At 43.0% G+C, this 116519-nt stretch overlaps 2 protein-coding genes and 1 long non-coding RNA gene across 5 annotated transcripts; 2 read left to right on the top strand and 1 right to left on the bottom strand.

Moving 5' to 3' along the window:
• Nucleotides 1-2684: 2684 nt before the first annotated feature.
• Nucleotides 2685-34105, top strand: IL18RAP (interleukin 18 receptor accessory protein). Of its 2 annotated transcripts, XM_065580931.1 has the most exons (12): nt 2685-2850; nt 4775-4941; nt 9805-9987; nt 13746-14016; nt 14277-14451; nt 16116-16290; nt 17085-17153; nt 17438-17561; nt 21689-21843; nt 22263-22400; nt 27328-27498; nt 33081-34105. In XM_065580931.1, exons 3-12 carry the CDS (start codon nt 9906-9908, stop codon nt 33476-33478), a joined length of 1758 nt encoding a protein of 585 aa, XP_065437003.1. In that variant the 5' UTR covers nt 2685-2850; nt 4775-4941; nt 9805-9905; the 3' UTR covers nt 33479-34105. The 2 variants fall into 2 exon arrangements, with proteins under 2 accessions (XP_065437003.1, XP_065437004.1); XM_065580932.1 differs by lacking the exon at nt 2685-2850 and having other exon boundaries at nt 2939-4941.
• Nucleotides 34106-45421: 11316 nt separating this feature from the next.
• Nucleotides 45422-99835, top strand: SLC9A4 (solute carrier family 9 member A4). Of its 2 annotated transcripts, XM_008166997.4 has the most exons (13): nt 45422-46157; nt 51514-51977; nt 59245-59504; nt 63424-63641; nt 67336-67538; nt 68451-68537; nt 69107-69177; nt 71187-71348; nt 79760-79856; nt 82370-82501; nt 83381-83468; nt 86837-87165; nt 99529-99835. In XM_008166997.4, exons 1-13 carry the CDS (start codon nt 45899-45901, stop codon nt 99616-99618), a joined length of 2460 nt encoding a protein of 819 aa, XP_008165219.2. In that variant the 5' UTR covers nt 45422-45898; the 3' UTR covers nt 99619-99835. The 2 variants fall into 2 exon arrangements, with proteins under 2 accessions (XP_008165219.2, XP_065437005.1); XM_065580933.1 differs by lacking the exons at nt 86837-87165; nt 99529-99835 and adding an exon at nt 81422-81480 and having other exon boundaries at nt 45766-46157; nt 83381-83470.
• Nucleotides 99836-100321: 486 nt separating this feature from the next.
• Nucleotides 100322-115605, bottom strand: LOC135980783 (uncharacterized). The gene is made up of 4 exons (XR_010597682.1): nt 115336-115605; nt 105426-105546; nt 103885-103969; nt 100322-100783 (listed from the first exon to the last, which is right to left on the bottom strand). It is a non-coding gene; the product is annotated as an uncharacterized LOC135980783 (long non-coding RNA).
• Nucleotides 115606-116519: the final 914 nt, after the last annotated feature.

Genomic DNA, 116519 nt, shown 5'->3' on the forward strand with positions numbered 1-116519 from the left:
GGGGCAGCTATGTTTTTCTTGAATATAAAAAATAATAATCGGATCCTTTTGACATATTATGGCTGTCCTTATGTTGAAAGGACTAATTTTCACTTGTTGGGGTTTGAGCATCAGTAGTTTGCAGTGAACCATTTGTTGAGAGGTTCTAGACATATCACTTTTACAAGCTTTGAGAATCAGTACAGGTGAGGATCAGTAAGGATCCGTGTAACGTGCTGAAAGGGGATTGCTTTGAATAATTGGAAAGCTCTACTTTTAAAGGAGTAATTTTTTTAATTTAATAAAACTAAAGAGGCAGCAATCAACCTCCTCTTGCCTACAGCATAAACCTTTTCACAGATGCCAGGCATATTGTACATGAGAACTAAGAATAATAAAAAAAAAAAGTAAAATAACAAAACAAAATGGCCCCACCATCTTTGACTGTCTGAGGGCTCAGTTCCACAAGGTGCAGCAGACCTCCTGTGAAGTGCTGCGCACCCTCTAACCCTCATTGCCTGCAATGGATGCTGAGGACACCTTGCAGGATTGAGCCCTAATCTTGGCCATTGGCCATGGGAATGTGTGTGTGTAAATCTATGGCAATACTGGACTGACTTCTGTAACCCTCTTAGAGCAAAAAGTCCACATTTTACTCTCATGATGGCAAGATCCTGAGCAAAATGTGCATCCAACCGTCAGGGAAGCCATTGCGGCAGCAAGAAAGAGGTGCATATGTAAAGAGAAGGACCAAGCCCTAATGTTTTTGCTAGATGTGTTCACACAACTGGACCTCTGGACCCATATGGAGCCACACTGAAGCCAATGAGGTTGTATGAAGGGTGTTCAGGGTCAGGCCTATGTGCTATCACTATGCCTTACTGGGAGGGAGAGAACAGGCCAGAGCAGGATGTGGTAGCCCAGGATTTATGGCACAGAGAATATGACACAAGAAATATGGCATATATTGCTAAATTGAGGAGTGAGTGTCAGGCTGTCTGGAGTGGCTCGTGAAACGTGGGTGCCAACCTCAGGGCAGACTATGAAGAAGGCGGGCACAAACCCCAAACTGGCTGTGAGTTCTATACTTAGATTTCACCAACCAAGTATCAAATATGAATGCCTCAAGCACTACAACAGTCACAGACAGTCTATCTTGCCACCCAGGAAAGCCTGCCTTTGTGATTAGATGGTCCCTTAAATGCAAAATACAATATTCACATTACTCCCAGCACTGGCGCTGACTTTTATTTTTCCCCATGGGTGCTCCACCCCACTCTGCTCCGAGGTCCTTCTCCTCCCTGAGGCTCACCCTCGCTCCACCTCTTCCCGCCCCTACTCTGCTTCCTCCCCCGGAGGCCCTGCCCTCCCCTTGGCTCATCCCGCTCCCACTCCACCTCCTCCCCCGAGCGCCTCCCGCCAGCCGCCGAATAGCAGATCGGCAGCTGATTGGTGGCCCTGCCAAACAGCTGTGGCTGGTGGGTGCTGAGCACCTCCTATTTTTTTCCTGTTGGTGTTTGAACCCCGGAGCACCCACGGAGTTGGCGCCAAAGGACCAGTCATTTACCCCAGGTCAATTGTACTTTAGATCTCTCACCAAAGACAATGCTTGTAGCCCATCCTGTAATAAACTAACTAAAGATTTATTAACTAGGAAAGAATTATTTACAAGGCTAAAGCAGATAAACATGCACACACAAATGAGTTAGTCTTAGGTTTCAAAAGTAATAGAAGCTGCTGTGATATGCAAGCTCTATATGTTCTTTAGGACTAACCCAAGCTAAGCAGCTTGGGGACTCCTTGCTTAAGGTTAGAAATATTGCCCACTCCAAATTCCAAGCAGCACAGTGATACGGTTCCTTCTGGTCAGGGATTTTTATTCTCTTCCCCCAGAGTTCAAACGGTAACGGGACGAGTGTTTGTGCACTTCCCTTCTTCGTGGGTGTGGGGGGAGCAATCAACAAAGTGGCTTGACAAGTGATGTGCCAAATAGTTCAGCCCATGTCTATGGGCTTTTTTTGTTGGTCACGAAATGACACCTCTTGTGGTAAACTAGTATTTCACACTTGTTAATGCTTCTCGCCTGCCTGGGCGGGGTGTGTGTGTCCAGTTTAATAGCAAACACTTTTAAAAAGACAAAACAAACACTAAAATATTGGTTTAATATTCTGTATCACTTATAACATGGGATACAGATATTATAAATGAGATTAATGCATGTAGTAACTCACAAGCATTTCATAAAGTCCAAACACTAAATGCTTTCTCGTAAACTTGTCACCTATTTTAACACATAAGTGAGCCACGCTGGTTTCCAGTTATTCATTTGTCAATGTTCATTGAAGCATAGGGGCCTTGGCATGAGCTGGCGCTTGATCTGCCAGTGTCACAATGGAATCCAGCAGTTTGAAGAGAGCACTGGTTAAAAAAATGTACCTATTTTGCTGACGGCTATGCTTTATCATATGAGCCGGCTGATCTTCTATATATTTAAGAGATTTGGTACTTTATAAACAGATAATTTTATAAAGTAAATTTTATGAAACATTATCAGCATTTTGGCAAACCTCACCCCCCAAAAAACTTTGTTTGTTCTTCCTGCTGTGAAATGAAACAAAATAGCCCATAAGCTTTTTGTGTGGTTAACGATAGATTTTAAAGAAATGACAGGCTGTTGTCTTTCATCAAAAGGTTACACAATTTTTGTTCTGTTTTTACAAGAAAACTAGCCGGAAATTGAGTTTGAACATTTTACAACTAAGTTGAGAAAGGAAGGGATGATGACTTTGAGGTAAAGGAAATTCCTGTAAAGGAAACAAATTCACAGCTAGAACTAACCACAACTTTTATCATGTATGGCAGGATGTGCAGGTAAGATTTTTAGATATTACTTCTTTCAAGTAAGATTTAACTGCTATTTCCAAACACTGTCTTCCCTCCTGCTTCTGTCTATTTTATTGGCTGGTTGGTTTTATTTTAATTATATATATATTGTAATATTATCTTTCAGTGCTTATGCAACCAGGGCAGTATGTATATTTTAGTAAGTTGTTTTGCAAGATTGTCTAGTTTTTGCTTCTTTCACGGACATATCTGGCTTTTCTCTTCTCTATATTGCTACCGTCAATCACCTTCTTGCGCTTCACATCCGATTCTGCTCTCCTTTACATTGATGTGCATCAGGAGTGACTCTGTTGAAGTCAGTGGCACTGCACTGATGTGAAGCTGCTGTAAATGAGTGAGATCAGACAATAAACTCTCAGTTGTTAGCATGCTGTTCTGCACTAGATCTTCACAGGCTTTCCGGACACTGAATTTCTCATGAACTGGATGGTCATTTCTTTGGATCAAAGATGCTTTATAAATAAGCAATCTGTAGTGTATATAGGCTTGCTATTATTCTGCAAGAAACCTTGAGGATCTGAAATACTGGTAGGGTAATACTGTTCATTCACTTTTCACCTTCATTCCTTTACCACAGGAAATTAAGATAAGATTGCAATAATTATTTTGTATCTGAAAAGCTCTCCACAAATTGAATCGGTATCCTAGCTGGTAAGAAAGTTAGTTTTCTTCCCAGCGAACTGTAGGAGGAAATTTTCCCCCTTAAAGTGAATATTCACTACATATCCAGAGAACACTAGCTCTGCATAAAAAGGATGGATTGATAAAAAGAGGTTGCTTACTTTGTCCTCTGCACTCAGATCCCCACTATGAGACCGTGTGCACTGCCACGCAGGGACAGAACCCACTTCAAAATAGTTAGCCATTAGGGGAATGCATACAAGCCTTCTGCTCCCGTACCCTAGAACCTAGACTAGAAAAGCCCCACCTTCCTAATTGCCCCTCAGTTCCTCTCTATCTCTGGCATCTCCTTTAAACCACCCGAGTAGCTGGATCACAGAGGCAATGCATTCAGAGAACAAGGGTGACTTTGGTAAGTATGCTCTTTTTCTCCTCCATTGAGCTGAAGACTCTGGCTTTGAGAGACTAGGTAGCAATGATAATCCTCAGGAGTACTAATTGAGAAGTGATTTAAATACTGCCTAAATGGACTGTTCTTTCTGAGCTGTGCTCCAGTAGTAAAAATGTAATATTTTGTAAAGGTATGAATCAAAGTGCAAGTAAGAACCTCCACATGCCCCGTGAAAACCAAGAGTCAATCCCCTGTATTCCCTGGTTACTATTTTCAAACCATACTAACACAAATCCCCAGTATAGAGAGGACTGGATTCTGTTTTCACTCAGGCTGGTGGAAAAAGAGGAACCAGAGGCATAGTTTCGGGGAGGGGGGGGGGAGAAGGAAAGGACTTGTGTACTCTGGATTCTAGAATACTAAAACAGAGGGGAATGCAGCCCAATTTCTGACCGCTTTCAAATGCAATCCATCATTGTAAGGCAGGGCATGAAGTCTCTGAAGGGGGCTCTCCAGAGGCACTGTTATAAAGGAGATGAAATTAATACATTTAGAGCTGGTTGAAAAATGTAAGTATATTTCATGAAAATTTTCATCAGAAATGTCTTTTTTTTTTTGGCTGAAGAATTTAAAAATACACATTTTTTCAACCAACTGTAAGTACAGTCCACCAAGTTATCTCCATTAATGCCAAAAATTCAGCATTGCTTCATGCTTCTCTCCAAATTCTCATCCAAGTGATGGGATTATTCTTCCATAGGAGGTTTCACCTGCAAGCAATCTGTATTGCCAGGCAATAGACAAGATAATGTATTAAGTTGTTTTAATCATGAATGGTCTATGAGTTTCTTCATTAATTTAGATGCTTATGCTTCTCAGTCTAGTTATATACCCATTATCCTTGGAAAGCTGTATCTAGCCAGATGTGGCAAAAGCAGAATTAGCCTTTGGGCCTCACGAAGACTTTGGTGATGGGCTCCTGTGATCTGGGGGAGCTGGCCAAGTGAAGAAGAATCTCAGCTTTTATTTATTTATTTTTAATAAAGGTAAGTCTCTGGCTCTTTCCCTTGTGAAGATAGCCTCAAATTAGAAATCAATGCAAACCAATAGGTAGTGGTGAAAGGAACAAATGGCTGGGCTGTACTTCAGCAGCAGGAGACTTCACAGTCTCTTCCTGACACACATCCCAAAGTTAACTGATTAATATTGTGTATCTCAAAGAATCATCTTGCTTACCCTTCCCCACGCTCCTCAAACCAGCCTCCGGTCAAGTGGTGTGATTGTGGTGAAAATGCGTCTGTTTTCTTTGCAGTGTGGAGGCTTTGCTTAGCTGACTCCCAGGCCCACCCCAAAAATGCTAAATCTGGCTTTGGACAAAAGTGTTAGAGAGCGTATGATTTCTCCCTCGCGGCCTCCTCAGCAGGTCAGCGGGAGAGACTTTCCTCCCCGTAAGAAGGGGGCTGGATGTTGGCTGTCAGGAGGAGGAACCTGGTGGAAGGAATGAGTCTCATTTGGTTACTGGAAATTTGTTGTGGGTGCATGTGTGTGTGTGATGGTTAAGATATACATCAAAAGAGTGTCCTGGTTATGATTTTACCCAAAATACAGAAAAAGTACCATTGACTTAGAAATGACAAATACAGTATGGGATGTCGTCACATGACGCTTTGACCTAACCATTGTCCAAATGCTCTTCTGCTGCACTTTCCGCCACTGGGATGGCTGTCTTCAGCCCTGCCTCCTGATTCAGCCTATCCCAAGACCCCCGGAATGGCAGCTTCATGATTTTAAAATCCATGAGAAATGGACAGGATGATCAGGAGCCAATTTAGTAACAAAACAGAGGAGGGAAATGAGAACCATATTTGTCAGGAATAAAGACAAACAGAAGGCCTTGTTCAGTTTCTGGCATGTGACTGCAGTGCACCTCTCTGTGTAGAATAGTTTCAGAGTAGCAGCCGTGTTAGTCTGTATCCGCAAAAAGAAGAACAGGAGGACTTGTGGCACCTTAGAGACTAACAAATTTATTAGAGCATAAGCTTTCGTGGACTACAGCCCACTTCTTCGGATGCATATAGAATGGAACATATATTGAGGAGATATATATACACACACAGACAGAGAGCATAAACAGGTGGGAGTTGTCTTACCACCTCTGAGAGGCCAATTAATTAAGAGAAAACAAACTTTTGAAGTGATAATCAAGCTAGCTCAGTACAGACAGTTAGATAACAAGTGTGAGAATACTTACAAGGCGAGATAGATTCAATGTTTGTAATGGCTCAACCATTCCCAGTCTTTATTCAAACCGGAGTTGATTGTGTCTAGTTTGCATATCAATTCTAGCTCAGCAGTTTCTCGTTGGAGTCTGTTTTTGAAGTTTTTCTGTTGTAATATAGCCACCCGCAGGTCTGTCACTGAATGACCAGACAGGTTAAAGTGTTCTCCCACTGGTTTTTGAGTATTTTGATTCCTGATGTCAGATTTGTGTCCATTAATTCTTTTGCGTAGAGACTGTCCGGTTTGGCCAATGTACATGGCAGAGGGGCATTGCTGGCACATGATGGCATATATCACATTGGTAGATGTGCAGGTGAACGAGCCCCTGATGGTATGGCTGATGTGATTAGGTCCTATGATGATGTCACTGGAATAGATATGTGGACAGAGTTGGCATCGGGGTTTGTTACAAGGATAGGTTCCTGGGTTAGTGGTTTTGTTCAGTGATGTGTGGTTGCTGGTGAGTATTTGCTTTAGGTTCGGGGGTTGTCTGTAAGCGAGGACATATAATCTTATATTATTAGATTGTCCTCGCTTACAGACAACCCCCGAACCTAAAGCAAATACTCACCAGCAACCACACATCACTGAACAAAACCACTAACCCAGGAACCTATCCTTGTAACAAACCCCGATGCCAACTCTGTCCACATATCTATTCCAGTGACATCATCATAGGACCTAATCACATCAGCCATACCATCAGGGGCTCGTTCACCTGCACATCTACCAATGTGATATATGCCATCATGTGCCAGCAATGCCCCTCTGCCATGTACATTGGCCAAACCGGACAGTCTCTACGCAAAAGAATTAATGGACACAAATCTGACATCAGGAATCAAAATACTCAAAAACCAGTGGGAGAACACTTTAACCTGTCTGGTCATTCAGTGACAGACCTGCGGGTGGCTATATTACAACAGAAAAACTTCAAAAACAGACTCCAACGAGAAACTGCTGAGCTAGAATTGATATGCAAACTAGACACAATCAACTCCGGTTTGAATAAAGACTGGGAATGGTTGAGCCATTACAAACATTGAATCTATCTCGCCTTGTAAGTATTCTCACACTTGTTATCTAACTGTCTGTACTGAGCTAGCTTGATTATCACTTCAAAAGTTTGTTTTCTCTTAATTAATTGGCCTCTCAGAGGTGGTAAGACAACTCCCACCTGTTTATGCTCTCTGTCTGTGTGTGTATATATATCTCCTCAATATATGTTCCATTCTATATGCATCCGAAGAAGTGGGCTGTAGTCCACGAAAGCTTATGCTCTAATAAATTTGTTAGTCTCTAAGGTGCCACAAGTCCTCCTGTTCTTCTTTCTGTGTAGAATAGTTGCCCCAAAGGCTGCAAAATGGGAGTGTGTTCATTAATGCCTGTGATGTAAAATAAACTGGGTGAAGTACCTCTCTGCTTGTGTGAGTGGGACCTGATTTGCATAATGTGCCCACAGCTCAAAAAACTCACCCAGGGATTTTTCTTCAGTGTGAGTCAGAGCCTGATACACAGCTTTGCAAGTGCGGTGTCACTCAGTGGGCTGATGAAGGGGGTCAAAAACAGTTTATATAGCCAAAGTTCACCCAGTTCAAGAGTAGCTAATGCAGTGTTTGATCAGAAGCTGAATAGCTCAATTCAAGCCTTGTATGATGCCTAGATACTGCAGAAGTAGACACCGTATACATGCTAAAAATTTTATTAATTATTATGCTGAATGTCACACTGAAGAACTGGCTTGCCTGCTAGAATTATAGCCGCAACCATGGTGGGGTTATTGGGTATATTGCCAACTTGCTTTGAGAACATGTTTGGGTTTTTTTACATTATATCTGCAATGGCTATTGGAAACTCTGTTCCTGCTGCAAATCTGTGCTTCTTTGTTGGTGCAGATAACTCATACTGCTTGGAAGGCTGTGCTAGACCAGAGTTAGCCTAGAAAGGAGGCTACATTAATTTACAAACCAAAAGGTCATTTTATCAGTCATCTAAATCATTTGATTAGATGGAAGCAAAACAGTCACCTGGGACATATAAGTGAGATAGGAATTTAATTTGCACATTGGTGCAATTCTAGGAAAACTGTGATCTAAATCCTCTTAGGAGAGGCTGGGTAAGAGGTGGGACTGAATGAAAACAGAGTGTGGCTTATGCATATAGGGGAGCTGCTCTCATATAGCAGTGATGAAAGCAGTTGTAACACAAGGATCACAGCCTAGGTTGCTGTAAACTGACATAACTCAAATGACTTCAATGGAGCTACAATGATTTACACCCAGTTGAAGATCTGACCCACAAGTGTCTAATTAGTGCTTAATACACCCTTTTTTTCGGGGGGGGGGGGGAAGACTATCAGGCTAACTGCATGCACAAATGCTTTTGAAAATATGACTCTACATCTATCACTCCCTATACAACTTGTTTAATTAAAGTTTGCAGTATGTGTATATGGTCTACCATGGATCTGCACAAAATGCTCTGCATGACCAAAACGTGGCACATATCAATTTTCTAAAAGACACGATCACTTGGCGGGAAATGCTGTTTACCATTTTTATTAGGGCTTTCAAGCAATTAAAAAATTAATCACAATTAATCACACAATTAATTGTGCTATTAAACAGTATTAGAATACCATTTCTTTAAATATTTTGGATGTTTATTACATTTTCAAATATATTGACTTCAATTACAGCACTAGAATACAAAATGTACAGTGCTCACTTTATATTTATTTTTGATTACAAACATTTGCACTGTAAAAAACAAAACAAAAGAAATGGTATTTTTTCAATTCACCTCATACAAGTACTGTAGTGCAATCTCTTTATCATGAAAGTTGAACTTACAAATATAGAATTATGTACAAAAAAAAACTGCATTCAAAAATAAAAGAGTGTAAAACTTTAGAGCCTACAAATCCCTCAGTCCTACTTCTTGTTCAGCCAATCGCTCAGACAAACATGTTTGTTTACATTTGTGGGAGATAATGCTGCCCGCTTCTTGTTTATGTCACCTGAAAGTGAGAACAGGCATTGGCATGGCAATGTTGTAGCTGGCGTTGCAAGATATTTACGTGTCAGATGTGCTAAAGATTCATATGTCCCTTCATGCTTTTGACCATAATTCCAGAGGACATGCGTCCATGACTGCGTGCATCTGTAGATGCTAAAGTTTTACATTGTTTTGTTTTTGAGTGCAGTTATGTAACCCCCCCAAAAATCTACATTTGTAAGTTGCAGTTTCACGATAAAGAGATTGCACTACGTACTTGTATGAGGTGAATTGAAAAATACTATTTCTTTTATCATTTTTGCAGTGCAGATATTTGTAATAAAAATAATATTATAAAGTGAGCACTGTATGTTTTGTATTCTGTGTTGTAATTGAACTCAATATATTTGAAAATGTAGAAAAACATCCAAAGATATTTAATAAATTTCAATTGGTATTCTATTGTTTAACAGTGCGATTAAAACTGTGATTAATCACAATTAATTTTTTTAATTGTCAACCCTAATTTTTATGCTGCAGTTTTGTGCACCGGGTGAAATAGCTTAGCACTTCTCACTCCAGTGTAGTGTAGACTATCATTCAAAACAAATGGCTATTTTCCTCTTTTGCAGCAAAGAAGATGATGCTAACAGAGAACATCTCTGATCATCTATTTCATAGTACTTCACAGGCCAACTAAGAACACATTTTTCCAGAGTGAATCAAAGTTCGAATGGAAAAAATGTTTACTTTTTGCTGGATTTTACTACTACTGTTTATCAAAGGAGCAGAGGTTAGAGAGTTTAATCTGACAGGTAAGAGATTGTTTCATGTCTTACTGGAAATGTTTAAAAAATATTTGTATTGGCTGGTTAATATCAATATATATCCTATCATCATTTTATGAGTTTTCACTGATTCTGTGTAAGATTTTTTATGAATTATAATTTGTATGCATTTTTTTTGTTAAGCACCGATGATGTGCTTGGAACTGTATAAAATACAAAATCCGTAGTCCCAGAGTTAGCACTGAAAGGAGATGGACATTTTCAATATAATGGAAAAATAAAAACTGGAATTTTGAGAGCATAATGGAACAAATTCATTGCTGCTGTAACGCCACTGAATAATACATCAGGAATAGATGGCTTTCTCTCCATAGATTTTCCCTCTTTCTTAATCTCATCACCAAAACTCCTTTCATTACTTTGTTTTGCCCTGCCCTATATTTTATTGGTCCTCATGGTGCTATGTATTAGTGGAATTTCACAGAGCTCTAATTAATTTCAGTTGGGAAAGTTGCAAGGTGCTTGCTGTGAGTCCTTTGACATCTTCATCCAAGCTAAAACATTGCTTCATACAAAAATAGAGCACTACAATTGGAGCTTTTTGGGACTTTTCTGTCAGAAAATCATCCTGATGGAAAATGCCCTTTGCATAAAATCAAAAATTTCCATGGGAAAATGTCTGCTTGGAAGGCTCTTGTCAATTTCACTTTCTGCCAGCAGGGAGAAAATGAAATTGAGAAGAGCTTGGAATTTTTGTCCTGTGAAAAATTTCAAGGTTTTCACTTTTTGTCAGGAATCATGACTAATTTTTTCTGAAAACTTGAAAATTTCCCCTCTGGCTGGAAATTCTGTTCTCCAATCAGCTGTAACTGCAATAGCCCATTACCCAGAGTGATTCAATACCAGAATTAGCTGAAAAAGAATATAAAATAATCAATACATTGTGTGGAGATAATGTGTCCCTCTGATATGGTAGAACAAAGAGACAAAGGAAAATGTGTGGATGTGGATTGTTGAGAGCAGTTGGATATAGAAGGCTGCCATTGACACATGCAGTCTAAAGACAATGGCAAGGTATCAAATAAGTATACAGATAACATAATGATAATACTTTGCATGTATTCAGCACTTCTCACAATAGGATATGAAGATGTTTCAAAGCACTGTTTTATTAGCATTGCTGCGACATAGGTGAATATTATTATATCCATTTTGCAAATGAGAAAACTGAGATATAGAGAGACAAACAACTTGCCCAAGATCATATAGTTAACTCAGTAGTAGAGTTTGGATGAAACTCTTTTTCTTTAAGCTAACACTCCACCCACATCTCCTGGATGCCTCCTATGTGGAGTGAAATTTAGTTAATGTAAATTAACTCTTATATTAAACCCATAAAAATAAGGATGCTTGGAGATAAGTCTATAGTTTAATCATAGATTCATAGATTCTAGGACTGGAAGGGACCTCGAGAGGTCATCGAGTCCAGTCCCCTGCCCGCATGGCAGGACCAAATACTGTCTAGACCATCCCTGATAGACATTTATCTAACCTACTCTTAAATATCTCCAGAGATGGAGATTCCACAACCTCCCTAGGCAATTTATTCATGACAATCTGTCTACAGCAGAGGATAGCACCACCCCGTCGAAGACCTGGACTTTGGAATACTTTGTATTTATTACTGTACATAGGCAAAATCAAAACAGCTGCAACATATTAGTTTGTGTTTAAAGACATGTAGCCGGATCCTCAGCTAGTGTAATCAGCATTGTCATCAGTGGAGCTATGCCAATTTACACAAACTGAAAGTTTTTGGTCCTCAGAGCCCAGTCCAACTACTATTAAAATCAATGGAAAGTCTATTTGTATCAGTGGGAGCTGAATCAGACCTATAAATCCCAAACACTCGTTAATTTTATACTTAGTTATTACTGTTATTGGGCTAAATTTTCAAAAGTGACTAGTATAGTTGTAGCTGTGCTGGTCCCTGGATATTAGAGAGACAAGGCGGGTGAGGTAATATCTTTTATTGGACCAGCTTTTGTTGGCAGAAGATACAAGCTTTTGAGATACACAGAGCTCTTCTTTGTGTCTGGGTGGTTCTCAGAGCCCAGGTTCCTGCCTGATCAGGGACATCTACACTGATATTTTTAGCCATGTAGCAAACCCCATGAGCCCAAGTCAACAGACCAAGCTCGGAGACTCATTGCTATGGGTTGGGTTTTTTTTCAGTGTAGACATAAGCTAAGAGACAATGTCTGAACTATTAGCTGGGACGATGCTACTTCCAGGCTCCATCCAAAATTATAAGACTTGTTCTGCAAAGACTAGAAACCAAAAGATCTTAAGGACATTGAACAGTTAAAAAGTCACTCTCTAGAGAGGGGGAAGGCAGTTGCCAAGAGGAAGACACAGAGACCGATTCTGCTGGAGAAACTGAAGAAGCAAAATCTTCCTGCTCCACTCCCACATGGGACTTAAAGTAAGGTAGACATGTGTAACCTTGATATATTGGGTGCCCAGGAAGAGGATGAGGCAAAGGTAAGACAGGGTAAGGTAAGAAGTGGTGCAGGGAGACAGCAAGGGGTCTGTATAGTCAGGCCTTGACTGCTTGTTTAAGGGTCCCTGGAAAGGGAGAAGCTGGGTTCCCCTATCAGTCCACTGAGGAAGATGGAGCAGAAATGCCCCTGAGACGGGTAAGGTAAGGACTACTGAAACTCCCTGATACCAGGGGCAAGGACTGGTGGGTTCAGAGTTGGTCTGAGGATCCAACGTGAAACTGAAGGACTATCAGTTGTTGGACTACTGGTTTTACTCCAGAAGGGGTGGACCTATATGTGACCAGCCAGAATGCTGAGTTGCAAGAAAAAGCAAACCACTGCACGACTTGTTAGTCTATATCCGCAAAAAGAACAGGAGTACTTGTGGCACCTTAGAGACTAACAAATTTATTAGAGCATAAGCTTTCGTGGACTACAGCCCACTTCTTCGGATGCATATAGAGTGGAATAAATATTGAGGCGATATATATACACACATACAGAGAGCATGAACAGGTGGGCGTTGTCCTACCAACTCTGAGAGGCCAATTAAGTAAGAGAAAAAAAACTTTTGAAGTGATAATCAAAATAGCCCAGTACAGACAGTTTGACAAGAAGTGTGAGAATACTTACAAGGGGAGATAGATTCAATGTTTGTAATGGCTCAGCCATTCCCAGTCCTTATTCAATCCTGAGTTGATTGTATCTAGCTTGCATATCAATTCGAGCTCAGCAGTCTCTCATTGGAGTCTGTTTTTGAAGTTTTTCTGTACTGACCGCTACACTTACCTACATGCCTCCAGATTCCATCCAGGATACACCACACGATCCATTGTCTACAGCCAAGCTCTAAGATATCTCCTCAATATTTATTCCACTCTATATGCATCCGAAGAAGTGGGCTGTAGTCCACAAAAGCTTATGCTCTAATAAATTTGTTAGTCTCTAAGGTGCCACAAGTACTCCTGTTCTTCTCACTGCATGACTGGCATAGCTGTCACAGGAGGTGCTAAAGGAGGAGAGCCTGCTATACCACACTTAACCAGCGGAGTGGGGGGTGGGGGGAGGGGGTGCATCTGCCGGCGAGTCACATGCTTACAGGCCCTTTAAGGAACCTCCTAAAATATACCCCAAATCACCAATCATGTTAAAAATCTTGGCCATTCCCCCCCCCTAAATATAATGAAATCTCTGCTATATTCATGTCAGATTGCACTGATATGTTTGTTGCCTGTCTTTCAGAGTGTCTTTATAAAGGACCTGAAAGGATTTATCATGCAATTACTGATGAGGAGTTTATCTTGGAATGTGTTTTGCCATCCCAACACCATACCCACATGTACAACAACTCATTTCTCTATAAAAGTAAAGTGCTGTGGTTCTGGCAACAAAAAGATGGAGAACCAGTGAAGATTATCAGCAATGAAAGCACTAACCCCATTCAGGAAGGGAATGCACTTTGGTTTAGACCGATAGGGATTAATGCTTCTGGAGTATATATCTGTATGATAAGGTATGTCAGTGTGTCAAAAAGCCTTCCTTGATGTACACTTTCACTGATAGCTGAAATTCATAGAATCATGCAAATAAAGGGCTGGAAGGTCAAGAGATCATCTACACTCTGCACTAAGACATGATTAAGTATACCTAGACTATCCCTGATAGAAGTTTGTCTAACCTGCCTTAAAAACCTCCATGCCACTAAACTCTTCCTTTCGTCTGATATGTTTGATTGTTTTCACTTGACCTTGGTTTCTTTTCTTTGCTGTACAGGGAAGAAATCCCATGTCTCTCAAACATCATAAAGGTTCAAGCGAAGAACAATGCAAATTGTTCGGATAATGGCAGAAATGAGCTGTCTCTTCTCATTCAAACGGGACATTCAATTTCTTGTCCTGGGATACACTGTTACAATCATTTACGAAGGTCACCAGTGACATGGTACAAGGTAACAGTCACTCTGTTCCAATTCTGTGCGAAATAAAATCAATGCTGTTACAATTTTAGGCTAAATTCTGCACACTTACACATTTGCCCACAACTTTTACTGAAGCAAATGCAAATTGTGCACAACTCCCTGAGGGGGAATATTTTAGAGGTTTTTAATTAGAGCTGAGATGGAAATGGATTTTCTATTTTGTGGGAAACTTCATGATTTGGAGAAAAAAAATTGTTCCAAAATGGAACAAAACCAAAGAATTCTAAGCTTCCCATGAAACAAAATAAATTAAAACAAAAATTTCTGCTGGATCAAAACATTTTGTTTCAATAAAATTGAAGCATTCCATTCTGATTTTAACCCTTTAAAACTTTAAAAAAACCATTTTTATAAATTAAAATATGTAAAGATTTCATTTTCAAAAGTTATTTCAAAATGAAACATCAAAATGTTCCATTTTTAAAATGTAAAAATGCTTCGTTTATTTTCTAAATGAAATTTCATCAAAATTGGCGTTTTTCTAAAAGTTTCTTTAGAGATGAAAATGGCATTTTATTGAAAAATGATTTGGTGAAAAATTTCTGACAAGCTTTACTTATAATGGCCATAAAATTGGCTCCAAGCTAAAATTTGGCAGACAAGAAAGGGATGTTCTTTCTTTTTCACACAGTTTAAAAACATGGATCAGTTCTGTATAAGGTTAAAAAAGGTCAATAAATGGAAATTACTATTCTGAGATTTCTTGGCATTCAGATAATACCAAGTATGAAGTCTAGTCAATTTCCTAAATAGACTTACCTGCTATACAGGAATAACTCTTGATATATTGTACCTAACTATGCATTTATACCATCTAGTGTTACAGCACTAACTATATGTTCAACCAAGACTAGAACCATTTCTGTAGCCAAAGTGACTTTTGAATTTCCTGTAAAAGATGTACAACTTCTATGGCAAATTTTCTTTCCTGGTTTCTTTCTTTCTTTGAATTTCCTTACTCTGTTCATTTAAGACCTGATCCAAAACCCTTTGAAGTCAATGAGAGTCCTTCCATTTACTCTAATGGGCATTGGATTGGCATTTATTGAAAATCTTTAATCATTCTAGAGGATGTGTGTATATTTAAGACGTTAAGAATGTCTTGAATTTTCAAAAGCATTCAGTATTGCTCTGTGCTCATAGTGAAAGCAATAGCAGTACTGCCAACCTCAAGCATTCAAAATTCATAAGTCAGACCTCAAGAAATCATGAGATTTATTTAAAAATCATAATGTATGAAAAGAAAAAAACAATTTTCCTTTTATTTGGCTTCTGGTTTCTAAGTTTTCAGGTCCCACTTCATTCATATTTGCAGAATTTTCACCGCAGTCATGAGTGTTAGCAATTTGCTTTTTTTAAAAATATGAAAGCTAAGATTCTCATGTACTCAGCTGCCTTCAGAAGCTAGGGCTTGCAAAGCAAACAAACATACACAACCCTGCCATCCCCACCCCCAACTCCAAATCTTATGAGACTCATGGTATAACAGACACCGCTATTGACTTCAATGGGAACAGAGTTAGGTCTGCATTCAGCGCTCTTGACAATTCCACTCTAAGATTTTAAAAGAGAATTTAATTAGTAGCAAAGAAAACCCCCCATCTAACTGCTTCATTTTCCTTTCTTTTTGTTAGAATGGAATTCGAGTAATGTTTCAGGAGATTAGACAAAGTCTAAAACTTACTGATGATAAAATCGTCTTGCATCATATCTATAAGCAAGATGCTGGTATTTATGTATGTGATTACATTGTATGTGACAACAGCATCCAGTGGACAATGAGACGAGTAGTTAGAGTAAAAATCATTGGTAAGTAACATATGAACTCAGAATAATAAAATATCTGTAGTAACAACTTATTTTCGATAGTAAATTAGTGTCTCTTTCCTCCCCAGCACTGTTTTTCTTTGTGCTCACATTCTGAAAATCTTGTCCTCTCTCACGTTGACAATGCTGTCCTCTCCTGGTTCTATTCCCTCTTCTCCGGCTGTTTCTTCAGAAACCTTTAGTGGGTCTCCTTCTCCCTCCGCAATGCAGTGAACCCTTGGCCTGATAACCTGAGGCCTCACTTACAAAATGACTATATGTTAAGAATGTTCAGACAGGCCATCGGGCTAAACATCATTAAAGTCCTCATCCCAAGTCCATTAAAGTCAATAGAGAGATTGCCATTGACTTCAGTGGGCTTTGGGTGGAATGTTAAATGTTCAGTAATAACATATAATAGACTGTCTGTAACCTAGAATAATTAATAACCTTATCAGAGCTGATTCCATTTTGAGTTTACCATAGCCTAAGACACTATACAGGGCCGGCTCCAGGCACCAGCTTGTCAAGCAGGTGCTTGGGGCGGCTGCTCCGGAGAGGGGCGGCATGCCCAGGTATTCGGCGGCAATTCGGCGGACGGTACCTCACTCCGCCTGGGAGCGAAGGACCTCCCGCCGAATTGCCGCCACAGATCACGATCGCGGCTTTTTTTTGTTTGTTTGTTTTGGCTGCTTGGGGCTGCCAAAACCCTGGAGCCGGCCCTGACACTATAGCAACCTTTTCAATACACATAATATAGTCTTATCAGTTATTTTATTTTTTATTTTGTATTGCAGCACGAAACACTGCCCACACCCCAAACATCTTGTCTCCCAGTGGCGTGAAGACCCTTGAAGTAGAAGTTGGTAAGTGGGAATTTTTTGCGGTTCTTTTTCTGGCCTGGAAGGACATTACAATTTAATGGAGTATTGACATTTTACTGGATGAAAGAAACCAGTTTAAAGACATGTATGGATCTTAGGTCCAATGTTTTGTATGGATTAGGTCAAAAACTGAGACAGTGTATGCCTTTGTTGGCATCAAAGGGGAAAAAATGCATCTCAACCCAGCAACCACTTTCCCATATTAATTAGGAGAAAGATTTTCCAGTGACTTTTGTAAACAGTGTTTCTCTGTTTCCTTTTCACAGGAAAACCTCTTACAATTGAATGCAAAGTATTTTTTGGCTTTGAAAGGGATTTTTTGCCCATGATAACTTGGTACAGAGACAACAAAGAAAGTAAAAGTGAGCCACTTTTGCAGAAGCCAACACGGTAAGGGGAAAAACCAACCAAACAGAAAAACCCTGCTACAAATGTTGGTTACAAATGTCGAGTCTTCAATATCTACTTTAATGTACTATCTTCTTACCTGGAGTCACTGGAAGATCACTAACAGAGTATCAGATAATGTAAGAAAAGTCCACTGAGGATTTTTAGACAAACATATTACATACTAATGTGTGTGACACACACATGTTCTTTCTAATATATATAATACACGTTAACACACTACTATGTATGTGTGAATATATGTATGTGTATATATAATTACATACAAAAAAGTATGTTAAAAGAACATTATGGTTCTACAGTGAAGCACTGAAAATTTAGCAAGTACCAGGGGTTAGGTTGCTCATGCAATTCTAATTCCACCCCCTTTTGCATATGTATTAATATACAAAAATACAGTCTTTAATTAAATGCTCACATACTATTTCGTCCACAGAACTCTGCCTTGCTCAGTGCACAGAATAGATCAGGGGTAGACAACCTATGGCACGCGTGCCAAAGGCGGCATGCGAGCTGATTTTCAGTGACACTCACACTGCCCGGGTCCTGGCCAAAGGTCCGGGGGCCTCTGCATTTTAATTTAATTTTAAATGAAACTTCTTAAACATTTTAAAAACCTTATTTACTTTACATACAACAATAGTTTAGTTATATATTATAGACTTATAGAAAGAGCCCTTCTAAAAACGTTAAAAAGTATTACTGGCACACAAAACCTTAAATTAGAGTGAATAAATGAAGACTCGGCACACCACTTCTGAAAGGTTGCCGACCCCTGGAATAGATGATGCTCAATTAATGAGAAGCTGTTCAATAATTTGATTCTCTTCATACTGAGGTGGCCCTAGGCCTTGTTTACTGCACATTATGCAAATCCAAGGCCGGTGCAACCCATTAGGCGACCTAGGCAGTCGCCTAGGGCACTAGCATTTGGGGGGCGGCATTTTGGGTCCTTCGGCGGTGGCTGGATCTTTGGCCTCCCTGGTCGTCTTCGGCATTTAGGTAGAGGGAGCTGGGGCAGGGGGCACAAGGAGGGCCACCTGCAGCAAGTAAGGGGGGGGGCAGCACGCAGGGGAACCACAGCTCCCCGCCCCAGCTCTCCTCTGCTCCGCCTCCTCCCCTGAGCACGCCGCCCCGCTCTGCTTCTCTCCCTCCCAGGCTTGCGGCACCAAACAGCTGATTGGCGCCACAAGCCTGGGAGACGGGAGAAGTGGAGTGGTGACGGTATGCTCGGGGAGGAGGCGGAGCAGAGGTGAGCTGGGGCGGGGAGCTGCCGCATGGCTCCCGGGGCCAGGGGGAGCTGCTGCAGGGGTGGGTGCGCCTCAGGGCGGTGGGGGGGGAGCTGCTGCGGTGGGGCGCCTTAGGGCGGAGAGCTGCTACAGGGCTCGGGGGGGAGGGCTCAAGGTGGAAGTTTCGCCTAGGGCGCGAAACATCCTTGCACCCTCCCTGTGCAAACTCTGCTCTAAAGAAAAAATGATCAATCTCTTTCTGGGCTTTTCTATAGCTCCCATCTTTAGAGAGTCACAAGCAATGTATTTGTCTTCACAGCCCCTAGTATTATCCTCATTTTACAAATGGGAATTGAGGCACAGAGAAGTTAAGCTCAAAAGTGTCCACTAATTTTGGCTGCCCAATTTGAGACACTCACAACTTGATTTTTCAGATTACTTAGCATTATATAGCACTGTATATGTTCAAATAATATATAGCTTTACATAAAGCTTTATATGTAGGCACAGCTCCCATTGACTTCAGTTGCAGCTCCCAATGCAAATCCGGCACGCAGAAAATGAGAGAGACACAATTAGTGACCACCTGTGAAAAGTTTGGTTTGAGCGACTTGCCCTGCATCACACAGGAACTCTGTGACAGATGCAGGGACGAATCCAATTCCTCATGGCAGCATTCAACTATCTTGACCATCAGACCCTCCTTTCTCTTCTTGCAATCCCCTGCTTCAGTCACTACATACCTTTGAATTCTGCAACAAATGAAGCAGGGGTCCTACAGACACCGGTCTCCTTTACTACACAACCTTGGTTAATCCACAGAGCAAGTCCATCCTGAGCACTGAATGAGACAGGGGTCATGTGGAAAAAATAGTATGTGATCATGCCATTAAAGACTGTATCATAATCCATATTCACAGGGGGACTGAATTAAGATTGCGCGGGAGACCTTAATTTGGGTATTAACTTTTGAATGCTTGGCTTTTCAACCTTAATGTTCTTTTAACATTTGTGTGTGTGTCTGTGTGCATGTGGGTGCATGCATGTAAGCACCCTGGTGGGCCGGGCCAGTTTGTTTACCTGCCGCGTCGGCAGGTTCGGTCGATTGTGGCTCCCACTGGCCGCAGTTCACTGCTCCAGGCCAATGGGGGCTGCTGGAAGCTGCGGCCAGCACATCCCTTGGCCCGCGCTGCTTCCCACAGCCCCCATAGGTCTGGAGCAGCAAACCATGGCCAGTGGGAGCTGCGATTGGCTGAACCTGTGGATGTGGTAGGTAAACAAACCTACTTGTCTAAATTACCCGCTGGATCGACAGGCCGCAATTGATCCAGCAGGGGTCAATTTATCGTGTCCAGTCTAGACACGATAAATCGACCACCAAGCGCTCTCCCATCAACTCCGGTTCTCCATGAGGGCGAGTGGCGCAGGCGGAGTCGACAGGAGAGCGTCAGCCGTCGACATACTGCAGTGAAGACACCACGGTAAGTAGATCTAAGTACATCGACTTCAGCTACGTTATTCATGTAGCTGAAGTTGCATAACTTAGATCGATTTCCTTGCCGCCCCCTCCCCCCCCCCCCAGTGTAGACCAGGCCTTACTATGAGATCAGAACCAAATTGAACTTTCATACAAGGACATCATTTTTCTTTTGCGACATTGTCATGGATCCACAGGATTGGTGCTATGCCCCCAGCTTTGGAACAGTCTCTAGGAGAAACCCCTTCAGTATTCCAGACCCCCTATGGGTCCCACTCTGTCTCCTTGTTAGCCATGTGGCTTCACTGCTTCCTTAGACTGACTTATGGGCTTTCGGTGCTCCTGCTTCACACCATGAGCTCCATTCAGCAAGTCCAACTGAGACAGACTCCTGATGGAGAGTTGTACACTCTTCGGGGATTAATGCACCTCACCAAGCATTTGCAGTGATACCAAGAAGTGTTGTCAAAACAGTTGGGTTTATTAGTTAACTGGAATGCAGCATAGGAAGTCCTTAGGGTAGTATAGAGAACGGAAAATTAAAGCATAGTTCATTCTGGTTAGCCCAGAGCCCAGCCAAGCTGTAATGAACGTCTTGGTTTAAGCTCTGTCTGACCTCTTTCATCTCACTCCTGGGAAGAGCCCTGAATACTTCCAGCAGCCACTTCTAATTCCCCCACTTCACACTTCTCCTGTCCTTTGTTCTCTGCTGCGGAATGTTGCTCAAACTCCCTGCTGAGAGGTGGGGAAATCCAAATCTCTCTGGGTCGATGGTTGCTAGGTGTCTATGTCTGAGCAATTGGATTTGCCATTGTCTTTTCAAATGTTCCACTGCTATGGGGACCAAGCCTCAGGGCTGGTCTACATTATGGGGGGGGGAGAAAGGAGGGGGAATCGATCTAAGTTACGCAACTTCAGCTCTGTGAATAACGTAGCTGAAGTCGACATACTTAGATCTACTTACTGTGGTGCCTTCACTGCGGTGTGTCGTCGATTCCCCTTGCGCTTCTCGTTGAGGTGGAGTACCGGAGTTGACACTAGAGTGATTGGTGGTTGATTATCGCATCTATACTAGATACGAAAAATCAACCCCTGCTGGATCGATCGCTGCCTGTTGATCCGGCCGGTAGTGTAGACAAGCCTTCAGACTGCTAAGCCATACCCAGACCCACATCTCTTAGCCTGCCCTGAGAGCAAACAATCCTTTTCCACCCACTGGGTAACAATGGAGCATAGAGGGGAAAATAAGGCAAAAACAGGATGCCTAAAAATACTCCTACTTCTTCACAGACATCACAAGTGAATGACAAGAATGTTAATATCTCTTTATTTGTAAAATCATGGGCTTTTGTGACTTATGTGAATGAATAGTAGATGGATGATAGGCGTGTTTTTTTGTTTAGGATTCGTGTAAAAGAACTTGAAGGCAAATCATTTGTTCATGTGGCCACACTCAGGGAAGTTACTGAAAGGGACCTGAACAGCAACTTCATCTGCTTTGCTCAGAATTCTGTGGGGAACTCGACAGGAGTGCTCAAGCTAAAAAGGAAGGAAAGAGGTAAATCCAGAAGTTGTCTGGCTATTTCTCATAATGAGATATGTTTTGATCACTGTCACTAATATGCTTGTGGTCATCACTGCCCTCTACTTTTCAATAAGTTAGAGGGGTTCCTTGAAACTGAACGGAAAAGGTTTTGTTTGAAAACTGCTAGAATTGCTCTGTGTTCCAGAACAGATCTGCTTTTTACACTGTCAACAAGACACTATCTATTCTCTTGAATTCCCATGCTAGGCCTGAGTCACAATGTTCAGAATTGGACTTAGATCCAGTTCCAAACTTCCTTAAAGTTTGGGAGGCAGGCAGGAGTGAATCTTGTCCGTCAGTTTAGTCCCCATTCCTGGTATTAGCATTTCTTGTAAATGTCAGTATTATTATGGAAACACTGAATTTTAACAGCAATAATTTTGTTTTAACAGCACTTTTCAAATTCATATTATATGGTGCGATTGCAGTTCTAGTTGGACTCCTGGTGGGCAGTGCTTTTGTTTACCAGCATTGGATCGAAATAGTGCTGATGTATAGAAATTACTTGGCCAAGGACGAAACTATAGGGGGTAAGAAAAATAGAACCATGATAGACTGTTATTTTACTTTAAGTTTTCTATTGTCATTTGCAATATCTGTTAACCATTTACTTTAATGTCTTCAATCACATTAGGGCCTAATCCAAAGGCTTCTTAAGCCAATAGTTGACTTTTCACTGACTTCAGTGGTCTTTGATTCAGGATCTTAGAGAAGCCGGAACACATGGGGCAGTACATATTTACTGACTGAAGTCTTTTAATGAGCAATTTACAATAGCAGTAATTTAGCCAGGGAATAGCAGAGTAGGAGACAGAGGTTAGGAAAAACCACGTAGACCAGGGATCCAAGAAGTTCCCACAACAATTTCTCCCTTAATCTGTGGTAAAATCTGTAGACTAGAGGTGCATGTGCTTGCAGAGAGATGGGTGAGGAAATGGAGACATATAATCATTTATTTTCCTATTTAATCAACATGATTTCTCATAAACATAACCAAGGAGGGAGACAACGTCACTTGGCAAATCAACTTATAAGGGCACTTATTGGAAATATTTATATATTTTCTTCCTAAAAAAATACATGTTGATCATAGTGATCAACTTCTATTCATGAATAGTGCAATAACACCATAGCTCTCTACCAGGTTGGGGTTCCCAGGTGCTAAGCTCTGTAAAAATGTATAGGAAATGGCAGTTTCCCTACCCCAAAGTGCTTACAAATCTAATGTGAGGTGCAGCGGGTGGAGGAGTCTGGTGGTTTCTACCTGTAAGACTTTTCTGAAACACACCTGGCCCTTGATGCAAGCTGCTATATTTAAAAAGAAATTGCTCTTCAGAAAGTGTATTGGTGAGCCCAGAGATAAGTCACGTCTGGCCAGGGTGATTTGGGAAATCACCTAATCCCCCATTTAGTTTGGTGACAAAGTTTTCATGAGGGCTCTGGAAAGTCCCCTGGAGGTTTCTCTAGATGATCCCTGGGATAAAGAGGTGTTAAGCCAGATCATTCCTGGAGAGGTAAAGCAGCATCAACTCTTTGTCTTGTCCACTTAGACTGTAAGCTCTTTGGCCCAGAGACTGTTTGTAGCATGTAGCATGTTGTAGTACGTCTACACTTGCAGAGTTTTTGCACTGTAAGTTTTACCGGTGATAGGGAACCGGTGAAAGAAAAGCTCTGGCTTGTGTACCCACTTAATTCCTCAGGTGTCAGAGAGTGTTTACACTAGCAGCACTTCCATCACCGATGAGAGCAGCGCTATAGGGCAGTTATCCCACAGTGCAGCTCTCTCGATAGGTCTTGTGGGAAGGGGAGGTGAGGGGAAGGCATTCTGGGTCCCTGCTTACTGCCCTATGATGCACTGTTTCATGTCCCAGAAGCCCCATTACTTCCTTGTTTATTTTGTGGCATTTTTTTAAAAAAACCCTGATGTCATCTGGCTGCTTTCCCCGCCACATCTATAAGCAAAGGGAAAGGGAGTTTCAAACTTCCAGGGGCTTACAGGGGGAGGGATGGACGTCCCTTTACCTGGTGTCAGAGCAGCAGAGAGGCTGGCCAGAGTGGTCACTTTTGGAACTGTGGGATATCCTCCGGAGGCCAAAGGGTGTTTACATGGGTAGAATGTGTCTTCATTTTCACAACAGCACAAAAAAAAAAAAAAAAAAAAAAACCCAGCAGAAAGATCTGTATGCCTCTCGTGAAGGTGGTTTTCTTTCTGTGGTGAAACTTCTGAGTTTCATGCCAAAAAGTCATTAACTAATGTAGAGGCTCCCACGGTTTTAGCAGAAAAAAGGGACTTTTTGCGCTTTAAATGGCAAGTGTAGATAGGGTGACCAGACATCAAATGGATAGGGGGTGTGGGGTAATAGGAGCCTATATAATAAAAAGACCCAAAAATCAGGACTGTCCCTATAAAATTGGGACATCTGGTCACCCTAAGTGTAGACATAGCCTAACACAATGTGGCCCTGACCTCAATGGCTACCATAACAATACCACCACCACCACCACCAATAATTATGAGAAGCGGTGGTTTATACTATGGCGACAGTGACCTCCACTGGTGAAATGAGGAAATGCAAACTTCTAGTGCAAAGGATATTACTTGTTTTCTATTGCAAAGGGACCACAACTCAACCTCCAAATCTGCGAGTTGAAATTTGCATACCTACATTTTTTTTTTGATGCACACGTTCTGGGACCTAAGTATTTGAACATGCTAAACTTAGATGGGGACATACACAAGCATGCACATAGAGTTTTCTAGTGACGCTGACTGTGCCTCACGTAGGACAAATGACCTGTTCAAGATCACATAAGGAACTATCACCTAATTACAGATTAGTATTGATAATCGTTCTTATAGGGCTGGGTATTGCAAGATGCTAAGCACTCTTGCCTCAATTCAGTAAAGCAGGTAAGTGCATGTTTAATTTTAAGCATGTGAGTAGTTCCATAGACTTCAGTGAAGCCACCATCTTGCAGAAGTGAGCCCCTATCCAGTACTTTTGCTCTGAGTACTAGGCAAGACAGCCTGTTAACAGCTGTCCCCAGCTGTCCCCAGCATCCATTACATCCTTGTCTATATTTAGTCATTAACCTGTTCAACTGTTAACCCCCCGCAAAAGTTTGCTTTTAAAATGGAAATACGTGTTACATTTTTATTTAAGAAACAAAAATATATCGGGGTATGCATTGTGTAGCCAAAGATGGGTCCAAACTAGAACCCTGGACCCAAACTTTCTGCTCAAAGTCTGGGAAAATGTTAAAGAAGTATGGGCTGGATGAATGGACTGTAAGGTGGATAGAAAGCTGGCTAGATCGTCGGGCTCAACGGGTAGTGATCAATGGCTCCATGTCTAGTTGGCAGTCGGTTTCAAGCGGAGTGCCCCAAGGGTCGGTCCTGGGGCTGGTTTTGTTTAATATCTTTATTAATGATAGGTTTCAGAGTAGCAGCCGTGTTAGTCTGTATCCGCAAAAAGAAGAACAGGAGTACTTGTGGCACCTTAGAGACTAACAAATTTATTAGAGCATAAGCTTTCGTGGACTACAGCCCACTTCTTCGGATGCATCCGAAGAAGTGGGCTGTAGTCCACGAAAGCTTATGCTCTAATAAATTTGTTAGTCTCTAAGGTGCCACAAGTACTCCTGTTCTTCTTTTTATTAATGATCTGGAGGATGGTGTGGACTGCACTCTCAGCAAGTTTGCAGATGACACTAAACTAGGAGGCATGGTAGATACACTAGAGGGTAGGGATCGGATACAGAGGGACCTAGACAAATTAGAGGATTGGGCCAAAAAAACCTGATGAGGTTCAACAAGGACAAGTGCAGAGTCCTGCACTTAGGACGGAAGAATCCCATGCACTGCTACAGACTAGGGACCGAATGGCTAGGTAGCAGTTCTGCAGAAAAGGACCTAGGGGTCACAGTGGACGAGAAGCTGGATATGAGTCAACAGTGTGCTCTTGTTGCCAAGAAGGCTAACGGCATTTTGGGCTGTATAAGTAGGGGCATTGCCAGCAGATCGAGGAACGTGATCGTTCCCCTTTATTTGACATTGGTGAGGCCTCATCTGGAATACTGTGTCCAGTTTTGGGCCCCACACTACAAGAAGGATGTGGAAAAATTGGAAAGAGTCCAACGGAGGGCAACAAAAATGATTAGGGGTCTGGAGCACATGACTTATGAGGAGAGGCTGAGGGAACTGGGATTGTTTAGTCTCCAGAAGAGAAGAATGAGGCGGGATTTGATAGCAGCCTTCAACTACCTGAAGGGGGGTTCCAAAGAGGATGGAGCTCGGCTGTTCTCAGTGGTGGCAGATGACAGAACAAAGAGCAATGGTCTCAAGTTGCAGTGGGGGAGGTCCAGGTTGGATATTAGGAAAAACTATTTCACGAGGAGGGTGGTGAAACACTGGAATGCGTTACCTAGGGAGGTGGTGGAGTCTCCTTCCTTGGAGGTTTTTAAGGCCCGGCTTGACAAAGCCCTGGCTGGGATGATTTAGTTGGGAATTGGTCCTGCTTTGAGCAGGGGGTTGGACTAGATGACCTCTTGAGGTCCCTTCCAACCCTGATATTCTATGATTCTATGATTCTATGAAAATTTGGATCTGGATTTGAAATCCACAGCTCGGATCTATTTCGTTAATGGGACAGAACCAGAACTCAAGAAGTGGACGGCTCCAAAGTTTGAGGTGGTGTTTGGATCCTGACCTGAACTTTGCATCTTTCCCTCATGTCTATTTATAACAACATGTGGATTTTTCTAGGATTGTATTAAACAATGCATGTGTTTTTATGACAACAGGGTGTGTAAGAGGGATAGCTCAGTAGTTTGAGCATTGGCCTCCTAACCCCAGGGTTGTGAGTTCAATTGTTGTGGGGGCCATTTAGGGAACAGGGGTAAAAGTCTGTCTGGGGATGGGTCCTGCTTTGAGCAGTGCGTTGGACTAGATGACCTCCTGAGGTCCCTTCCAACCCTGATATTCTATGAAGAGAGATGGGTTTTTACTTGCAATAAAATGCACTGCATTTTAGAAGCAGCTTGTGCATTGGAAATACCATGTTTTTCTTGAGTAGCCGCACCCTTTGATCTGATATAAATGAGAGGGCCAGATCTTCAGCTGGTCATGCAGCAAAGGATATTACTTGTTTTCTGCATGCTTTCTGAAATGAAGCAAAGGGCCTGATTTTCCACTGCTTTTCATCTTGAGTACAAAATGAATGTCTACAAAAGTTGCAAGGTAATGGAGAAGCAGGCCTGATCTTGAATTACTGACTGACTCCACTACATGATTTGACAATTGTTTGCTATTAATCAAGTGTATTCAGGTAAATAAAATATTTATATACTGACTATAATGAGAATTTGCCATTACATTAAATTAAAGGCGATAGGTACTTCAGAAATACCTTAATTAGATTAGATGATCTGCACATTTTAAATTGTATTTTCTTTTAGATTCCAAAGAGTTTGATGCATTTGTGTCCTATTCAAAACAAGACTCCTTTGAAAGTGATTCCACTTTTCTTAATGAGGAACAGTTTGCCCTGGAGGTCCTTCCAGAGATGTTGGAAAACAAATATGGATACAAACTGTGCCTTCTTGAAAGGGACATTCTTCCAGGAGGAGGTAAGGTCCCACCTGATATGTGGAAAACATCAATAGACAACCCTTCGCTCCAATAGATTTTATTTTTCAAAAGCCTTATTCATCAAAAATGTCAACCATGTGATTTGGTCATGGAGCTTCTGCTCATCTCACTAAGTCACAACCCCTACAGTCTAAGGTTATGTCTACACTACTGCCTATGTTGGCAAGAATATTCCACCCCCCAAGTGACAAAAGTTACACTGACATAAGTGCTAGTGTGCACAGTGCTAAATCGGCAGGAGAGTTTCTCCCACTGTCATACAGTGGTGGATTAGTCACTGGGCCAATGGGGCCCATGCCCAGGGGTCCTGGCCAATTTGGGTGTCCCTGCCCGCCCAGAGCTCCTGCCGAGGAACAGGGGAAGCCCCCACGCCCCGACCTCGCTCCTGGTAAGAGTGCCGGGCAGGGAGGTGGGGGGGACTGCAGGCAGAAGGAGTGGAGAGGGGCCCCCATTTGCTCTGGCCCAGGGCCCCACAACCCCGAATCTCCCTCTGCCGTCATAGTTTATGCTGCTCACACTTTTGGGGGTGGGGGTTATGCTGATGGGAGATCTCTCTGTACATGTAGACATGGCCTAAGATATCCCATTCACACAGAACTTCAGTGTCATCACTGAGGACATATTAGGTTGGGGCAAAGTTCTTTTTCAGCATTCTTAAAGGACTAATACACTTTTTGTATAAGCATTTTTGTAGCTTGTCATAAATTTTCCAATGGAACAGTTTCCCGCTGGAAAATGCTGATTAGATTAAATCAAAACGTTTGATTGATTTTGTCAAAATTTTCAATGGGAAATTATTTCAATGTTTCATTTTAGTAAGGTTGAAACAGTGCATTTTGACTTTCTCTTTACCTTTTCTATTATATTATAATTTGTAAAAGTCAAAATGTGTAGACTTTTATTTTACATAATATAAAAATCACAATATAAAGACAAAATAAAATATTTTGGAATATTTGATTGCACAAAAAAATTCAAGATTTTGATATTTCATCCTCATTTGGGATTAAACGAAATTTTGAAATCTCGGAATTTGCTGTGGAACAGAAATTCTGTTTTTCAACCAGCTTTTATTAAAACCTCTATCTATTTCTATACCAGAATGTCAGAGGAATGCCCCCTCCACATTCATATTGCAATTTACTTATATTACTCATTTATCCACATTAAACATTTTCTTAGCATGTATTAAGTATGTTTTGCTATCTGTCGGATGCCCCTTTTTTCAATAAAAAATAAAATTAGTGCAGAAATACTGGGTCAAACTTATTGGCACCGACATTGGCAGGCACAACTCATTGATGAATTAGGCCCACTGTAAGTAGCTTTAAAAAAAATCCTACCTAAATTCTACTTATAGTTAAACTAAACGGGAAAAATCATTTGCCTAGACAGTGTTTCAAATCTTCAGATGACTTGTTCTGGCATTTTTCAAGGGTAGGTTTTCTTTATATAGAACCAATGCACAGTAATTCACAGGTCCCATTTTTCCGCTCCCAACAAATTCATAACTTCAAACCTCGGTGACGCATAGGGAGGGGATGTGGGATCAAGTGCCCTCCCAGATTTTGGCAAGTCCCAAGCTGCCCTTACAGGGCTTGCTCTGTTCAGCCTGATGCTCGGGGATGATGGCTCTGCCCTCCTCCTGCTGTGCCTCCCCGCCTGGCACTTCCAGCTCGCTTGGCTCCTCCCTCCCTGCAGCTGGGCCTTGGCGGGGAGCTGAGGACGGGGGACAGAGCCGCTTCTCATGCTGGCAAGTATCAGAGGAGTAGCCGTGTTAGTCTGTATCCTCAAAAACAACACGGAGTCCAGTGGCACCTTAAAGACTAACAGATTTATTTGGGCATAATAAGAAGTGGTAAGAACCCCACTTCTTCAGATGCATGGAGTGAAAATTACAGACATAGGCATAAATATATATTAGTACATGAAGGGCTGGCTGACTCCGCTCAGGGTCGATGTCTGCGAGAGAGCCTGGCTGCAGAGGTGACAGAGGCTGGCTCCCAGCCAGAGCCCAGCTGCCGGGGACAGGGGCGGAGCGAGCCGGATGAGTGGGGGGACTCCGGCTCACTTGGCCCCTGTCCCCGGCACCTGGGCCCGGATGGGGAGCGGAGGGGCCACCTCCTCAGCTAGGGTCTCTCGCAGATAAGCGCTGAGCTGCACAAAGGGAGTGACCCTGAGCAGAGTCAGCCAGCATGAGAAATGGCTCCACCCTGCTCAGGCAGGCCTGGCTGCCGGCAGGAGGGGCCGAGTGAGCTGGAAGTGCCAGATGGGAGGCGAAGCAGGAGAAGGATGGAGCTCGGGTGGGGCAGGGAGAGCGCGGTGGCCTCGGCTGGGCACAGAGCGGGGGGTTGCTGCGGAAGGCGCTGGGAGCAGGCTCCCACTGCCCAACCTGAGTTAGGGGTGTTGCCTGTGCCCCTCCCCTTGCTGAGGTGTCCACAAGGTCATGGGAGCTCTGGGGAGACACTGGTGCTGTGAGTCAGCCCGGGGCTGGTGGACCCGGTTCAGGGGCATATGCTCCCCACTCCTGTGGCCCCAGCCTCCCAGGACCAGGCAGGATTGGCTGCCCAGGCTCAGAGGGATGGGGCTGGAAGGTTCCTCCAGGGGCCACCCATGAGGTGGTCACGTGGCCCCCCCTTTAAACTGTGTCCCCCCCCAGTATCATCAGGCATAAGCCATCTATGCTTCAAGAGCTGGCTAGAAGTTTCTAGAACCTTCCAGAATCCCCCAAGTGAAGCAGGGGACTAAGGGTATGTCTACACTGCCCATGTTACAGCACGGCTGCAGCAGCACTGTGACGTGGACAGTGTAGACATGCTTTATCGCCAGGGGAGAGCTCTCTCAGTGATTAAAAAAAACCCACCCCAAATGAGCGGTGGTAGCTTTATCTCTGGGAGCATGCCTCCCGACGCTAAAGCGCTGTCTATACTGGCGCTTTTCAGCGCTAAAACTTTTGTCACTCAGGGGGGTGTTTTTTCACACCCCTGAACGGCTAAAGTTTTAGCACTGAAAGTAGCAGTGTAGACACAGCCTAAGACAACTTTACACATTCTGTCATGTTCTTTTAAACATCACCATAACTTTCTCTTATGTTAATTAAGATATCTCCCAATATCAAAGGGAAGTGGAGAAAATATTCATCTGCGGAGATCTCCCATGCAGTAGAATAAAATACCTCTAATAAGTAGAATAATAGAATCACATAATCCTAGACATAGGACATCAGGAAGTCATCTAGTTCATCCCCCTGTGCTGAGGTGGAATTAAGTATAAGTAGTAGAATGGGACCATTTATAGGATTAATTTGGATTAATAAATAACTAGGTTAACTGTAATGAAAACATACCCTTTTAAATCAACTTTTTGGGGAAAACAGCCATTCTAAGTATCTCCTAGATGTGTGCTACTACTTCACTTCTAATTGTGCACTCATTAGCTCTGACAAGTTAAACAGGCTTGTGTTTAGTCAGCACGTGAATGGGAGACCTCCCAGGGAAATCACCAAGGTGCTGAAGTAAGTGGTGTTGTTGAATCAGTAAATCAGTAAAAGAGTAAAACACTTCCTTTTGGGGCAGAACTGAACTAATGCCCCAGCATAGTGTTAGCGGATGCTGGTTGAAAACTGGGTTTTCTGTCGTGTGGGAAGCAGGATGAAATATCAATTTTTTTTGCAGAAGGGAAAATTCAGAAATTTTTATTTGGAAATTTCAAAACATTTTGGCATGTTAACATTTCTAAATCAAAATATTTTTCTTGGTTTGTTGAACTGAATTGAAACATTTCCTATTGGCTTGGTTAGACATTAGTAAGTGTCCCCCAGATCTCAGTGGAGTTCTAGTTCAAGTACCAAATGCATCTTTTCTCCTCTAAGGGCCAGACTCTTTGGATGGACTGGCATGATACACCATGGTCACATAATTCCCATGATACACCACATTGGTTCAACCAAATGGGAGACCATCTTTCATCATGGGAGATGTAGTCTGCCACAAAGCTGAGGCCAGGGGGAGAAGAGGAGCACGAGTCACCTGAACTTCACCTTCTATGAGTCACTGTGGCAGTTCAGGTGGACACAGTTTAATTTTGAACTGATCCAAAAGAAAACATTTTGATTTGGTTCAACAAACCAAAACTGTTTTAATTTGGTTTGACACAAAATATTTTGTTTCGATATTGCTGATGGAAAATTGAAACATTTCAGCAAAATTGAATTTTTCCCTGTATAAAACTACATTTTCTGTCAAAAAAAATTGCATCACTCCTTGTAGTCACTGAAGAGCCCATGGCACCTGTGGCAATTTGGGGAACCTGTCTATGTACAACTTATGAATTCTGTCTGGAGTCAGGAGCTCTTTTTGTGTATCTGTCAGACTGCAGATTTAATTTTGAATGAGGGGTTTCTTTGCCTTCTCGGTTGTTCTTTTACCTCCATGTTGGACCTCCAAGGTTTAGCAGCACAGGGCTAAGAACAAAGGGTCATTAACTTACGTGCTCTCTCATTGACATGGCACCACCTTAGACAATAGGCTGACTCCTGCCCAAGAGAACCAGTCTGTGCAGGTGGGTTGATAATGATGTAATAGGTCACCTGGTAGGGGAATTTGATCACCTGATGAGGCTGATCAAGAAATCACCTGATAAAGGCTGGAGATTATAAAAGAGAGGGTCTCCCAGCAGCTATTTTAGAGGGAGATGGGGAGAAGTGAGACTAGGCCTCCATGTTCTGGATGAGAAGCCATGTGAAGGAGGCTGGTTGGGGGGTGGGGGGAGAGGTGAAACATCCTGGACTCCTTAGAGGGCTCTGATGTATGCTCAAAGAACTCTCCAGAGTAGTGTAGAAACTGAGGCAGGAAAACTATGTTTACGTATGTTTATTATTTTGTGTAGATCCATTTATCTTTCATGCTACATAAGGAGAAAACTGTTTAGAATGCTGTGCTAAGACCGTGTTTGTGTGTGTGTGTGTGTGCGTGTCCATTGTCTTCCATGCGTACCCTTGAAGAGGAAAAGCGTAAACCAGAAGGCTCACACCTTCAGTGGGATCCTGGGGAAAGTTCAAGAACAGCTGGGGAGGCACTAGTTTCAGGGCCTAGGCCATTGGACTGTGAGGTCCCCACTGCCATGAGGGGGTGCGTTCCTTAGAGGCCCAAAGCCAGGGACAGTACCTACATTCTGTCCAGCCTTAGCAAGCTAAGAGTATGTGGGATTCAACATTGGGATCCTGGTACAGCAGTCTGGAGAGCATCCAGAAGGGGCATTCAGCCAGATCTTTGACTGCACTTATTAGAAGAATGAAGATGTTAGCCCAGGTGTCATTGCCAAATTAATTGGGTAATGGCTTTCTAAATGCTCCTGTGGTTTCAGTTGTATTCTCTTCTTCTCATGATGTAAGGGACATTGCTATGTGCTGTTGTGTGCAGTTGTTGCATTTTACTCCAATGGTGGCTGCATTTACATGGTTGTTAACATGATTATATATTCAATTTTTTAAAATGTTTTCGGTGCCTGTGGCTGAAAAGCCCAAAGTGTAAGCTAGTACTAATCATTACTTCTTTTTCAGCTTACACTGATGATATCGTAACAGCTATTCAACAAAGCAGGCGAGCTATAATTATCTTGAGTCCTGGCTATGTCAATGGACCCAGCATCTTTGAACTGCAGGCAGCAGTGAACTGTGCTTTAGAAGATAACATGATAAAATTGATTTTAATTAAGTACAAGTCGTTCCAAGAGCCAGAATCTTTACCTCCAATAGTGAAGAAAGCTCTTAAAATTTTACCAGTGGTTACCTGGAAATCTTCTAACTCTAACTCACCAAACAAACAATTCTGGAAATATATGCGGTATCACATGCCAGTGAAAAATACCAGGGGGCTAGGGAAAAACAGTCTAAAGTTTTTTTCCCATAGGTTATTTAGCATGGTTATCAATAGCAGAAAGGTCGCTTGGAGAAGATAGCAGACTAAGAAATAGTGAGGTGATTGTAAAGGAACTTCCTGTATCTGCTACCACCTGACCACAAATTTAAGAGCTCATCATCTTTTGTCTCATTGATAGCTCACTCTAACATAAAGTGAAAAAAACTTCCTATAATGTGACAACCCTAAAGTCTTCAGTAGAAGCAAGCGGGACTGGATGCAGCTGTGATATGATATGTTTTTCTTTTATTATTATATTTAATATTTATTATTTTCAGCAAAATTGTAGCCAGAAACCTCAGTGAGAATGTGGGCCCCATTGTAGTAGATAGTGTATAAACCTAAGACAATAGAGAGCTTACAGTGCAACTATATAATTAATAATAATAGTAATAATATCATAATTCTATTTCTAACTAATATGCACTGTGTACACAGGCTTTCCTGTGTGAAAAGAATTAAAAGCATAAAGAAATACGGATGGGATTTTCATTCTATTTGCCTAGTTCTGCTGTCATTAAGTCACTGGTAAAACTCCCATGGATTTCAGTGGGAACAGAGATAAGCCAAGTTTGAGCATTTTTGAAACTCTAACCCCGGACTTTTTTGTTTGTGTTCTTTTGCCCTGCTGTTGATAATAACAGTACCCCAGTTTGAATGCCTTCCTCATTGCATTGTGTTTTCATTTGATGTTTGCTTTTCTATTTTTCTTGAAAAATTAAAATTGCAAAATTCCTTTGGATTCTTTTTTAATGTAACTTTTCCTATGCAGTCCAGAGGGAGCAGCCCTAAAATTCTTAGCCCAGATTGTTCTTTTCTGTGGGAAAAATCCATGAGAGAGGGCCTGTAGAGAGGAAAACTCTGCAAGGATCCCCTCACATGGCTATGCTGGGACAGGGCCGGCTCCAGGGTTTTGGCTGCCCAAGCAGCCAAAAAAAAAAAAAAAAAAAAAAAAAAGCCGCGATCACGATCTGCAGCGGCAATTAGGTGGGAGGTCCTTCGCTCCAAGCCGGAGTGAGGGACTGTCCGCCGAATTGCCACCGAATAGCTGGACGTGCCGCCCCTCTCCGGAGTGGCCACCCCAAGCACCTGCTTGACAAGCTGGTGCCTGGAGCCGGCCCTGTGTTGGGATGACAGATTTGAGGTTCTCCTCACCCATAGAATGGGGAGAAGTTAAATCCTGAATGTTGAGGATCCCCCAGAGTGTCTTCCAGTTGCTTCCCCCTGCCAGCATCACCTTACTTTGTCTGAGCATGCCAGCCTGACAACTATAGATCTGGGTGTCAACAGCATAATGAAAGTACTGCAGCCTGTACCACAGCAGCCCCATATATGCATTGAACAAGAGGGGAGACAAGTTGAAATTCAGTGGTTCTAATAGGATACTATTTTCTTAGGGGATTGAACCCAGGCATCCTGGTGATTCTTGGAATGGGGGAAAGAGCATTCTACTAGCTTGGAAACCTTTCACTCACACAGATATGTACAGTATTAGGGTTACCATATTTCAGCAAGCAAAAAAGAGGACGGGAGGAGCCCCGCCCCCGTCCTGCCCTAGCCCCGCCCCTGCCCCTCCCACTTCCCGCCCCCCTCAGAACCCCCAACGCTCCCCCCGTTCCTTGTCCCCTGACTGCCCCCTCCTGGGACCCCTGCCCCTAACTGCCCCCCAGGACTCCACCCCCTACCTAAGCCTCCCTGCCTCTTGTCCCCTGACTGCCCCCTCCTGAGACCCTCCCCCCATCCTAACTGGCCCCCTAGGACCCTACCCCCTACCTGTATCCTGATTGCCCCAACCCTTATCCACACCCCCACCCCCAGACAGACCCCTGGGACTCCCACGCCCCATCCAACGACTCCCCACCCCCTGACAGCCCCCCCCCAGAACTCCCGACCCATCTAAACCCCTCTGCTCCCTGTCCCCTGACTGCTCCAATCCCTCTCCCCACCCCTGCCCCCTGACAGCCCCCCCCAGAACTCCCAAACACCCCCCCCGCTCCTTGTCCCCTGACTGCCCCCTCCTGGGACCCCTGCTCCTAACTGCCCTCCAGAATCCCACCCCCTACCTAAGCCTCCCTGTTCCTTGTCCCCTAACTGCCCCCTCCTAAGACACCCCCCAAACTGCCCCCCAGGACCCTACCCCCTACCTGTACCCTGATTGCCCAAAACCTTCTCCACCCCCCCAAAAAGCCCCCCCCGAACTCCCGACCACCCCCCCCGTCTCTTGACTGCCCCCTCCAAAATCTCCCTGCCCCTTCTCCTGCCCCCTGGCCCCCTTACCCTGCCGCTCAGAACATGGTGTTGGGCTCTGTGTGGAGCCGGACACGTGGCTGCGCTCCCCAGCGCAACACACAACCCGGTCCCACCCCACCCAGTGCTGCCGGAGCGGGGCGCTGGGCAGCAGGGGAGGAGGAGCTGCCGAGGCCCGATGCAAACGGCCCGGCCGGCCGGCCGGCTCAGAATGCAGGGAGGGAGGGAGGGGGGGAGGAGGAGCTCTACAGCTGCTCCAGAGTCCAGCCCATGCAAGCGGCTGACTTTCCTGCAGCCCTCCCAGCCGCGCCTCGCTCTGCATTGGGGGGAAATCCTGGACATTTTTAGTGATTTACAAATTCCCCCCCGGACGCTATTTTTAACACAAAAAGGAGGACATGTCCGGGTAAATCCGGACGAATGGTATCCCTATACAGTATACACCATTGACTTGATTTCCAGAAGTGCTGCACATCCACTGAAGTTGGTGGGAGCTCTGGGTGCCAGGCACTTCTCCTCCACAGCTCCAGCTGCTCTGCTCCGGCGGCTGGGGTCCGGAGGCAAGGGGGGCTGCCCGAAGCCGGTAGCGCTCGGGCAGCTTGGCTCTTAAACAGAGCCGAAGTCTGAGAGGGGAGGAACAGAGGCAGCTGGAGCCGGGGAGGAGAAGTGCCCGGCCGGCGGCGCAGGGTCCGGAGGCAAGGGGGCTGCCCGAAGCCGGTAGCGCTCGGGCAGCTCGGCTCTTAAACAGAGCCGAAGAGTCAGGGGAGGAGCAGAGCCTCCGGCCGCGGCGGCTCTCCTTCTCCCCTGACTCTTCGGCTCTGTTTAAGAGCCGAGCACTACGGGCTTCGGGCAGCCCCCATGCCTCCGGACCCTGTGCCGCCGGAGCCCAGGAGGGGAAGTGCCCGGCCGGGGGCGCAAGGTCCGGAAGCAAGGGGGCTGCCTGAAGCCCAAGTGCTACCGGCTTCATGGTTTGCCGGCCAGCCTCCAGACCCTGCGTCCCCGGCTGGGCGCTTCCCCTCCTGAGCTCCAGCTGCGCTGGGGAAGTGCCGGCCAGGGGCGCAGGGTCTGGGGGCTGCCCGGCAAACCGTGAAGCCGGTAGTGCTCGGGCAGCCCTTTTCGCGTGGCTGGGAGTGGGAGGGAGGAGGGGCGGAGTTAGGGCGGGTTGGGGCGGGGAAGGGGCGGAGTTGGGGCAGGACTGGGGTGGGAAATGGGCGGGGCCAGGGCCCCGTGGAGGGTCCTTTTTATTTGTTACATATGGTAACCCTAGACTGTAGTATCCAGCGGCCAGACAACCTCCCTAAAGCAGAGTATTGTTTATTTAGAACCAAAGCATTTAAGCGAAAACACATCTTAAATCAATAAATAGTCTCTACACCTGCCTCTCATTCCTGGGAAGGCCCCAGCTGCTTCAGAAACTCCTGCAGGAGAGTCTGTATTCCATGACAGACTCTTCTCCCCAGAAACAGCTCACTCACAACTCCCTCCAGAGTCCCTCTCTCTCCAGAGAGTGTCCTTATAACTGGTTAGTGTCCATTTGGCCTTTCGGTGCCCATCGTTGGCAAAACAGCTGTGTAACTTTGGGCTGGAGCCTAGGGTTGCCAGGTGACTGGGCCGTTAAAAGTCCGGTCAGCGATGCAGCAGGGCTAAGGCAGGCTCCTTGCCTGCTGTGGCTCCGTGTGGCTCCAGGAAGCAGTGGCATGTCCCCCTGCCCGGCTCCTACATGTAGGGGAAGCCAAGGAGCTCTGCACGCTGCACCTGCACCAAGTGACGGCTCCACGGGGGCGGTGCCTGCGGATGGAACAGCATGCAGAGCTGTCTGGCCACGTCTCCGCATAGGAGCCAGAGGGGGGACATGCTGCTGCTTCCGGGAGCTGCTTGAGGTAAACGCCACCTGAACCCTGGACCCTGGACCCCATCCTGCACCCCAACCCCCTGCCACAGCCCTGATCCCCCTCCCACCCTCCGAACCCCTCAGTCCCAGCCAGACCACCCTCCTACACCCCAAACTCCTCATCCTCAGCCCCACCCCAGAACTTGCACCCTCAGCCGGAGCCCTTATTCCCCCCACACACACCCTTACCCTCTGCCCCAGCCTTGATCCCCCTCCCACCCTCTGAACCGCTTGGTCCCAGCCCGGAGCACCTTTCTACACCCCAAACCCCTCATCCCCAGCCCCACCCTACAGTTTGCACCCCCAGCCGGAGCCCTCACACACCTCCTGTAGCCCAACCCCCTGCCCCAGCCTGGACCCCCCTTCCACACTCCGAACCCCTCATCCCCAGTCCGGAGCACCCTCATCCCCCCCCACACCGCAACCCCCTCCTCCAGCCTGGCACCCCCTCATTTCTGGCCCCACTCCGGAACTTGCACCCCCCAGCCCAGAGCCCATACCCCCCTCCCACACCCCAACCCCCTGCCTCATCCTGGAGCTCCTTCCCATACTCTGAAACCCTTGACTCCACCCCAAGCCCCCTCCTGCACTCCAAACCCCCCATCCCCAGCCCCACCTCAGAGCTGGAGCCCTCACCCCCTCCTGCATCCCAACCCACTGCCTCAGCCTGGAGCCCCCTCCCGCACCCAGAACTCCCCATTTCTGGCTCCACCCTGGAGCCACCCCCCCCCCCGCCAGAGCCCTCACCCCATCCCACACCAACCCCCTGTGCCAGCCCAGTGAAAATGAGCAAGTGAGTGAGAGTAGGGAGAGCAAGCGATGGAGGTGGGGTGGACTGAATATGGGGCAGGGCTTCAGAGAAGGGGTGGTGCAGGGGTAGGGCCTCAGAGAAGGGGTGATGCAGGGACAGAGCCTCAGAGGGGTGGGGCAGGGGGTGGGGCAAGGGTGTTCGGTTTTGTGTGAGTAGAAAGTTGGCAACCCTACTGGCGCCTGGAAATCATCTTCACCATTAATAGCACAGCCATTGTCTTATAACGGCCTCCTGAGTGTTTGTTGGAAAACGCTTAGCTACAGACATTGTATTGCCTTTTTGCTTTTGTTCCCAGCAGCCCCCTATTGCGCTAGATGAATATATTCATACAGGAAAGTCTAATAACGCAATATAGGTGTAAACAGTAACTTTGCCTTGCCGACCAGGCCACATACAGTGTACAGTAGTCTTAGATTATTACAGAGCAGCTCTATGGCCACCACACCAACTACCTAGACAGGCTGCGAGCAGGTCTGCTGCTGTAGAGTGCCAGGAATCTCAAGCCTCTGGCAGCCAGCTTTTCCAGTTAAAGGATGCCTAAAAATGGATGTCCATAGCATTCCATAACTCAAATCATTAGTCAAAATTCCCATAGATTCCATGGGAGTGGTAAGCAGTACCAAAAGGACAGGGAATAGAAGATGTTTACAAACTATCACTCTTTTTTCTCTCTCCCATACACACTTTCCTCCTCATGTTCCTATGTCACCATATCAAGCAGGAAGTGCAGGGCACGTTACTCTGGCAGTTAAGGCAGTGCAAAGGGCAGAATAAAATGGTTCCAGTGGAACTGGGCCTAGGCCCATAAAAGGTCTGAGGTTTTGTGTTTTTTTTTAACTTCTTGCTCTTTTCTTCTGTCATAACCAGTGGTGAGCTGGAGTCGGTTCCCACCGGTTCACAGGAACCGGTTGTTAAATTTAGAAGCCCTTTTAGAACCAGTTGTTCTGCAACAACCGGCTCTAAAAGGGCTTTTAAATTTAACAAAAGCTCGGGCACCTGTCCATCTCGTCCCCGGCCCCAGATCACTTCCCCCTCCTCCCGTGAATGCTCCGCCCCCCTTCTCCTCCCCCTCAAATGTTCGCGGGAAGCCTGAAACAAGCAGCAGGCAGGTAAGCTGGGACAGGGGGGGCTCCAGGGAGGCGAGGCGCGGCCCAGCCCAGTCCAGCTCTGGCCGAGCGGCTTCCTCCATCACGGCCCCCTGACCCTGGCCTGGCCCCCGCCGAGCGCCCCGACCCGGTCCTGGCCCGGCTCGGGCCCCGCGGCGCCGGTGCCGGTCCCAGACGAGCGGCTGCGGCCCGGCCCGGCTTGGGCCCCATGGCGCCGGTCCTGGTCAAACGGCTCTGGCCCGGTCCGGGTCCCCTGGCGCCGGTTCCGGTCCCGGCCGGCCCGGCTTGGGCCCCTTGGTGCCGGTCCAGGTCCCGGCCGAGCAGCTCTGGCCCGCCCGGCTCAGGGAGTCGGCCCCGCGGCGCCGGTCCTGGTCCCAGGCGAGCGGATCCGGCCCGGCCCGGGCCCCACGGTGCTGGTCCCGGCCCCGGCCGAGCGGACCCAGACCCTGACCCGGCTGAGCTGCTCCTGGCAGCACGGTAAGGGGGCAGGGAGAAGGGAGGGGGTGTTGGAAGAGGGCAGGGGAGTTCGTGGGGTTGTGGGGGGGCATGGATAGGGGTCGGGGTGGTCAGAGGGCAGGGAACAGGGGGATTGAATGAGGGCAGTCAGGAAGGAGCAGGGGATGGATGGGGTGGTGGGGGGCAGTCAGGGGCAGTCGGGGACAGAGAGAAGGGGTGGTTGAATGGGGCAGGGGTCCCGGGGGGGGCCCTCAAAGAACATGGGGAGTTGGATGGGGCAGGAGTGGGGGAGGCACAACCCCCTCGTGGGGTGAGGAGGAGGGAACCTGTTGTTAATATTTTGGTAGCTCATCACTGGCCTTAACCTTCTCTGTTCATTGTCCCAAATAATGTGTTTGGAGATCCTGTCTACTGCCCCAAATGGACAATTCGGGGCCTCAATTAGTGTCTCATGTGGTATATTTGGAGCTTCATTAGGGTGACCAGACGTCCCGATTTTATCGGGACAGTCCTGATTTTAGGGGACTTGTCCCGCGTCCCGACCTTACATCGTTCTGGACGCACTTTGTCCCGATATCGGGGGGACCGCGGCAAGCCGGCACTGCTGGCACCGCTCACCTCTTCTTCCAGGCCCTGGGGCAGTGCAGCTGCGTTCCCACCGTCCGGCAGAGTGCTGCAGCCCCACTCCCCAGGCACGCACAGAGGCAGGGGCGTGGCTTGTAGGCACTGGCAGCGAGCCCCCCCGCCCCTGCCCCCCTCAACCTGACCCGTGTGCGAGCTATGCGGACAGGAGCCAGAGGGACGCTCCCTCCTCCCGCCGCCGCCAGCCCTGGCTGCATCACGGCCGCGCTTCTCCCTCCTGCTCCTCGCCCTAGTTGCCCTGCTCCTGCCCGCGCAGTGGACCCTCTGCTTGGCCGCCAAGCACCTGGACCGGTGCTTCGCTGAGTGCAAGAGCTGCACCGACCCAGAGTGCAGTAGTAAGTGGGCGCAGGGCGCTGGGGTCCCCAGACGGGACCTGCCTGCTGGATCCTGAGGCTAGCACTGCAGGGGGGCTGTGCCAGGCAGGCTCTGGGAGGGAGGACGGGGGTGGGGTCCGATGCCGCTCTGGGTAGCCCGTGCGGGGTGGGGTGATGATGCTGCAGGGACGAGAGACCCATGGGGAGGCCGGGGTGGAGGCAGGGCTCTCGGGGCCGGCCCTCGAGCAGGGCCATGGGGCTGCACCTGTGGGCACCGCAATCCAGCTGCAAACCAGACGCTTCTCCGTCCCTTTAAAGAGCCAGTAGCCCGGCATCCCGTCGGGCGGGTTCTCCCACGCGTGCTGGCCCAGCCCCAGTGCGGGGTGTGAGGGGAGGCGTGTGTTTGGCCATCGGCTCCCCACCCCCATCTGCAGCATTGGTACGTTCCGAGCGGAGCGGGAGGGGACGAGTGGCAGTTGGCCGAGAGTGGGCGGAGGGAGGGGGCTGGGGGATGTGGCCTGTGCACACCCTCTGGCGCTGGGTGCGGGGGGGGGTCCAGGTGCGCACAGGGGAGGGGCTTGTTGTGATGTTTTTTGGCTCCACCCCCGCCCTCCCCCCCCCCCGCGTCCCGATATTTCACTTCTGTCATCTCTGTGCACCCTAAGCTGCATTAGTGCCCTGAATGCACCATCTGGAGCCCCTTTTAGGACCCCAAATGGTGTATTCAGGGCCCCCTTTAATGCTTTGTAGATTTCACTGATAGCCGCATCAAAACAGGGGAAGGTATTACAGAGGTTATTTTTAAGAAGTTGAAAAAAAGATGGCTGCAAGGGACAAAGCTTTGCTAATGAAGCTAACATGACTGCAGCATATAAAGGTGTTCTGAATTGGCTTCAGCAGTCTTTCATCCCATGTGCTGCCCACTCTCTGAGTCTTGTTGGAAAAGCTGCTGCAGGGCTTGTGCCCCAAGTTTTTCTATTTTCTGGAATTGTTCAAAGATCGTTTAGCCTGTTTTCTGCTTCTGCTAGTTGTTGGGACGTATTTAAAGAGCATATTAGTGTTACAGTAAAATGCCAAAGCTTGCAAAGATGGCTAGGAAGGGTAGAGGCAATGTATCTACTATGAAAACATGTTGGGGGTGTTCTTGATCCTTTAGCCAATACTAAAGCTTCACAACCTTATGCCAGAATTTAACTTGGAAACTGATAGCTTGCAAATGAACATTTCAGAGTTTTCAGTTTTCGGCTTGGTCAAGATGTGGTATACTCTCTGGTCAGAAATCAACATTGCGAGCCAAAGAATTGCAGATTCCAGATCTTGACATTCAAATGACTCGCTGGTTTAGTTGGTGGCCTTCAATACCCCCTCTTAGAATTATAGTGCCTGACCCATAAATCCCTCAATGGCAACTGGTTTACAAGACTATCCTGCTCCTGGTATGTAGAGATTGATTCACCAAAGAATATCATGTGAGATCTTAAATTAAAGCCAGGTTATGCTGGTCATTAATCTCATTGTGAAATGCATGCACAGATACTACCTAAGGAGTTATATATGTATGTTGAAAATATGTTTCTAAAGTGTATATTAAGGCAGAAGTGACACACAGGTTTCTGCCAGACAAAGATATTTATTCACCAATCTCTTTCAGGTCACATGTAAATTAAGCATTGTAAGCCCCATAGGGGAAGCCCTATTTACATATAAATTCAGTTGGGGAATGTGAAATCAACAGGGAGTCCGCTCAGTGGAAAATAAGCCAGGAGAGGGTCTTCCTTACTCTGGGGACAAAAAATGAACTTTGGGGGTTATACAGAGAAGGCAAAAGGATGCCCTTTTCCTCCTGCATCTAGGAAGTAAATGAACAGTTCATTTACATTCATGAAAATGGGATCTCAATCATACATGGTTAAAAATGCTGCAGAAGATGTTTGAGGTGAAATAAACTTATTTAGACTGGAGGATAGCCTGTTAAGTTTAGTCTTGAAAAAGTATGTTATATTTTTGTTTTATATGTAACCTGTTGTTTCCATTATCCTTACTCACTCTCTCTTGAATCTTGAACCTTTGATAATAAAGTGAATATTGTTTTCACTATAAGTATATCTCAGTGCTGTGGTATTATACAAGGAGTTGTTCCTGAGTGAAATTGTTCAAGTTGGTGAGTACGCTTTTCCCTTGGAGGCAGCAGACCTGGTATTAATGGGAGTGTTCAGTGGAGATGGGGTTGGGAACTACAGGGGAATGCTTCAAAGTTGTTCAGGGATGGGACTGCACCTATTGTTAATCTTCAAGGCAAAGGAACGTCTGGCAGAGCCCAGAGGATAGTGTTTGGGTGGCTAACAGACTGGAGGTGTCAGCCAGTTAAGCACAAGCAAGTCTCACTCTCTCAGTGGAGGCAGGAGAGTAACAAGGTGACTCACAGTCCTGGACACTCTGAAAATCGTCACATGCGCTTCTAGGTTCATTACATTTAGGGAAGCTGCTGCTTCCCAGGCTGAAATGTTAGGAATAGTCACATGATTCAGAGAGCAATGATTTCAGCACAGGAAATTAATGCCAAGAAAACTTGCAAAGAACAAAAAGTCATCAGATCCCCAAAAAGTTTTTACATGTGAGGTTTTAAACCCCATTTTAGACACCATATTAACACAATTGGACTATAAACTGCGGAGTTGAAAGAAAGATACTTTTTGACAGGCGAGAAGCTGAAAAGTCCTACAAGGGAAGGCCTAAACAGGCATGCTTGAAACTTAGCAAGCAGCTACCCGGAGGATTTAAACTCAGAGCGTATCGAGAATGAGATTGAGCTCTTCAATAGTTTTTGCAAGCGAATCTTTAAGGATGACTTGGAAACAGAGGTGCCCAATAATCTCCTTAGCTACATTCGCAAGATGTGATTTTCTGTAACACAGAAACCAGCACTGTGTATTTTTTTGGGGCTTATCTGCTCCTGAGCACTTTTAGCCTGGTTACACAGTCAAGCCTGACAGCCAGGCATTATTCTTCATTCGGTCTCTCCTCTGAGTCAGATTTTCTCCAAGTCACCTAATCTCATTTTGATTTTTCTCACCTGTAGAAGAAACAGACTTTAAATCAGTCCTGAATATACCTTTGTTCCGAGTTAATGTTTCCGTGATTGTGCTGCTGCCACAATGCCTATGGTGACCCTGGGGTTGGTATCTGTTTATTAATGGGAGACAGAGGTGGATTAGGGGTATGTGGGGCCCTGGGCCAGAGCAAGTGGGGGCCCCTCCCCACTCCTTCCGACTGCAGTCCCCTCAACACCCCTGCCTGGTGCTCCTGCCGGGGAGCAGGATCAGGACACAGGGGCTTCCCTTGCTTCCCTGCAGGAGCGCTGGGCGGATGGGGTTGGGGCAAGGGGGTGCCCATTTTTCCAGGGGACCCCCAAACATCCGGGGCCCTGGGCACAGGCCCCGTTGGCCCAATGGCTAATCCGCCACTGATGGGAGACATTTCAGGCTAGATCCACAAAGGGGACTAGACTCATCAAAGCAAGTCCTAATGTTTAGATGCCCTGCTGCTTAGTGGAATCCATACCCCCAAGTTAGGTGCCTAGGCTCCCTATAGAATGTATGGGGAGACCCACAAAAGCCCTCAAGCTGAGTGGGGAGCCACCTAAACTAGCCAATAGGAAATACCAAGGAGCAGGGTGGGTTCTAAACCCTGCCCTTCAAAGGGATTGAAGGTCCTAAATCCAAACTGAAGCAGGGGGCCTGCTTCTGGTTGGGATTAATAGCAGAAAATCCTCCTCTCCTGGAGCTAGGCACATTAAGCCCTCTCTTGTGAAAATTGAGGAGGGGAAAGTGATGGTGCCACCTCCCTTAAACCTTTAGCCCCCCAGTGGCTAGAACACTCACCCAGGATGTGGGAGACACAGGTTCAAATGCCCCTTCTACCTGATGTGGAGTAGGGCTTTGATGTGAACCCATCTTGAAGGTGAGTGCCCTTACCACTGGGCTATGGGATATTGTGACTGAGTTTCTTTCAGTCTCTCCTGTTGAAGCTGTCCCATGTATGAAATATTAAAACATTAATTGGGCCAAGAGCACGCCAGGATGACTCTATAGTATGGTAGCTAGGGTACTTACCTCTGATGTGGGAGACCCAAGTGCAAGTCCCTGCTTCCGTGCACATTTTGTACAACATGCAACAGCTTCAACAGGAAGGATGGATTCAGAGAGACCCACCTCCATATATCAGAGATCTACTAGCTAAGTACTTGTACTAAATGCCAATGTTGTGTCTGTGATATCATTACTATCTATCGTGTTAAGCTTAGTGTCAATATATTTAATGGATGTAAAAGAAACAGCAAATTGTACTGATCAATTTACTATAAATTAAGAGTACAATCTTTGTGGATGTCCACTAGATGTCACTAACGGAACCTCTGAAGAGTCTATTTACATCTGAAGTGGTTGATTACAGTGAAGTGAGTGAATACAATTAATCAGGTACTTCAGCTACCAGGTGCCTTGACCACACAGAGTACATGAAGGAGAAAGAGAGGGCAGGAAGAGGAGGCATGGAGCTGGCAGTCCTATCTGTTCAGCATACTGGGATCTGAACCCTGGGATTCTTTTTACTCTTGTGGTCTTTGTTGAATGAGTTCTGTTCATTATTGTCTAGTTTTCTCTGGCACAAGGAAAACTATTGAGCCTAGAGCAAGAAAAAATCTTCTGGGGAAGAGAGGCTATTCCTGAACAGTGCAAGGCTGCTGAAGGTTTTTATCTGGATTTCAGAAGCCTGCAAATACTTGTGTCTTCATCTGTACTCCAGATCTTTCTGGTAATTCAAAAACAGAAAGACACATTGATGTTGGGATTTTTAAAGTGATAACATGACAGATAATTTCCTGAGGGAATCTTGAGGGCTAGGGTCAGTGCAGACTGAAAGCAGATAATATTACATACATTCATGCATACAGTACATGCTACACATAGTATAAAAGAAAGTTTCAGCCCCAATCATGGGCTCTCAGATATTTAGGCGTGTTAATTTTTTGAACTGGTTGCTGTTGCTATTGTCTCTGGAGTGTCCTTTTGCTGCTACTTATTTTGAGTTATCCACCTTGAGCAGTAATTCAACTCAGTACAAGCCTGACCATCATGATGCTGAGGGCTCTGCTCAGGATGAGAGACTGCATGTTTTTACAGTGGATTATAACTACGTGCAAATTCCCTATGAAGTTACACTTTGGATACTTCTTGCATCTCTTGCAAAAATAGGTAAGTAGAAAGTGGCAAGGTAAGGTTTTTCTATTTTGGAAAAAAAAATCTTTTGTAGGTAAGAAGTTAAAGCAAGCAGTACAACATGTTTATGGCGAAAGTATTTTACAAATGTATGAGAGAGTTTTTAAATGATTGGGACTGCTTTTTGTATGTACTCTGCTGGAAAAACCAGATGGCTTAGTTACCATAAAGCCAGCTGTGTAGGCATCAGAGAAATGTCATAAATGATAACATGTAAGACCTCTGAAACTGTCCTAAAATCGCTTTTCCATTAATAACAATGTCACACTTTAAAGTTTGCTAACCCAGGACCTTTCTAGGCTACAAGCAAGTGCTGTCTGTCCCAGGGGGAAGCTTGCAGTCTCCCCTCTTCAGCTGTTTTTAACCTTTAAATGTCACAAGATAGCAGTCAGAGGTGCAGCATGCAGGATTGAGTATTGCTTATCCTGAACTTCAGGCCTGTTTAATTTTGCTCAAGCTCAGGGGAACTGAAGGAAACATTTCCCTGGAGATATTTTGAAATTGAAATTGCTCGGATGGAATTTTACAGGTTGTCCTGAAGGAGATGGACTAATGGGCAGAATGTAGGCTAGTGGTCAGGGTACAAGATAAATGCAATTTATCATATGAATATAAACACACTTTCATACTATATTATTCAAACACACACACACACACACACACCCGCACATATATATTCTACAAGTATATACATGTTTATGTACAAATGAGAGTGACAGAGAGAATACTATTTGTAGTTTTGGGGCCATATTTATAACAAATATTAGTCATCATGTATCCTATATGTAATATTTTATTTTTATTAATTAGCATTTATATATTAGTTCCTCAAGTCCACAATCATGTTGGGAACCACTGTGCTAGGTGCTGCACAATCATATAGTCCTGCCCCAAAAGCTCACATATAATTTCTGAAAATTCCCATAGAATAGTTGATAGGTGTAAAACCATCATCAAAATCAGCACCAATTTGCATCCTTGTTTGTTCATAGATTCATAGATTCCAAGGCCAAAAGCACTGTGATCATCTATTCTTCCATCATATATTACACAGCCATAGAACTTCCCCAAGATAATTCCTAGAGCATACCCTTCAGAAAAACCTCCAATCTTGATTTAAAAATTGTCAGTGAAGGAGAATCTATCACCAACCATGGTAACTTGTTCTAATGGCTAATTACTGTCACGTAAAAATGTATGCCTTATTTCAATCTAAATTTGTCTAGCTTCAACTTCCAGACATTAGTTCAGATTGTACATTTCTATGCTGGATTGAAGAACACATTATTAAATATTTGTTCCCCACGTTGGTACTTATAGACTAGAATCAAGTCACTCCTTAACCTTCTCTTTGTTAAATTAACTAGATTGAGCTCCTTGAGTCTACCACTATAAGGAATGTTTTCTAATCTTTTAATCATTCTAATGGCTCTTAGCCTCTCCAATTTATCAACATCTTTCTTGAATTGTAGACACCAGAACTGGACACAATATTCCAGCAGCGGTCACACTTGTGTCGAATACAGAGGTAAAATAACCTCTCTGCTCCTACTCAATGGCGCAAGTAGAAATAATTTCTTGACGGTACTGCACTCATGGGAGGGACACAAGGGAGGACACGTGACCTCTCCACGTGACCCTCCATGTGACTCTGCCCCGCCCCCATCCCAGGGCCCCCACGCTCTCCCTGTCCCCTCCAACACCCCCCATACCTGTCTAAAATGATGCTTTGGGCCCCTGGTGCCACCTGTATTTCCAGGTCTCATTGAGGATCCAGCAGCACCCCAAATTGAAAACTTCTTAAAGGAAAGAAGGATAGGAAGGTCAATCACCCCACTTTCCCTATCAGAGCTTCCCTTATGTCCAAACTAAGCTTCTGCCAGCTTGCCTTTATCTAAGTATTGCTCTCTGCCAGGCACTAGGAAAGCAAAGATGCTGCACCGTCTGGGTTTGATGGAAAAGAGGCATAGAACTGTGTGTGCCATGTACATCTTGATAGAACTACAGCCCAAATTGTTTTATTATTTTCCTCAGCATGACATACAGGAGAGGCAATCAAAATCAGTCTGGCAGAACATGCATGAGAACTGTCTCTAGACATAAGCAATTAATCAAAATCACATTCTCTGATCTCTTGGGGCCAAATCCTGTTCCCATTGAAATCAAAAGGAGTTTTGCTATTGAGTTCAATGGGAACAGGCTTTGACATTTGGAGAGGAAAGAACAAAACCTCTCCTGCAAGGGCTATGTTGCTTATATCACAGGTATCAAAGGCTGCTGACTTGTAGGAAGTCAGCAGACATCTGATCTTTATCCATTGCAAGGGGGAAATCAGCAATCAATGAGGCTAGAACAGTCTGTATACCATAATCAACTCATAAATCCATCTGCAAAGGATCAAGGAATATCAAGGCTCCAGACTACCTTAAAGTCCTCAGTCCCTTGGTTAGAATGCTCCCATTAGTATATGTTCATAGTCCAGAGGCTGAAGCAGGAAAAAGGGCCAGAGCAGAAAAGAGGCAAAATGGATATGTTTCCAGGCCAGGGCCTTTTAGCTCCTGCCAAGTGCCAACTAAAGGGAAATCTGTTCTTACTGTGAAAGCTGATGTTTGGAATCACATGGGCAAGTTACATGTCCATCACAGCATCTCCCCCCCACCCCCCCATATTCTAGTTAGAACATTCACAAAAAGTCCATTGAGTGTAGACAGGCGTTTTCCAGGGTCCATTGTGAGCTAAGTGTTCCTTAATGGGCCATTCAACTTGACTTGTCCCTTCATGTGCTGGCTAAATACCTTGTGGGCATTACCACAGGAGCAAACATGTAGGAAACATAGTTAATATTCATAACTTCAGATACCAAGATGAATATACATGCATAGAAATAGCATAATCATAAGTACTATCTATTTAACCTACATGACTATTCCCAAAAGAGATTCTGAAAAATCACACCATGTACCTGAGACCCTAAGTGCCAGCACCATGCCCCACTGGATTTTGTTATCTGTTATGTAACAAAGAGATGGAGCCAGTGACATGACTCCGTTTAACCTAAAAGGGCAAGGCTAATTTTTAGCTGTTCAGGTATGACTGCACCTTTAGTCAGTGAGGGCATACTGGCTGGCACACATTCAGGTTAATGGGCTTCAGTGTTCCTTTGCAGTTAACTTTTTAATGTTCATAAACCTGGTATGTGCTGAGGTGGTTTAAAGCATAACACAGGTTTTTAGGTTTGCAAATCTGGGAACCTCTGCCTTTTTGAAATTTTATTATTATTATTAATTTATTATTATTATTTTTCTGGTCATAATGTGGGAGGGTATCCTTTCTGCTCTCTGCTCATGAGGTTATGTATGTGTCTTGTAGCACTCTTCTGAACACCAGTTGGAAGAATTTTTGTTTTCAGTAAGTGTGGACTGATTCTGTTCCCTTAGAAGGCATGCAATTTTTTCAGGTTCACACTGATTAACAGAGAAAACAATTGGGGCTATTAAACTTTCTTCAAATTCCATAGAAAATTAAGTTCAGCTATATTTTCCAGTACAGTGATGAAATGGGTGTTTGTATATACAAACATGCTTAACTACTCACTTTCCCCAAAAATATGTAGTAGTCAGTCTGTTTATATGAAATATGGGAGTTGGGTGAGGAGTCATTTCAGCATATGTATGACTTATTAAAAGACAAATTTTAAGTAGAACTGTATCCTAAACTGCATTATGATATTGTACCCAAACATTGCAATTCAATGGGAGATTCAACATCCTTTATAGGAACAAAACAGACTCCTGAAACTCTTACCACAAAAGCAGTCCATAGTCATGCAAATAGTCCCATTGTCTTCAATGGGATTGATCAAACGATTAAGGTTAAGATTTAGATTCCAAGTTTGCAAATTGTTCTAGATGATACTGACACTGCCTGAGCTGTCAGATCAGAAGAAGCATCATTCGAATAAAGGTTGGCAGATGTGTGATAAGTCTTAGCTCCGTTGATAAGATGAGGAACATATTTTTAGCAAAGTTCTTGGCAGAATCCTGAGGCTGCTGGTTTAAGGTCATCAGTGTCCAGCATTATAATCTTCACTTATAGTTCTCTCACACACAAAGCTGGACAATGAGGCATTTGTTTTCTTTGTTTTGCTGCTCCAGTTCCAGTTAGCAAAATGCATGTTAGACTAGTTTGGCTGCAAAGAATTCTAGGTACACTGGGGACTACACCTGATTCCTGTCAGGCTGCAGAACTGGGCTGACATCAGAATCCAAACATCCCCTGGTCAGTGCAGGCAGAGGCATTCCTCTAATGATTTGGACTTGATGTGATGCAGTATGAATGCCATGGATCATTCAGACCAATGCGGAGAAACAGAATAAAAAACACTGTTTAAACACCTTCCGTGTCCCCCTACTCCCCACGCCTCTCCTCTTGAGGACTCCTGACCATTTTAACACACAATACATATGCCTTTGTTTAAGTATGTTAGCATAAGCATTATGCTGTTAAAGCCATATAAAGAATGAATGCCCTCCCTAGCCATGTTCTGCTTCTTTAAAGAGCAGAGCACAGCACCACCCCCACCTCTGGAGGCAGGAGCTAGCCCCAAGTCTTTCCGGTACCCCATACCCGCTAAAAATCTCTGGCCAGTACTACATACTGGAGAGTACCGCCCTGCTTGCACTACTGCTCTTACTTAAGATTTCCCTGTTTATCCATCCCAGGATCACATTAGCCATTTTGGCCACAGCGTTGCACTGGGACCTCATGTTCAGCTGATTATTTTGTTATCTCAGCAGTGAGTGATGTCAATGACTGCTAGGTATGGAGACCAATTTCTCTGTTCCACATATGTAGGAATTACTGTACTAGACACATAGCCCATTTAATCCAATCTTCTGTCTCTGTCAGTGAACAGAACAAGATATTTCAGAGGAAGGGGCAAGAAACCCCAGACTGTACAATATGGAATTACCTGTTCATAGTTCATTGGCTGCTATCTCACTTCTATGGTTGTAAATTGTTCACATCAAAAATGGAAAATAGTGAAACCATGGTCATAAAAATTGGTATTTTTGTAAAAAAAAAAAACCACAATAAAACAAACAAAAAAACACCCAAGAGATTTTTAGTGGGTACGGGGTACCGGAAAGACTTGGGGCTAGCCCCCCACTCTTGTACGGATTTATGTTAGTGTGACCAAGGGTAGAACTTGGCCTTCTGAGTGCAAAGTATTGCAAGTTGGGGAAACCTCTGTCTAGAGTGAGGAAGAGTTGGCAATATGGCAGCATGAAAACCTTTTCAACTCAGCTCATTTTCCCATGTTTTATTCAAGGTTTCCATCTCTACCACCGACTGCCAAGCCTCATGCCGGAATGCTGCCTTCTGATAGTTATTGGGGCACTGGTTGGAGCAATCATTTTTGGCACTGATCACAAATCCCCACCAGTTATGACTACCAACATTTACTTCCTGTATCTCCTCCCACCCATTGTCCTGGAGGAGGGGTACTTTATGCCCACTCGCCCCTTTTTTGAAAATTTTGTGTCCATCCTGTGGTGGTCTGTACTGGGATCCCTCCTGAATGCCTTTGGCATCGGACTCTCTCTCTATGGGATCTGCCAGATCGAAGCCTTTGGTCTCACTGATGTTAACCTGCTGCAGAACTTGCTCTTTGGCAGCCTGATTTCAGCTGTGGATCCCGTGGCGGCACTAGCTGTTTTTGAAGAGGCCTCTGTTAATGAGCAACTTTACATGATGATATTTGGAGAGTCTTTGCTAAATGATGGAATTACTGTGGTGAGTTTGCTTTTGCTGTTCATTTTTTCCTCACATTGCAGAGGCAGAGTTTCTGTTGGTTGTAGAGGAGAAACAGAAGGAACTCCACTGGAAATGCATTTATTTTAGGGTGACCAGATGTCCCAATTTTATAGAGACAGTCCTGATATTTGGGGATTTTTCTTATACAGGTGGCTATTATCCCCCACCTCCTGTCCCGATTTTTCACACTTGCTATCTGGTCACTCTAATTTATTAGTTATTGATTGCTGATGATGATAATAATGTGTATATTTCAGAGGTGCCTAGAGGCTCTAATCAGGGATCAGAGCCCCATAGTGCTAGGCACTGTACTCACATAACACATCCGGATGGTAAACACTGGACTAATTCATTAAAAAAATCCACTGCTTATAGCACTGCTGGAAGTGAGAGGAGAATCATATTTTGTATGTATTATTCAGTAAACTCTGATCCTGCTCCAGCTGATGCAAATGGCCACACAATAATTGAATCAGTGAGGCAGGGTCAGACCGTAAGCGCCGAGAATTTTCTTGGTATTGTGCAAGCAAATAAAAGAATTGGTTCTGCTTCAAAGAATTCTGGCCAAGATTTCCAAAGAAGACTAGTGATTTTGGGTGTCTCGAATTCTGGGTCCCCAAATTGAGATAACTTAAAAAGGGCCTGATTTTCAAAGGGCAGGTGCTCATCTCGTTCTGAGAATCAATCCCTTTAAGGTCTGTCAAGCTGACTCAAAAGTGGTGTTGGAAGAAAAATAAACAAAACCTGAATTTTTATGACAAAAAAAGGAACGTATTTGTAAAAGTCTTTCCCTGTTTTTCAACCAGCTCTGCCAAAACATGAGGCATCCAGAATCACTAGTCACTTTTGAAATTCTGGCCTTAGGCCTTGATCTAGCAAAACTCTTCTGTACCTGCTTAACTTTAAGCATGCAAGTTGTCCCACTGAAATCAATAGGACTAATTGTGCTAAAATTCAATCATGGTCTTATTAAATGCTTTGGGTCTTTTTAGAATCTAAAACACAGGAGTCCAGAACACAGTCAAAAACAATTCAGACACTGCTTGAACATCAAGTGCTCTGGGAAATTTGATGTGTTGGAAGACTCTTGCAGAGTTCATTGTTGAAAGTCTTCATAGCCCATGGTATTTTAAGAGTGATTTTAAAAAGGGAGAGGAGGAAACTAATTTGATCTCTTGAGACCTAATTGTTATGAAATGATCACAGGCTCCTGATTCCCCAGTCAGGATGAAAAGATTTTAAAGTTAATGATGCATGTGATAAATCCTTGCTACTTAAATCTGTATGTACATTGCTTATGAGGTAGTGCACTAATGACTGATGTCCTTTTGTTATAACAGTAGCTTTTAAAAAAGACACTACATTTTTATCGGGTTGAATGAAATTTTGAATTCTACATTCAGGAAAAGCTGTTAAGAGTTCTGCTGTGGTTGCATTTTACACAAGAAATGGCTATATTGCCATTTCTTATGTAAATATGTGATATTTAAAGTAGAAATATATATAAAATTTACTACTTTAGTGGAAAAAAATCCCTAAAAAACTGTGGAATTGGAATAATGGTTTGGAAAATATTCCTATTTAAGTGACTGGAGGCTAAATCATGGTCACTTTACCCATTCAAGTTGTGCCATTATCTTCATAAGAACTCTTTGCATGAGAAAGTTCAAGACTTCCATCAGCCAGTTCTTCTACTGCTTGCTATGAGCTACGTATTAGCAACATAATTGTGTCTACAGAGAGTGGGGAGGTAAAGTCAATGAATATAAATGAGCTATATACATAATGTATCATCTAGGTAAAGATTCAATGAATAATATATTTTGATTTCAGAATAATACAAGTGTCTACTCTGATGCAGCCACTGGAACATATTAAAATCACCCTTTCAAGTTATTCCTGTGTTGCACTGTGCCAAAAACAAGTTTGAGAATAATTTTTTCAAAATTATTTAGCCTTAGAGTAGGTTTGAGCATTTGTGACTGGTTCAAAAATTATTGGTCAATTAACTGGTCAAATATCGTCAAATAATACAAAAATGGTCAAACATTTTAAACCACTAATTTATTAGAACGGTAATCAAAAAGAATAAGACTTTATGTGCTCGATGAAGCTTATCCTTAGATAGATACTTAGGCCTAATCACAAAAACAAGTTCCTTACCTGAGTTATTTTAACACAGAGAAGTGCAAAACACAATGAAAAATGTACTAGAAAATGAAAAAATGGCACCATGATGCAACCAAACAGATAAGCCTCCACCTGCACCTGGGAATTCTTGCTGGAATATTTGACAATATTTGACCAGGGTCAAATAATAGGCCGTCAATTAACAGGTCAATCACATTACTTGACTAGTCAATTGACTGGCTTGCCAAGCCCAATGTAGACACCAACAAGAACACCTTACAAAAAGCTGTAGGCTGCCTAACATAACACTTAAACTTATAATCACATAACAATGACCACACCACAACATAAGAGCCATACTCTGGTAATAAATTAACTCAGTCAATCCATTAAAACATTTAATAAAACAGTAGAAAAGCCCCTTTTTACCAATAATACTCTCCAAATACTCTCAACCTTCCTCAAAACCTCTATCAAACAAAATCCTTAAGATATTTCTTTTAATCAGAGAATATAAACGTAGTATTATATTGATTATATTATAATATTGATGTCTTAAAGGAAAACTGCAATATAATATAAAATATCTTCTACTCATTGTGCCGGGATCCCATGGGTGCAACCTGGACTGTGGGACTGTTGAGCCCTCCAAACCCACCAGCTTGGGTTGTCTCTCACGCTGTGATGCTGATGTCAAGCTACAAGCCTCTGACAGACACTGCATTTACCCAGATATCCACAGGCAAGGACACACCCAACTGAGTTACATGAATGATCTCCCAGACATTCATGAACCATCAATAGGGAATCTCCAGCCAATTCCCTCCAGCTCCCTAGCTTTGCACCCCAGAACGGTACTGTCCTGTACTGGTCAGAAGCGTGACCAATGTAAGCTCATTACCTAGTTTGCCCTTCCCTCAGAGTGGAAGGAACATGCAGCAGCCTTGGTAGTCTGAGCTCCATCAGGAATCATAACATTCAAAAACCAGTAGAAGAACACTTCAATCTCTCTGTATAACAACAGACCTAAAAGTGGCAATTCTTCAACACTGGGAAGCATGCTGCTCTGCCTTTTCACAAATAAGACAGCACACAAAGCCAATTTTGTTTTGTGCACACGACAAAGGAAATCATTCATAAAATCTTATGTAAAGTGCCAGTTAATCTTGCTTTCAGTAGTTTATGTCTTTGCCCTCAGTCAAAAAGAAGCCAGGTATTTTAAAATGCAGCCCTCCAGGTGTTTAGCTAGAATACAATGGTTTTGCGCAAAAGCCCAAAGCACCAGGTTTAAAAATTCCTAAAATAAGACCTGCTACCTCTCCATAAAATGCCCCTGCCTTCTCTCTGAGTGAATCAAAGCACCAGAGGCTGATTCAGGCCTTTCTGCCACTAAAATAATTATGGTAATCCATTTATGGAACAGAAACAATGCCATGTGACTTAAGTGACTAGCAAATACTCATAGTGCATAGTTAGTGAGCAATCCATGTGTAAGCGGGGGAATGGTCCTGCTATTGTGGGGAACTTTCCTGGCTTCTGCACTACCCCGGTGAAGTGGGCTAGCGAAAGGATCTGAGTCCTCGCTCCCACTTCCTTTACCCAGAGGCCTCCCGGCCCTTGAGGGCTCCCCTTCCACTTTCCTGTCTGGCAGAGTCCTCGTAACCCCAACAAGGCTGGGCCCAGGATTCCTGGGGGGCTCAACCCCCAACCCTGCTGTGGTCACCTAGGACAGGGGCTAGGGTGTCCCCACTCAGGGGTACCCTCTCTGCACTGGGCACCTCCCTGACCCACTGATTATTCCATACAATTTAAAGCAAATACAAGTTGTTTAATTAACAATTAATCTAAAGAAAAGAATAAGGAAAAATGGGAAAGGTTTAAGGAAAACACATCACCCCGCTCTGTGGCAGGGAACATCACAAACAGTGTCTCTGGACATCAGGGCACTTCGCAGTCTGTTCCTTGTAGGTCCCAGATTTCCTTCTCAGGCCCTGGCTGTGCTGCAGGGATGCTGCGGGTTGGACACTTGCAATGGTGGTGGCCACACACCTCCGGGCTTTGAGTGGTGGGACCCTTCTTCCCAGCGTCAGCCCCTCGTCAGGTTACAGTCCCCCTCCCGGTCTGGCCTGCAAGGGCCCTTAGCTGGGGGTGTCTTTCTGTGCTGGGCCCTTTGCCCAAGGTCCCCCCTTGGCTGGCCCCACTTGCTCACCACACCTGGCTCTGTGGCTGCAGCTCTGCTCCCAGCACAGGATCTGCTCTCCTTGGGCTGCGTCTCTGGCTCCGTGGCTGTGCCTCTGGCCCCTCTGGATCTGGCATGGTTCTGCTCTCCAGCTTAGCTTGGGCCCCTGCTTTCTCCTTAGCTCGGCCCCACTCTGTCTGACCCAGGCAATTCCAGCTCACAGGGAGGACAGGACCCCCCCGGCCTCCTGTCATGCTGATTAGCCTGCCCGCCCTGTCAATCAGGCTGACCTGGGGCATTGGCCTCTTGCCATTATTCCTGGGGACTGTCAGTCTCAGGATCCTGATTTCCCATCAACCCCTCCCCTTTTAGTGCTGGGAGCTAGCCAACCAAAACACCCCCACTGAATGTTAGTAAGGGGCAACAGTCCCCTTACATATGGCTGAATTACTTTTGCATAAAGCATTTAGCAATGAATGCACACAATGAACACACTCGTGGAAATTATGCTATTGTGTGACAACGGACAATTCAGGAACAGGAAAAAGGGCCAAATGCTAGAAGTTATTCCCTGAAAACAGTCTGCCCAGCTCTAAACTCAATAGTGCTCAATCAGCACCTGGGTACCAACTGCCCACTTTCCAAAATCTATGCTGGAGACAGAGTGTCATCATCAAGGAACGGGGAGTAGTTAGAGAACCAGGGCTGGCTCCAGGCACCAGGCAACCAAGCACATGCTTGGGGCGGCACCTGGTAAGGGGTGGCCAATCTTGGGGTGGCGGGGGGCAGTGCAGCGCGGCGCGGCATTCCGCCGGGGGGGGGCGGCGCGGGGCGTGGCACTTAGGAGGGGGGTTCCGGCGGCACGGCGCTCGGCGGCAGGCTCCGGCGGCAGGCTCCGGCGGCGCAGCGCTCGGCGGGGGTACGGCGCTCGGGGGGGGGGTTCTGGTGGCGCGGCGCTCGGCGGGGGGGTCCGGCGGCGCTTGGCGGGGTGGGGGGGCTCGGCGGGGCGGCGCTTTTTTTTGCTGCTTGGGGCAGCAAAAAAGTTAGAGCCGGCCCCATAGAGAACTACTGCGGTGACTCAAGTACTGTATAGTAACTATGCATATGTACTCGTATCCAGTCTTCAATGGTCTGCTACTGAGAAGCACAGTTCCACACTTTGCAGTTTGGAAAAGTGGATCACCCTTATTTATAGGAAGCTGCCATCTAGAACATTTTATTGTGTGTTTCCTGTCACCTAGTAACAATGAGTATCCCTGAGAATCTACTGTATGACAGCACAAGGTTAAATGTTCCCAGGAAGCAATTAGAGCTAGATAATATCTGAGGAATAATTATCATCTTTAATGAGTTGGAGCCTTTGACCAGCAAATATCTCCTTTAATCTCATTAAATAGCCTTCTGAAATTTGTTAGGCAAAGAAAAAAACTAAAGAACACCAGATATGTGAAGACTTTTTGGCTTGTTTTAAACAGGACAGTGTTAGGGACTAATGCTATCAGTAGCAAAAATTGTGGCTAATTTGTGACTTTAGACTTTTCCAAACTGAGTTTTAAAACCTGGAAATGAATCTGGTATGACTGATATTTATTGATAACAGGTACAATAGGATTTATCGTCAGCTAGTAGTCAAAAACTCTTACATATTTTTAATCAATACCCTCATGCTGCCCTGCTGAACACTTCAGTTGCCATTTGGTAAGTGAATGAAAATGGAATATCCCAAAGGAGATTTTATCATGCATTTTTCAGAATAGAAATTATTCATAACAAAAGCATGATAATTAAGCATCTGACCTATAGTTAATCAAAATCAACCCTACAGACCAAGTGTGTAATGTGCTGAGAATAATCTACAACCTAACCTCACAACGATTTTTTCAGTATTTCAAGCTCCTTAACCAAAATAAATAATTTAATTAGCTATTTATACCCTTAAAAAGGTCAAATCACTAATAGGTTTGTAGTGCCTACCTTGAGAATGACTGCTATGTCATTAACGTACGATATATAGGGAATTGGATGGTTCAGCGGAGTTGATGGCTTCAATCCAGTTCCAAGAGGATGATTGTTCTTGACACAACTGGAATCCCTGCGATAATTTCAAAAGAGAGGTTGAAGAATGAATGGGCCTGGAGACTGAATAACCCTTTCAGCAGTAGCAGTGTTGGGAAGCTTGTACTGCAGCTGCTGTTGCTTTAGTTATCTGTAATATAAAAATGATGTAACAGTAGTGGAATAGATTTCAATTTCCAGCGAGCTCCAAGAGGCCAGTATAAGTGAATAAAAAAAAGTATTTTCAAACTTTTGAAAAGTGCCTTGACAGTGTCCTTTTGACATTTTTACAAATCCTCTGTACAAATTTATCAATAGCCTTCACACAACAGACTGTAATTACTATATTATTAAGGTAAGGTAATAAAAATTGGTTCTGTAAGAGTTCTAGTATATTTAATAACAACAATTGCATATTGAACCATGAGTTGAGTGTTTATCTATCACCAGTATGAAGCTGGAGTTGCTTAGCTTCTGTTCTATTCGATTCGATTTGATTCTTAAGTTCTTACATTTTCACCCATCACGGTGCTTCTGAGCACTTTCTTTGCTACATAGTTTATGGTGTCTGAGGCATCATGTACTTTCTGAAAACATCATACATTCCATATATCACACACATGGGGTGTCCCAGCCTAACTGTCTTACTGTTTTAACATGATGAATATGACACATTGACTGGCATTTTGTACCATTTCTTCACTAGTTTTAGGATCCCAGCCAGGTAGATAATTCTGGGGCCTCTTAAGGATATGTTCAGATTTAAACTACAATTTTGCTAAGCAATATGAGTATAATACAGTGTGGCACATACCACTAAAATATTGAGAAAATCTAGTTTTGAAAGTTTTCTAATTTGCTGTCCATTATTTTTGCATACAGGTGTTATATAACATATTCATCGCCTTCACCCAGATGCACCGATACGAAGAGATTGAACCTGTTGATGTTCTTGCTGGATTTGCTCGTTTCTTTGTAGTAGGACTAGGCGGAGTGCTGTTTGGCATCGTGTTTGGATTTGTTTCGGCATTCATGACTCGATTTACACAGAACATTTCTGCCATCGAACCACTGCTTGTCTTCATGTTCAGCTATTTGTCATATTTGTCTGCTGAAACCCTCTACATCTCAGGCATTCTGGCGTGAGTATCAAATAAGAATTTTCAAATGCCTCCCAGGGTGGAATTCCATTCTTAACAAGGTGTTTTGCTTGGGATTAGTATAATGATTTCTGCTGCCCCCATCCCATTTTTTTCAGTTGTGATTCTTTATGGGCCTAAATGTGCAACCTGGTCTGCTTATATATCTGTTTAAACACAGCATGATCTGATACCAGATCAACTTATGCTCTAATATTTATTTCTATGTGGCATCCCAATAATGTTATGAGAGGGTTGTAGTTATATACAACATTGTTAATATCAAAAGAACAAAGAATAATAGACCAGATCTTACTCTCAGTTACAGCAATGTATATCAATTGAACTCCATTGATTTAAGTGGAATTACACCTAAATTAATTTTATGTAACTTGGAACTAAATCTGGCCCAAATATAAAAGTCAGAAGCATTAAACAAACACATGCACATTAAAAAGCCAAGACAGGGTGATAAATGTGGAAGTGTTAAATCGTGCTGGTATGTCATTCATGGGAATGTTGATCAGTAGAAAAGACTTGGACATGTCAAGTGAATGCCAGATTACAGGATCCCAAAGAGCGAAGGGTCACAAAGGGTCTAGAAAGAGAAGTAGACCACTGCAGATTTTGGGATGTTTGCAAAGATGACTTAGTATCCTTGGAATCTCTTTGAATGACTGGGAAAGGAGTGCAGAATGCCACTCTGGTTGACAGAGTCGGCTTGTTGATGGAGCAAGGCATTGCAAGGAGAACTGGATCAATCTTTGTGATGACTGGCGTCAGAGGAGGAAGGAATCTGCTGCTCGGATTCAGAGCATTGCTAATACGTGGGTGTGCCTTACCTGTGGATGAGACTGTGACTTGCTCACTGGACTCAGCAGCCCTCAGAGAACTCATCGGTGCATACACCATGCTCTGTAAAGAGCAACGGTGCCATTGATTAAAGGTCAGACACTTCACTACAGTAACCTTGCAATAGTTCTATGACTGGTCCCAAATGTGTTACGAATGTACAGGTGTGAGATGAAGAGGGAAGGTCAGAAAGGATTATAATTTACAGTAAACACAAAGGAAGAGAGAGAGCGAGGACATTGATGGGAGGATGACAAGGAGGACAGGGATAGGAAAGAAGAGTGAAAGGATGGAGGGAGGAATGGAGAGGCACATGGAGGGCAGAGACAGTGAGGGGCAGCAAAGGGAATGTGAGGTGAGGATGTGGGAGGGAGTTGGAGCAAACAGACAATCAATGGAGAGGAAAGAATACCAAAGTAAAAACTGAAGAAGTGGAAGTCTGGTGACATCCTCATCCTCAGTTCTATAGATAATTCTGCTGGCTGGTGATGAGTCCAATCTCTGACTCCTGGGCTGGCAACACCAGGTTTTTTTTTTTCTTGCCCTGAGCTCACATGAATGAGCTGGGGATGGGACTTCACTGACCCTGATGCCCCAGAATGAGTGAAGGCTACCTCCAGGGGGGATTCTCACTTAATGGGGACAAATGTTTGAACGTGGGCACCTACAATACATTGCACATGCATAAAGAAGTGTACTGTCATTATGAGTGCAAAAATTTTACATTAGCTCTCACTGCACGTCTCAGACCCTGATTTGTTCACAAACCCCAGTTTACAGTCTCTGTGCAAAGATGCTGTTGTATGCACACATACCTTGCAGGATCATCTGAGGTACCTGTGTTTGAAATTTTAACCCAATTGTTTAATTAGATACATATATAAAGCACCTATCCTCATACTCTAAGTGCATTTATAATGTAATATTTAGATGCTTCTTAATCCAATCTAATTATTAGTGTATATATGATTCTAATCCTGTTCTCCACTGTTTTATATCTTGTGTAGCTATTTACACCCATTGCAAAATGACCCAGATCCTGGTCCATGTTTTGCCCACTAATATATGGTAATTAGGTAATTGGCAAAGCTCTCATTGACTTCAAGATCAGGTCCTATCAGAGCTGAATACTAATTTATTAATCAGTTATAGATTTGATCAGTCTTCCTGAACCTTACAAACCACCCCTGTGAATATTCATTATTTTAAAATATATAGAACTTTATTTCACATGCTTCTTATTGTCATTAGTTTATTGAAATTATTAGTAATAAAATAATATTAATATAATCCGGGTTTACTCTTCTTACTAGCCTATTAAATATATTATTGCTTATTTTAGTGATGGGAACTTACTGTTGCACCATTGAATTATTGATGAATTCATTCATTTTCCACTTGGGTTATGAAAATTTATGATGCATAGATCTTGAAAAGTCAACAGTATCAAACATTAATGTCTATTGATTTTGTCTTTGAATGTCCTGGGACCTGCTGAATGTTTCTGTTCCTCCAGAGCACCCTGTAGCTTTGTCTAGGTGGAATGAATGGGAGACCTGAGGAGCGCTCAGAATATTCTGAGCACACAAGATTAGAAAACTATTGCCATGCAGAAGGCTGATAGGACTAAAATGTTATAGATGGAAACCAGCTAGGTGACATACTGGGCTATCTATCAGTTTAGCATTCAACCTGCCTATTTACGTACAGTTTCCTTTAAGCTTTGGGAACACAACAGAAATGAGGAAGCCTTGGGAGAATGCCTGACTGCTGATTTAACAGAGAACACAAAATCTGCCATATTCCTACTCATGCTAGGAAGTGCAGGAGAACCTCGGAGTTATGAATACCTCAGGAATGGAGGTTGTTTGTAACTGAAATGTTTGTAACTCTGAACAAAACATTATGGTTGTTCTTTCAAAAGTTTACAACTGAACATTGACTTAATACAGCTTTGAAACTTTATGATGCAGAAGAAAAATGCTGCTTTCCCTTAATTTTTTTAGTAGTTTTCCTCTAACACCGTACTGTACAGTATTTGCTTTTTGGGGGGGAAGAGGGTGTTCTTTTTTTTGTCTCTGTTTCTGCCTGATTATGTACTTCCAGTTCCAAGTGACATGTGTGGTTGACTGGTCAGTTCATAACTCTGGTGTTCGTAACTCTGAGGTTCTACTGTGCCTTACTCCATAAGAAGTCTCATTATCTTCAGTCTGAGAGTAAGGTGCTATTTAGTATGAGTAATAGTATCAGCGCCTGGCTCACATTGTTTACTGATATGTTTGGGCCAGATAGTGGCCTGGTTCATGCAGCCAAGCAGAGAAGTAAGGAGCTGTAAGGTGTCCCTTCACTGCCCCATGCAAGCTGGATCGCTATGAAGGGAAAGAGCAGCCTTTGCAGCGCTGTTGCTGCATTTCCTCCTGCGATGCTTATGGACAGCAGTGGGCACGGAGGGGTGGAGAATCATTGGAGCTAGGTCTCCACTCCCTAATATGCTGGCTAGCTGGTGTGTGTGGGGGACACTCTGTGCCAGGTGTAGGGCTGATGCAGGGTTCCTCCTTTGCCACACCAGAGTGAGGGATTACTGGGAGGCAGAGTGTGGCACTGACTCGTCTGCTCCCAGGGCAGCACGACAATGCATTGTTCCTTGCTTGGTGTTCGTGGCAAAGCCACGAGTTTGCCCCTTTATTCGTATTTGTTGTGCATTCAAAACAAAAATGACTTTGAACCAGACTCACTTTGAGTAAGGTTGACAAACTCTGGCTCCTTTTCTTCTCCTCTATATGGGATACACACATAGGGCCAGATGCAATATCCATACCATTACACAGTCCCTTACTCCTCAAGTAGTCCCATTGAAATCAATGGCTCAATTTAAGGAGGAAGGTATTGCATGAGGAAAGGTCTCAGAATCTGGCCCATGTGTGGGCTCAAATAAGGAGATGAGCAGACAGTCTGGATTCAACTAGTCTTCAAGTAGGAGTGATTAGAGGAGCCTTTCTCTTTTAAGATAATAAACACAGATGACCATTGCCAATACCTAATGCTTTGCATGGTGTTTCTGAATGAACAGGATGACGGCATGTGCAGTGACTATGAAAAAATATGTGGAGGAGAATGTTTCCCAGAATTCCTACACAACCATAAAGTACTTCATGAAGATGCTGAGCAGTGTCAGCGAGACCCTGATTTTCGTGTTCATGGGAGTGTCCACAGTTGGAAGGAACCACGAGTGGAACTGGGCCTTTGTTTCCTTCACTCTGCTCTTCTGCTTGATTTGGCGTGTGCTAAGTAAGAGGCAAATACTGCATTTTAACACAGCCAGCCTGGGTAGATGTGGTGCTTTGCATCTTTGAAAGTAATCAGTGCAAAAGTAGGCTAGGAAATGTAGTGCTGATTTGTATAACCTGTTTAATAATGAGTTAATAGGTGTGTCTTACTGACCAGGTAATTTCACAAATATTAGTACTGAACTGGCGGGCGCGGGGGAGGAACAACAACCCAAAGGTCAATACCTGAAGCTGGATTTTGTGATTCAGTGCGAAGGAAACTTTTAAGTAAAATTAAACCATTTCCATCATTATGTTGATATTTAGGCTGGCCATATGTTATTACTGTGTTTATTCAGGTAAGTGGGCTTCATAATGGTTACATTTTAGAATGTGGTTAATTTAAGATGGTTCTTTATCTATTTTTGGCAATTTGAACATTTCTCTGCAATTTTAATCAGAGAGAGAATATTAGCTATTTAAATTTATTCTTAAAGTAGATAAAGTTCTATACACTGTGAATCCAGATCCCGGCCCTTTGGCACCGCTCCTGTAAAGCCTTTCCCTTGGCTTGGATGGCATGGGTGAAGGAAATCTCCAGGTGAGGTAAAACTGACAGAACCAGCTTTACCCCAGCCCTTCCCAAGCTCTCCAGGGGTTAGGGTGAGCTGGTCATATGGTAAAATGGAAAAGCTGTGGCAGAACACTCATGATGCCTGGCTATTAATCCAGCCCTGAGGCTGCTCTGACATACTATGGTAATTGAATTGGCTCCTGGTACCCCAGGATTGGGGAAGTGGAGAGGTAGTGTGCAGCTAACTTTGCCCCATGCCCTCTGGTCCTGAACCAGCCAGATCCTAGCATTGGGCACAGTGTTTTTATCAAGTAAATTTAAGTGTTACTATTAATTGAATACAATTCCCAAAACAACTAGGCAGTAAGTACATTGCAATCAGACACGATTATTCCTTATTTGAATTTATTTATATATCACTGAATGAAACAGGGCTCCTATGGAAAACATAGTATGTGTCATGTAATTAAAGATTGTACCATAATGCATATGCACAAGGGGGCAAATTAAGGTTGCAGAGGCAACCTTAAGTCTGGCATTTCTTAATTTCTGAGTACTCGATTTTGCAACCTTAATGCATGATTTTAGTGTGCCGTTATCTATGTTTTTTAAATAAAGCAAACTGAAAAAACAGAAATTCCATCATATTGGGACCTACGTGGTCATCAGACAGGTTGGAACCTTTTGATCCACCTCACAGACCTCTGCCACTTGAGCTAATGGAATAACTGGTAGCAATAGTAGATTGACGTCCTCTATGTGGCCCAGCAGTAGAGGGGTATAAGATTTTGCCAATGGGTTTCACAGATATTTGCTGACAGTAGAGAAATGGTGAATCTTGGGGATCTTCCAGACTCTGGAGGGGTGTGTGCTCTAGTGGGTAAAGACTCTTCTGGCCTCTGCGCTTAAGTGTGACCCCTTCTGCTCCATCCCCACTAACCTGTCCCCATCCCAATTTTGTCTCTTTGCCACCCCCGGCTCCTCCTTCTCCCACTCCATTCTCCTCTCCTCAGGCTTCTCATCGTATGTCATGTTTCCCATTGAGTTCTAGTCTCCACCTCTCAACTTGCTGACTAAGCCCAAAGCTCCCCGTCCACTCCCAGTTTCTCTCCTTCCCTACATCTGATGCCAGTCTCCTCCCCTGTCTGCAGCTCCTCATGCAGTCTCAGCGTTCCTCCCTCACAGCCAACTGAGCCCCAGCCTCTTTGCCCCAGCTGCCTTCACTGAATCCCTGTCCCAGGCTCCTAATCATAGGCTGGGATTGGTTGGGCAAGAAGACTTTCTCCCTCTGTTTCCTGGCTCCCAGTCATAGTCTCCTTGCCCAGATATTCCCAGTTTTTCTCCCCCTCTTTAGTCTCCTTGTCTCCATCTGCTCCTCTCCCTCCTCCTTGATTCAGCTTTTGTCCCTTCTGCATTCAAATCAGGTGGCTTTCTTCTCTGCACTGCATGGGTGCCGGCGGGGGTGGGAGTGGGGTCGCAGAGACCAGGCTCTGTGCTCTCAGTTACACTGCCTGGCCTCACCCTGGGAGCAGCTGGGATTAGCCACTTTAGGGAAATTCCAGCTTTGTTCCTGTAGCCCTGGTCCTGCAGCATACTCGTTATCTCTGTGGGGATGGTGCAGGCACAGCCTGGTCACACATTGGAATAGTGAGAGGATGGACTAGGTTCAATTACTCTGTGATGGTCCATGCAGTCTGCTCAATGCTAGGAGCTGTGAGAGGCTGGAGCATGCTCGGTGAGGATGGAATCCTAGGAAAGTTTAAGGGGGAAGATGAAGAAGTCTATACCGAGCATGTGCAAACTGAGATTTTACAGTCTTATAACTTGGCCACACATGAGCAATTTTTAATGGGTACAGCAAAAGGCACATCCCTGACACAAAGGCCACCTCCCTACTAAATTTCAAGTCCCTGTTCCAAAGCATGGGGGTTTTAGAGCTTTTCAAATAAAGGTCACCTGTCAGCCTCAGTCAGATGCCCAGCATGGAAAACTTCAGTTTGACAAAGCTATAAGCAACTGAAAACAGGATCTCATAATGGGAAGTGCCACGCAACCTTTGTAGTGTTACGAGGCCAACCAATAATAATCCAATAAGCTTGTTATAGGGTTGATGTATAAAATGGATTTTTTGTACTTATAACGGTTCATTATTTACATCAGTCATGGTGCTCATATGAAATGTAGATACAAGGGCATTTCATTAAGAAAATAAATCTGTTGGAAAAGGGCCCAAGAGGATAATGGAAAAAAACAAGCAAGCCACTAAATATACTGTAGGCAGAAGCTGCAGTCCACACCCAGCCACATAGAATCATAGAACTATAGGGTTAGAAGGGACCGCAAGGGTCATCTCTGTCATATAGGCTGTCACATTAGTTTTACTTTTAATTAAAAGCAAAACAAATCAGGAGAATTAAGCAACTTCCACTATAGCTGTTTTGTTACCGAATGCCTTTAAAGGGAGTCAGTGAAGAGCACTGGACTGCAACTCAGGAGTCCTGGACTCTATTCCTAGCTCTGCCCTTGGTTTGCTGGGTGATCTTCGGTATGTCTTTCCACCCCTCTGTTACTCAGTTTCCCCTTCTGTAAAAAAAAAAAAGCACTAGATAAAGACATAGGTATTATTATTATTATTATTTTATTATATGCAACTGTCAAAACTGTTCAAGCACTGTTCAAACACACTGGTCTTCTACTGTGTGGGAAAATGTCTTGAGTAACTTAGAATGGGACCAAAATGCATTGGAGTGAAAGGGAAGAAGAAATGCTCGAAAGAATAGTATAGGGGGGAAAGCAGGAAGAGCTCTTATCTAGGATATCTTCAGATCACCTTAGTGGAAGGCTTGTCTAAAATACAAATGGTGGTGGACAATATCACTCATCTCATCTTCTGATCCTACTCAGCAAAGTTAAAATACAAAACATTTAGAAACCTACATTAAAATACTGTGTTAAAATTTCTCATAGGCATCACATTTATAATATATTTAAAAAATAGCCTCAACAAATGACCAGAAAAGAAGTTACAAGCACCCACAATTGCAAAGAAAACAGTGTTCGTGGCTTAAAGGCTAAAGATGCTGTTGCACTTAAAGTATTTCTCTTTGTTACTTGGTTAACAATAGTTTTTCCTCCCTCCTAGGTGTGTTTGCTCTCTTTTATATCAGCAACAAGTTTCGGACTTATCCCTTCACCATTAAAGACCAGCTCATTATTGCCTACAGTGGCCTTCGAGGAGCCAGTAGTTTCTCTCTTGCATTTTTGCTTCCGATGTATCTCTTCCCTAGAAAGAACATGTTCATTACGGCTACTCTTGTAGTTATATATTTCACTGTGTTCATTCAGGTAAGTAGGTTTAATAATGGGTTGATTTCATACAACAGCAATGCCTAGAGGCTTCATAGTTAAGCTTGCACTGAGATTTGCACGTAAATCAGGATTAAATCCTTCTATTTTATACTTTAGTTGCTGGATAGTGTCTCCAGATGTAACACAATAACCCTTCGCTGGATAATTAATTTTTTCTTATCGTTTCAGTTAAATATTTAGTAACTTCACCACTGTATTTAAAAACAGATTTCCTTAAAATTCCTCTGAAAATTATGTTCCAATTTTTTACTTCACCTTGTACTCTGATATACAAGAGTAGTTGTTCCCCTTTTGTGTCATAACTAGGGCTGCGCAGGATGGAAATTCCATTTTGTGAAGGATTTTGTGATTTCAACATTTGTCTTTGTTCTGATTAGGAATGAAACCCCACAATTTAGAAATTCCCTGCAAATGAAAATCCTGAAAAAAATGTGTTTGGGGTGAATCATTTTATTTTTATATAGTCTTTTAAACTATTATATTACATAGTTTTAAAAATGAAATCAAAAGTTTTAAAAATCAAATCATTTCTTTCAAAAAATGTCAAAGAGGATGCTTTGATATTGTTGAAACTATTTTTTCCCTCTGGAATGAAATATTAGCTTGGTATGAGTGGTTAGCAGGCCAGGTAGTTTACAGAAACTAATTCTTACTATTGATTAGAAAATGCTGATGAAAATCTAATTTTGATTTTAAAAAAATTGAAACATTTTTTTTCAGAACCTCCCCCCCACCTCCCACTCCATTTTCTATCCAGCCCGACTAATAACAAATAAGCCCTGTATTCTAGACACAGTGATCAAATAAAAGATAGTCACTTCATCTTTTGCCTTTTATCTGCTTGTTTCAAACAATAATTAACTTTCTCACTCATTTTTCTAAATACAGGGAATCACAATTGGTCCACTGGTCAAGTATCTAGATGTTAAAAAGACTAACAAGAAAGAGTGCATTAATGAAGAGATTCATGTACGAGTAAGTTGTCTTTATTGATGAACTGTATCCTAGAAAGAGAACAAATGGGAGTTCCAAATTTGCCCAAGAGAGTTAGGCACCCAGTTCCCATTGAAATTCATTGGGCAAATAAGCCCCTTAGGCACCTTTGCAAATCCCACCCAAAATATCTTAATAAAAATATTGGATGGTGTTTGAGTCCAAAGAAGCTGTTGTAAAGTAATATATGACATCCTCTGGATATGGATGCCACCTCATTATAATTTCAAAACTACAGAATGGAACTTTTTATAAAGACACTGGAAATTTTAAAGCTATTTCTGCTGAGGTTGAAAACACATCAAGGTGCCTGCAAATTCTGGTAATTAGTTGCAGATTTACTTATACAATCTTAAGGAAAAATAAAAAGATCAGAGACACTGGCATATGGAGAAGTTTGTCTAGATTTTTATAAAATTTTAGATTTTCTAAGAGTTGTTTAATTTGAATCAGTGTCTAAATTCCTTAGAATCTGGTCTTTGATTACCTAAGAATTGTTTTGACATTGATTTCATGTTATGACCATTGGTTTGTTGTATTTTTTTCTCTAGATGATGGATCACTTGAAGGCTGGAATTGAAGATATATGTGGGCACTGGAGTCACTATCAACTGAGAGACAAGTAAGAATGTTTTGTTACTGTCTGGTATAATAAAGTAATTTAGCTGTGACATATTTATCCACTCAAAGGTAAATACAGTAGGAAATCCATTTTGTGCTCTCAGAAGGTTAGATTAGAATGTAAATGTTAGGGACATGCGCCATATCCTGTTCTAAAATATAACCCGAGCTCTTGAGTAATCATCATCTTTTGGAGTGCAACATTCATATATGTTTCACTACTGTGCCTCCTCAAAAGCTAGGAGGAGATAAGTGTGGTAGAGGAGGAACATGACATGCACACTCATGCCACATGCACGTGAAAGCCTGCAAACAGGGCCTAAATGTAAGCCTATCAATCTTCAAAGTGGCCCTTTAAATTGCAAGCTGCTTGAGGTATGGATCTGTCATTTTATTTGAATGTAAATCACCGTGCAAACATATGGGACAATGTAGATAGCGCATAATAAAGTAATAAATAGTAATTTTTTCCTGGTCTCAGAATTATACTGCCTTCTGTATCTAGGCGAGAGCACAAAAGTGATGTTTGTATTAACTTAATAAAGGAATTATATGGGAGCAGCTTTATACCTTCAATGGGTAGATGAGACAAGTTGTGATGTTGACTTGATGTTCTAAATTGCCATTTGATTTGTAACCTTTACATTATCAGATCTGAATGTGGAGATATACATATGATCATCAGTCTGCCCAATACATCTGCAAGCTCAGATGGTTGCTGTATAGCAGTAACACAAGCCTTTATGGGGTGGAATATCTTTTCTGCCTGAGAGATGGCCTTCATTTCAATAAATTTATTAACTATAGAATTCATATATAATGGGCTAAAAATGGCCTTCCAGAGAATATATTGAGGATAACAATGGTGCATAGGCTATAGAATTCCCAATTTGAAGCCACAGACACAGTTGAAGGCATTGCAACTGAGATAAGCTGCATTTCTGTCACTTCTCTCAGATCCACCCAATAGACCTGATAGGAGGAGTCTATGAATACTACTAGTAAGTTACTGTTTCAGTCAAGGTAAAGGCTAAAGAAACACATCATATGAAAGTATTTATATAAGAGTCATATAAAAATGAAGGTATTCCTTGCATTAAGATTAAATAATATGCTTTTAAGAATTGATTACCTTGGTTAACCGACACTCAGGGTAACTTCCTGTGGACTAGAGAGCTCTGCAGAGCATCCTTGTTCACAGAACAAAGCAGAGCTGCGTACTTCTGTTATAGCAACAAATATTAAAAACAGTTGCTTATTATAAGAAATTGTATAAACTCTGTATTGCTTTTCATAACACTCTAAAGTACATTTCTCTGCAATAGCAAACTGCCCCATAGAAAAAAAAATTATAAGAAGAGCTGCTGCTGTTTTGTTAAGCTAATGCCTGAAAGCCAATACACGCCTCAACACACACACGCACATTCGAACTTGTGTATGCAGCACATTAGTGGTATATTATAATATGCAGCGTGCATACAGACATCATTTTGCAGTCCATTCAATTTCTCTGGCATTCAGAATATTAGGACATATATATTTTCCTCTAATTGTCAGGATTTAAAATGATCAGCAGCATAATAGGACCTAACTACTGGGCCATTTAGAACATTATTAGTGTCTGGCTGAATAGGCCAGCGTTGCTGTAAGTGCAGCTGCTGCTGTTATACCTTATTAGAATACCACATTTGTACAAAAGCATGAAAGACTGGCCCCTTTTTTCTTTTCGTACAATTGTGGCGATGCTATATGCTAACACTCACCCAACCTTCTTTTTGAGATGATTGCAGTTTGTTTCTTTCTTTTGTATAGCAGATTTACCATCTCTGTGGACCAGTAGGCCATGCCCTTTGTCCTCCAACAGGTTCACTGGTCATTCAGCAGGCCACGGGCGCCGACAATTTGGCTTCAGTTTCCGACCTGCAATTATATATATATTTGATGGATGTTGTCAGCGAGGAAGATGGACTCCTTTCCTTTTTACATTTGCTTTTAATTTCTGTTTCATAGATTTAAAAAGTTTGACACTAAATATCTAAAGAAAATCCTGATCCGGGAGAACCAGCCCAAATCCAGCATTGTATCTCTGTACAAGAAACTGGAAATCAAACAGGCCATTGAGCTGGCAGAGAGTGGGATGATAAGTTCAGCTGCATCGACAACTTCTCTCCAGTGAGTATCAGCTTCATTACAGCTTACCAAACGGGAAAGAGGGAGGAAGGGGGACGGGGGAATATGAAGAAATAGCTGAGGGAGACAAGGACTTTAAAAGAAATGTGACAAGAACAAGGTACTGGGAGGGGAGGAATAACTGTTTGGTGCTGGGACCTTGACATGTTCCATAGGAAAGGAAATGTTCAGCGATAGTTCTGAGTTTACAAAGAGGGAAAAGACTCACCCATGTTTTTCAGCAGCGACAGGCAAGCCTGCAAAGGCCTGGAGATTCAGGTCTAGACTCAGTGGTACTCGCTGATTGCTTTGCACTGCTCCAGTGATGCAAAGAGGCCATATGCTTCATTTAAATTCTGGTTTGGGGCTGCTTTGTGTTGAAAGTGCAACACAAAGGAAAGGAGCGTACTGGTTTGTCTGGCCCTCAGTTCAGATTAGTAACCAGAACTCTGGGATCTGTAAATTTGGGTATAGCTCTTATGAGACCAGGCTCTCTTGTAAGTTGCTATTTCAGACTGGGTCAGAATGCCATAAGGACAGGCTTTCTTGTAGTATTTTGGTACTTCAGCTTCTAGTCTTGGCCAGAACTCAGGTTACTCCTGGGGGCATTCTGTGCCAAAAAAATTAAAAATTATGCGTGCAATATTTTAAAATTCTGCAAATTTTATTTGTCAAAATAAGACTACAGAATCACACCAGTTTCAATTATTTTGGTAATTTGTTTCAAAATACCAGTCAGTAAGTATGTTTACAACAATATAGACACACACAAAAATTCCCCCAGGAGTAGAGAGTTAAAGAAACTGTTATGACAACCCAGTTCCTGTTTATCTTCCCCTCCCTCCCCCCCGCCAGAGCTTAGTAGGGAGGCCCAGACACCCACAACCCCTCCCCCCCCAGAATCCCCCTGCAGGGGCCCCCCAGCCAATCAGGGCCAGCTCTAGGATTTTTGCCACCCCAAGCAAAAACAATTTTGGCCGCCCCCCCACCCCCCGTTTTTTTATTACCCCACCCCCGGTGCCGTCTCAACTCCGCCCCTTCCCCAAATTCCCAGTCCTGCCTCCTCCCCCCAGGCTCTCAACCCTAGGAGGGAGGAAGGGAGAGGGAGAAGCAGTGTGTGCGCCGCGGCCACTCGGGGTCTCCCGCTCCCTCCCAGGCTCTCAAACCTGGGAGGGAGGGGGAGCAGTGGCGCGTGAATCAGCTGTTTCACGCGCCGCGGCCGCTCGGGATCTCCCCCTCCCTCCCGGGTTTGAGAACCTGGGAGGGAGGGTGAACAGAGGCACGCGCGTGGCAGCAGCAGAAGTGAGTTAGGGCGGCCGGGGCACATTTTTAGGGGCGGCATGGCCCGCGCCAGAATGCCGCCCCTAAAAATGTGCCGCCCCAAGCACCAGCTTGTTTTGCTGATGCCTAGAGCCGGCCCTGCAGCCAATACACCTGAACTCCCTCTCCCCAGAGCCCAATCGTACGGCCCCTCCAACTCAGATACTCCCCCCAGAGCCCAGTTGTGGGACCCCCCTGGCCCAGATACCCGCATCCTCTTCCCCACAGAGCCCAGCTTGCCCCCTCCTTGTCCAGACACCCATCTCCCTCACTCCTTTCCCCTTCCCCCCCCCCGCCCCCAGAGCCCAGGGATCCAGAGGGAGAAATAGCCTGATGCTCGGTCCCAGGCTTGCACAGAGTTTCCTGTGCACCGCCATCTCCTTCCCTCAGGGCATGCTGGGAACTGCAGCTGCCAGGAACACTCTAGCTCCCTCCCCGCCCCCCAGCAGGGTCTTCTATGTGCAAGCTGGGATCTGCCAAGTCCAGTGGCCCTAGTGGCGGCTAGCACATTTCTGTGGGGGAAAGGAAATTCTGCACGCAGAACATTAATTTCTACAAAATTCTGCATTGCGCAGGTGCACAGAATTCCCCCAGGAGTATCAGGTGCAGAGAGAGACTAAAAAAATAATGAAACATGCTTTCTGAACCTCCAAAAATGTCTGGTTTGACAGACTGGGATAGGGTGGGGTTAGTTTTTTTACTTTACCCTATTGGCCATCTCTAGTTTTCTTAACTAACAGGCTAAATAGTGCCAATTAGCCAAAGGCCTTTGTTAGTGGGTGCCCAAGGGGGAGTTTCCTGCTGTACAGCAAAAGTGGGCTAATGGCTTCATGTGCTGGGATAGTGAAGTCTGCTTCCTCCAGCACACTGAACCAACCCCCAGAGATACATGGAAGGTTTGAGTCTGTCCTTCTCCCCTAAACAGAGGAGCCAATTGAAAGGCAATGGAAGGCTACGTGAAACAGACTTGGTGAAAAACAAACATAATCCCTATAGAAATCAATGGGGCAAATACCCTCAGTGCAACACAGTTCCTTTGTTGAGATCAGTAAAACTGAATTCTGGATAAAACCTTATAAAATATAAAGAGCTGGATCATGGAAACCTTCACTCCAATGCACATAATTATTCTTATGCGCAGACCCACTGACCTCAATGTGACTGCACACAAGTAAGTATGTGCATGGGAGTGTTTCAGAGATCTCACCTAAGAAAAAAGTTACCTTACCAGGGTCACTCTTTAAACTGTTTATCTTGATCATGTAAAAATTCATTTGTTTGTTTTGAATTCTTGTATCATTGTGTAATGTAAGAGCTGGTCAATTTTTTTCTAAATCATTTTTTTTGGTGAGAGGATAACATTAAAGGAAGCATATGGTCATGATCTCTGTGAATTTTCCTTTTACTGTGTGTCAGAAATATTTCTGAGCGGCATGTGGATAATACAAATAGGAAGTTTGAAAGAAAAGTTGTGACACGCAAACAACATTTTTATTTACTTTCTTTAAAAACATAAGACCAACCGATTGCATGTAGTTTTATAAATTCACTCCCGAACTGAGTTTGTAGGATGAAAAATATCATTCTAGAATAAATAGTTTGCTCAGGTGGAATTGGATCTTACTCTAGGCCAGATTCTGATATTTTTTACTCACAGTAAATAGTCCCTTACTTTTTAAGCAGCCAGTGGAACTGCTTGAGGAGAAAGAGGCTACTGAAGGTCATGGTATCAGAGTGAGTAATCCCATTGATTTCAGTGAAACAGCTTGTAGTGTAAGGCACTATTCAATGTGAGTGAGGGTGGCAAAATCTGGTCCTAAATAAATAATCCTGGAAACTGGGGGGGTTGGAAAGAAATTCTGATGCATTTAATATAAAGCCACATTTGGAATGCAATAATAACATGATACATTTCTCCTCAGCTCTTTTGATCAGTTGCACAGGCATATCATTACTATCTGGGGTTTTCATGCTTTAGAGACAAGGGGAAGAAATCTCTCTGGCAATCAGGGCAGATCTCAGTTGAGCCTTCTGGATTCGCTCCAGGCTCAGAACTTCCATTCATGTCAGTGGGATTCCTACAGGTCGACTATGCATTAAGTATTTGTCCATTGACTGGGCAACAAAGCATCTAGATTTGAGATAAAATATAGCACGTAATTATACTGGCTTAGAGAACATAAGCCTTAGAAATGGGGATTTCAAAAGGCAAAGCACATCCAAGCAGATGCTGCAGATACCACATTTCTATGGCTGTATTTTAGACAATATACTTTAATCATAAGAAAGACAGGATGGGCTTCTTTTGAACTCACTTTTGCTGGTTTCACACTGCTGTGACTCTTTGGACATCAGGGGAGATAGTCTTGATGTACGCTGGTGTAAGCAGGCTCAGAATCAGACTGAGTGTTTTCATTGCCAGTGACACTATTACATAAGCGCTATCCCACTAGGATGCTACTTTCTTCTTAGTAGAACTGGATGGAGAGTACAGAAAGTTCAAAATGTAACAAAAAATATGGAAAAAATTAGATAAGGATTTTTGGGGAATTTGGTTTTTATTTTTTAACTAGCGCTATTTTTTTAGAACAAATGTGGCCAGTATTTTGGGTTCATTCATGATCAGAATAGATTTTTTTTGCCAACCCAGAGTTATAGCCAATTGCTATGCACCCAAAATGATATAATCTCAGTAATGTTTTTGCAAATAAAACACCTGGACTGGGCCCTGCAAGTAAAATGCAGGAAGTTGCAATAAGCATCAGAGAAAGAATTTTAATAAAGATGATTTTATGGGGTTGGTAACAAGTCAAACTTGTTTTAGCTGAAAGCAGGTTTTGAAATATATTGTATATTGTGAAATATTAATTAAAGGAGTGCTTACTAAACTGAAAACATAACCTTTTCTCCATTCCCCAGGTAGGCTCACTGTTATCAATGTGGCAGGTTAATGGCTAATCCCATGCAAAGAATATGCTTTTTATTTGGGCTTTAGAACAATACAGATAATCTTCATGTTGTTTGTTCTGTTGCTATTTCAGTTCAGCTGAAACTGAGGGCATTTTATTTGAGTCACCTAAAGAGCGAAATGATAATCACCACTGAGATGATTTAAGGCTTGATATTCCATCTACATCTGCATGCAGGGGGGAGCCAGATTGGGTTGACCTGGAGTGGGGAAAGTAGCAGGATGAAGTGATCTCTACATGATACCATTCTTCTCTATACTTTCCCAACCCTTTTTCCAATTCTGTGATATAAAATCCCTCTGCAGGTGCACCACAGGCTTCTGGTTCCATAGGTCTAGGGAGGGCAGGCCTGGACAAGAAGTGGGTAGAGAAGCAGCTATTCTTTGTGGCATCAGCCATGAGGGGATTGTACTGCATAGGACTTCAGTTGTCAAACTACGTTTCATGGACCATTGGTAGTGTGTGGACCACTTGACAGTGGTCCACAGAGAGTTTAAAAGCAGCCACTTCAAAAAACCATTAGCAATTTAAATGGTCACTGGAACAAACCACATGCCCATCTCTCCAATTTAGAGCTCTAATGTGTGCATTTATAAGTCCCTAGACAGGGGGCCAGGCTAAATGTGTCTTATTTATTTATTAAACTAGACTATTTAAATGGTTACTTTTTAAAAATATGGGGCTTTTTTCTATAAATGTTGCATCTTTTTTGGCTGACTTGTTCCTTTTCTAACTTGCCATTTTTCACCTGTGATATATTTTGGATCACTACATATAGACAGCAGTTGATCTCAACAACTGGCCATTTCCTAGAGATGGGCCACTTTGGATCTTCAACACATTTGAATTTTGGCAGTGTTCAGATTCAAATGCCTGAACCCAAACCTATCCCTATGGCTTTGGTTTCAGGTTGGATGCTGTCAGGGCTGAATCCCCACTCTGTCACTCTGACTGCAGAAAGTGGGGGCTTGCAAGGATTCAAAAAATGAATACTTGCCACTCCAGGCTTGTATTAAACCCCCAAGTTACAGCTCTTCTCTGACCTTGGCTTGGTAAACACTGCCACCACCCAAATGCAAAAAAACCCTGGGAACCAGGAAGGAACACTTGGGAATTCCTCCCTGTGGGGTACCCTCAAGCCCTTTCACACACACACCCTCCGAGGAAGAGCTGAGAAAGAAAACAAAGGAAATTAGCTGTTGCTACCAGCTAATCGAACAACATGCACAAACTTCTTAGGACACCCAAAATCCAATCCTGTTCTTAAAAAAGGTAAATTTTATTAAAAACAAAAAGAAAGAAAATACCTCTGGAACTTAGGCTTTTGCTAGATTTTAAAAGTGCAATTCCAAAAATTAAGCACCGAAAATAGCTTTCTTGGGGGTTCAGCTTAAAGGTTACAAGCAACCAAAAGAATCTGGGGTTAGCATAGAGGAGATCCACAAGCCAAAATAAAGAAATAAACCTGATCGTATCAATCTAAACATTCCCTGTCCCCAATGATTCTTTCTAGGTATGGAAAATAATTTTTCATACCTGGTTCAAACCTTACACAGCATTCCTGCTTATAGCATGGCTGCTCTGGGTCCCTGCAGCCCAGAGAGAACAACAGACAACAAAGGGAAGTTTTTTCCCAATTTCAAAAAGTCCTAGCCCTCCCATTGGCTCTTTTGGTTAGGTGCCCACTTCCCCTTTTTTTCCCTTTTTTGTACCTATGCAGGGAGGCTTTTTAGCCCTTTACAGGTAAAGCAAGCAGAGAACAGCTACCAAAAGGGATTTTACAGCTAACTGGCTGGCTGGGTGTCCATAAATGGGAGCTACCCACCCTTCATTTATCACAGATGCAAAACCCGATAAGGCCTTATTTCTGTTGTGCTTGAAGAAGGTGGCAATTTTGCAATTGCAACGAATGGTGGCAATTTTGTGAAATTAGCTGTAATTGACAATCATACGGCCACCATACCGTAGCCTGGATTCTGCACTGAACCTGAATACCAAACCCTAGCCTAAACTAATACATATCTGAATGTCAGTGCTCTGGCCCAAGTCATGAATCATATAACAGTTTTTAGTTTACTCCAGACACAGCTTCTTTTTGATATTAAAGGCTGTATTCTTTTGCTAATGTAAGGGAAACTGAAACCACAATCCTGTCATAATGTTATTAAAGGAAACCCTCCTTTAATCAAACCATTTACCACAATTACATCACTTAATATGAGGGAAAAGATAGACAAATAAATATGATATGGTATATGATGAGGTTCTCACAGAGGTTGACCTGGCATATCCAGTTAGCATTTCAGATCAACCAGCTTCCATAGTTTAACACTTTCCTCCAAGACCCTACTGTGTGGAAGGTGACTTTCCTTGTTAACTCTTAAAAAGGAAAGGTTGGCTTCTATTGTAAACTGAATGGCACCTTATTTATCTTCACAATACGTTAATAGATGTTTTAGCTGTTTTCAACTGGGCAAACTGGTTGAAACTATAGTAAAGAACAATATTGTCAGACACATAGAAACATGATTTGTTGGGGAAGAGTCAACATGGTTTTTGTAAAGGGAAATCATACCTCACCAATTTACTGTAATTCTCTGAGGGGGTCAATAAGCATGTAGACAAGGGTCCAGTGGACATAGTGTACTTAGATTTTCAGAAAGCCTTTGACAAGGCCCCTCACCAAAGGCTCTTAAGCAAAGTAAGCTGTCATGGGATAACAGGGAAGGTCCTCTTATGGATTGGTAACTGGTTAAAAGATAGGAAACAAAGGGTAGGAATAAATGGTCAGTTTTCAGAATGGAAAGAGATAAATAGTGGTGTCCCCCAGGGCTCTGCACTGGGCCTAGTTCTATTCAACATATTCATAAATGATCTGGAAAAAGGGGTAAACAGTGTGGTTGCAAAATTTGCAGATGATACAAAACTACTCAAGATAGTTAAGTCCCAGGCAGACTGCGAAGAGTGACAAAAGGATCTCTCAAAACTGGGTGACTGGGCAACAAAATGGCAGATGAAATTCAATGTTGATAATGAAAAGTAATTCACATTGGAAAACATAATCCCAACTATATGTATAAAATGACAAGATCTAAATTAGCTGTTACCACTCAAGAAAGAGATCTTGGAGTCATTGTGGATAGTTCTCTGAAAACATCCACTCAATGTGCAGCAGCAGTCAAAAGAGCAAACTGAATGTTAGGAATCATTAGGAAAGGGATAGATAATAAGACAGAAAATATCATATTGCCTCTATATAAATCCATGGTACACCCACATCTTGAATACTGCATGCAGATATGGTCACCCCATCTCAAAAAAGATATATTGGAATTGGAAAAGGTTCAGAAAGGGCAACAAAAATGATTAGGAGTATGGAACCACTGCCATATGACTGGGACTTTTCACCTTGGAAAAGAGACGACTAAGGGGGGATATGACAGAGGTCTATAAAATCATGACTGGTGTGGAGAAAGTAAATAAGGAAATGTTATTTACTCCTTCTCATAACACAAGAACTAGGAGTCACCAAATGAAATTAATAGGCAGCAGATTTAAAACAAACAAAAGAAAGTATTTTTTCACACAGTCTCTTGTACTTCTTGCCACAGGATGTTGTGAATGCCATGACTATAACTGGGTTCAAAAAAGAACTAGATAAGTTCATGGAGGATAGGTCCCTCAATGGCTATTAGCCAGGATAGGCAGGGATGGTGTCCCTAGCCTCTGTTTGCCAGAAGCTGGGAATGGGCATCAGGCGATGGATCACTTGATGATTACCTGTTTTGTCCATTCCTTCTGGTGAACCTGGCATTGGCCACTGTCAGAAGACAGGATACTCGGCTAGATGGATCTTTGGTCTGATCCAGTATGGCTGTTCTGATGTTCTTTCTTCAAAAGATGATGCAAAGTGCAAAAATTAAAAAAAAAAAAAAAAAAAAAACTAGGAAGTTTTCTCTTTTAGCTTTCGTTGATTCCTTAGTATCATTGGTTAGAAAATTGCCATTCACACCTGCAGTGCTCTAGAAATAATAACATAAGAAAATAAATAATTTTATAGGAAAGATAATTCCTGTGTGATTTGTACAAATTAGTATAATGTTTACCTTTCCCTTCTATTTACAGGAGCTATAGAAATCAAAGACTGCATAGGCTTTCCCCTGAAGAGGTGGAGTCCATGCGGGATATGCTGGCACATAGTCTGTATCAAGTACGACAAAGGGTGTGTACGCGACTATTGTAACAAAGCTCTGTACTCGTAGATCAAAAGAGAATGTTTGCCCTCCTCACCATCATAGCAACAGCCAATGGTAGCTGCAAAGATAGTATTGTTCTTCTCAGCTGAGCCATGAAACTGTGTTAATGGGAAATACTGCGCCAGATCCTCAGCTGGTGTCAAATGGCTTTCAATGGAGGTGCTCTGATTTACATCAGTTGAGCATCTGGCCCATTGCGCTCAGATCCCACAGTACAAAAAATAAAAGGGAGTTTGACTTCTAGCTTTTCATCCTGATGTCTGATCTGCAATGTAACAGGACAAGAAAATCCAGAAACTAGCTCTAGAGGTCAGGCTTCCCTAGCTGTAAAAATCTCCATGACTCAGGAATGTTCTCTTTTCTGATGTTGCCCAACACCTAGTTTTTCTAGTTTAACTTTCCACGCCCTCTCTCTCTCTAGTCACACACAAGCTGTGACCTGTGAGGGCAGCAGCAGATCTGTAGAGTATTCCCATGGCAACTGAGGAGATGGAGTTGATATGGAATTTAGGAGTAATGGTATTTACCTGAACATGTGCAGCAGTTACACTTTTTAAAGCAAACCATTGGCAGAGTAGGTTTAAAACTGATCTCATTCTAATCTCAATGGCCCTGCCCTATGAAGGAGCAGCAGGTTGTTGGCCATTAGAGGCCAGTGCTGTTGTGGAGGCACAGGACCTACGTAGATTTGCCAGATTTGGGGAGCAGGTCTCATGGTTTGTTCTGTGTGGGAGGCAAACCCTGCCCTCATGATAGGATGATAGGGGAAGAACTCCCTCCCACCCTGAGCCTCGTCTTGTAAGCTTTTCCATGAGCTGGGTCTGAGCTGGGTCTCAGCAAGGATTTATTTTGAAAAAAAAATGGACATGATTTTGGTATCCTGTAAAAATACAGTGTGATGCTGGTCAAAGGTGCAACATCAGTGTAATCCAGTCCAATGCATCACTAACCAACCAAGCATAATGCTGAACACTGTCATGCTCTCCTATGGCAAAGTGTGCTAGCAGGTACACTTGGGTAACCTTGAAATTATGCTGATCAACTGCCCTGACTAATGTAACATATGCAGGGCTGGAGAATGATCATTTTATAACAGGTCATTGTTCATGTTATATTCTTCTTTAAAATTGTCTGAATTGTGCCCAATTATCCTTATGAAAGGTATTTCTTATCTTACTAGCAAGTTGCATATGCATCTGATTCTCTACTGTCCTATACATTACCGAGGTGAACCCTGTGTCTGCAAAATCAGTTACCTTAAGGTCTGTTAGTGCACTATAGCATGCTATGTGGTATTTGAAACCGTATCTTCTCTTGGAAATGAAGGATTTAAATACTGTACTACTACTTCCCCTGTTATCTTGAACTTTGAGGGCCTAACTCTGGAATGTCACTGGAATTGCATCAGTGGGAAACCAGTATAAGTGGGATTGAGATCAGGCCCTAAGTCTTCAAACTGCTATACAAAAATCAGTGAATTTGCCCTCACGACACCTCTATGAGGTTGATAACTATTATTCTCATTTCACAGGTTGAGGGCCTGATTCTCTACGGCCTTGCACCATTTGCAGCCATATTCCGCAGTGCACAGTGAGTGTAAATCTCTGTCAAATTAGAATGGAAGGGCCTGATTCTCATTTACGCTAAGGCCACTTTATACCATTCTGGCAGTGTTAAAGAGCCTTAAAGTGAGTGTACATTAAACTAATGCCCACTTTAAGGATCTTTTACAATGTCAGCATAGTGTAAAGCAGCCTCCATGTAGCTGAGAGTTAGGCCCAAAGAGTTTAACCTCCACCCTCACTCACTTTGGATAGGTGTAAATGGATACCCAAGATAATAAAGAATCAGGCCCAGTGACTAAACTTTTACCAGACACTGCTGAAGGTAATGTTTCATTGTGGCATTATAGCTTCTACCAATATGGACACGTGCATCCACCCTTGCATTGCACTGATAGAACTAATCTGGCAGAGGATGTATGCTGCTCAGAGATGGGGAATAACTGCTGGCTAAATGGAAACTTTTGCCAATAGGACACAAAATGTCAGGTTGTGCTGCCTTTCTAATGTAGACCAGGCCTAAGAAATAGAGGGGTCAGTCCTTGGTTTTGACTGAGATCTATCTGGTGCAGGAACGGAGTGGGAAGCAAAGGTGCCCCCTAGGCAATTCCTTAATTCCTGAGGGTCCCTCAGTTTATGCAATCCTTTCCTCCCGGGCCAGGCCACAGCTCTGTAGGATGTGGCATGTGGCTAAGGATAATGTAGAGCTAGCTTTGCTGGCTGTCCACCACATGGGGTTTTCTCCACACAAGGGAATTCACAGCTGCACAGGTAGGGCGGGACTGGAGCGATACAAGGGAGCCATACTGAAGGCCAGGATCTGTCCCAGCAAGGTTGTGCAAGATCTCACAGCTAGTCTGTGGCAGAGCCAGGAATGGGATGCAAGAGAAGTTCCTTGCATGTATTTCCTATTTCAGACGCTGTCATATAACAGACACAACCTGCCAACAGAAACAAACGAGAAACAAGCCAAAGAAATTCTCATCCGTCGCCAGAACAGCCTGAGGCAGAGTGTCAGGAAAGGAAACAGCTTACCTTGGGGGAAACCGGTAACTGTTATGCAAGCTACAATTCATGTGATCAGGGGATGAAAATACCTGCCTGTCTCTGGATGTACAAAACCCAGCCAATTTTAATTTGCTTTTGCAATAATTGAAATGAATATTTCCCACAGAGCATTGGAAGAGGAAAGCACCTGGAAACAATGGGGCATATTCAGCAATAATGTGAACAGTAATGTCAGTGACATGTCACCCGTATGCTAGTCAGAACACAGTGTAATTGGTTATAAGAGGTAAAGCACTGTAACTTGCCCTAACTTTGCCATTCACTGTGGGTACAAAACAAGTGAAACACGCACCTAGGGACTAAGGCAAAGCCCTTTTAAGTCAATGGGAGTCTTTCCATTGCCTTCAGCTGGCTTTGGCTCATACCCCAAGGGCCAAATTCTGATCCTGTTTGCACTGGTGTAAACCCAGTGTAAATGGGTTCAGAATCAGGCTCTGAGGGTGTGGAAGGTGTAACTGTAAACCCACTTACACTAGTTTCACATTGATGTAGCACACCTGTGTAGGTGTAGCACAAAAAGCAGCAAAGCCCAAATAACCACTACCCCTTATTTCCGTCCTGCTGCTAGTTGCTATTCTTCTAACAACCCAGATTTCCAGTCCCTTGGTGTGTAAATTACATTGGTTTGGCCCATCACTGAATGCCAAAACAGTGCCTCTATTGTTTATCTTTTCATTGAATTAAAATCCAGAGTCTTCCTTGGGAACTTGCCCCCATTTATCTCAGACTGAATTTGGCCCATATAGTTTGAGCAGTGGAAAGGCACAGCTTGGAATGTCCTGCATGCTGAACTGGTTTTGCTTCTAAATCCAGGTTGGCACAGTTAAATGTACTGTATGCTTTTCTGTCTTTGCACACAGGCTAGCACCAAAAATGTGCGTTTCCTCTCTTTACGGTATGGTACTCATCATCCAGCTAGACGAAAAGCAAGGCATGATGCTTCTACAGGTAACAAACACACTTTACTCTGCATACCATGCCAAAAAGATACAGTGGAAAACCAAGAATTTGCTCCATGAATTTTACAACAATATCCCCTAAGAAATCCAAAGTTGCTTTAAATGAGTTGCATCCCCTTCACCTATCTGTCGCTCCATGGTGTTTACATGGCACCAACTGTGGTCACCTGCTCAGGACACCCAGAACCAATAAGCCAGTGTGTTACCCCTTTGCCTCAGCGAAGGTGTGCTTTGCTGGAGTTTAGACTGTGGGTCAGGTCCTGGCCACACCAGTCTATCTAGCAAACTCCTCAAGATTCTGCCAGTCTGAACCTTGCCTTGCAACGTAACAGTTAGTGAATCCCAGTTCTCAAGTTCCCCAGACACATCTCTTCAGTGTCCAGTCCCTCTCACGGGACCAGCCTGCTGGCTTGCTCGTTACTTCAATATAACAGCACTGATATGTTTATAGTAAAGCTAAGAATAAGTTTATTAATAAACAACAAAGATTTAAATAATACTAAGCAGGAGAAAGAGAGACAGGTGAGGTGACAAACAAAAGAAAACATAACACTTTCTAGTGACTAAAACTGCATTTTAGCAAGTTAAAATGTTTCCCTAAATAGTTTTCTCACTTACATCAAGTTACCAACATCTATAGCCCTCCAGGCCAGAGGATCCAAACTTCGGAAACTTAGAGGGCACCGTTCCCTTTGTTCCCTAAATGATGGAAAACTAGAATGTCTTTTGGCTCCCCTTATATTTACCAGAGTCCATTGTATTTGCCTCAAGAACCAGGAAGACACCTGGGGGTTCAGACACAATCTATCCCAAAGTGTCTATTGTCTCTTCCCTCATCTCCACTGTGATATACATTTTCTTCTTCTTCTTGGTATGACAGTAGCAGATCAGGCCCTCTTGTAGTATGTACTCTACATACACATAGTAAGATGCAGTCCTACTCTGAACGGCTTACAATCTAAGTAGACAAGACAGACACTGGGTGGGAGGAGAAACAGAGGTCAAGAGCAGTGATGTGACTTGTCAAGGTCACACAGCTGGCCAGTGTCAGAGCTAGGCATGGAACCCAGGTATCTTAACTCACCTTCCATTGTCCTACCTGTGAGCCCATGTGCCACTAGACACCTTTCCGCTTTTTGTTTACATATGAACTCCTGAAACACATGTGGCTGTTGAAAATGGCTATTCATTTTTGGCAACATTAAAAATCTGGCAATGAATGACACTGTTTTTTTTTTAATCATCTTTGTAGAAAAATGGTGAAAAGCCAAATGTTGCTTGTTTCCTGCATGTGCAAAATGATTTACTCTGTTCCATTTCTTTTTTCCTATTGAAACAAAAGAAAGTGTGTGTGATCTGTATAAGCAAACTACCCACTTCAGGTTGTGCATATATTGGGTGCATAACACAGTATGGAACACTTGATAAGCACCCAGCCAAAACCTTCAAGTTATTTATTTTCAAAGAGATTTCTGAACTAGAGATATAGAACAACAGGTGGTAACTAACAGGATTTATGGGTCAAGGGATATCAGTCCTGCTTAAAAGCTGTTAAATATTTCGGCACAACAGTCTATGATATGAAGATCTATTGCATCCCTTTCTAGGGCCTAACCTTCCCTTATCGCTGCCATTAGCAAATCTCGTATTATTTCATTGGAAACTTTGGAACATACCCCAGGAGTGGATGCAAAGCAGCTGAGGCTGGGCTGAGAATCTAGCCCAGGGCATATAGTGTTAAAGATACAATCAGTGAATCTATGCAGGGAGTTTACAATAATCAGAAGCTTGTGCTACCCACTGGTAATAATCAGGGAAGGCAAAACAAACTTCAGCAGAACACAGTGGGTCAATGAGATGCAAAGAAAGTTAGTCACATTGACAGAGCCCATGGGACTAAGGCTAGGTCTACGCTACCCGCCTGAATTGGCGGGTAGAAATCGATTTCTCAGGGATCGAATTATCGCGTCTCGTCGGGACGCGACAATCGATCCCCGAATCAACGCGCGTACTCCACCAGCAGAGGTAGGAGTAAGCGCCGTCGACGGGGAGCCGTGGAGGTCGATTTTGCCGCCATCCTCACAGCGGGGTAAGTCGGCTCCGATACGTCAAATTCAGCTACGCTATTCGCGTAGCTGAATTTGCGTATCTTAAATCGACCCCCCCCCCCCGTAGTGAAGACCTGCCCTTAGGCATCTAAATACATGTGAGGATCTGGGGCTTTGGTTGCTTGAGTATCCAAAGCAGCATGGTAAAACGAATTAACCAAATTGCAAAATAATGGTCATTTTTCTCCTGTTTCACACAGGTAAATATTTCTATGACCAATATGTCCGACACTTTGTAGCACCGATTACCCCATCTGGCTAGATATAGATATAGGCCACCTTATTATGTTCAGTCCTCTTTCAAATCTGAAAATATTTTTTTCATATTATCCATTTTCTTTGAGACAACTATGTGTGTGTTTAATTGCAATAGGATATAATCTGTTTTATAACCCTTCATGTATTTTTGTTTATTTGGTGGTTCCTGTATTTTTATGAGTAATTATGTAATAGTATGGCTAATTTATTTTTACACCTTCAGACTTCAGATGGTCTGTAATTAAGGAAAGAGCAGAGATTTGCTTAGTTAAATAAATAGGACAAGAGGGCTAATTCACCTTGGTGTAGGCAAAAGTTTTGCACCAGAGACGATGGAAGTGCCTTGGGTGCCAAAGGGTGTGTTTCTAATAAGGTTAGGGAACTTTGACTTCAGGGAAAAGGCTCATCCTCTGACACACCCAGGTTAATCAAAGGGCCTTGAAGCCAAACCTTCAAGTGCAACTGGTTCTTTTGGTCTTGTTAATTATAGGTGACCTGTAATTTTCCAGTTGGAAACCTCTCATCAGTCACATTCAGTCCTAGGTTGTGTTTTTTGTAATGCTTCAGAATTATGGGTTTGGTTATCTGCTTGAATAACTTGCAGAACATTAAAACTTACAAGAATGAGTCTCCTGCATGGTATAATATGACAATAGCAGCACTGAGAGCTATTAACATGGAGCAGAGTACGCTCATTTATTAAAGCTTCAGGGCAAAACAAAGCCCAATACAGAATGCACTAGCTGCCAAAAATCCATTGTCTCTCTCTCTCTCTCTCTCCACTACTTAAGAAATATAGGTTATTTTAATTGTCCCTCATAATAACAGGTACATTATTTTACAGTAATTGCCCCAAGCACTACAGCTCCAGTGTAACATGTATGACCTCAGAATAATACTGTATATTATTAAGTATTTTCTTTTAATAGTTCTTAATAAAATACTCTCTCTTTTTTTTAATAATACCAGTCCCTTTTGTGTTACTGTCCAGGTGATTACGGCAGTGATTCTGATTCAATGGTCTCCATCATGTTCAGTCCACAGCTCCGAGCAGGCTCACTTGGAGCAAACCGTCATCAGCAGGAGATGGTTCCGATGGAGCAGTTAGATAGAAGAGAGAAACTGTCAGATTTTGCAGGTCAGAGGGGAACCCCAAGCAAGCAGGATCACACAGCTAGAATAAGAAGACCAGCTTTAATGCCAAAGCCCCAGTTTGATGCAGTATTTGAAGAAGAAATACAGAGATATGAATCAGAAGAGGAGGAAGAAGCAGTCACGGCATCAAGGCCATCAGTCAAATGGTCAGCTGAGAAAAGAAATGTAAGACATTTCCACAAAGCCCCAAGCTCCCCATTCTGGAGAAAATAGCAAAGTTCTTATATGAACCATAATTACAATGTTCATCTTGGGACCTCTAAACTAATTCTGATACCGGTTCTAAGCACAGCACGAAGGTTCTTAGAAGTTCTGCGTAGAATCAAATGCTTGAACGCTCAGATTGAAGGTTGTTTGCCTGAAGCCACTGAATGGCACAATAGTAAATGACTACAGTATCTGCTGGAAGAGAGTTGTATGTTAACTTAACTTACTATAAATATTCACACACATTTCACTGATGGTATCTCATAAGTCTATCTTCTGTACTATGGCTATGATCCAGCAAAGCGCTTAAGCATGTGCTTGAATTGAGCTCATGAGTAATCCCATTGACTTCAGTGAGCTCCCTCACATGCTTAAAGTTAAGCACATGGTGACGTTCTTTTCTGGATGAGGGCCTATATATATAATCTATCACTGTGCTACATCTCTTACAATGTACTTCTGATTTGGTCCAACAAACATGTGATCCATAAAATTTGGCAAGCACCACTGGGGGAAAAAACACCTCTTCTTTCTGTTCATAATTCAAAATAGTATTCAGAAGTTTAGAATGAAGCATATCATCTATGTTAAATGCATACAAAGATTTGATGAAACTTAAGTCCTATTTATATTTTTCTATTATATGCATAGAAAGAAAGTATTCATTTTCCTTTAAAATTAGAGTCAATGGGACAACTATTAACATAAGAATGGATTTTGTCTTTTGTACTTGCATTGAATAGACAATGAATAAAATTTCTAAAAAGCCAAAAACAAATTGGCTTTCTTGTATGAAACAAAAGGACAATTGTACATAATAACTTGGGATAGATTTAAACCAAATCCCTAGATCAGATAATCCCTAAATTTTGGAAAAGTTTGAGTCCAGGTCCAAACATTGTGACTGGCCCTATCTCTTTTGTAGGTTGAACTAAAATCCTAGATTCAAATAACCCAAATTTTGGGAAAGTCCAGATCTGAACATGGTGGCTCAGGTCCATCTCTAATAACAACAGGACACTTTGATGAATATCTAACAAGAGTTCTACTGGCTTTCTTAGTCAAAGTCTCCACCGTGCCAATCAAAGCAGAGCAGGAAAATATTTGGAAATTCACCACATCCAGCAGTGGGGAGGTGTGCTCCTAATCTGATCTGCTCTCGCTTGCCCATGACATTGGAAAATTATAGGGTGTATTTCAGACCCTGTTGATATTTGTATTAGCTTGGGGAAAAAAACAAAACAAATTAAATTGGCGTGTTATCCAGTTGAAATCAAAACATTATTTTAAAAGGTCACTTTACACTTCCACCTGGTATTTTCTTAACATGCAGTGCAAACTATCTAATTACTATTTCATACCTCTTTTAGAGTGAAATCCACTCCATCTCACAGAGCCCACAGAAGATCCCCACAGCAATGGAACTATTGCCGTTTCATAGAGCAGCATAGATACACAGAAACCATCTGCAGAGAGTGGGTGGACATGGGGACTATGTACTCCATGCACTCCAGAGTCAGGTAGGAGGATAGAACAAGAGAGCCAGCTGAGTGGTTAGATGTTGCAGGTTGGAGGGACTGAGACTGAGGTGGTGGAGAGAAAGTTGGGGAGGGGTTGAGACGATGGTGAGGGGGAGAGGGATAGTGAAAACGGAGTGAAATCTCTGTACTGCATCACTGTTCTCCTCGGAGAAGTCTGTGAGATTCTGGGTGAAGAGAGAATCAAGGAAGAGAATTTGAGAAGAGATTCAGTATAAAGAAGAACCATTATGAGTTGTGCATGCAGCATATTTCCCCTTTCACAAGACTTCATGGAGGGCTTTCTATGGGGATGGTTATACCGAGCCATCTCAAGGAGGGGCATGGGGTAACTACTGTTGCATGTGGCGCAGCTGGAGAATGCACATCATCTGGCCACTGGTGTCATGGGGGTTACCTGGGAAAAAGGGATCCACCAGAATTTTTAAAAGAGCGTGCTTAATATGTACTCTTTAATTCTTTATACAACCTTGAGTGGGTGTAGAGTGTTTAAAGACCAATCAAATGTGAGCAAGGAGCAAGCGTATTTTAAAATTTCATGTAAGCGGATATTTATTTTATCTGATTTTTTGCAAGTCTTTTAAAATACAAATAAAATCAATGGGGAGACTGAGACAAGTCTCATCCTATTTGTTTGTTTATTGCTAAGCTTTTATTTTTCCAGAAATCAATGGGCCAGATCCTCATCTGTTGTAAATCAGCACAGAGTGATTGAAGTCAATGGAGTTACATCTGTTTGCACCAGCTGAGGATCTGGCCCTAAATCTGCAAAGTGTGTTTTTAGTTTGCTTTTCTAGCAATTAGAAAGTAGCACTGGAGGAAATTTTTCTTCTACACCATTAGTTTCTGTTAATGGTTTAGTTGGCCATTAACCAAGAAGCAATACTGCAGATGCCCATATAAAATACTTGCCAATAACTATAAAATTACATTATTATTTTTTATCATGGGCATAAGTAATGCACTATGTACTTATGAAAAGTCAAACCATACTGAAAGAGGATCAGCTGTTAGGGTTGAAATGACAGTAACAGTGGCTTTGAGGATATTTTCAGGAGCTTCTTCCATGCATAAGAGGTAAAAAGGGAGAAAAGCACAAAGGTGTTTGTTAGAAAATTTTACAAATGGGCACTTAAGACTGGCATCACTTGCATTGCAAAGGTGGGAACTGATGTTTTGATGCTACATAAGAAATTATAGGTACGGCAGGGATAGGCTGTGCTGTGAAAGGTCTTATAAGTGAGGACAAGTAGTTTGTTTTTAATGCAGTGGAGGGGTATGTCTACACTACGGGATTAATCCGAATTTATATAATTCGAATTTTGGAAACAGATTGTATAAAGTCGAATGTATGCGGCCACACTAAGCACATTAATTCGGCGGTGTGCATCCATGTACCGGGGCTAGCGTCGATTTCCGGAGCGTTGCACTGTGGGTAGCTATCCCATGGCTACCCATAGTTCCTGCAGTCTCCCGTGCCCATTGGAATTCTGGGTTGAGATCCCAGTGCCTGATGGGGCAAAAAACATTGTCGCAGGTGGTTCTGGGTACAGCCTCACCCCTCTCTCCACGAAAGCAATGGCAGCCAACCATTTCGCGCCTTTTTTCCTGGGTGAACACTGCAGACTCCATACCACGGCAAGCACGGAGCCCGCTCAGCTCAAGACAGCAGTCATGAACATTGTAAACACCTCGCGCGTTCTCGTGCAGTTTATGCTGAGCCAGGATCAGAGAAACGAGGCGAGGAGGCGGTGGCGACGGCAGCGCAGCAACAAGCATGAGGGAGGACACGGACATGGACATGGACACAGAATTCTCTCAAACCGCGGGCCCCGGTGCTTTGGAGATCATGTTGTTAATGGAGCAGGTTCTATCCGTGGAACGCCGATTCTGGGCCCAGGAAACAAGCACAGACTGGTGGGACCGCATAGTGTTGCAGGTGTGGGACGATTCCCAGTGGCTGCGAAACTTTTGCATGCGTAAGGGCACTTTCGTGGAACTTTGTGACTTGCTGTCCCCTGCCCTGAAACGCCAGAATACCAAGATGAGAGCAGCCCTCACAGTTGAGAAGCGAGTGACGATAGCCCTGTGGAAGCTTGCAACGCCAGACAGCTATCGGTCAGTTGGGAATCAATTTGGAGTGGGCAAATCTACTGTGGGGGCTGCTGTGATGCAAGTAGCCAAAGCAATCACTGAGGTGCTGCTACGAAAGGTAGTGACTCTGGGAAATGTGTAGGTCATAGTGGATGGCTTTGCTGCAATGGGATTCCCTAACTGTGGTAGGGCGATAGATGGAACCCATATCCTTATCTTGGCACCGGAGCACCAGGGTACCCAGTACATAAACCGCAAGGGGTACTTTTCAATGGTGCTGCAAGCACTTGTGGATCACAAGGGACATTTCACCAACATCAACATGGGCTGGCCAGGAAGGGTTCATGATGCTCGCGTCTTCAGGAATACTACTCTGTTTAAACGGCTGCACCAAGGGACTTACTTCCCGGACCAGAAAATAACCATTGGGGATGTTGAAATGCCAATAGTTATTCTTGGGGACCCAGCCTACCCCTTAATGCCATGGCTCATGAAGCCATACACAGGAAGCCTGGACAGGAGTCAGGAGCTGTTCAACTACAGGCTGAGCAAGTGCAGAATGGTGGTAGAATGTGTATTTGGCCTTTTAAAAGGTCACTGGCGATCATTACTGACTCGCTCAGACCTCAGCCAAACTAATATTCCCATTGTTATTGCTGCTTGCTGTGTGCTCCACAATCTCTGTGAGAGTAAGGGGGAGACCTTTATGGCGGGGTGGGAGGCTGAGGCAAATCGCCGGGCTGCTGATTACGCACAGCCAGACACCAGGGCGATTAGAAGAGCACACCAGGAAGTGCTGTGCATCAGAGAAGCTTTGAAAACCAGTTTCATGACTGGCCAGGCTACAGTGTGAAATTTCTGTTTGTTTCTCCTTGATGAAAACCCGCCCCCTTTATTGATTCATTCTCTGTAAGGAACCCACCCTCCCCCTTCCCCCAGCTTGCTTTCAAAGGAAATAAAGTCACTATCATTTAAAAATCATTTATTCTTTATTAATTGATTATAAACATAGGGAGAGAACCCAGTTGGGGTTTGGGAGGAGGATCGGCGGGAAGGAAAAGGTCACTAAAAAAAGGTTAAAAAAATGACAGCCTTTTGCTTGGGCTGTCCACTGGGGTGGAATGGGAGGGTGTACGGAGCCTCCCCCCCCCGCGTTCTTACACGTCTGGGTGAGGAGGCTATGGAACATGGTGAGGGGGGAGGGGGGTTATACAGGGGCTGTAGCGGCACTCTGTTATCCTGCTGCCGTTCCTGAAGCTCCACCAGACGCCGGAGCATGTCTGTTTGCTCATGCAGCAGCCCCAGAGTTGCATCCTGCCTACTCTGATCTTCCTGCCGCCACTTCTCATCTCGAGCGTCTCTCCTGTCCTCACGTTGGTGCCGTCTGTCCTCACGTTGGTCCCTCCTATCCTCACGTTCACTGGCTTATATACTCATCATATACTTTGAAACCATGTCCTTCCACTCATTCAGATGAGCTCTTTCACTGCGGGTGGATTCCATGATTTCTGTGAACATCTCGTCTCGCATCTTCTTTTTCTGACGCCTTATCTGAGATAGCCTTCGGGACGGAGGAGGGAGGCTTGAAAAATGTGCAACTGCTGGAGGGAGGGAAAAAAGGAGAGAATTTTTTTAAAAGATACATTTTACAGAACAATGCTTATACTCTTTCACGGTGACCAGCACTATTCACATTACATAGCACATGTGATTTCTGTGCAAGGTTGCATTTTGCCTCTTAATATTGAGCGCCTGTGGCTTTGCTCCTAGAGATCACAGACGCAGGTCCGGGCAACAGAATTCGGCTTGCATGCGGCCATGGTAAGCCATTGTCTTTCGGCTTCTGCGCCCTCCTTTGCCACATACCAAGCAAAGCCCGTTGATTGCTGCGGTTTTCCTGGTTAACCTTCAGCAGCAGAAAACAAAATAACCCCCCCGCCCCATCCAATTCTCCTTGACTTTCACGCGGCACTGATCTGAGTCCCTATTGTGACCTCTCTCCATCATGCCCTTGGAGATTTTTTCAAAAGTTTTGGCATTTTGTCTTTTCGAACGAAGTTCTGCTAGCACTGAATCCTCTCCCCATATAGCGATCAGATCCAGTATCTCCCGTACGGTCCATGCTGGTGCTCTTTTTCGATTATCGGCCTGCATGGTTACCTGTGCTGATGAACTCTCTGTGGTCATCTGTGTTCTCCACGCTGGGCAAACAGGAAATAAAATTCAAATGTTCGCGGGGGTTTTCCTGTCTACCTGGCCAGTGCATACGAGTTCAGATTGCTGTCCAGAGTGGTCACAATGATGCACTGTGGGATAGCTCCCGGAGGCCAATACCATCGAATTGCGGCCACACTAACCCTAATTCGAAATGACAATATCGATTTTGGCGCTACTCCGCTTGTCAGGGTGGAGTACAGAAATCGATTTTAAGAGCCCTTTATTTCGAAATAAATGGCTTCGTTGTGTGGACGGGTGCAGGGTTAATTCGATTTAACGCTGCTAAATCTGAATTAAAGTCATAGTGTAGACCAGGCCGAGAAGGAGCCAGTAGAGGGATGCAAAGAGAGAAGTGATGTGGTTGAAGCAACAAGATAGGAGAATAGCAGTGCTTAATTTGTGCCAGGGCAGATCCCCGGCACCCCTGGGCTTGCTGCATCAGTTATGAATGTAAAAAAACTTGCTTGAGCCCCTGCACCTAATTGCTTGAGCACTGGCACCTCTTTCATTACAAATTAACCATTGGAGGATAGTGAGCTTTGCAGCAGTATTTTGAATGGATGGAAGTGAAGTAAGGGCTGGTCTACACTGAAAATTTACATCGTCCTAGCTACGTTTCTCAGGAGTGTGAAAAATCCATATTCCTGAGAGACATAGCTATGCTGACCTAAACCCTGGTGTAGACAGCGCTACAGAAGAATTTTCTGTCGACCTCGTTACTGTTTCTTGTGGACGTGGATTAACTACTGCAATAGGAGTACACCACCCATTGTTGTAGAGCGTGTCTACACTGAAGCACTACAGCTTCAGCACTGCAGTTGTGCCGCTGTAGCGTTTTAAGTGTAGACATACCCTAAGATAGCATTCGTCAAGGCCAGATGGAAGTTATAGTAGTGAAGATGCAAGATAGTGGGGGCCTGGAGTAGACTTTTAGCTGTGTGGACAGAGAAGAAAGGCCCTATTTTAGCCCTGGTCTACACTACAGAGCTAGATTGACGTAAGCTGCCTTACACCGATCAAACTCGGTAAGTGGCTACACTAAAGTGTAGCTCCCACCAATGTAACTCGCCCACTACACCAACTTAATAACTCCACCTCCGTGAAAGGTGTAGCGCTTGAGGTCAATGTAGTTAGAACGATGCAGTGTCAGTGTAGACACTGCATTCCTTATGTTGACTGTTACTACCTTTCTGAAGCTGTCCCACAATGCCCCACACTGGCAGTTAAAATGGTGCAAGCGCCCCTGGTGACAGTGCACACTGCGGACACAGAAGCAATTCAATTACTATGGTGGCTGAATGTTGACATAACTTAGGTTGACTTACTTTTGTAGTGTAGACTTGCCCTTATGATGTTATGCAGAAAGAAGAGGCAAGAGCTAAATGCAGCCTGAATGTGTGGACCTAGAGAGAAGGCCAAGTGAAAGATTATGCCTGGGTTCAGAGCTGTCCGTGGGATTGAGAATAATGGAAGGAGGAATGCTTGGAGGCAGGGCTGCCCAGAGGATTCAGGGAGCCTGGGGCAAAGCAATTTTGGGGGCCCCTTCCATAAAAAAAAAAGTTGCAATACTATAGAATACTATATTCTCATGGGGACCCCTGTGGGGCCCTGGGCAAATTGCCCCACTTCCCCCCCCACCCCCACCCCCACCCCCCGCCACCTCCTGGGCAGCCCTGGGAAAAATAAACATTTAAAAACCTTCTGCATCTTGGCACAAACCCAGTTTTGAGAAAACTTCGTTTCAAGTCACCTTTACAAGATATCGCTGGTTCTCAGCATCAGCTAGTGCTAAAAGGCACTAAAGCTCATTAAAAGGTTTGGACAAATATTTTCTGTCAACACTTTTTTTGGATTGAAAACTAGGGGTTTTTAAAAAGCAGAAAAAATCACGGACAATGTCTGCTTTCCTTCAAAATTTGTTGTGTTTTTTTTTAATTGAAAAGCTGAAATTAGTCTGCCAAAACCTGAACAGTGTGTGGCCAAATATTTGCTGCTTGCTGTGTTTGATTGTTTAAAGAAACAATAAAATAATTCTGCTTAAAAAAAAATCCAAAATTTTTGAACCACCTCAGCTTGTGACCAAACGCCTGAGCTCATGCAGTCAGAGATTTTTCCAGGTTTCTGATACTCTGCTGGTTTCCTTGACTCATATCTGTCGCCATAACTTTGGGTTCATTTAGGTTAGAACATAAGAATGGCCATACTGGGTCAGACCAAAGGTCCATCCAGCCCAGTACCCTGTCTACCGACAGTGGCCAATGCCAAGTGCCCCAGAGGGAGTGAACCTAACAGGTAATGATCAAGTGATCTCTCTCCTGCCATCCATCTCCACCCTCTGACAAACAGAGGCTAGGGACACCATTCCTTACCCATCCTGGCTAATAGCCATTAATAGACTTAACCTCCATGAATTTATCTGTTTCCTAGAGACTGGCTCCATGGAGTCCCTCACAAACTGGAGACGGTTACTGTGGGTTTGTCTTTAGTATAGCTTATGTACATACCCCACGAACTGAGCATTTGAGCTTGTTCCAGAATTTGGGATGAGCCTATGTTGTGAAAACTAAAATGCTTAAAATAGCACATGCATGCGAATGGACACAGGGTGCTAAAATTAAATTAACCCAGGGGTTCTCAAACTGGGGGTCGGGACCCCTCAGGGGGTCATGAGGTTATTACTGGGGGTCGTGAGCTGTCAGCCTCCACCTCAAACCCCGCTTTGCCTCCAGCATTTATAATAGTGTTAAATATATAAAAAAGTGTTTTTAATTTATAAAGCGGGGGGGGGTCGCACTCAGAGGTTTGCTATGTGAAAAGGGTCACCAGTACAAAAGTTTGAGAACCACTGAATTAACCCCTCTGGAGCCTCGGGGAATGCAGCGGGGGGGGGGGGGGGGTCTCCCTTGGTAGGGTTGGGAAGGAGGTAGGTGGTGTAGGATATTGCTCTTCTCATGTGATCCCTCCCCCATGGCTCTCTTGGCTCTATCACTGTTAATCTAAAGTGGCTAATTTTAAATGAAGCTACCCTCCCCTGACATGAATCTCCCTATGACACTGAAATTAAATGTAGATTATAATTTGGCATTTGAGAAGTGAAAGGGATGGTAGCCCTAAGGGAAAAGATAACAGCTTGGCTCTTTGTGTTAAATAGCTGTCTGCAAGCCTCAAACTGCTGAATGAGCTTTAGGGTTGGGAAGGCTGTGCCTCCCCAAACAGCCTGGCCCTGCCCCTTATCTAACCCCCACCCACTTCCTGCCCCCCGACTGCCCCCCTCAGAATCCCCGACCCATCCTGCTCCTTGTCCCCTCACCGCCTCCCCTCCCCTAAGACCTCCCCCAACCACCACCCCGGGACCCAACCCCCCACCAAACCCCCTGCTCCCTGTCCCCTGACTGCCCCGACCCCTATCCTCCCCCCCCGCCCCCCGCCAAGTCCTGACAGACCCCCAGACCACCCACGATCCAGTCCCCCAGCAGCGCTGTCCAGGGCCGCTCCTGGGTTACCCCCGCCTCTCCCCTCTCTCAGAGCCTCAGCGTGCCGCGTCCAGGAGCTGCCCTGGCCCCTGGACAGAGCTGCAGCGGTGTGGCTCCAGCGGGAACAGAGCTCGCAGCCCCGCCCCCTTACCACGTGACTCAGCGGGAGGAGCTCAGGCCCCACCGGAACCACACCGCTGCAGCGCTGTCCAGGGCTGCTCCTGACACAGCGCGCTGAGGCACCGGAGGAGCCTCAGACATTCTCGTGGGGCCGGGGGCCCCTGTGGGCCCCTCTGGGCGGCCCTGCTTGGAAGGAAAGATTACGAGCTCTGTTTTGTGCATGTTGAGCTTAAGCTGAAGGCTGGATATCCACAAGAAAATGTCAGAAAGGCTAACATTTTAGTTTGGACAGTGGGAGAAAGGTTAGAAGCGGAAAGGTACATCTATGTCTTCAGCATAGAGAAGACAGTTGGGTTCTGTGATATGCGATCATCCAGAGACAGGATACAAACGGAAAAGAGGATCAATGGTATCAAAAAGTGCTAACAGAGCACATCAATATGGAGAGTCTAGTCCCTAAGACCTTTTTTATACTTCAGATCTGCGTGTAAGATCTCTACAGCAGCTATGTTCTTGCATACCTAAGTTTGATTTTCTTATGTATGAAAGATATAATGACCAGGGCCCCATGTACTCTGCATCACAAGAGGACCAGATTCCATTGTAGCACTCCTTAAATTCTGTAAATTCTTTGTTAATGACAGAGAACCACAATGGTTTCATCTTGACCAGAGTTTCAAAAGAGCTCCCATTGATGAAATAGGAGCAGAGCTCTTTTGGAAATCTGGTCCTCAGACTATCCCTTAATTCAGTTCAGAATGTAGTAGATTTTAATATATTTCATCCAAAGAGTCATGGGGGTGCAAGTAACAGGAATATATCATTCTCATTATAAACCAAAACAATCGGTCCTGCTAAATTCTCATTGTGGCTCTGTGCTTCTAGAGAAATTCCTACTGAAATAACATAGGGCCATTTCATGTTATCTGTTTTAAAGCCATTGAAACACTTGCTTGATGGCCTGACCTGGCCCATAATTTAAAAAAAAAAGGTAAAATGAGGCCAGTTAACAAAATAGTCCCAAATGCTGCCCATGTTCTAAAGCAGACCATTAATATGGTTTTTGAAAATGAGCAGGGATTTTTACTGACTTCAAAATGTCTTCATTTAAACTTTCTCAAGTGTTCCTATTTCATACTTACAGTGGTTTAACTTTTTATATGCTGACTTGCATAGCTGTCTTAAACTAACGGTTAAAAAAGGGTTCTTGTGGCCCTGTGGGTCCCAGGATATTAGAGAGACAAAGTGGGGGAGGTAATATCTTTTACTGGACCAACTTCTGTTGGTGAGAGAGACAAGATTTTGAGCTTGCACAGTGCTCTTTAGAAGAGCTCTGTGTAGCTCAGGGATTGGCAACCTTTAGCACGCAGCCCATCAGGGAAATCTGCTGGCGGGCTGGGATGGTTTGTTTACCTGCAGCGTCTGCAGGTTCGGCCGATGGCAGCTCCCACTGGCTGTGGTTTGCTGTTCCAGACCAATGGGGGCTGCGGGAAGCGATGTGGGTGTAGCTCGAAAGCTTGTCTCTTTTATCCAACGGAAGTTGGATAAAAAATATGATCTCACCCTCTTTGTTACAGTTAAAAAATGGATAGTCTGTCTTCTTGGTTGTGTGGGGGTATTTTCTCCAGTAGGACAAATAATGCTAGTATTTTTAGTTGCAAAACACACTGTAATTAAGAACTTTTAAATCAAAAAGGGCAGGCAGTATGAGTAATAGCCTGGTCCAGTTAAAAGGACTAAAAAGATATGGTGCTAAATTGCCTAGTTTATTTACTTTCTTATGAGACTCTTTCTCAATCTTAATTGCAAGTGAAACTCATTGTAGGTTTGGTTTCACAGGTGTAAAATTTTAAGAATCAATATTAGTTCTTGTTTATTATAGTCCATCCATTCTCCTTGAGCAATTTAGATTCCCATTACCTGTCCTTTCTATCAAAAGAAAGAAAGAAAGAAAAGAGACAGTCTGAAAAAAATAAATAAGTTGAGGCCTTGATTTTCAGCGGTGATCTCTTTTTTTATGAGTGTCATTTTGTGCAATAACTGTGCCCATATTTTTGTGCCCACAGTGAATTGTACGCATAAACAGTAACTTGAGATCTAAGTGGCTGCATGCAGCCACAAATCAAATAGCTAGACATCTAGTTAATATTTTTCTACCAACAATATATTAGTTAGTATGTTGATTATGACACTACCTCACAATATTTGAAATGAATCTGCTGTATCACTATCACTACTTCAGCTACTAATTCCAGGGCACTAGCAGCCCTTGAGCCGAACACCTACTATTTGATCTTGGCTTTACAATATTATCAGCAATGATAAGAAACAATGAATAACAATAGGCATTCCTAATTGCTGAAGTAAATGAGCTCTTATTTTTTTTTAAGTCCTCTTGCAATAAAAACAACTACCCTTTAGCCAGTTCAGTTTGCTTTACCCCAGGAAAAATTTCCAACCTCAAAAGGCTTTTGTTGGGTGGGTAATCGGGGTGGGGGTGGAGGGAACACAACCACCTGTGAATGAAAGAGGAGATTGAAAAGTTTCTGCTTGCTGAAAGCAGACTTACTCACTTCCCCTTAGACCCACCCATTTATACAGTGTGAGTAATACATGAGTAACAATAACAGGACTTTGCATAGCACCTTTCAGACAAAGAGCGGTTAATTGAGGGTCCCTGAACCCATGTAAGATAAGCAAATATTAATATTACTATCCTCATTTGAAAGATGAAGAAACTTGAACAGAGAGACTTTGTGACCCCAAATCCATCTTTCCACCCCTTAGGCATTCAGGTGACTGAAACTTCCTCAGTCAGGTGACTGAAACTTCCTCAGATGAACAAAACAATGGACTTAAACTGTTCCTCTTATTCGCAGCACAGAAAGTGGAAGAACTTGAATGGAAAGGATGTTGTTTGTAAACTACCTGGAGTCAGTGAAAAACACCTGCTGTTTAAGAATGTTTAATCTCCTACAGTCCAAGTTAAAAGAAGATATTCGGACAAAAACAATGTGCCAGGGGCTATTTGGGTTATGCCTTTACATCAGAAGGGGATGTTAACCTATGTACTCACCTGAAGCGGTAATACAAATAATAAATAAAAATAACACAGCATGCCAGGATGGCCCTTACAGTGTGGGTACCACTGGCTGGCCTTTATTATTTACTTGTGAGGTCAGGTGTCATCTGGCAACTTTAGTTTGTCACTAAGTTTGGCCTGGGCCTACACTTGAAACTTAGGTCGACAGCTACATCACTCAGGGGGTGTGACAAATCCACACAGCTGAATGACATAACTATGCCAACCTGTAGATGCAGCTGGGCCTATGTCTGCCTAGCTACCATTGGTCCTACAGCAATGGAAAAAACCCTTCTGTCAGAGTAGGCTGTATCTACACTAGGGGGTTATGCTGGCATAGCTACAGTTGCATATAGGTATAATAGACATGGCCTTTGAATGCAATAATTCCCACAAATATGTTGTTGCAAACTAAAACATTGGTCCCCCAGTATGTGTTACAATATGTGTGTAAACACCAACTTCCTGTGATATAATTTCAATTCAAGAAGCGACTTGTTAACAATATAAAGCACTGAAAGTTGTATCAGGTTTTAGAGCAGCAGCCGTGTTAGTCTGTATCCGCAAAAAGAACAGGAGTACTTGTGGCACCTTAGAGACTAACAAATTTATTAGAGCATAAGCTTTCGTGGACTGTATGTTTCTCCTAGCCACCCTTCCCAGTACCACCTTAGTCTGGTGGACTGATGAGAAAAGGTAGTTACATTCAGAATAATGACTGACCTCTGTTGACAAAAAACGTGTCTAATTTGATCTCTGATATGGATATATTATGCAAACACACACCTCTCAGACACTCCAACAAAATTGAATGGACTTGTAAGGAAAAAGAGAAGTGAAGAATTTGCAGCAAATTTATTTATTTCTTGGAGTCTGAAGTTGAATCTCTTTTTACCCAGTGTGGTCCAGTGGAGTGGGCACCAGAGTTAGGAAACTTGAGTTCTGTTAATGGACCTGCCACTGGCCAGAAGCGAGTCCTTTCAGCTTTCTGTGCCTCGATTTTCTCATTTGTAAAATGGGCTAACGATACCTTCCTTGAAAGTTTTTGAGATCTAAAAGGCAATATATAATAGCTAAGTATTTTTTTATTCCACCAATACTGTTTAAAAAGAACATTATTATCCTGCTTGTAGAAACTGAAGTGTTTACTTCTGTATAATCAATAAGTGCAGGAAGGACAGTAATGATTGTTGTAACAATTGATCTTCATTGCTAACAGTTCATTCAGGTATTGTACTTTGTTTCCAAAGCAATCTCTGACTGCATCTGTGTTTGGCTCAATCTGTTATACTGGGCTATCAGCTACAAACTCCAACACTCACATTATTGCTGGATCAAATGGATCTTTTGGTTTGAATTCCTCATTGCCACCAATGACTAATCTCAAATCTACTCCCTCATCATTTTCATAAACATGCAAACACAGATTCAAATTCAGCTAATGGTTGCTGGCAAATTTACTCCACAAATCCCACCATTTGGAATGAGAGCTTTCTTTGGAGGTCCTTCAGAAACGTTCCCCCTTTTTTCTACCACCCTAGTGAGAATAACCTTCCTTGTGAAATACCTTATACTCACCTGATGTATCAAGAGCCAGAGTGAAGCTGTAAACCCAGCACCAAGACTGGAAGTACAGACTCTGTCTCCAGGGGGTGAGATATACACAGGGACACAAGATGCATACACAGCCAAAACCAGAAACACACACACTATCAGTCTTTGTCTGAAATAAACTCATTTCAAAAGCTGATGAGTGAATCCCGTTTAACAGCCTTTTTTACTATTATGTTTTTTCACTCTTATCTCTGTGTCTTTTTCTGTTCCGATCTTCAAAGCCTAATTAAAGTTAGGCGAGACCCCTACATTCTCTCATGTTATCTGCTGGAAAAGGACCGCTTTTAGCAAAGAGCAAAAGTGCTACAGTGACCTCTGGTGATGAAAACCCAGCAATGCACTCACATAATGGTTTGGTTTCAACCACGGAGAAAATGCTGACACATTCAAGTTCTCCAAATGGGTCTAAATAGGAACAACAGGAACCTTTGTGAGGAATGAATGACTTTCAGCCTGTATTTCAAAAGGAATGCTTCACACTGTCTTCTGCACCACCTGCAGGCTGGATTTTTTATTTTCTATTGTCTCACCCTCCCCAATCTGGAATTTTTTAAAAATGATCAAGAGTAGGTGTTGCGAGAGAGGGGAGAAGAGTTTATATAAGTGAATGTAGCACACTAGGAAAGATTTTTTTCCGAAGTGTTCTGCTACATTGCAATAAGTTATGCTAAACTAAGTAACATCCTATTACGTTATGTGATTCTGCTTTGGTAGATGGCGTGATGTGGCAGCCTCTCACACCATACTCTCAATGTTTTGAAAAGAAGAAACTTTTCACTAGGCTGTCTGCCTATTACAGAGTCATGCATCTAGGTACTATTGTGCCTTCATGACCAAGAATCCAGGCAATCTCTTTTATCTGCTGAAAAGTCCAATTCAGCAGTGAGGGACTTAGGCTCAGATCCTCAAAGGTAGTTAGGCACCTAACTAATCAGTGGGAATAAGGTACCTAAATACTTTTGAGGAACTGGGCCTTAATGCTTAATTATACGCATGGGAGTAGTCCCACTCACTGAAACCAAGGCATTTAGGGACTGATCTTGCACCATTTAAGTTAATTGTAGTTTTACCATTGATTTCAGTAGGAGCAGGAGCAAGGCCTATGTTTCTTACTGAATCAGGGCCTTAGGTCCTGATCTTGCAAAGACTTATGCATGTGGTTACGTTTACATATGCGTAAGTATTTGCAGGGTCAGGGTTTTAGATTATAGTCCAGCACAATGAGGCCTCAATTGTCCATGAGGTCCCTGGGCACTACTACAGTACAAATAAATACTAATACTAATAAATAATAACGTGACAATGTTATGACAAGCCTGACCATGACAAGTAACTGAGATTTTTTCTATATGGAAATTTAAATTTGTTAATGCTGCCACCAAACTTCTAGTTTCTTTCATCTAAGTATTTGGAACAAGGGCTTTTTCCTCTGGATTCCTGTCTATATTAAATGCTATTATTGAGGGTGGGTTACTATTAATATAAAACATTATGGTTATCATTCTTCATGTCTATGAATAACTAGTAAAAAGGTTAAGGAGTGGTGAAAAGGAAAAGTTATTCCTATTTCTAGTAACCAAAGTTATAGATACAATTGAAGTGTCCTTTTACTATACATTAAAATAAGAAAAATAACTTATTAATTAAATTCACAAAGATGTCATTAACTGTATGTTAAAGGTACACATTTAAGAGCCTTGTTTTCTTGAGTCTTACTAGGCAGTCAAAAAAAAATAATCAGGATATGCAATAGTTGCTATATCAAATTTAACTTGACTGAGTTATCATCCAGCATATTTTATGGTACTATGTACAAATAACAAGAAAATCAGGAAGAAAGTATATTGTCTAGCTACCTCCCTCCCTCTCGGGTTTATCCTGCTGCCTCATCACCATAGTATCTGAGTGCTCTCCCTTTAAAATCAATTGCAGTGGCAAAGTCCTTAGTGGACTTCATGGAGTCTAGGTAAAACTCTGGGAGTTTCTTTTTAGTTAGTTTGGTTTGTCACAGGTGGCTTTTGGGGGGGGGGGGGAGAGGGTGGAGGCATCTGTGTGAAACTCACACAGGCAGGGTGATCAGATCACAGCAGCCACATTTCTCACCATGTTCTTCAGGAAATGGTAAACCTACTCAGTTCTTGTTCTGAAGATGCCACGTAATGTTAATGGGTGGAGGGAACACCCCATTCCCCAATGTTGCAGCTATTTTATACAGCATATGACACATTAATATTGTGGGAGGACATTTAATTTGAATTGATTACCATTTTTTGTAATTGCACATCTGTAATATTGCATATGAGATTTTGCATTCATTTTCCTTGCTTGTTTTTTAAAAATAAGGAAAAGAAAAGACTAAAAGCCTCCCCAGGATGCTCTGGAGTTCACTTGTGACTCTGCCTGTGTGTGTTCAGATTCTTTCTATATGAAATCTGTCCAACCATGTCCAGAGTTAGAACCCAACCTCTCGGCTTGAGACCAGTTTTTAACTGAACCCTGACAGTTATGCTTGTTTTTAAAATACACCCTGGGAACTTACGTTCGTGGGGCCACATTCATTCTTGCTCGTGCAATTTGCACATCTTTTTTCATTCCTGATCTGCTTCATCTCAGGAGGGATTCAGCTGTGGAAGGGAAGGTGGTAACACTTACTCATGGATTCTGCCAGGGGATGGAAGTTTTGCTGGAGGCTGTAGAAGATACCCCATATGGCAGCTGCCTAGACAATGTGCAGAACTGGTATATCCCCTCTTAACCCGTGCTGGCTTGCTGGGCACGCATCAATGGTGGGGAGGTTTGGGGCACCTTGCACTTCTGCAAACCTACTACTAGTGGAGGCTAAAACTCAAACACCATCAAAACCTCATATGACGGTGGTGGGTCAGGGTGTTGTGGGGGAGGGCTGATACAATCCTTGTGCTCATTGTTTGAGTAATAGCTGAAAGAAGGAGATTAGAAATTGAATGCATGAAACCTTTTTCCATTCAGTTCATTGTGTCAGCATGAATTTTCATGGCTGTCATATTCCAGCAGGCCACATCTTTTCTTTTCTGAGATGTGATCGTCACCAGAGCTCTGCCCAGGAGTTATCATTAAGATCCTTCCCTAATGTTACAAAATGATATACTATAAACTTGCTATGTTAGTCTTTTGCTTCTAAACTTGAAGCAGTTTGTAGCATCAAAAGGCTAACCTATTACAGCGGAAAGCACAGTTCAGAATAATTGTTTTTTTACCTCTCTTTGGTTTTCATAGATGGCTACCTACATTTGTTCAATTCAAATTCTTAAAGCTACTGCACTGGTTTTTCACAGGTATAACACAACTGATACCAGTACAGTCATTCCTGGTTTACACTATAATAACCGAGATCACAACGAAGCTGATTATCTGACAAAACCTGGAACTTAGCCCCTGGAAGAGATAGCTATGTCCATTAAAGGGTAGAACCTGCCTCAAGGTACAAACTATCTGGAAAAAGTTGGCCTTGGGTAGAAATTAGGATCAGTGTTATCACTTTAACCTTCCAGACGACCTGAAAAATGAGTAATGGATTCATTTATCTAGGTATACAGCAAATGTCTATAAATTCTTCCCTTCTGGGAGGCAACCATGTAGAATGGTAGGAACTGCCCATTATTGAACAGCCTATAGCTCATCTGTGAGGGTTGGTGGCAAGAGAAGGTGTGTGGGCATAGGAACCGACTCCGTGGGTGCTTTGGGGCTCAAGCACCCACCGAAAAAAATAGAGGGTGCTCAGCACCTGCAGGGCTAGATTAATCTTTTGTGGACCCCGACACTTGGACTCTGGCCCCACCCCCCATTCCATCCATGCTCTGCCCTGAGGCCCTGCCCCCACTCAGCCTCTTCCCCCTTACGGCTCCACCCGGCATTTGCATGGCGGGGAGGGAGCGGAGAGGAGCACGCACCGACTAGCCAAAACAAAAGTCAGCGCCTGTGCGCCTGGGTGCTAATTCTTCCTCCTGTCTTCTCTTCTTCCACCTCCCCCCTGAAACCTCCTCCATACCACGACAGCTCTGCCCAGCACACCTCTGTGCCCCCAGCAAAACACACACAAACCTTTGTAGATGGGAACAAGACACTTCCCCTCCTCCAACCCTTGTCCGAGATTCAGCATTCATTCACATGTTTATGCAGCGCATTCTTTCCTCAGGAGGTACGAGATGCAATGTTGTTAGGGCTGGGTTTGCAACAATAATGAAAATTGCAGTTAAGGAGCATACCTGCCCCACCTTTTTTCCATTATATGTGCTGTGAAAGACAGTTGTGTAGGAAAGTAACCGGGGCACATCTAGGTATGAGGAAATATATATAATCCTCCAACTGCTGTAATAGTATACTGGACTGGCTTCCCCTGAATAGAGTGAGGCTGTTTTATTTGACAAAGGACACATTTCCATGTCACCTAACTTCTTTTGACACTAAATAGAAACATCAATTGAGGTTGAGATTTTTCCAGCACTGCAGGGGATTTAGACAGACAACGTTCCTGAACTCTAGGACAACCTGGAATCTTGAGATCCACAAACAAGCAATGAATGTATTTGCTCTCCAAAATAATATTTTAAAATAGACTATCACAGCGACAAGTTCGTTCATGGTGTGTACTTGTGTTACTGTCTAATATTACCATGTCTAGGATGATGGAAGACACTCAGACTGCATTCATGTGTTTTCCTAGGTGGATGGGAAGCATTATCACACCTTGTTCTACATATTTTGTTCAATTAACTTCCCTGCTACTTGTTTCTCCAATTATGGGCCAGATTTATACAGAAGCTTCAGTCCAGCCTGGCTTTTCTGTGGAAAACATTTACACCTGCAAAAAGTGTATCTGTGGTCCCTGCACTTAGTTGTGGGATCAAAGCCACCTACCATCTATAATATGTCTTTTAATGCTTGATAGGAGGATTAAATTAGGAATTTTGCCATCTAAATTGTAGGATTTGGGTCCATACTAAATTGTATGTTCCAAAATGCAAATGCACATTTTTTGGGTACTAATTGCATATGCATACACTCACACACAAAAGCGATGGCAGCCTTTAACAACTTGACTGTATGTAAGAATACTAACTAGGAGTAATTACAAATCAGGATACACAAAATATAATAATTTGTGAAATTCATGGTTAGAAGACCATACAAAAGAATTATATATCCTGTACATACAAACTGCATTGAAATAACTAAAACTAATATGCCAGTAGCATCAAACCCAATCCACTGAGACTAGAACAGGTGGAGGGGGTAAGATATGAGAGTGAACAACAACCTCCAAAAAGGTTCCAATGAGGCTGGTGTGACAGATCATTAGTGACCTCTCCTGAAAAGATTTGCCAAATCTTCTAGGCAATCTAACCTATATTCAGTCTTGGGTGTCCAGAGCTGGATCCAAAGCCCATTGAGGTCCAAAGACCTTTGGATCAAGTCCACATATTGCTAAACATTATTACCCATCATATCACTTTCCTTGTGATGTCACTATCTCCAGTTTGGCAATAATCAATCTTTACCTCTTTTGCACAACTTTCCTTTTATCTGTGCACTGTAGATGTGCCTACAGTTGGAGTGTGCCTGGAAGCCTTTGTCCCTCTCTTCTATGTACATTTAACATTTTGTCCTACAGACAGAATTTGCCACGTTCTCATACTAAGCATTTGCTCTATTTATTGTCTTTCTCTTCACTCTTTGGAGAAGTCTATTTAACAATTAACAACTTTTACCATGACTTTGTTTGAAATAGCTCTAGCAGGTAGACTTAGGAGGTGGGTTTCAATCTAGCTCCCACTGAAATCAATGGCAAAACTCTTATTGCTGTTCTCTGGGAGTAGATTCAGGCCCTAATCTGCAATGGATGGCTGTAACAAACCATCCACCTCAAAATTATTATTTATATATTTGTTTTTGTAGCTGCTGGGTGTCTCATTGTGTTAGACACTGAACAAACACATAGGACGAGAGAGCTTCTGTCCTGAAGAGCTTACAGTCTAAATAGGCAAGACTGACCAAAAATGGGAGAAATTAAGTATTATCCCCATTTTACAGATGGGAAAGTGAGGTACAGAGAAACTAAATTACTTACCCAAGATCACACAGAAATAGAGGGGTAGAGTTGGAAAGAGAATCCAGATCTCCTGAGTCCCAGGACAGTGCTTTGAATACAAGAGCAACTCCCCTATCTTGACTCCCATTCAGGAAAACACGTAAGAATGTGCTTGAATTTAAGCATCTTCTAGTTAATCCCGTGCTTAGGAATTTTCCTGAAAGGGGATGTGTTTATAAATATGGTCAGTATATTTTTCTTAAAATCTGCTTGCTGTATATAGAATTATATGTAATGGACTTATTAGACTATCGAGAAATGCAATAGTAAGATATAACCATGGGTTATATATATATTGGGTTGAATTCTATTGGCTTTTGTTGGGTTTGCTGTTTTTATTGTAATTTGGGCTGGTGCTCCTAATGCTTTGAATAGGCATTCTTTTTATTTTTGTGTATAAATAAAATATAAATGACAAATAATTATTTGTATATAATTTTTAGGAAATGTGTTGTTGGAGTAAATTCAGAGCTATAGTTATAAATTGAGGGAGAAAATAATTGCCACAGGATGTATTTCTTTATATGTGCATTAGTATTTGACAGGGGAATGGCTTCTATCCATCCAGAAAAAACATACAGACCCATTAGCCTTGCAAAATCAGAATGGCATAGTTAATAGAGATTTGTAAGCCTTTGAAAAGGGTGCACTGGCACTATTCTTGGCACACTCCAATGGGCTTTAAAGAACAGTAATAAAAGGATAATGTCAATGCATAGCAGCAGGGACCTGATCCAACTCTCCCACTGATATCAGTGGGTGCTGGATCAGGCCCAAGAACAATAACTGGCTAAATCCCGAGGTTTCCTGACAGATGAGAATGGGTTTGTATCTATATGTGATTTTGGAACAATACTAAATGGGAATAATTTCTAGTGAAAACAGAATGTATGCAAGATTGAGTAAACATAAGGGTCAAATTCCCACCAAAGCATATGGAAAATCTATAATATACCTATAATCATCTGTCAGTTCCACCAGTGGCCTGAGATGAACAGTTAAGAGACTCCACAATAGCATATTAACCCTCAGGAATAAAAACACACAGTGACGTAAGAGTCATACGTAGCAGGTACTTAAATCTGAACACATGGACTAGAAATTCAGTAAATCGAAAGCAAGATAAGGACTTAAAAATCTAGCTGAAATAATAATTAAATGGTGAAGCTGCATATTTCAACACCTTAACAGAAAGCTGCATTCACACTCAAAATGGATACTTGCCATTCAGTTTTCTTGTTTTTGTATAAAACACATGCTGACCTCATAATCCCTGAGAGCATGTACACTTTTAGCACACAGTCAGTTAACTATTTGATGGCTATGAAAGGCAGCAATTCACAAACAACCTCTTAATACACTAGTATCATCTTAAACCAAAACTCCTTCCTAATGACGGGCCTGATTTTGCTGCCATTTAAATCAGTGGGAATTTTCCAGTTGACTTCAATTGGAATCATGTAAAGAACCACTAATGTAGAGGATTAACTAGGGATTGCTTAGTTTTTAAAATATTAGTGCTACAGATTTACCATTAGGTTAATGATGTCACAGTTGTTTAATTCTGATTGACTGTGAATGTGTATTTACTTGGCAGCTGGGCTATGGTTTGATCTGCATACAGTACATCAGAGAAAGGAAATGGAATTTCATGTTGCCTCAGCTGAGAATCTTGATGGATAACGTAGATAGATTAATGAAATTACTGTTTTTGTGCACTTCATTAATTATACTACGTATACTGAGTTGTGAGGCTTTGCCTTACTTAAACATTGCTATTTTAAGTGCCATCTACTTACTTGTAAGCTTTAGCTACAGTATTATTCTAGAGGACTTTGATGGTTCAATTGTTTGATTATAATATACCAGGAAAAGGAATTGCCAGCACAGTAACAAGAATATTTTATCTCACTTTTCTTCTTTAAAGGAAAGTGAAAGGGTAGTTTTGAAGATAAAATAATTTGGCTTGTATTGATATGAAACGTTAACTATTTACTGTTCATGCTTTGCAAGGAACCCTTGCAACTTATTTAAAAAGAAATTTAAAATACACTAAAACATAATGTATATAATAAGTAACCACAGAACTGATGCAGAGGAAAAACTCAAGAATGTAATGCAAAAACCCACTGTAATGCAATGATTTTTGTTAGCAATTTTGCTTACAAAAATATAATCCTGTGTTATTTAAAAGTAAACAGAAAGATTAATTTTCATCATAAAAATGAACTGCATCATTTGCCACAGCATGCTTTGCTGTATATCCTTCATGCTCAGAAGCACTTCTTACAACATATAAATAGGAAGGGTCCAACTCTACCCTCATTTATATTGGTGCAGATAAACTCATGCTACTGAAGGTAGAATCAGGCCTTAGACTTGGTTTTACATGTAAAGTTTTGATTAAAATTGGCATTTTTTTGCATCTTATATCTTATTAAGGCTAGATCCGAATTTAGACTATGCACCTGCGCAAGGGAGAAAAACGAGTAACTCCGTGCCCCTTTACATGCCCTATCCTGATCTTGGGTCCAGACACTTAGGAGAAAGCAAGGTTACTACCTGCTCACTTCCTCCCTAAAGCTGGTAGATGGGGAGTGGTTGGGAAAGGGCACGGAATTAGTAGGAAGGGGGGTGGGTGGGAATGCATAGAGAGTTAGCTCCACCCTCTCTCTTGTGGGTCAGAATAGCTGAGCCAGCATAGGGCTGGCTGGGAATAGTCTGATAGTAGAGCTGATTAAATAATAAAAAAGCACTCAAACATTTTTGTGAAGATTGCTTGAAAATTTTCATAAAATAAAGTTCATCAAATTTTTGAAATGGTTTGTCCGCTCTATTAACCGGTTCAAAAAACAGCAATGTATTTCTCAGGGGTTTTTTTTAAATCCAAAGAGAAAAATTGGTCAAACTTTTAACAAAGAACAAATTTTCAACCAGCTCTTGCTACCAGTTATCATCCCACCAATGCGGAGGGGGTGCAGGTGGGGAATTGTGCATTAGAGGCGTGTGACTGACACTGACGCCTAAGGCTAATGCTAAGGTGAGGCAGTTCCACACTACCCCTTGCCTAATAGCAGAATCTAGCCCCTTATCTTTTAAACACTGCCATGGTTGAAAGAAGGAGCAGAAAACATTCTTGTCACAGTAATCTCCTGCAAAAGTAATGAATATGTCCAAAGAGTAACTGGAAGATAAACAAGCACATGTTATTAAAATGAGCATTTCTGCTTTTTCTGTAGTGATTGGTCTCATACTGATGAAAAGTGAATGTATTTTTGAGACTAAGATTGGGGACTCCAAATCAGAGATCAATAGACCAATAACAATCCTGCTGCAACCTAGCACGAGACATCAAAGAAGAATTTTGCTGTTTAAACATTAAACATTTTGTTTAAATATTAAACAGGGAGGCTCCTTGATTGCTAAAACACCATTAAGCAGAATGGAGGCCAGTCTGTAGTCTCTGATTTTGGGCCCATACAGCATGTTACCAACAATGTCATTTCCCAATGGTACAGCGATGTAAATGGGTAGCAAGTACTTAAGGAATGCTGACTGGGAAAAACAACAACAAACCTCCCACCTTTGTCAGTGTTGCTACAAGCAGAATGCGTGCACTTTTCATTCAAGAAATGTAAAGTATGGACTTAGTTGTTGTACCTCCTGCCACAAAAGTGATCTTGTGACATTTGAAACATTCCTTGAATAGTTACTACTGGGTGAATACTGCAAAACAGTTTTTGTTAATACACCTGCACATTTTTACATGAATTTGCCTAACTTTATAAATAAATTAATGGAGATATCCCATCTCCTAGAGCTGGAAGGGACTTTGAAAGGTCATTGAGTCCAGCCCCCTGCCTTCACTAGCAGGACCAAGTACTGATTTTTGCCCCAGATCCCTAAGTGGCGCTCTCAAGGATTGGACTCACAACACTGGGTTTAGCAGGCCAATGCTCAAACCACTGAGCTATCCCTCCCCTCCTTTGCTGTGCTTCTCCTTTGTGTTCCTCTTCTGGGTGAAATTCACCCCTGGCGCTCTGGAGCCCTGCAAGGCTCTCTGTGTCATTTAAAAAGGGCGGTGAAATGAAGTGGTGTCCCAGGGCTGTCTACACATGACAGGACAAATGGCCTCTGTACCAGCCTGGCACAGGATGATGTGAAACGTTGTGACGGGGGCAGGTCATTGTGTTGGATCAGTGTTTACCCAGATACAGTTACCCCAGTATCCCATTCTACTGTTGCTCAGAAGATGGGACTGCCCATAATTTGGAATTGCAATCACAATCATAGGGATGACTGCTCAGCAGCGCCAGGCACAAACCTGAGACAAAAATGTACTTATTGGGTTATTGTAGCTCCTGTCATCTCACACTTCAACTGATCAATTATGCATTCTTTGAACAGGCAATGGGACTACTCACATGCACAAATATTTGCAGGATCAAGGCCTTAGATGTATCAATCTAATAAAGGAAATTTAGCTATAGATTATAGAAACTACGTGTGAGCAACACTATCCAAAGTAACGTATCAAGGTGAACTATAATAAAAAAACAAAAGGTAAACAAATCTAAACCCTTCCCTCTCCACAATGCATATTTACATTGTTTAGTGTTCAAATTCTATGGAAGAGGTTATTTTTGCCTCTTCTGAAAACCTACATCAGCTATCAATGTCAATTATCCCCTACCTCACTAGACATCTCAGTTACGCATACCATGAGCACGTTTTCCCAGAATTTCAATCACTTCCTCTTGGCTGCTGAAGTGAAATAAGAACCAGACAAGATTGTCCTCTTTACCTGCGGTGACCTGAATGCTTTGTTCCACTATAGAAATTATTTTTATTATATTTTATCTTAATAGTGTGTTATTATTGGAAACAAAACTTTGATTTTAAGAGTCTTGTGATTGTTTAAAAAAGCAGTGTGAGACAAAGGTTGTGCTGTAACTGTAAATTTATTGCTATATATTATCTTTATAGCAGTCAGCTTTAGCAATTGCTGTAGTTCTTGTTGCAAAACAGTTTCAATCATATAACACTCTGCTTTCAAGTGCTGATAACTTTCAGAATTATCCACCTACTTGGCTGAAATATTCCAGGTGTAGTCTGTTCAGATGCAATTTTCTTTTGGATATTTTGAGCAAAATCCTTTAATCTCTTTTTAAGTTATGGATGAAAGAGGGACAAAACTTATACTTTTACTCTTAATAAGGAATATATGCTTTACTATCTTTTGGAGTGAAGGATATCAACTGTATGAAATTAAAAATCACCTTTGTATACAGCTGGTCAGAAAACTTTCATGAGAAAAAAATTTCAATAGTAAATGGAAAAGAAACCAGAATTTAATGAAAAATGTTTTCCATTCTTTTATTGCTTTTATAGAAGGTTGGAAAATTGCTGTCAAAATGTTGATGGAAAAGGGGGACAAATATTCATAAAAAAGTTCATGAAATTGTTTTCCAGTTAGCTGTAGCTTGTTGCTTTTTTTAAACAGGATTATAAATCCTAGCCATATAAATATCAGAGACAATGCAATAATCATTAGAACAGTGAACTTTGGTTTAGAGAAACATTATACAGTAATATAAACATTTTATCTCCCTATTTAATGGGGTGCTCCATGTTACAGCTGCAGTTTCAATCACATTATCAATGGGCATCTATTAAGGTTTTAACAGGGCCTATAAAAATGCCATCTTCTTTGAGACTTCATTGCACATTAGCCTTTTCAAACCTGGCTGACAAAGGGGTGGCTACTGTTAGGCTACTGCTGGGACAATTTACACGAGGGACATTGCAAATGTACTACTGAAACATACACAACGATACTGTCCAGAAAAATGCTTTAAGGTTAGGAGAAAATTATACATGCAAATAAAATGGAAGATCATGTGGTTTTAGGGTCTCTCTGAAAATATGACTGAATTCTACAATATTGTGATCAATCTCTCTTTTTAAATGTTTATCTTTTGCCACTGTGAAAAAAGAGTAAGCACAATGTTAACAAGTGAATATCTTTTTTCATTGTAAAGATAAAGTCAGCTTGATAATAATCCATCCTTTTAAATCAAAACCTCGATCTATACTAAAGAAATGTATTGTTGCAAAGGTATGACTGAACTATCGTAACTTGTTCAGAATCTTTGCATTAACCATCCTGGCCAGTGCAAACCTATTAAGCATGCCCACAACCAGCACTCTCTCATACTCACCATTGCAATATCAATGCATTGTGGGTATCCAGCACAATTCTCTAAAACGGAGGTAGCAATCAATACTGTAGTTGTTGTTTTTTTTTAAATCTAAAATGTAGGAATGACTACATAGTTCGTAAAATTAAATGCCATTTAGTACTGCATTTTTTTAAACAAGGAAAGCCTTAAGATTTCTGTATTGTACCTTATAAAACAGACAATTTTTATGTATAAAATGACAGCTACTCAAAGCATGAAAATAATCAGGAACACAGGAGATATTGCACAGCGTAGCCAAAGGAGTGTGTGCAGGAGCACTCCTGGACTGTGCTGGAAGGGCCATTTGCAATAGCACAGCTGCAATGCCAGTGCTTTCTTTTTGCAATAGCACTGCAATGGTGCAGAGCTACCCAAGGCAAGATACCATAGTGTGCAATGGTGCAGAGCTACCCAAGGCAAGATACCATAGTGGTCAGCCTTGCTCTAAAAGCAAATACAAATGCAGTCATTGTGCATGGTTACAAGTGCTTTTATTTGTGGACACAAGGACCCTTATGTCTGGAGCCCCATTGACCTCAGGGGGCTCTGAAAGGTTGCAGAGATCCACCCACACAGATCCAGTTACAGGATTGGAGGCAACCTGGGTGACCAAAATGATAGGTAATTACAACAGAGCAAGTCTCTAATGTTCAGCGGCTGTAGGAAGAGAGAAAGCACCATCCCATTTATCTCAGTAAACTGGAGCATCAAAGCCTAACTGGGATTATCTAAATACCAGCATTATTACACAAAACATGCAATTGCTGTTCCTAAAAAACAAATCCAGGAAATATGTATATAGAGATGTCAATGTAACAATAAATGTAAACATGGCCATTTCCATTAATTCCCTTGTCGCCAGCTCCAATTTCAGTGCCTTTCCCCTTTACTCACCTTTGGCTTGTAGCAATATTTTTCTTCATCACCTCCCCTCTTATCAGCCAGGTAAATCACTGGTCCCAGGATTTATGACAACACCTCGCAACCCCCCGCCCCCCACGGTCTTCCTCTCTCCCCTATACCAATTTCCATTCTTATGTGCTCCTTAGTTATATTTACATTAACTCAATATAGAGCCTTTGGGTCCTAATAGATCTGAGAAATAGTTTAACTCACAAGATCATCTTTTTATAGGGAGAGTTCTACCACATTCTGGTAGCTAGTCCAGTGGTACACACTTGTAGGCATTTGTATGTTCCTCTCTGTATTTTCTTCTCTGTGCTCTGGCACACCAACAGGTGGCTGATATTTTTCCAAACTTTGAAGAAAAGAAAATGTCAACAAAATAGGTCACACACAAATGTGGCCATTTCTTTTAACCAGCTCTACTTGTATCTAAGAGAAAGAATGATCCAGTGCTTAGGGTGCTAGTGTGGTACTCAGAATTGGAGGGTTCCCGACTCTACTTTGCCACATGTGACCTTGGGAAAGTCATTTAGTTTTTCTGTGCCTCACTTCCCCATTGGGGAGTGATAGTACTGTACTACCACACAGGGGTGTGCTGAGGATACATTAAAGATTTAAACCCCACAATGTTATGTGAATAGAGGGTGGGTTTTTTTTGTTTCCCACCCCCCGTGCAGAGATGTTTGACAGGTAGGTGTGGACACCATCTCCTTACCACAGCTTTTTCAAGGAAGTTTGTTAAGATACTGCTCCAACTGATGTAATGTGCTGAAGCCACAGAAACATAGATCCATCTGGCTTGATAATGTTGCTTGGGTGTGGCAAGCTTCATTTGTAGGCTGGGCCTTTTTTCCTACAAATGGCCAAATGGACAGAGGTATTTCCTGGCATTGCACAATCTTTTCTTTCTGTATCCGTGTTTCCTTCCAGGGAGAGCTCCTTAGTATGAACAGTACCCAGCAGTCCCTCTCTTAATTCAGGGAACCTAATACAAGAGACAAAAGCAACACTAAGGGCTTCTTGCAGAAGGTTACCAAACTCAACATATAGTTGGAATGTTTGTAGACTGGCTAGAAATTCAGACATATTTTTTCCTTCCATTTGATTTTCTAGATGATACATAGCTTTCATCTAAAAAAACCTTGGTTTTGATACATCATGGCCAAAAAATTCAAATTTGGGTACCTAGTGATATGCTCTTAAATCTATTAGAAACTTAAGTACAATGGCCAAACTTTGAAAGATGTTGAAGTTATTGAGAGTGCCAGGATTCAATTCTGCTTTTTATTTAGGATCTTCACTCCATCTCCCCCAGATCCTATGAAAAACAAAGTATTTAAACATGGCAAAAGTAATTTTCCCCATCACTGTTAGGAAGAAAAGAGCTGTTACTGCTCTCTTTGGTGGTATTTGCATTAAACTACTATTAAGAGCAAGAGAATACCAGATTATGCACGATGAAGTTTCTATTGGTCTGAGTTTTGAAATACTACATTACTCATTAGTGGGGAAGCCAGAAGAAAGTTATGCTGATTATCCCAGTAAGTCTCAGTAAAAAATGTATTCCATACTATTTGGGGAAATCCTGGCCTCTTTGAAGTCAATGGCAAATCTCTTTGAAGTTCATGGCCTTCAGTGAGGACCATATTTCACCTGTGTTCTGTATATGCAATATATATTTTCAGATCTTTTAAAATATATTGTAGTGAGTTACAAGACTACATTGGGACTATTTTTGCAACTATCCACCTGTAAAGCCAAATGTCTTAGGTTCCCCACTTTGCAAATGTGCCTATGTATGTGCTTTACTTTAAGCACATGAGTAGTAAAGTTATGTTATAATTCAGCACATGCATACATGTCTGCAGGATCAGGCCCAGTTACCATGAGTCAGACTGT

Source organism: Chrysemys picta, chromosome 1 (genome assembly GCF_011386835.1).
Source record: "Chrysemys picta bellii isolate R12L10 chromosome 1, ASM1138683v2, whole genome shotgun sequence".
Classification (NCBI taxonomy): Eukaryota; Metazoa; Chordata; order Testudines; family Emydidae; genus Chrysemys; species Chrysemys picta.

What these genes read in the sequence shown, in the direction of transcription:
- IL18RAP (XM_065580931.1), top strand. Translation starts at nt 9,906, where the DNA reads ATGGAAAAAATGTTTACTTTTTGCTGGATTTTACTACTACTGTTTATC. An exon ending in GTATATATCTGTATGATAAG is followed by an intron (nt 14,017 to 14,276) that starts GTATGTCAGTGT and finishes TTTGCTGTACAG; the next exon opens with GGAAGAAATCCCATGTCTCT. An exon ending in AGTTAGAGTAAAAATCATTG is followed by an intron (nt 16,291 to 17,084) that starts GTAAGTAACATA and finishes TTTGTATTGCAG; the next exon opens with CACGAAACACTGCCCACACC.
- SLC9A4 (XM_008166997.4), top strand. Translation starts at nt 45,899, where the DNA reads ATGGGCTCTCAGATATTTAGGCGTGTTAATTTTTTGAACTGGTTGCTG. An exon ending in ATTTCACTGTGTTCATTCAG is followed by an intron (nt 67,539 to 68,450) that starts GTAAGTAGGTTT and finishes TTCTAAATACAG; the next exon opens with GGAATCACAATTGGTCCACT. An exon ending in ATGAAGAGATTCATGTACGA is followed by an intron (nt 68,538 to 69,106) that starts GTAAGTTGTCTT and finishes TTTTTTCTCTAG; the next exon opens with ATGATGGATCACTTGAAGGC.